The sequence below is a fragment of the Hypanus sabinus genome, unplaced genomic scaffold (assembly GCF_030144855.1).
Source record: "Hypanus sabinus isolate sHypSab1 unplaced genomic scaffold, sHypSab1.hap1 scaffold_315, whole genome shotgun sequence".
Lineage (NCBI taxonomy): Eukaryota > Metazoa > Chordata > Chondrichthyes > Myliobatiformes > Dasyatidae > Hypanus > Hypanus sabinus.
This window is the reverse complement of record NW_026781226.1, coordinates 327,598-471,776: the sequence shown is the minus strand read 5'-3', so window position 1 is coordinate 471,776 and position 144,179 is coordinate 327,598. Positions and strand designations below refer to the sequence as shown.

The following is a 144,179-nucleotide window of genomic DNA, read 5'->3' as shown; positions in this document are numbered from 1 at the left end:
GCAAAACCATCATCTCAATTCACACCCGCAAGTTCTAGCCTTATAGCATCATAATTTGCCCTTACCCAATTCCTGTCCTCCCTGATTCTACCCTTTTGCATGATAATGCTAAAGGCCAGGGAGCGGTGATCACTGTCCCCCAGATGCTCACCTGCTGAGAGATCTGTGACCTGACCCGGTTCGTTGCCTAATACTATATCTGTGACAGGAATCCGTCCTGGACAAACTTAACAAATTCTGCCCCATCTAAACTATCTAATCAGGTGCCAATCAATATTAGGGATGTTAAAGTCACCCATGATAACAACCCTGTTCGTTTTGCACCTTTCCAAAATCCGCCTCCCAATCTGCTTCTCGGTATCTCTGCTGCTACCAGTGGGCCCATAGAATACCCCAAAATAGAGTAACTGCACCCTTCCTGTTCCTGATTTCCACCCATACTGACTCAAAAGAGGATCCTGCTAGATTACCCGCCCTTTCTATAACTGTAATAGTATCACTAACCAGTAATGACACCCCTCCTCCCTTTTAACCCCTCTCTATCCATTTTAAGGCACTGAAATCCAGGAATATTGAGAATCCATTCCTGCCCTGGTGCCAGCCAAGTCTCTGTAATGACCACTACATCATACAGCCAAGTCTCTGTAATGACCACTACATCATAATTCCATGTATGTATCCAAGCTCTCAGTTCATCACCTTTGTTCCTGATGTCTCTTGCATTGAAGTATACACACTTTAGCCCTTCTACCTTACTACCTTTATACCCTTTATTCTGCTTCTCTTTCCACAAAGCCTCTCTATATGTTAGATCTGGCTTTATTCCATGCACTTCTTTCACTGCTCAATCCCCCCGGATCCCATCTTCCTTGTAAATTAGATTAAACCCTCCTGAACCATGCTAGCAAACCTACCTGCAAGGATATTGCTCCCCCACTAGTTCAGGTGCAACCCATCAAATATGTACAGGTCCCACCTTCCCCAGAAGAGATCCCAATGATCCAAAAACCTAAAACCCTGCCCCCCACACCAACACCTCAGCCACGCATTCAACTGCCATCTCCTCCAAATCTTACCATCTCTATCACGTAGCTCTGGCAGGAATCCTGAGAACACCACCATTGAGGTCCTGTTCTTCAGCCTTCTGCCTAGTTCCCGAAACTCACACTTCAGGACCTCATCCCTCTTCCTGCCTATGTCATTGGTACCAACATGTGTCACGACTTCTGGTTGCTTTCCCTCTCGTACCAGGATGTCATGCACCCGGTCAGAGACATCACTAACCCTGGCACCCGGGAGGCAACAAACCACGTGGGTGTCGTTCTCACGTCCTCAAAATCTCCTGTCTGCTCTCCTGACTATTGTCTGCAGTGACGACAGCTCTCCTCTTCTCTGTCCCATCCTTCTGAACCACAGGTTCAGAGTCAGGGCCAGAGGCCCTGCCACCATGGCTCACACGTGGTCGGTCATCACTGCCAACAGAATCCAGGACGGTAAACTTATTATTCAGGGGAATGGCTACAGGGGTGCTCTGCACTACATGTCTACCTACCTTCGCTTTTCCCCCTCTGACTCACCCAATGACCTGCTTCCGGCAGCCTAGGTATGGCTAACTCCCTGTAGCTCTCATCTATGGCTGCCTCGTTCTCCCTTATGAGTCAAAGGTCATCCAGCTACTGCTCCAGATTCCTCACACTGTCTTCCAGATCACCCAGCCGCGAGCACTTCTGGCAGAAGTGACTTTGCGGGAGAGGGGAGCTCCCCCAAGACTGCCGCATCTCACAGGAGAGCCACATCACTGTCTCAGGAGGCATTGTAAAGACTAACTGGGAACAAGCTCGCCCTCCGCCTGTTCTCATCGAAGCCTCTCGAGTCAAAGCCTGAAAGCTCCACTCCTTCACTGCTCCACTCACTCACTGGCCGCTTTCCCTGCTGCAACCTGTGCTTATTAGACTTCCTGTCACCTTCCCGGCAGCTTGTATCAGCCCGATGGGATACACCCTAAGTTACAGAGAGAGGCAAGTGAAGAGATTGCTGGGGCCTTGACCATTATACTTGTGTCCTTCCTAGCCACAACAAACTCCTGGAGAACTGGCTAGTACCTCATGTTGTTCCGTCAGTCAAGAAATGCTCCAGGGAATAACCTCGATGAGCATTGAAACTGCCGAGATACAGTCGGCTGTGCACCAAGTGCTGATAAATGGGACCCGTGTAGACAGTGAGTGGATGGTCAGAACAGGTATGGCCGGCCAAAGGCCTGTTCCCGTGCTCTGTGATCCACCACTCCGGACATGGTAAATTAACGATGGTGGCACCGCAAGGCACTGATTTCAAAACTCCACACCCCTCTCCAACCTGAAATAAACCAGACTGAACCCCTTTCTCACCACTGGAAGTATCTGTTTCTTCCAAGATTACATACAAATTGGTCACTTCTGCTAAACAAATGGGAATTGCTGAAGGTCTTGTGTCTTCTTCCCTTAATGTTGCTGCCTCACAGCAAAAGTAACCCTCTCACAGTGTCAGAATCAGTGATTAAATCCGGCCCCAAATGCTGTGTTTTAATCCCTGCACATGTGATCACATCTCCCCTGCATCTGGCATTTCAAATAGCCTTTTTCTGATTCAGTCTGAGAGCTGACAAACCATGTCTTCCCACAGACAGTTCCACCTGTTGGTGTGTCCTCTTTCATCCACTTCCGGGGAAGTTGAATTTCCATAAGACCTCTTGCCAAACAGACACCGATTTATCCATGCTAGAATCTTTGCTGCAGTACCATGGACTCGTAGCTTGTTAAGCAGCCTCAAGTATAGGCCTTTCAAAAATCCATGTACACAATATCAACCGATTCACCTTTGTCTGTCCTGCCTGATAAATCTTCAAAGAATTCCTAATGATTCGTCAGACAAGATTTTCCCTTGAGGAAACCATACTAACTATAGCTTATTTTATCATGTGTTTCCAAGAACCCTGAGACCTCATCCTCAGTAATGGATTCCAACATCATCCCAATCACGGAGGTCAGGCTGACTGGCCTAGAGCTGTCTTTCTTCCGCCTCTCCCCCTACTTGAAGAGTGGAGTGACATTTGCAATTTTCCAGTCTTCCCGAATCTTTCCTGAATCTAGTGATTCTGAAAGGTCTTTTAATGCCTCCAAAATCTCTTCAGCCTCCACTTTCAGAACTCTGATGTGTACACCATCCAGTCCGAGTATCGTATCTACCTTCAGACCTGTCAGTTTCCCAAAACCTTTCTGTCTAGTTACACAATTCATGACCTGGAACTTCCACCAGACCCAAAATACTTATTCCGTTCTTCTGCTGTTTTGTTGTCCCCCATTGCTACCTCTCCAGCATCATTTTCCAGCTGGTCAATATCGACTCTCGCCTCTCCTTTACACTTGATATATCTGAAGAAGCTTTTGGTATCCTCTTTAATATTATTGTCAAGCTAACTTCCAAATTCCATCTTGATCTTCTTAGTGGCTTTTTTCAGTTGCCTTATGTTGGTTCTAAAAAGAACCCAATCCTCTAACTTCCCACTCCTGTTCGCTCTGTTGTATGCTCTCTCTTTGGCTCTTATGTTGGCTTTGACGGCTCTTGTTAGACACGTTTGTGTTATCTTTATTTTAGAATATTTCTTCATCTTTGGTATGTATATATCCCGTGCTATTTGAATTGCTTCCAGAAATTCCAGCCATTGCTGGTCTGTCGTTATCCCTGCTGAGTTCTGTACCAATCCATTCCGGCCAACACACCTCTTCTGCCTCTAATTCCATTTACTACACCGAAACACTCATACATCAAGATTTTAGCCTCTCCATTTCATGTCTCAGGATGAATTCAATCATATTATGATCACTTTCCCCTCAGGGTTCTTTTACCTGAAGTTCTCCAATCAATTCTGGTTCATTGCACAACACCCAATCCAGAACAGCTGATCCCCCGACTGGGCTTAAACGACAAACTGCTCTAAAAAGCCATCGCATAGGCATTCCAGAAATTTCCCTTCTTGGGATCCAGCACCAACCTAATTTTCTAATCTACCTGCATATGGATATATCTCATGGCTATTGTAACATTGCTCTTTTGGCATGTAATTTCTAACTCCCTTTGTAATTTGTGGATCACTTCCTTACTACAGTTTGGGGACCTGTATTTAACTCCCATCCAGATCTTTTTACCCTTGCAGTTTCTTAAATCTATCCAGAATGTTTCAACACCTTCTAATTCTATGTCACCTCTTTCTAATGATATAAATTTTTGTACCAATAGAGCAACGCTGCCCACTCTGCCTTCCTGCCGGTTCTTGGGCATTCAGCTCCCAGCTACTGTATAATCATTCAGTCATTTAGCAGCAATGCCTACAACATCATACCAGCCAATCTGCAACTGTGTTACAAGTTCATCCACATTATTCCCTATGCTGCGCACATTCAGGTACAACACTTTCACACCTGTATTCGCTCTTTTCGATTTTTTCCACCTTTTATGTTCAATTTGTCCTGTTAACTGCAATTATGCCCAATCTACAGCCCCTCCTTACTTCACCTTGCCACTGTTTGTAAACCAGCTACACATCTTCAGCACTATTATCCGCCGTTCCTCTGATACCTCTTGCATTGTAATTTACTCTATTTACACCTTGCTTAATCTTCTGATTTTTAATTGTCTGCACAACATCTCTCTCCACAGCCCTTCCACTAACTGTTCTGGCACTTTGGTTCCCATTCCCATGCAACTCCCAGTTTAATCTCATATGATGCAGAATTAATAGACCTTCCCACTAGGATATTATTCCCCTTCCCATTCAGGTGCAAATCGTCTCTTCTGTAAAGGTCCCACCTTCCCTGGAAGAGAGCCCAATGATCCAGAAATCTTCAGCCCACCCCCATATACCGATTCCTTTTCACATATTAAACTGCATAGACATCCTGTTTCCGGCCTCACTAGCACATGCCACGGGTTGCAAGCCTGAGATCACAGCCCTGGAGTTATTGCCCTTTAACTTAGCACCTAGCTCCTCGATTGAGACAGTTGCTTAACACCGTTGCACAGTCCGTCTCTCTGTCTGACTTGGGTAGCTCTGGGTGTCCTCCAGGCGCACTCTCTTCCTGAAGCCTGTGAGATCATAAAATACAACCAAAGCAATTTATAAAACAGCTCCTGTACTGGTAAAGCACTCCAAGTTAAAGCACTCTCTTCTTATCCACTCCCCTACTCCCTTTCCTTTTGCAAACTTCAGAGTTGCTACCAGGTCCGAATCCACAGTAGGGACCTTTATATCTCACAAGAGGTTCTATAAACAGGTGTCCTTCTCTGATGCGGAGGTCACTGATACCCCAAACCTTTCACAATCTGGACTCGCAGCCCATGATGGTGACAGCTGTCCCCAGACCCTGGCGTTCTGTAACAAAAAAAAAATTTGAAAAGAAGATTAGACTATAATTAATATGAAGATAGAATTGTTGCTTCCTGAAAGGACTCATATACTGTGAGATCCAATGGATCATATCCTCTTTAGTTGACACCTTAATTTGCCCTGTGACCCATCTTCCCCACGTGATTGAACTACCATTCATCCCTCTTTCTCACAACAGCCCAACACCACCCCCTACCTTCTGCGGACCCACAGCCTTCCCACACTCACCCCACGCCCACACGTCCACCCATAACCTCTACCCACACACACAGACAGATCCGCCTCACCACCAAACCCCCTCCCAGCCTGGGCAACCGCAAGTAACCGATCCCACAGTCAGTTCTCGGGCGCAAAGCTAAATCAGGTCTGCCTCATTCTAAGAAGGATATCAAGACTTTGAAGAGCGTGCAGAAGAGGCTTACCAGGATATTTCCTGGGGTAGAGAGCATGGGGTGTAGCGAAAAGTTGGATAAAGTTGGAGTTTCTCTTGAGAGGTTCAGGCTGGTTTGAATCTTCATTGAGGTTTATAGGATCATGAGAGGAAATAGTTAGACAATGGTTGAAATGTCTAACAACAGAGGTCATGCATTTAAGGTGAGAGGGGGGTAACTTTAAAAGTGGTGTGAGGGGTAAATGTTTCTTACAGAGAGTGGTGGGTCGTTGGAACATGCTGCCGGTGTGGATAGTAGGGACCGATCATGGGGAGAACCTGAAAACTCTGACAGTCAGCGGCAGGGCTTAAAACCCGGCCGTTCGAACTGTAAAGACTTGAGTTAACCACAATGGAACCGTTGTATAAGTCGTTGGTGAGACTGTGTTTGCAGTAAAAAGTATAGTTCTCGCCGCTGTATGATTGAAAAGGCTCGTTTAACGTAGAAAGAGTGCAGAGATTTGTGAGTCTGTCATCCGAGCCAGAAGACCTCAGTGCTGGGGAGAGAATGGCCACTGTATGTCTTTACTCCCTGAAATGTAGGAGACTGTGCAGCGACCTTAAAAAAGTGTTTTAAATTATGAAGGTCAGAATAACAGCCTGTCTGTTTTTATTGTGTCATTCAGATCATCGCCCGTTAGTTGGTGCTTTCCTCCACCTGGACGGCAGACAGGCAGACGACAATCAACCAACGTCAGTCAGAGTCAGAATGGACACAGGTATGTTCACTGGGCTCTTTCTCATTAAAACGCTGTCATTGTGGTACACGGGTAGTCAAATCATCAATAGTTCAGAGGAATAAACCTGGGAGCTAAAGGGACACAGCAAAACTGCCGTCATTGATCCTACTGGTAAAGTGACCATGAGCACTGGAACAATTCACCAGGTCCTGTGCAGGGACCTAACAATCAGAATGGTCGGATCACCCCACTCACCATGCAAATCTTCACTTGAGTGAAAGGAGAGGGAGCTCCTAAGAGTACAGTGGGTGTGGATGTAACTCAGAGAGGAATACAACAACGGGCAATGTAACAGTCCAGGGAAAAGACAGAATCTCTGTCAGTATTTGGTACACCCTGATGTGGGAAATACTTCCAACAGCCAGTGAGAGAAACATGGTGTTTTCTCTTTTGAAAGGACAGCCGTGAGTTCTCCCTGGATTTTCGGCTTATTGCTCAATGGAGGTGAGGGGAGTTCCCAGTGTCTGTTTTCTGTGGCCGAGTTTAGGAGCATTATATTGTGGGAGAACGGGCTGGGTGCGGCAGACAGTGAATGATTGTACAGAAAGAATCACATAGGTGGACTGATTCATCGACTTACAGACTCGGCGGCATTGTGTAAATTTTGGACTGTTGTCAAAATGTTCAGCATCCAATTAGAAATATGAACAGATAGTCACCAAGTACAGTTAATTCGGGTAAATGTGAGGAGTTGCACCTTGGGAGGTCAGGTTCACGAGCAATGTGCGCAGAGAATGCTGGGACCGTTAGGAAGGCTGTTGTATTGACGGGTCTTGTGATGGATGTGCATTGCTCCCTGAAAGTGCAACAAAATTGGTAGCATGCTAACAACTAGCTGATGTGTGAGTATGTATTTTTCAAAGTTGTAACTGGATGAACGTTGGTTAAGATACAATCTCAGTATTGTGCACAAAGTTGTTAGCCACATCACGAGGACGAGTTTCACCACGATTACAGAATATTGGCTTCCGGGAGAAGTCTATCACCCTTGGATTGCTATCTCTGGAGTGTCAGAGAATGAAGCCTCAATCTCAGAGAATCCATAAATTTGTGAGAGGCATAGCACAGTTCGGTAGTCTGTGACTCTGCCAGATATCAAGCTCTAGGGTGAATAGGTTTAAGGTTAGAGGGTAAAGTTTAAAGGGGATTTAGGATGCAGGTTTTCCACAGAGAGTGATCAATGTCTGGAATGAGCTGCCGAGGGAGGGACTGGAAACAGATACTCAGCAGCGTCTGAGAGGCGTTTGAAATTATGAGTAGGCTGGGAACGGAGGGGTATTCACCGTGTTCCAGAAGATGGAATTGGTTTAAGTTGGCATTGTGTCCACGTATGCATGATACATCTACTATTTTATGCTCTATGATTGACTACAGATCTGAACTCTGCAATCTCCGCCTTTCTGTCAAAATGTGACGATCACCAACTGTTCCAGTTGACGAGATTCTACATGGAGCGACTGGAGCAGGCGATTGAAGAGGGCGTGGAGGGAGTCAGCTTCATGTTAATGGGCGAGGATCACTTCACTGGGCCAGAGTATCATGTAAGTGGTTGGAACATAGGCTGAGTGTAGATTCGACAGAATCAATCACAGACCGACAGAACCGGTGTAACGGCACCACTCGGCAGTGAAAACCCTGCAATGTTGTGGTCAACATCAAGAAAAGAGATTTCATTTTCAGAAACACTGAAGTTTTATTAAACATGACGTACTTTCACCCTCTTGATTTCCTCCTTTAGTAACTCTTGCATTTCTTATGCTCATCAAGTACCAAATTTGATCATTTGATCCTTCAAACCAATATTTGCGATGAGCTCAAGGGGATTGATATCTCTAAAAAACCAACGTTCCCTAAACGAAGGTACCCTTGCCTTTTATTCTTTCAGGAACATTCAAACTCTTCACTTATGGCTATTTATGCATTTGAAGTCTGTACTCTCAAAATATCAGTTTTGGAGGCCTCACACTTACCAAGCACATCTGTACCAGAAAACAGCCAGTTCCAATCTGCTTTTGTCAGATCCTTTCTGGTACCATCAAAATTTGCCGTTCTCCAGTTTATTATCTTAACCCGAGGACCAGACCTATCAGTTTCTATAATGATATTTAAACTCATGGTATTTTGATCACAAGAACTGAGCTGTTCCTCTGCACACACCACTGTCGCTTGCCCTGTCTTGTTCCCTAATAGGATGAACTCTCTCCAGTTGCGACCTGAATATATTGATCACAGAAACTTCCCTGGATACATTTGACATACAATATCCCATCCAGCCCTATAACGCGGTTTGCCAGTCAATAAATGGAAAGTTGATTGTCTACCATCAGAATCATGTGTTTCTTGTTTCTGTGATCTTTCTGCACATTTGTTCCTATAAATCCCATTGACTATTGGGTGCGCTATAACATAATCCCACTAACGTGGTCATCCCTTTCTTGTTCCATAGTTTCACCCATGTGATCTCAGTGGACCAGCTATCCAATTTGTCCTTTCTGAACAATGCAGTGACATTTTCTCTGACTAGTTATGCCACCCCTCCATCTGTAATCCCTCCCGCTCTGTCGAATCGTGTCTAACCCAAAAGAACCCTGGAATGCTGAGCTACCAGTCCTGCACTTCCTCCAGCCAAATCACATTCATGGTTACAATGATGTAATTCAATGTGCTGATCCATGCGATAGGCTGGTCTTTCCTACAGTACTCCTTGCATTGAAATAATATGCATTTTTGAAAAAAAACTTTCACGATATTCATCCTTTAGTTTCCTGACCTTGCATGTCGGCTTAACTACATCTTTTCCACCTAGCCACTCCAGAATCCACTCTGGTTCTTCATCCCCCTGCAGCTCAAGTTTAACACCTCCCCTCTCCCCATGCAGCGGTAACAACCCTTCCCACAAAGTTAACAATTCCCCTCCAGTTCGGGTGTAAAGTGATCACTTCTGTCCAGGCCCAACTTCCTTTGAAGAGAGTCCAGACATCCGAACATTAGACCTCACTAGCTCGTGGTAGGGGTAGCAATCCTGAGAACACAGCACTTCAGTTTAGCATCTAACTTTGCAGAACTTCATCACACTCCCTACTCTTGTCTTTGTGGACCACGACTGCGGGCTGCTCACCGTAACCGTAAGAAAGCTTCAGACTTGATGCGAGATATCGTTGGCCGTGACAACATACCATCCAGGAATATTGTTCTCGTCAAAAGTAATCTTCTGCCTGTTTTCCTAACCATTGAATTCCCCTGTTAGTGCAGTTCACTCTTCTGAATCACAAAACGAAACTCAGAGTCTGAGATATAATCACCGTGGCTTTCCTCTGCTAGGTCACTCTCCGCAACTAAAGCCGTATACCTGTTATAGAGGGGTTTCCTGCAGTGGCTGTCTATCCCCTTTCCCCCTCCTGTGTTCTCCGCCTTGGGTATAGCTCCCTCCTTGTATCGCTTGTGAGCCAACCTCGCAGCCTCACGAATTATCCTGGGCTCATCCAGCTGCAGGTCCAATTCCTGAGCACAGTCTATAAGAAGCTGCAGCTGGATAAAATTCCTGAAGGTGTAGTCATCGGGGACCCTGGAGGTCTCCCTGCCTTGCCACAGCCGTATGAATAGCTGTCCCTTATCCTGTCTGGTATTCTCACTGTTCTAACCATTAAAAAGGAAAGGGAAATACTATATAAAATCTACCTAAAGCCTCTGCCTCTCCTCACTGAACCCTCTCTGACTCAAAGCCTCAACTCCCCACTCTATTTCTGATTCACTCACGCTATGTGTGCTCTGCTTAAAACTTGCGAAGCGGATGATTCCCCGCAATCAGTGACATTCAGAAGATGATGTCCGACCCCACTCTCTTCTTTTAAAACCTTTCCTCCACTTTGAACACTTCAGTGGCTGTTAGTGATCTGTTGGGAGCAGTATGTGCTGTATCAGTCCACGTTCAGGGTATATTTGTACCCAACCCTCCGCTCCTCAATATATTTCCCATTGTTCATTACAGCGTGTGACTGAGCTCGCGGAGAAGGGAAATCGAGCGGGCGCTTCCAAACTCCTCCTGGATCTGGTGATGGAGAAGGGCTCCGGGGCCCGGAGGGTGTTGTGGGGATCCTTTGTGAAACTACATCACCATCTACCGAAGCTGAGCAGAATATTGAATGAAATACGGGAACGAGGTACGGTGAACAATACACTGTGTGTTACAGATGTAAATGCTGATGAATTTACAGTATTACACAGAACAGACTTCATGCAGGTTAATCTGTTTGAACAGGTCACGGCCAGTTCGCCTACATGGACATGGAGTGGAGTTTATCTGAACTGCCCGCGCATCTGCAAGGTAAGTGATTGAAAGGATATCTCAAAGTCTTTATTTCGCCCTGAGAATATATGCCCCTGTTTAGCTCTTGCCGGAATCTGGGCGTCAGGTTTGTGTTGATGTGTCTGGAGGACTGAAACACATTTGGATTTGCCATCGTCCACAAGCACCAGGCCAGGTTTGGAGTTTTTGAGCTGAACCGTCGGGGACATGTCCATTGATCGGCTGCAGGGAACGAAGCAATTTTGCTAATTCCGTGTACGGCAGCATTGACGAGGAGTCCTGAGAGTTGCCAACTCCTGAAGTAAGGCAGAGGGATCCATTTGGAACCACGAATCCCAGCTTAGGAAGTCTAATATCACTGCATCCAATGGCAGAACGTATATTTCCTGGGATTCTTCAGCAGTGCGGTGACTCAGCACCTCTCCATATGTCGGGTCCTCAGAGGACAGGAGGCTGTGGAAATTTTATAAAGACTTTAATACCCTGTCTGGCTCAGACTGGATAAGGAATACATTCTCTTTACTATTACAACGTGACCAAGTCTGAAAACATGAGTCCCCAACAACATCTTATAACTGCAACGCGCAGTCAATGCGCCGAATGCCTTCCTCACTATCCCAATTACCTGAGATGCCGCTTTCAGCGAACTATGCACTGACGCTTCCAAATTAATAACACTCCAGCGGGAACCTGGCATTTATTGTATATAAGGGGCAATAATGGGGGATGTCACAAGTAGTTTTCTTTATTTTTTAACCTGGAGAGTGGTGTCTGGAAAGCAACGTTGTGGTGATTGCAAATGCTGATACATTGATGAATGTATGGTCATGTGCTACACAGGAGTGAAGGAGCAGAGTGTTTGTGGAGCTGGTTAATAAGGTCAGAAGATAACCAGTGAAGGGAATGTGTATGACACTCGATGTACAAACACAGCAGTTAACTATTCAGGACTGTGTGCGTTGACCTCTTGGGGTTGGGGGAGGGGTTGCAAACGTAACTTGCAGGAAAGATGTCAAGCCAATGGGGTGGGGAAATTATTTTGCTCAAGGATTTATTTTCAGCACGGTATATCAGAATTTTATCTGAACTTCTTCAAAGCCTTTCCGAGAGTAAATGTGTTGGAAAGCTCAGGAACATTAGAATAGATACTTACAAACTTTTTTTTGTGTCCTAAGACATTCAGAGGAAACACAAGGAGACTCTGCGGGCACAAACTGAAACACTGAGAGTGTACACGATTCTGATGAGGGAGAAGGTGAAGGTTTTCCCTTTGGTTGATCGATACGCTGAGCTCACGGTCATTTCTACTGTTCGAGATGAGACAATGGTGGAAACTGAGCTGCTGGCAAGAGGCAGACACCATGAGGAGTGGAGAGAGAAACTTCTCCGCAGAGAGCTGGAGAAAATCCACATTAATCATCTGTTTCTGAAAAGTTACTCACAAGGTTTTCGGGCCCCATCGAAGGGTTTCTTCGCCCGACCAAGTTCAAGATGTTCGGTAGCAGTAGCCGGAGGCCCAGGGATCGGGAAAACAACAATGGTACAAAAGATTGTTTATGACTGGGCCACAGGGAAAATATATCAGCAATTCCAGTTTGTCTTCAGTTTCAAATTCCGGGATTTAAACTCCATTAACGGCAGAAAAAGCCTGATGGAACTGATTCTGTATCAGTATCCTTACTTTGGGAATTTCCTGAGAGAAGTCTGGAAGAACCCAAAGGGATTGCTGTTTATATTCGATGGTTTGGATGAATTCAATGACAAAATTGATTTTGCTGACAGTCGGAGAGATACAGAACCCAGGCACCGGTGTCCAGATCCTGAGTGGTAGTGTGAAGTGTCTGACATTGTGTACAGTTTAATCCAGGGCAAGCTGCTCCCAGGGTGTTCAGTGCTGCTGACCACCCGCCCCACTTCACTACAGTCTTTGGAAAAGGCAGAGATCAGTGTCTGGGCTGAAATTCTGGGGTTTGTTGGCGAGGTACGGAAGGAATACTTCATGAAGTATTTTGAAGATCAGACCGTTGCAGCAGCTGTTTTCAAACATGTGAAAGAGAACGAGATACTGTACACCATGAGCTACAACCCCTCCTACTGCTGGATCCTCGCTCTGGCACTGGGACCCTTCTTCACACAAAGAGTCAGGGACCCGCAGCGAGTTCCCAAGACCATCACCCAACTGTACTCCTACTATATTTACAACGTCCTGAAAAACCACGGCCGTGAGATTGAGAACCCCCGTGATGTGATACTCAGGGTTGGTCAGATGGCCTTCAGAGGAGTGTGCGAGAAGAAGACTATCTTTACAGACGGAGATTTGATCAAGTTCAATCTGCAGCCTTCCCAGTTCCTGTCCGGGTTCCTGATGGAGCTTTTGGAGAGAGAGGATTCTGCCCAGAGCGTGGTGTACAGATTCCCACACCTCACCATCCAAGAGTTTGTAGCGGCAGTCGCACAATTCCTGAATCCACATCCCAGGGACATCCTGAAATTCCTCACAGAAGCCCACAACACGACAGATGAGCGATTTGAGCTATTTCTCCGTTTTGTTGCTGGTCTCTCCAACCCAATGACAGCTCGGGGCCTGGAGGAGTTTCTGGGTCCATTTCCTCATGAAACAACCTGCCGAGTGATTGACTGGATGAAGGAGGAGTTTAAACGCCAGGTTAGATACACATGGAATGAAGCTGGTAAAAGGCGCCTCCTGGACACATTGCACTACCTATTCGAGTCTCAAAACAGCGGGCTGGCTCAGGCCACACTAGGATCTTTGGATTCACTCTCATTTCGTGGAATGACTCTGACCCCGATAGACTGTGCAGTCCTGGGTCATATCATCACCTTCTGTGACACAATAAAACACCTCGACCTGTGGGACTGCCACATTCAGTGTGAAGGAATCCAACGTCTGGGACCCGGGCTACACAAGTGTCAGGTGTTGAGGTAACTTAATTTTTCTCTCCTTTATGTTTTTTTGAATAGTAAAGGATTTGGGAAAAAAACACTGGAGTAAACAAGACTGTCAAGCTTGTGACAAGAACGAAAGGAGAGCCTCTGGCAGCAGAGAGCACCTCTGTGGCCATCTCCCTTAACAATAAGTACTCCATTCTCAGTACCGTTGTGCGGAACGACAACCAGTGGGAAGCAACCAGGGGGAAGGGAATGGCAGCATTAATAGGAGATTCTATACTTAAGGAATATATAGGCAATTCTGTGAGCTCCTAAAAGAAACACAGTTTGTCTTCAAGATGCTAGGGTTTGTGACATTCTGAACATCCAAAATATCATGAAATTGGACGTGGTATGCATTGTTTACAAAGATGTAAGCAGAAAGATGGAAGAGGTCCCTGAAAGTAGAATACAGGGAGTTCTGAAGGAAGATGAGAAGTAGGACCTCAAGGTTAATAATCTTGTGTTTGATGCCAGTGCCACGCAACAGTGATGATAGGAATAGAATGAGGTGGACGATAAATGTGTGGCTGAATGTTTGGAGCATGGGACAGGGATTCAGATTTCTGGACCTTTGGGACCTCGTTTGGGGCAGGTGTGACCTGTAAACCAGGGGAGGGTTGCGCATGAATCTGATGGGCAACTAAATCCTGACGGGGAGATTTGCTGATGCTATTGGGGAGGTTTGATAATCAATGTTCATGGCGGTGTGAACCGAAGCGAAGAGGCAGAGAATGAGGCGGTTTGCACACATTCAGAGGCAGCTTGTACAAAGTTTCTGAGGAAGGATAGGAAGAATATAAAGCAAAGCTGCCCTCATCCTGCTCGTTTGTAATGTGTTTGTCTTAATGCAAGGAGTATCATAAACAAGGCGGATGAACTTGGAACGAAGATCAATGCATGGAACTATGACGTTGTGGCCATAACAGGGACTTGGATGTCTCAGGAGCAGGAACGGCTGCTGAGTGGGCCGGGCTTTAGATGTTTCAAAAGTGACAGGGAGAGAGTCAAAAGAGGTGGGGGCATGACATTGCTAATTAGAGATAGTGTCACATGTGCAGGAAAGTAGGAGGTCATGGAGGATTATCTACTCTTTCATTGTGGGTCGAAGTCAGAAACAGAAAGGGGTCAATAACTCAACTTTTTATTGGCCCCAGTATTAATAGAGACATCGTGGAGCAGATAGGGAGGCAGATTCTTGAACGGTGTAATAATAATAGGGTTGTTGTGATGGGTGATTTTAACATTCCTAATACTGACTGGCATTCCATTAGAGCAAGAGGTTTCGATGGACTGGAGTTTGCACTGAAGGCTTCCTGGCACAAAATGTAGATAAAACAACTAGAGGAGAGCATGTACTTGATCTGGTATTGGGAAATGGACATACTCAGGTGTCAGATCTCATGGTGGCAGAGTATTTTGAAGGTAATAATCACATTTCTTATCTTCTTTACCATAGCGCTGGAGAGGGATAGCAGAGACAATTTGGGAAAATATTTAATTGGGGTAGTGGGGAATATGATGCTTTTAGGCAGGAACTTACATGGGAGCATAAATTGAGAGCAGATATTCTCAGGGAAATGCATCGCATAACTGTGGCAAATTTTCAGGGAACATTCAGGATGCTGCCTGGATTGAGGAGCATGCCTCATGAGAACAGATTGAGTGAACTTGGCCTTTTCTTCTTGGAGCGACGGAGGATGAGATGTGTCCTGATTGAGGTGTATCAGATAATGGGAAGCATTAATCGTGTGGATAGCCAGAGATTGTTCCCAGGGCTGAAATGGTTAACAATATGGGGCATCGTTTTAAGGTGATTGAATGTAGCTAAAAGGGTGAGGTCAGAGGAAATTTCTCACACAAAGAGTAGTGGGTGGTAGAGGCGGATACAATATGGTCTTTTAAGAGTCTCTTAGATAGGTACAGGACTGAAATGGCTAACACGAGGCGGTGCATAGTTTTGAGATGCTTGGGAATAGATGCAGAGAGGATGTTAGGGATAACTTTATCACACAGAAAATGTTGATTGAGTGGAATGCAGTGCGAGCGACAGTGGTGGAGCCAGACCTGTCTATTAACAAACTCTAAGATAGGTACATGGAGCTTAGAAAAATAGACGGCTATGCGGTTGGGAATTCTCGGCAACTTCTAGAGTAGGTTTCCTACTCAGCAAAATATTGTGGGCCGAAGGACCTGTAATGTGCTGTAGAATTCTATGTCCTATGTTCTAAATGACCAGCGAATCGGTCAGCAATTCCTCAAGGATGGAAGGGTTTTGTGGGTTCATATGAAGGGATTTTGGAGACTTCATCAGATCAGTGAACAATGGCCATTGGTTTAATGATAATAAATCACAGGAATGGCCGTGTTTCTCTCTGCCTGTGACACGTCCATTGACAACGTTCCTTCTCACTGTTACCGATGCCCAGACCGACACTAACTGCAGCAGGTGATTCGGAGCTTCAGTCCCTCTTCCCAATGAAGAACAAGAGAGGTCCCTTTCCGAGCTAGAGTAATACCTTTGTGAGAGCGTCCTCTCCCTTCCTTGTCCACGTGTCACTATCTCCATCACTCCATTGTTTGTCTTTGCTCACAACATGACACCCAGACCCATGTGGGCAACTCTTCTCTTTAATATGTGTTTCAATTCAGTATTGCCCCATCCGTGCAATCTACATCTGCATCACATCCTCTCTCACCCTCCCCCTTCCTCTTGTGGGACCTCTCTTCCCCATCTCTTTTCCTCCTGTATGATGTCTCTTCCTGCTTCCTGCATGCTCCTCTCCGACCACTCTTCCCCGTCGCTCTTCGTCCTGTGAGATCAGTTCCCCATTCCCCATCCTCCTGTGGATTCTCACTTTCCCCAACTCCATTCCTCAACTGGGAACTCTCTTTTCCAACCCTCTTCCTCATGGAATCTCTCTTCCGTATTGTCCTCCCATTACGCTGGTGGGCGTCTCTCACGCCGCCTCATTGATATTTTCTCATCCACAGCTCCTCCATACTGTGGGACTTCTGCCCATCCTTCAATGATGCTCCAACTGATCATCTTATGTCCTGAACATTCTTTGTTTAATCATCAGAGAATGATTGTGGGGCGTTTACAGGGTCACATCGACTGACTAAATTACCGACATTTGGTGAATACACTGGAGCTGGTCATTGAGTGACCGGTGATGGCAACTCCGTTCTGAAGGGTTTAATGTTTCCTGAAATATCTGAGAAATTCCCTCAGACCCACGGTTTGAATAACTTTGTTCATCAATTTGTCTGTCTGTGTTTAGACTTGGGGCGAATAAACTGGGAGATTCAGGAGTGAAACTGGTGTCTGCGGCTCTGAGGAACCCGGAGTGTAAAATACAGAAACTTGGGTAAGTACCAGACTGTGGGAGATTGTGTTTACAGTCACTGGGTGTCTGACACTGAACATTAATGTGATCAGTAATTGTGTTACTGATAAACACTGGGGATTTGTACCATCTCCTGTCTCTCTGTGTCCTTCACCCTCAATCTCTCTAATCTCCAGGCTGTGGCATGTCGGTCTCACAGATTCTGGTGCCGAAGATCTCGTCTCCTCCCTCCGTACAAACCCAACACTGATGGAGCTGGATTTGAGTTTTAATGAACTGGGAGATTCCGGAGTGAAACTGGTGTCTGCGGCTCTGAGGAACCCAGAGTGTAAAATACAGGCACTGTGGTAAGTACCAGACAGTGGGAGATTGTGTTTACAGTCACTGGGTGTCTAACACTGAATATAAATGTGATCAGTAATTGTGTTACTGATAAACACTGGGGATTTGTACCGTCTCGTATCTCACTGTGTCCTTCACCCTCACTCTCTCTCATCTCCAGGCTGAGGAAGGTCCATCTCACAAATTCTGGTGCCAAGGATCTTGTTTCCTCCCTCCGTGCAAACCCATCAGTGACTGAGCTGGACTTGAGTGGTAATGAACTGGGAGATCCAGGAGTGAAACTGGTCTCTGCAGCTCTGAGGAACCTGGAGTGTAAAATTCAGAAACTGAAGTAAGTAGCAGATTTTGGTAGACTGTGTTTAAAGTCACTGGGTGTCTGACTTTGAACGTTAATGTGATCAGTAATTGTGTTACTGATAAACACTGGGCATTTGTACCGTGTCCTGTCTCTTTGTGTCCTTCAACCTCGCTCTCTCTCATCTCCAGGATGTACAATGTCGGTCTCACAGATTCTGGTGCCGAGGATCTTGTCTCCGCTCTCAGTACAAACCCATCACTGACGAAACTAGACCTGGGATCAAACTCGCTGACAGACCGTTCTGTCCCCGCTCTCCGCCGCCTCATACTGACCTTCCCGAGTCTGGTGCAGATCTGGTGAGTGTTTGTGTTAATGTTCAATGTGATAAAATATCAGCGGATCCGTGGGTTTTCTGGTGATATTTGTCTGTGAATATTGTTGAAACGTTAACCCCCGTTCTGTTACTGAAACTTATGTTTATTTCATCTTTGTTCTCCCAACTGTTTTAGGCTGCGGTACAATCAGTTCAGTTGGATTGGGAAGAACGAACTGAGATCTCTGCAGGTGCCCAGAGCCAGAGTAAGAGTGGACCTTTGAACATCCTAATGTGTGAACATCCCAGACCTCGTGATGGGGATGCTTTGGCTGATTTCCTGGCGTCCCTTTTACTGGCCACCCTCCCCTTTAATGGCCACAATGCGGGGTTCATCCCACACCGTCCTGATGGACACCGGTGTCAGTGGAACACTCTGAGACATCAGAGACTGTCCCGCAATCAAGTAACAATGCACACAAAATAATGGAGCAACGATGGAATCCATGGAACACAGCATCTCTGGAATCTATGGAATACACATTAGATACTGTATCTTTGTAAAAGTGTTCAATCGATATTGTAGTCTGTGACTCTTCATCTGGACGTGATTCCGTCTCTTGTCCAGCATCGCACTTCCACAGGATGTCTGAATGCAGTTATGACTGGGATTGTTAGGGTCCGGTCCGGAGCCCGCCTTCCGGGTCTTGCTCCGGTGCTATTGGATCATCTGGGCTTAAGGAGGTACACCTGTCACCTATTAGGGGGCAGTTGATTATAAGGGGCTCAGGGACTGAGCCGGGTTGTGGGGTTGTCCTGCTCTGAAGCCGGTTTAACCTGCTCTGTACCTGGTCCGCCGGCCCTGAATCCTGATCTGTGCCCAGTCCGCCGGCTCTGAATCCTGCTCTGTACCCGGTCCGCCGGCTCTGAATCCTGCTCTGTACCCGGTCCGCCGGCTCTGAATCCTGCTCTGTACCCAGTCCGCCGGCTCTGAATCCTGCTCTGTACCCGGTCCGCCGGCTCTGAATCCTGCTCTGTACCTAGTCCGCCGGCTCTGAATCCTTATCTGTGCCCGGTCCGCCGGCTCTGAATCCTGCTCTGTACCCGGTCCGCTGGCTCTGAATCCTGCTCTGTACCCAGTCCGCCGGCTCTGAATCCTGCTCTGTACCCGGTCCGCCGGCTGTGAATCCTGCTCTGTACCCGATCCGCTGGCTCTGAATCCTGCTCTGTACCTAGTCCGCCGGCTCTGAATCCTGCTCTGTACCCGATCCGCAAGCTCTGAATCCTGCTCCGTACCCGGTCCGCCGGCTCTGAATCCTGCTCCGTACCCGGTCCGCCGGCTCTGAATCCTGCTCTGTAACCCGTCCGCCGGCTCTGAATACTGATCTGTGCCCGGTCCGCCGGCTCTGAATCCTGCTCTGTACCCGGTCCGCCGGCTCTGAATCCTGCTCTGTACCCGGTCCGCCGGCACGGAATCCTGCTCTGTACCTGGTCCGCCGGCTCTGAATCCTGCTCTGTACCCCGTCCGCCGGCTCTGAATCCTGCACTGTACACGGTCCGCCGGCTCTGAATCTTGCTCTGAACCCGGTCCGCCGGCTCTGAATCCTACTCTGTACCCGGTCCGTGGGTCTGAATCCTGCTCTGTACCCAGTCCGCTGGTCTGAATCCTGCTCTGTACCCGGTCCGCCGGCTCTGAATCCTGCTCTGTACCCGGTCCGTGGGTCTGAATCCTGCTCTGTACCCAGTCCGCCGGTCTGAATCCTGCTCTGTACCCGGTCCGCCGGTCTGAATCCTGCTCTGTACCCAGTCCGCTGGTCTGAATCCTGATCTGTAACCCGTCCGCCGGCTCTGAATCCTGCACTGTACACGGTCCGCCGGCTCTGAATCCTGCACTGTACACGGTCCGCCGGCTCTGAATCCTGCTCTGTACCCGGTCCGCTGGCTCTGAATCCTGCTCTGTACCTAGTCCGCCGGCTCTGAATCCTGCTCTGTACCCGGTCCGCAAGCTCTGAATCCTGCTCCGTACCCGGTCCGCCGGCTCTGAATCCTGCTCTGTAACCCGTCCGCCGGCTCTGAATCCTGCTCTGTACCCCGTCCGCCGGCTCTGAATCCTGCTCTGTACCTGGTCCGCCGGCTCTGAATCCTGCTCTGTACCTAGTCCGCCGGCTCTGAATCCTGCTCTGTACCCAGTCCGCCAGCTCTGAATCCTGTTCTGTACCTGGTCCGCCGGCTCTGAATCCTGCTCTGTACCCGGTCCGCCGGCTCTGAATCCTGCTCCATACCCGGTCCGCTGGCTCTGAATCCTCCTCCGTACCCGGTCCGCCCGCTCTGATTCCTGCTCCGTACCCGGTCCGCCGGCTCTGAATCCTGCTCCATACCCAGTCCCCAGCTCTGAATCCTGCTCGGTACCTGGTCCGCCGTCTCTGGATCTTGTTCTGTCCTGGTTGCCGGCCTCCTCAGTATCTGTTTTGTCCAGGTTCGTCTTGTTTTCCTGCTTTACTCGTGTGTGCTGGTCCCGCTGTTCAGCTGTATCCGCCTTGCACGCGCTTTTGCGCTTTGTGCTTGCTTCTCCCTATTCTCTGGTGTATTCTGGTTGTCCTACAGCCCACCCTGGACCCAGCTCCCTTCTGTTCCCTTGCCTCCATCAGGTAAACCAGGCTGTCGCCATTACTCCTCAGGTGATTCTGCCCCTTCCTGTCCCTTGCCTCTGTCTATTAAGCCAGGCCGTCGCCTTTACCCCTCGAGTGGTTCTGCCCCTTCTTGTCCCTTGCCCCAGTTGGGTAAGCCAGGCCGTCGCCTTTACCCCTCGGGTGCTTCTGCCCCTTGTAGTCCCTTGCCCCCGTTGGGTAAGCCAGTCCGTCACCATTACCATACGGGTGGTTCTGTCCTTTCATATCCCTCACCTCTGATGGGTTTTGCCCCACACCTGCCCAGGTCTTCGTGTTTCCGCCTCAGAGGCGGCCCTGCTCGGGATCCATGCTGCCCGCCGAGGATTCATACTCTTTCCTCCCCTCGTTTCCCATGGGTTGTTCCCCGCACCTGCGCAGGTGTCCGCGCCTTGCCCAGGCCTCCGTCTTTTCACCTGGGAGGCGGCCCTGCCTGGGACCCCTGCAGCTCGCCCTGAGAACTCTCCGGTCGGCCACGAACTCTGGAATCTTCTGTCCTTGCCTGAACTCTGGGATCCTCCTGCCTTGCCTGCATTACCACTTGCATGCCATGGCATCCCCATTCTGTCATACCCCTAGTAGTTCAGTGCCTGCATCCTGCATATGCGTCCAATCCTGTCGCCGTTCCTGACAGGGAGACCCTGGGAGCCCAGACCAGGACAACTGTTTTACGGGTGGCAGTATCTGGATAGGGAATCATTTTGCTCCCAGAGGTGCATTCCACAGTCTGGCAGATAAAGTGATGTTAAACTGACAAAAGATCCTATGAGTGACCTTGGATCTGCAGCGATCTCAGACACTGCCCAAAGTGTGATTTTAGAATCATCTTTGCCCCGGTGCAGAGAGAAATGGGACTGATTTATCAACCTGTCGCCGGTTAGTTAATTGTGTGACTGTGATTGAATCGGGTACCGCTCTAACTTGGTGTCGGGTCGAGGCTCATTTGAGGAAAAACATTTACCTGAGTTGACTGCTGCCGGCGCACAACAGCACCCAGAAACTCATCTTCCAGCCCCGCACTCTGTCCGCTAATCGCTGCTGCACTCTCCACGTGATTCTGAAATCCCACGCTCATCACACCACCTGCCCTTTGCGCTTTCCTAGCCCGTCCTCCCACGACCTGCATTCGCCGCCTCCCCAACTCTCTCCAAACCCACATATCCCGTCACTGTTCTGTTATCCACCTGCCTATCTGAGTTTCTTAAGTGATCTTAATGTAACTCCTCAATTACCACCCTCGGCAGGGCATCCTAGGCATTCAGCACTCTCTGTTAAAATGAAAAATCTCCCTGAAATCTTACTCCACACTCTGTAAAATTATGTACCTTGCTTAACTCCTCTTCAAATTCTGTAATGTTTCTGCCTCCACCACCATCTTAGACACCACACTCTGTTTAAAAAAGACTGCCCCTGTCATCTCCTTTGCATTTGCCCCATCTCAACTTAAATATATCAAATCCAGAATCAGGTCTAATATCATCAGCATATTTCGTGAAATTTGTTAACTGTACCAGGTTTCCGATGTAACCAGGAAACTGGTACTTTTTTACATTCGACATGGCCTTGCTTTAAAATTCAACCTTTTTGGACAAATTTAAGACTTTTACTGGAACAAATTACAGGAACACAATTTCCTCATAATCCAATATTACTTTTACTAGGTGATATTGAAGGGATAAAACCGAAACTCAAACTAAATAAATATCAGAAAGAGTTTATAAAAATTGCACTGGCAGTAGCCAAAAAAGCTATTGCAGTTACTTGGAAATCGGATACATATTTAAGTATAGACTCTTGGAAGAAAGAAATCTATGGCTGTATTCCATTAGAAAAAATTACTTATAAATTAAGAGATAAATATGAAACATTTCTGAAAATTTGGAGCCCTTATTTACAAAAGACAGGATTAAATATATAGATGCTCTGAAGATGAAACAATTGGTTATTTGGGGAAAGAAATAAATATACATATTAAAGTTATTACGAATTCCATGGAACATGTGGAGATCTTCCAACAACCAGGCATTCTTTCTTTCTTTTTTTTTCTTTCTTTCTCTTTTTTTTTCTATAGGGCTATTAGGGGGGAGGGGGTAAGGGTTATATACATTTTTTTTCACACTTTACTTTGTAACTACTTAAAAATGCAATAAAAAAAGTTTTCAAAAAAATAAACTGTACCGCAGCAGGACAATGAAATAGATAATAAACAAATACAGACTTATACTAAATACATGTATATCAGATATTGAGTTAAAATACATAGTGCAAAAAAATAATAAAAAAGTGATGCAATTAATGGGTTCATTGTCCATTTAGAAGTAGGATGGCAGAGGCGAAGAAGCTGTTCCTGAATTGCGATGTGTGTGCCTTCAGACTATTGTCCCTCATTCCCGACAGGAACAGTGTGATGAGGGCATGTCCTGGGTGATGGTGGTGCAAAATCGTGAACACTACCTTTCTAAGGCCCCGCTCATTGAAGATTTCTTGGATACTAAGAAGGCGAGTACTCATAATAGAGTTGAAGATTTTTGTCTGAAACTTATTTTGATCTTGTACTGTAGCTCCCCCTCCCAATATCAAATGGTGATGCAGCCAATCGGAATGCTCCTCGCGTTATATTTGTAGTCGTATTTTGAGTGTTTTTGTTGACAAACCAAATCTTCTCATCTCTGAAAAAAATATAGCAGCTGTCTTCACTTTTTGATAGCCGCATCAATGTGTGCATTCTGGTTAGATTCTCAGAGATGTTGACACACAGAAACTTGAAATTGCTCACTCACTCCACTTCTGATTCCTCCGCGAGGATAGTTCTATGTTCCCTCACGTTTCCCTTTCTGAAGTCCACAATCAGCTCTGTGGTTTGCTGACGCTTCGTGCAAGATTGTTGCTGTGATTCCACACAATGTGCTGGAATATCTCACTCCTGTACGCCCTTCTGTCACCATCTGAAATTCTGCCAACAATTGTACCATCAGCAAATTTATAGATGGCATTTGAGCTGTGCTTAGTCATACAGTCGTGGATGCAGAAAGAGTAGAGCAGTGGGCTAAGCAGACATCCCTGAGGTGCATCAATGTTGATCGTCAACAGGGAGCAGATATTATTACTCTTAGACACAGATTGTGATCTTCTGGTGGGCGAGTCGAAGATCCAGTTACAAAGCGGGATACAGAGCCTCGGTTCTGTAACGTTCTGATCAGGATTGTAGGAATGATGATGTTAAATGCATAGAAAAGCAGTATCCTCAAAGTTTGTCACAACCTAGGCAATGTTCTTTTCTCTCTGTTGCCAGGTAGAAGGTTAAAGAGCCTCAGGGCTCGCATCGTCAGGCTCAAGAAAAACTATTACCCTATAGATAGCAGGCTCTTGAACAAACCGAAAAACGACACATTTGCCCATCCACTGAGATGTTTCCTCAACCAATGCTCACTTTAAGGACTCCTTATCTTGTTACTTCATTTTCTCGTCACTTATTGAGAGTTATTCACATTTGCAGTTGCACAGTTTGTAGTATCCTGCACTTTAGTGGTTCTTTAACTTATCCTTATAGTTATTATTCTTTAGTCTTGCTGTGCATGCCTGCAGGAAAAGAATTTCAGAATGATGTGGTGACATATATGTACTGTGGTAATAAAACAAAATATAGTGACATGTATGTATTTTGATAATAAAGTTTACTTTGATCTCAGAAGAAATCCTTCTCATCTCAGTTTTAAATGGATGTCCCTCTATTCTGAGGTTCTGCCCTCTGGTCCCCAGTATAGGGAACCTCCTCTTCACACTCAGTCTGCCACAGCCTTTCAACATTCGATAGGCTTCAATGAGAAGCCGCATCCCCATCAAATGGTCTGGAATCATTTCCTGAAACTCCTTTGAACACTTTCCAATTATTAGCACATCCTTTCTGAGATTTTAGTCATGGTCTAGAATTGGCTTGTTCTGTCTTTGAGAATAATACTTCCTGCTTCTCTCCTTCTGACTTGTGCACTCCCGGCCCTGACCGATGAAGGCCGGCATGTCATATGTCTGTTTCACTACCTGAGAACTGCCTGAGTAGCCATCACTGCTGCATGTGAAACAAAAGATTCATGGCAGAGAGAATTCAATAGCCTGCTCTTTGTGTTGCCCTGGTTAGAGCACTGGACTGGTTGGAATTTAGCCCTGGCATGGCCTATACCTGAGCTCTGCTCTAATCCATGCTGGGGACCGAGAGAGGAGAGGCGAAATGGCCGTTACCGAGGGAGAAGGGATGTGAGGCAGTGTTAGGGAAGTGACGATTGCTGATAGTTTTATTAAGTAGTTACCTTCCTTGTTCTGCCACCCCATAAACCTCTCTACCCCTCTATGGATAGCATTCTTCCATTTTGTCAAAGGTTGGTGTGTTTGTCTGTATTGGTCAGAGACTGAAATCAGAGCTTGCGAGTTAATAGACAATAGACAATAGGTGCAGAAGTAGACCATTCGGCCCCTGGAGTCTGCACCGTTATTCTGAGATCATGGCTGATCATTCACTATCAATACCCACTCCCTGCCTTGTCCCCATGTTGCATAAAGTTTTGATTAGAGCACACTTGAAGTATTGTGCTCACATTTGATCAATCCCTTGTACGATGAATTAGGAATGCTTAGCGAAGACACAGTGTTGATTTACCTGGATGCTGCGTGAATCAGAAACGATACGTTATGGGTAAAGTGAGCAGTTGTGTGTTTTTCTCTTTGGATGAAAGTAGGATGAGAGACGCCTTAATAGAGGTATACAAGATGGTAAAGAGGTATACATAGAGTGGACAGGCGGAGCCTTTCTCCCAGGGCGGAAATTCTAATAGGAGGGGCCATAATTTAAAGGTGATTGTAGGAAATTATCAGGGGATTCCAGAGGTTTTTTTTAAACACAGATTGGAGGGTCTGTGGAATGCATTGCCAGGGGTGCTGAAAGAGCAAAGTCCTCTCTGCTGTCCAGGGAGCGAATTATTTTTTCTTTTTTCTCTGTTTCCGTCTATTCCGAAGCTCACTCTCTCCCTTTCTATCTCTATCCTCTCTCCCCATTCCTCTCTTTTTCCAGACCTCTCTCTTTCTTACATATTAACGTTAAAAGAAACAGGAGCAGGAGTCGGTCACGTGGACGGTTGAGCCTGCTCGGCCATGCAAGAAGATCCCTGCAGATCTGGCCGTAGAAACGGCGCCACCGACCTTGCCGTGGCCTGTTTGTTGACACGAGTCAGAGAGCGCTAGGCTACTTGGTTGCTCTAGCACTTGTATTTGCTAGTTGTTATTTGAACTGTGGTCAGTGAGTACTGCTGCCTTCTATTTCATTGTGTCAAATTACACGAGTCTGTCACGCTGTGAGCCTCTCTGCAGCAGGCGGGAAGGCTTCTCGTTTCATTGACGAAGGAAGTTGCTAACGTGTTTCTGCGTTATGCATTGCACCATTGCGTTCATGCACTGTGGACTTTCACGCGTTTATAATTTTTTTTATATATTCTGTGTTTTTCACACATTGCTTTCCCTCTTGTTTTGTGAGGAGACGGCTGGTTTGCGATCCATGTTATTGTTCGATTATCGCGGGGGAAACGGGGTTTGGGGTCGATGTTTTTGTTCGCGTGTGTGCATGGCGAGGCTCTTGGGGCTCAGTGATCGGGATGCCGTTCCGAGTTGTGAAGTTCGGCGTGTGTGGGTGGGTGGGTTAATGTTTCTTTCTGAACCTTTGTATCATCAACGAACTTACTATCCCATCCCGCCGTAAACTCTGACAGACCTCCACACTATCCACGACACCCCTGGCCTTTGTGTCATCAGCAAATTTACTAAACCATCCCTCCACTTCCTCATCCAGGTCATTAATAAAAATCACGAAGAGTAGGAGTCAGCGAACAATTCCCTGAGGCACACCACTGGTCACCGGCCTCCATGTAGAATATGACCTGTCTGCAACCACTCTTTGCCTTCTGTGGGCAAGACAGTTCTGGATCCACAAAGCAATGTCCCCTTGGATCCTATGTCCATTACTTTCTCAATAAGCCTTCCATGGGTTACCTTATCAAATACCTTGCTGAAATCCATATACACTACATCTACTGCTCTACCTTCATCAATGTGTTTAGTCACATCCTCAAAAAATTCATTCAGGCTCGTAAGGCACGACCCGCCTTTGACAGAGCCATGCTGACTACTCCTAATCATATGATAACTCTCCAAATCTCCATAAATCCTGCCTCTCAGGATCTTCTTCATCAATTTACCAACCATTGAGGTAAGACTCACTGATATACTATTTCCTGGACTGTCTCGACTCTCTTTCTGTCATAAGACGGACAGACCCAAATGCAAGACACAGACACTGAATTATTAGGGACAGGACTAGGGGCTTCGAAAGCAAGGAATGTGGGGAAGAACTGACGCTGCACAAGACGCTGGCCCTGGACGAGACTAGGATACAGGGGCCGGGCTGGGTCTGGGCTAAGACTAGACTAGAAAAGCGGGACCTGGACAAAGAACTAGGAACTTTGAACCTGGACAAGGACTCCGATTCAGAGACGGTGCCGGGACCCGGAACCTATACCTTGACTCGGGCTCGGACACCGGATCCCGGCGTGGTCAAGAAGTGGCAAGGCAACAGGACTGGACGTGGGGACAGAACGCGGGACTCCTGGGCTGGACGAGGACACAAATCTCAGACTTGGACGAGGACATGAAGGTCAGACTTGGTCTTGGTCGAGGGAGAACAGGAATGCAGAACCATGGTCGAGGGAGAACAGGAGCGCAGAACACAGAGCCGGGACCCCTCCTTGGAAACCGGATGTAGGTCCGGGACTCATACACAGGAAGTTGCACACGACGAGACAGTTCCCAACGCTAGGTTGCGGCAAACAGCCGGATCTAACTAGTGAAGGCGAGGACATAAGGAGAAAGTTCCAAACAACGAAAGTCGGTTCTTATCTGGACTCAGGTTGCAGGGCAAGGCTCCAGACACAGGTTACAGGGCCAGGCTCCAGACACAGGGTGCAGGGCCAGGCTCCAGTCACAGGTTACAGGGCCAGGCTCCAGACACAGGTTACAGGGCCAGGCTCCAGACACAGGTTACAGGGCCAGGCTCCAGACACAGGTTACAGGGCCAGGCTCCAGACACAGGTTACAGGGCAGGCTCCAGACACAGGTTACAGGGCAAGGCTCCAGTCACAGGTTACAGGGCAAGGCTCCAGACACAGGTTGCAGGCAAGGCTCCATACACAGGTTGCAGGGCCAGGCTCCAGACACAGATTGCAGGGCAGGGCTCCAGACACAGGTTGCAGGCAAGGCTGCAGACACAGGTTGCAGGGCAAGGCTTCAGCCAAGGTATACAGAAGGAAGGAGAAGGGAAAGGAACAGTTCAGCCTCAGGGTAACGGCAAATACGGCCTGACTTACACCACAGAGGCGAGGTCAGGATACTAATAAGTGGAACCCGCCCCTACACTCGAACCCAAGGCCTCTTATATTTCCAGCCCCAAGACGAGAATCAGGTGCCTGGGATTAAGCTCAACTGAAACAAGGACAGACGAAGACCCGGAGTCCAGAGTAAACGGACCGGACTGTGAACTGGAGCGCAGATTTCACGGACCGGATCGTGACACTTTATTTTTTTATTATTTTTTTAAAAACTTGTTTTATTGTTCTCAAATAATTACAGAAAGAAGAAAAAAATACCCTTCCCCCCTCCCCTTAGCACCTCCCCTAACATCCCTATAGGAAAAGAAAGAAAGAAAGAAAGAGTGAGTGAGTGAGTGAGTGAGTGAGTGAGTGAGTGAGTGACTGGATATCGGAAGATCCCCACATGCTCCACGGAGTTCGCAATAACTTTTGTATATATATTTAGTTTTTTCCCCAAATAAACAATTATTTTATCTTCAGAGCACCTATATATTTAATCCTGTCTATTGTACATAAGGGCGCCAAATTTTCAAAAATGATTCATATTTATCTCTTAAATTATAAGTAATTTTTTCAAGTGGAATACAGCTGGAAATTTCATTCTTCCAACGATCTATACATAAGTATGCATCCGATTTCCAAGTAACTGCAATAGCCTTTTTGGCTCCTGCCAGTGCAATTTTTATGAATTCTTTCTGATATTTATTCAATTTGGGTTTCGATTTTATCCGTTTAATATCGCCTAATAAAAATAATATTGTTTTATGTGGAAGTTGTGTTCCAATAATTTGTTCCAATAAAACTCTTAAATTTGTCCAAAGAGATTGAATTTTAGAACAAGACCAAGTAGAATGTAAAAAGTACCGATTTCTTGGTTACATCGGAAACACTGATCAGATAAATTTGGATTTAATTTATTTATGTTTTGTGGTGTAATATATAATTGATGTAAAAAATTATATTGCACTAATCTTAACCTGCTACTTTTGAATATGTGACAACCTTTGTTGATCTATCTAAAACTAGATCTAGACAAAAGTTAAAATCTCCACCTATTAATATTTTGTCATGTGCGTTAGCCAAATTCAAAAAGACCTCTTGTATAAATTTTACATTATTTTCTTTTGGTGCATAAATATTCATAAGAGTCCATAGTTCTGTAAAAATTTGACAATGTATTATTACATATCTCGCCGCCGACTCAATTAATACGTTTTGTATTTTAATTGGAAAAATTTTATTAACCAAAATTGCAATTCCTCTCGTCTTTGAATTAAATGAAGCTGCAATATCATTTTCAACCCAGTCTCTTTTTAATTTCTGATGTTCTATCTCAGTTAAATGTGTTTCCTGTAAAGAAGCTATATCTATTTTCATTTTTTTAAGATATGTTTAGATTCTTTTTCTTTTCATCGGTCCATTAAGCCCATTAACATTAAAACTTTAAAAATTCAGTAAATTAGTCATTATTTTCAATTCTGTTACTACAATCTATAATAGTACCTAATCTTTCAACTTTCGTGGTATCTTGGGAAATCTTTCTAAAATTCTCCATGTTGCTATGTGTGTCCCCACCGATCATCCAGGCAGAAAGACAGAAGAAAAATGGAGTATAAAGAAAAAAAACAAAATACCCCCCTACTAATGTTGTGAAAAAAAAGAACACAACATTACACCCCTCTGTTGTACGGGTCATGGCGATCGCCATGATTACACACGTGAATCCCGCAGTAATCGATCACAAGCTCCCCAGCCCCCCCCCCCCCCCACGCAACATAAAAAAGTATATATATAAGAAGAAAAAAATACTATTCTCAATTAGTATTTCTGAAATTTTGCTTTTCTCCCCTATGTCATCCTTAAATGTCCATCACCTCCATTCACTGTCTCTGTCTTCATCTTTAATCCATTACACTTGGAAATCTCTATGTGTAATTAGTGAGTTGTTGGAAGTTTTTGTGCGAACTCCTCCACTTCTCGATAATCGGTAAAAAATCATTTTTTCCCTCTTCCAAAAAAAATGATCAATGTTGCTGGGTGACGCATTATAAATTTATAACCCTTTTCCCATAAAACTTTTTTCGCTGGGTTAAATTCCTTCTTTCTCTTCAAAAGGTCATAACTTATATCAGGATAGAAAAGAACTGCCTTCCCTGCTATCATCAATGGCCCGTTTCTCTTTTTGGCACATTGGGAAGGGGCCTTCAGAATCTTTTCTTTATCTTGGCATCTTAAGCATTGTATCAAAATTGATTGCGGATTTTGGTCAGCTTGAGGTCTTGACCTTAAGGCTCCATGAGCCATTTCAATTTCAATTGGAGTTTCTCCTTCCATTTCCAATTTTTTCAGGAATCCATTTTTGAAAAAAAAATATTGGATCATCTCCTTCTATATCTTCTTTAAGTCTAACAATATTAATATTGTTTCGTCTACTAAAAATTTCAAGCTTATCAATTATTTCCAACATTTGTTTTCTTTCTGATGTCCAGGCAGTTATATCATCTTCCACTTTATTCATTCTTTCAACCATGTCTTCTGTTGCAGTTTCCAAATCTATAATTCTCTTTCCCATTTTTCCTCTCTTTTTGTCATTTTCTCAAGCATAATCTTATTTATTTTTTTATTAATTTTAATGCGTCTAATTTACGCATTATTTGCATCAAAGTCTTTTCTATATTTCCAGAAGAACTTTTACCTCCATCTTCGTCTGATTTTTCCAGAGAATTTGAATCTAACTCAGATTCACTTTCACTTCCGGTTTCAATCGTAACTGGGATTTGTAGTTCCGGTTGCTCTCGTTTGCGCATGCTCCTTCCTTCACGTTTGCGCAGTTCTTGTTGGTCTTTTTCTTTAGAAATGGTCGATGTTGCTGCAGTTTCCTGTTCTGTATCGCCGGTGGTAAAATGTACCTGAGCCCGCGGTTCTCTGGCAGAAGTGGGCCTTGATTCTGTTCCAGCTTGCGTTGTCTTCACGGTAGTAGTTTTCTTCATCTTCTGTTTGTGAGGCATAACTTAAAACAGTCCGGAGTAGTTTATAAGTCACTTTTAGAAAGTATTGACTAACTTTTCTTCACTTAAACATTAATTTACTGATTTTTTACGGGAGATCTGGGTTCCAGAGTCTCGATCCTACGTCATCACGTGACGTCCCCCTCGTGACATTTTCTTGAATAAATGAACAACGTCCTCAAGCCTCTAATTCCCGGTGCCTCTCCCGTCAAAGATCATCGCCACGGGCTCAGAGATCTCCTCCTTCACCTCCCACGGTAGCCTGGTGTACATTCCATCCGGTCCAGGCGACTTATCCGACTTGATGTTTTCCAATAGCTCCAGCACCTCCTCTTTCTTAACATCGACATGCTCAACCTTTTCAGTCTGCTGCAAGGTATCACTACATTCATCAAGACCCTTTTCCATAGTGAATATCGAAGTAAAGTATTCATTAAGTACCTCTGCTATTTCCTCTTGCTCAATAAACAGTTTCCCACTGTCACACATGATACGTCCTATTTTTTCACGTCTTATCCTCTTGCCCTTTACATACTTGTGGAATATCTTGGAATTTTTCTTAATCCTGTCCGCCAAGGCTTTCTCTCGGCCCTTTCAGACTCCTTATTTCTTATTTGTTTTTAATTTAGTGTCATTTTGTATCTTTTCCCTAGACTACTGCGGTAAAACAAAATCAACCTGTATAAGACAGTAATGCCAAAGCTGACCCATAATTTTTCATGGGACGTATGTTGCAAGTCTTTCTTTTCACTCTCATAGTGATGAGTGTCTGGAATGAATAGCGTAGCGATGGTAGAGGCAGAGGTGATGGAGGATATAGTCATGAATATGGGGAGAGCGTGGGGATGAGGAACTTACCAGTTCAATTGGTTCAGGCACACAGTGATCGGAAAGGCCTGTTCCCGTTCTGTCCCTTTCCGGTTTGGTGAGACCACAGCTGGAGAACCGAGTGAATCTCTGGTCGCCCGCCTCAGAAAGGACGTAATTAACCAGACAGGCGCGGTAAGGATTCAGGTCTTTTGTTACCGGGACGGGAGGATTCGAGTCAGGAGGAGACTGGATAGTGACTGTGCTCTGATCCCAAATATCAGCGTGATTGTCGCCTCCGCCGCTAAAAGTTCGACTGTCATGAAACATTTGTGGGGCAATGTAAACTGGGGCAAATGACACAACCTGTTCGTCAGAGGAAATGTTCGACATCATGCACAAATTCCGTCATTGAATTGTGTTCGCTTTCCAAGGTGGGGCCTGATCAAGTGTAGAGAGTTAGGGCGACTGCATTTGGTTTCTTCGTAATGGAAGCAAAGGGCGGCTGCTCTGGTTAAACGCTTAAAATAACTCGGACTCGTTTTATTCACAAAATCCTACGAGCATACATTGTGCACTCATGCCAGAATTCGGACCATGGCCACCCCGCAGTCGCAAGATGCACGATGTACCGATTGCAAAGCTATAAAAAGGCGAATCAACTCCAACCCCGCTGTGAAACACGGCAGATCACTCCAGTGGGGCAAGAAAGGACCAGCCTGGCCAATCCTCCGAGAGCACAGTCCCTCGCCTCCTGTCAACATCCTCGTTAATATTTTCGATACTCTTGTACTTTAACCATATTTCACTCTCTCTCATTCACACACACACAAAGTCCTCCAGGAAATAACACATGAGAGACCCGGCAGTGAATGTGAGGATCTGGGGCCCGGACTGGAGACACTGCTGCCGCCTCCAGACTCCGCTCAGTGCGCGGCTTGATTAATGAACTGAATCACCGAGGTGACCGGATATTTCACCGCGCTGATCACCTGCTCCCTGAATTTCGACTGAGTGACCGCGTAAATAAATGTGTTCGTGCAGCAGCTGAAATTTTTCAGCAAGGCTCCGACGTAATGAAAGATCCATTCAGAATCATTGAAATTGAATCGTAATTCCTTGATCTCATAATACATGAAATTTACAACCACGTCATCCACAGGAGGATGAAGCTTCCGGAGAGGGTGAAGAGTAAAACCACAGACCTCCTCCGGCTCTCCATCTCCGGGTCCCTGCTGTTCTCTCCCTTGCTCTGACCCTTCAGCCCCTTACGGACACGGCTGGACACAACAATGTGCCTGACCGTCAGTGCGTTGAGCAGCAGAATCACAACGAAAGGAATGAACGGATTTAACACTATGCCGACCCAACTGTATACTACCCACCCGAAGTCAGTGAAAATGTTGGCCGTGATTATACAATGCCACGGCACTTTGTTGATTATCTGTCTGGGTTGCCAGAGGAAGTAGCAGGGGGCGTTTTTCAGAAAGGACAGCACGCCTGTTGTTGTGAGAACCACAACCGCAGTTTTCCCGATGCAATATTTTGCTTTCAGCTTCTGACAGCAGATGGCGACAAACCGATCAAAAGTGAAGGTGACGGTGAACCAGACAGAACAGTACGTGGCTGTGTGCCTCAGTACTTCTATAACCCTGCACACAGGGGTAACCCTCAGAAAATTCCACGGAAAGTAATAATCTAAGATTTGACGCATAAGTACCTCTATGACAACGGTCAGCAGATCCCCCGCTGCCATGGCCACCAGGTAGCGCGTGGTGCAGGTAGAGAGGCCGCACTTTCCCTGGGACAGGATCACAATCGCCAATAAATTCACTGCATGGAAAGAGAAGAGAGCAGACATGGGGCATTATTAAACTCATTCTCTGGCAATGGACACAGGTTCAGGTTTTAACCAGATGTCAAGAGGCTAGATGCAGTGAACGGATGCTCATGCAACACCACACATGGGTCACACTGTCTCTGATCTGCAGATGAGGTAACGTGTCGGTAATCGTCGGGGTTAAAGCGAGCGGCACGAACAACAACGATCAGTGCTCATCCCGGTTCCAGTCTCCGATTTAACTGTTGACGGGACCGGAAAGGTGTGCGGGGATCAGAGGGGTGGGGGGGGGGGGGAGGAATCTCATTAATGCCTTTCCAGAGAGAAAAGATGTTTCCTATGTTGGGAGAGTCTCGGACAAATGGGCACGGTCTCAGGTTAGAGGGGCTGCATTTCAATACAGAGATGCGGAGTAATTTCTTTTGCCAGAGCGTGGTGCATTTGTGGAATTTGTTGCCACATGCAGCTATGGAGTCTGGGTAGTTGGGTGTATTTAAGACAGAGATTGATAGGTTCTTGATTGGACATGGAACCAAGATAACGGTGGGGCAAGGCCGGGAAATGGTTTGAGGAGGAGGAAAAGAAAGAAATCAGCCATGATTGAACAGCGGAGCAGACTAGATGGGTCAGAAGGCCCTATTCTGCTTCTGTGTCTGATGGTCTTATGGTATCGAAAGGGAGACAACACACACAAAGTGTTTGGGAATTCAGCAGCAGTCGCCGTATTGAGGAGACACCCAAACCATCCGGCGAGGCCTTTCTTCTGGGCAGAACCCGGCCTCAGGTTCAGGAGATCAGACCCAATTATTGACAAACAGGCAATAGAATCCGCCAGTGACAGGTTCCACCAGGAGAAGTGAAACGCAGGGCCCAGGGTTCAATCTGATCAGTGACACAGAGACTGGGAACTTGAAAATGCAAACCCCTCCCAGTCACACCTTCCCGGAGATTTCCCTGTCCCCAACTCTGGGACAACATGGACAAGGTGCCATTGAAACCTCCCAGTCACACCTTCCCGGAGATTTGCCTGTCCCCAACTCTGGGACAACATGGACAAGGTGCCATTGAAACCTCCCAGTCACAGCGTCCCGGAGATTTACCTGTCCCCAACTCTGGGACAACATGGACAAGGTGCCATTGAAACCTCCCAGTCACACTTTCCCGGAGATTTGCTTCTCCGAGCCGTGGGACAAATCTGGACTGGGTGTCAGTCAGGTGAGTTAACAGAGCCACGCTACATTGTCGATTATTCATCTGGGTTCCCAGAGGAAGTAGCGCAGAACACTTCTCAGAAAGGATGGCACGCCGGTTGTAGTGAGAACCACAGCCGCAGTTTTCCCGGTGCAATATTTTGTTTTCAGCTTCAGACAGCAGATAACGACAAACCGATCAACAGTGAATGCGACGGTGAACCAGACAGAACAGTACGTGGCTGTGTGCCTCAGTACTTCTATAACCCTGCACGCAGGGGTAATCCTCAGAAAATTCCGCGGAAAGTAATAATCTAAAAGACAAGGACCTCTATGACTACGATCAGTAGATCCCCCGCTGCCATGGCCACCAGTTAGCATGTGGCGTAGGTAGAGCGGCCGCACTTTCCCTGGGACAAGATCACAATCGCCGCTAAATTCACTGCCGGGAGAGAGAAGAGAACAGACACCGGGCATTATTAAACTCATTCTCCGGGAATGGACACAGGTTCGGGTTTCAGCCAGAGGTCAGGGAACTAGATGCGGTGAACGGCTGCTCCTCCAATACCAAACATGGATCAGACTGTCTCCGACCTACCTTCAGTGTAGAGATAAGGCGATGTGTCGGTAATCGTCGGGGTTAAACACGAGCGGCATGAACAACAACGATCGGTGCTCATCCCCTTTCCAGTCACTGATGTAACGTGACCGTCCAGGCCGCTGGAAACTCAGCATCCGACGGGGCCGAAAGGGTATCCGGGTATCGGAGGGGGGGGGGGGGAGGGTATTGTGGGTATCACTGAAACCTTTCGAATGTTGATAGACCTAGACAGAGAAAATGTAGAAAAGATGTTTCCCAGAGTGGGAGTGTCTCGGACAACTGTGCACTGCCTGAGGATAGAGGGGCGTCATTTCAAAACAGAGACACAGAGTGATTTCTTTAGCGAGAGAGTGTTAAATTTGTGGAATTTGTTTCCGGATGCAGCTGTGGAAGCAAAGGTCGTTGGGTGTTTTTAAGACAGAGATTGATATGATCTTGATTGGGCATGGCATCAGGATTGTGGGGAGAAGGATGTGAAATAGTGTTGAGGAGGAGAAAATCAAGAGGATCAGCCAAGATTGAATGGAAGTGCAGACTCTATGGGCCGGATAGACTAATACTGCTCCTATGTCTTGTGGTCTTATGGTATCCAAAGGGCGGTAACACACAGAAAATCCTAGGGGAATTCAGCACCAATCGTCACTTTGACCAGACACTTAAAGTATGCGGCCGAAGCCTTTGTTCTGGAAAAAAAAACCGACCACTATTTATGTCAGTGCCCCCCCCCCCCCCAGCACAGGGACAACATGGAGAAGATGTTATTCAAATTTCGCTGTCATACCTTCCCGGAGGATTAACAGCTCCCAAAACTGGAACAGTTTAATAACAGGGTGTCATTACAGGACCAAGTATGCACTCGGGACAATATTTCTCAAAACAGTCAACACCACAATGTATAACATTCCCAGTCTCACATTCCCGGAGAGCTGCCTGTCCCCAGCATTGGTACCACTCTGAACAAAATTCCATCAAATGCAAGAACAACGTTCGAGTCGATTCCGTAAGTTCGAGGAGAGATGGGGGTATAGTTCAATTTGTCAGTAAATATGAAAAATCAGAATATTGAATAGTGAGGATCAATATTGCCGACAGGTATTACTGCCACGGGAATCAAGCAGGAAGCGTGTAAAATGGCCCCGAACTGGCTCACACCGGTTAACAGAAAGAAGTGTCAAATGCGAACAACTGTGCTCACTCACCAGGAACTCCAATGACGACAATGAACACGTTCAGTATTTTGTCCACACGCATGTAACTATCAAACAAAGCAGGCATTTTCTCCTGTCAGCGCTTTGTCCCCGTGAGCCACAGGCGATCTCCTGGAATGAAATGTCAAGGCTGCACATACCTGGGGTTTTAATAACAATTACCGATTCCACAGGGACAAGTTTCAACAGGTTTAAAAATAAACGGTTTTTAATTTAGTTACAATCCGATTCCGTCAGCCATATGCAACTCCATGATTACCTCTGTGAATTACTTGTTAGACTGCCAACAATCAAAATTGTGATGTTACTAAGGGATGTAAATTGCGAGTGGCATTCCTCCAGCAAAGGGGATATTGTTTCAAACACCATCAGAGCCAACTCTCCACCTCACCTTGCGTCAGTGCGTCTCTTGTGCTTCGGCTGAGCAGATTGACTGAGAGGAAAGCGGCCTCTCCACTCTGATTCTCCACCTGCTGTAATCACAGCTCATCTCACTGTAACCGTATCTCCTCCCGATACGAGAAACCATCCTCAGCTTGTTTGAATGAAGTGGACCAAACTTTGTCCTGGATCGTAAACATGTCAACGTTCCACACCACTGAGAGGAATATTTGTTCTGAGAAAATAAACGTTTGCCTTCTGTTTATCCTAAATAGAACAGAGAAAGGTAAAGAACGGGAACCAACCTTTCGGCCCACAGTGACTCTGCCAACCATGACGTCGTATTAAACGGAACACACCTACCAATACTTGATCAGTACCCCTACATACCCTGACTGTCCGTGTGTGAACCCTCACAACAATAATCTTGGGCTTCTGGGATCTCAGTTCTCAGAAGCTTTTTGACCATCTGTGTGGATTAGTTGGAACCTCCAGAAGTTCCTCATCAATTGCAAAATGCTTCCACTGTGAATCTGTACTTCAAACGAACCGTTTATCAGACACAGCAAAATGATTTGTAACCGTGTAGCTTGTAGTATTGTATTGAATCGCCAGTTGCTACCATTGTCACCAGGATTATAAACTCCTGACGTAGTTTAAATTGGAAAGTCTCCACAGCACTGTATTAGCCTCTAAACTATTCCCACTTCCCTCAGCTCCTCACAGCACTGTATCAGCCCATAAAGTGACCCCACGATGCCCTGTCTGCACAGCACTGTGTCAGATACTAATCTAATCCTACTGCCACCTCTGGCTCCACAGTACTGTATCAGATCCGAAATTAATCCCACAGACCCTCTTTCTCCACAGTACTGTATTAGCCGCTAAACTAATACCCATATCCCTCTTTATCTGCAGCACTGTATCAACCCCTAAACTAATCCCACTATCCCCACTTTCTTCACAGCACTGATCAGCCCCTAAACTGATCCTACTGCCCCCTATTTTCTCCAAAGCTATATCAGACCCTCAACTAATCCCACTGCCCCCTCTTTCCCCACAGTACTATATGAGCTACTAACCTAACCCCACTGCCCCTTGTTTCCACACAACTGTGTAACAGTCTCTAAACTGATCCCACAGCCCCTCTTTCTCCACAGTACTGTATTAGCCGCTAAACTAAAACCCATATCCCTCTTTATCTACAGCACTGTATCAGCCCCTGAACTAATCCCACTGCCGGTCTTTGCCCACAGGACTACATCAACCTCGAAACTCATCCCACTGTCGTTCTTTATCCACATCACTGTATCAACACCTACACCAGTCCCACTGTCCTCTCTTTCTGCACAGCACTGTATCAACCCCTAAGCTAATCCCACTGCCACCTCTTCAACACAGCACTGCATCAGAATCCCGCCGCACCGGCTGTATCCACATCACCGTGTCGGCCCCTCAAGGTACATCCACAGCACCATCATTCTCCACTGCACCGCATCAACCCCTTAACTAATCGCACTGCCCCCTCTTTCTCCGCAGCACTGTGTCAGCCACTAAACTAACCCTACCGCCCCCTCTTTCTCCATAGCTCTCGGTATCTACAGTTAACCTGTATCCCGCTTCCTTCCCCGTCGCTCCCCTGAGCACTGTATCAGTCCCCAAACTCATCCCACTGCACTGGGCTGTCTCCTGGGCCCCATGTCTATGGACAAAATAATATCACTTCTCCTCTCGATACCGACAGCCCAGGGACAATCCCCAAATACAGTACAGTCGAAGCACTCTCACTCGGCACAGGCGCAGAGGCAAAGACAAAATTGTGGAAAGATTGGCAAAACCGCGTCTTGAGTCGGGGAGAGTGGAGGTGTAGGAGGTGAGAAGTGGGGGCGAAAGGGAGTCCGGAGTGAACGAGATAGAAGGCAAAGAGTGTTAGATAGAGAGAGGGATGGAGAAGGTGTGAAAGCGAAAGAGAGAGAGAGATAGACAGAGGGAGAGAGAAAGGACGAGAGAGAGGAAGAGAGAGAGTGAGAGAGGAGGGCAGATAGCGTGAGACAGAGCTGGGAAGAAGAGAGGGACGCAAGCAGGAGCAGGGTAACAGCAGTGGTGAGATAGCTGCGGGAAGAAGAGGGCAGCGGAGGAAGAAAATTGGAAAGGTGGACGGAGTCCGAGTGCGGAGGGAACAAGAAAGAGGGATGTATGTTGGGGAGAGTGGGGGAAGAGTAGAGGGGGAATGAAAGGGCAGATTGATGTAGGGAGAGACAGAAAACGAAAGAGAGACGGTGGAGCGCGTAAGAGGAAAGGTGATGGAAAGAAGGGGAGGGTGAGAGCAGCGGGTCGAGAGAGGGTGAACGAGATGGGCGAGAGTGAGCGAGGCACATAGCGGAGGGAGTGTGAGGGAAAGAAGAGGTGAAGGAGAATATGGGCAGTGATAGAATTGGAACGAAATGCCAGTGATAGAGCATGGCATGTGATAGAGAGAGGAGGGAGGAACGTGCGAGGGAGAGATTGGGGAACAGGGACTAAGACCAGGGGAGAGGAGGAATAACAGCCAGAGGAAATGGGGGCAGAGAAGAGCAGGAGAGAGTTAGGAGTGTGGGGGAGAGTGAAGGGGGGAGTGATGCTGAGGAAAATAAGGGTGTGTGGGGGATGCGATATAGACGTGGAGGAAGACAGAGGGCGGGACTTGAGTAAAGGGGCGTTGGGCTGCTGCTAGGGTTATAGGGGTCTGCAGCTGCGGGGAAAGACGGAAGGGGTGAGGAGGGAAGAGTATACACATGAGGCAGGGGTGCGGAAGCGAAGAGAGCGGAGAGTGAGAGGCTGAGATGTTGAGGTGGGACTGGCATTGATGGACGTGGGTGAGGCGAGAGATGTGGGAGCGAGTGCTCTGGTCTGCAAAAGCAAAGGGGAGAGAGAGAACATGGAGGGATTGCCTAAGGACACAACGATTGTTTAGAGAGGACTCTCCTTTACTGTATTGGAGTCCTTGTGCTTGGGAGCATGATTTGCCTCGCGTTGCCGTTCGGTCATGCCTTGGATGGTCTCGGTATTCCCATGTCCAACCATTTTTTACGTCTCTCCGTGGGAATCTGCCACTACCTGCTCTCCTGTGTTGACTCATTCCCTCCGCTCAACGGGGCAGAGTCTGCTATTCCTCCGCACCTGGCTCAAATCCGGCCAGTGACCACAGTGACCTTCACCCATCACCCAGAAATCTGCCTGTCTCTAAAGTACACGCAGACTCCGCCTGTACACCTGCTCGCTAATGCTAATATCGAATCAGCCAATTATGTGGCAGCACCTCAGTGCATAAATCAGTGTAGACAGGGTCAGGAGGTTCAGTTCTTCTTGAAAGCGAACTTCAGAAAAGGAAATGATGTCGGTCGGGACCGTGGAATGATTGGTGCTGCCTGACGGGGTGGTTTGAGTATTCCTGAAACGAATAATCTCCTGGGATTCTGACGCACGACAGTAACTCAAACTAACAAATGTGTAACAGTCACAAAATGCTGGTGCAACACAATAGACAGCATCTATTGGAAGAAGTACAGTCGCTGTTTCAGGCCGAGAATGAAAGAAGAGGTAATAAGAGATTTGAAAGCGGGAGGGGGAGGGGGAGATCCAAAATGTTAGGAGAAGACAGCAGGTCGAGGGATGGTGCTTTTTACATCTCTAGTTAGAAGTATAGACGATATTTCATCCCTCCATCTCCTTGATGCTACCTCTTCTGAGATGAAGTCAATGCGAGAGAGTTTTCCGTTTGTGCAATAAAATATTATTTCCCTGAATTCTGAACTTAAAGTGAGGAAGTGTCAGGTCGCGGATATTTTAGCCTGTATGGAAAAATCTCAAGATTATCGATTTAAAAGCAAGATCTCGTCAGAATAATATTCTAATTGTTGGTCTGAAAGAAGGAAGGATCTGAAAGTGGGGATAAATTGGACTAGTTTGCGAACTTGTTTCAATCTCTGTTTCTGGGTATTTTACCTCAACCTGCCGATATCGATAGAGCGGATAAAATTTTTCACTTCGAAATGTTGGGATCCCAATAAGTCATGCTCAGTTTTGATTTCCTTTCTTCGTTTCAAAGTTAAAGACGAAATCATAAAACATGCAAGGAAACACAGAGTTTTTAAATTCAAATGTTCCGAAATTCGCTTTTATGAAGATTATCCAAGGGAAGTTATGGACCTGCGTTTTAAATTCGTTCCATCCAGCAAGATAGCCTATGATAAGGGATTACTTCCATCACTTCACTATCCAGCCCGGTTAAAATTATTTCCAACGATTTGACTGAACATGTTTTTCTGGACACCAAGGAGGCATTGGCCTATATTAATTCTATTTCGGTTGCAGCTGAGGTTTGAATGGTTATAGGTCTGCTGAATAATTGTTATTTCGGAAAGAAAATAAGCTTTGAAGATTTCTGATTTGATTAAGATGTCCTTTGATCGATGGAGCATTTAACGAAGATGTAAAATTTTTGATGTGACTGATGAATGACTTTTCCGAAACCTGTTTGGGTTTCGCCAGCTTATTTTTAAGGATTAAGTATGAACTTTTTTTCCTCTACAGGACTTCCCTATTTCAGCGCTGTGTATTTTCTTTTGTAACTGGGGTCATGAACTAATGAAAGCTTTTAAAATTAACATTATAAAATGGGCAGCTCACAGAGTCTTTCTCTTCTTTTACTTCAATGGGAACGCATTTCAGCTTGTTTTGCGGAATTTCGGGCTTTTCGGGGTGTTGGGAGGACTGGGGTTAGTTTTGAGTAATATGAATATTTGTAGGATTCATTTTAGTTTCCTTTTTTAATATTTTTCCCATTACGAAATTCCGGAGCATATATGATTATGTTTCACACGGCCAGTTTTAATTAGCCCGCGATGGTTGCGTGTATTTATGGGCTAAATAAAATATTTTCTTTGTTAACTAAACAGATAAACATTATCAGTTGGAATGTACGTGGTTGGAATCATCCTATTAAGCGGAAGAAGACATCTAAAATCATTAATCGCTTCAAACCCGATGTAAATTTTACTCAAGAAACGTAAATCAGAACTGGCGATCAAAATAGATCTTTTAAATTGTGGAGTGACCTTCAATTTCACGCTACTTCTAAAAGTAAAACAAAGGGGGTATCTATTTTGATTAAACCTAATATTTTATTCACCCAGGAAGATATCGTGTCAAATATTAATGGTAAATTTTTGATTGTTAAAGGAACAATTTGTAACCGAAAAATTGTCCTGATTAATCTATATGGACCTAATGTAGATGATCCTATTTTTTAATCAAAAAGTATCTGCTGTATTGCCGGATTTGCTTGAATATATGTTGTTAATGGGGGGGGGGGTGATTTCAACTGTTGTTTAAATCGTTTGATTGACAAGATTTCGACCAATCAGCTGCTTCCGAGTTGCTCTGCATCACTTAATAACTCTTTTTTAAATTGAATTTGATCTGGTTGAAATTTGGAGACATTTACATCCTAATGATAGAGATTGTTCTTTTTTCAAGATGTTCACCAAAAATTATTCGAAAATTGATTATTTTATAGCTGACCCCGATTTTTGTCAAAAGTCCAGAAATGTGAATATGTTGCTATCGTTCTCTCGGATCATGCGCTTTGAAGCTTAGCCTTTGAGTTAAATGATGTTGCTATTGCAAATCCGCCTTTGTGTTTTCCAGAAAATTAATTCAAAGTTCGGACGTTGTCAAATTTATTGAGAATTAGATAAAAGATTTTTTTCATCCTAAGAATACGCGAGATGTGCCGGAATTGATTATATGGGATACATTTAAAGCACTTCTGCGCTGTCAGATAATCTTCTATTCAGCTCAGCTTAAGAACCAGCAAAAACTGAGTTAGATAAGATTTCAAAACAAATTAAAGACTTGGATAATATTTATGCAATTTTTCCTAACATTGATTTATTCAAACAAAGAGTTGTACTTCAATCACAATATAATTTATTATTAACTTATTCTGTTGCAAGAAATTTGCTTAAGTTGAAAAGTCAATTTTATGTGTTTGGGGATTAAAAAATAATAAGCTATAAGCAACAGAATTAAAAGCTGCTAGAGCCCAAAGACACATTTTTAAAAAAAATCGTTAGGGAGACGGTAGTACAGCATGTAATTATGAAGATATTAATAAAAATTTTCAAGACTTTTACATTGAACTTTATAAATCTCAGTTTCCAGTTGATTCTCCTAAAATTAATGCCGTCTTTTTCTCTTTTTTTTACAAAAGATCGATTTTCCTCGAATTTCTGTTGAAGGTTAACAAACTCTTTATGTGCCTGTTACAGAAAACCAAATTCAGAAAGCTATTTTTCAATGCAATCTGGCAAAGCTCCTGGTCTGGGTGGTTATTCTATCGGATTTTATTAAAAACAATGAAAAGTTGCTTTCTCCATATATGCTGGACATGCTTAAAGATACTTTTTTGATAGGAGTGTTACTTTCCACATTTTATGAAGCTTCTATTTCTTTAATTCTTAAGAACGGTTATGACACTACTGACTGTACTTCATATAGAACTAATTCATTATAAAATGTGGATGCTAAAATTCTTTCAAAAATAATGGTTAACCGGCTCGAGAATTATCGCACGAAAATTATCTCTCAAGACCAAACAGATTTTGTAACGAAATACGTACACAACATTTTTTTGACCCACAGCATCTGCAGCTGTATTTTTGTATTTTTAGGTTTTGTAAGGGCCGTTATTCTTTCTCTAATATTCGGAGACTGTTAAATGTTATACGTTCATCCTTTTCTAAGACTCCCCAATGTGTTGCCTCTCTCTATGCTGAAGAGGAATTTGACAGAGTTGAATGGAAATGCTTACTTAACGTTTTAGAGAAATTCGGCTCAGGCATTAATTATAATAAGTGGATCAGAACGATATATAAAAGCGCTATTGCTACTGTTATCACTAATATATGCAGATCTCCTTGTTTTCGGCTTTTGCGGTATACGAGACAAGAATGTTCATTAAGTCCCTTGTTATTTAATTTGATGTTCGATCCCTTGGCTTTTGCACTTCGTGAAGCTAAAGATACTCATGAAATTTTAATAAATGGGACTATTCATAAGATCTTCCTTTATGCTGACGATCTCTTAATTTATATTTCGAATCCTGAAGAGTCCATTCCTAATTCATTGAAACTATTAAACGAATTTGGAAAGTTTTCGGGATATAAACTAAAACTCCATAAAAGTGAATTATTTACCCTAAATGATTCTGCTTCTATATATGCTGACATTCTTTTTAAAGTTACGGTCTCTTTTAAATATTTAGGTTTTATTATTATTAACACTTATAAACACCTTTAAAAAGCTAATTTGGTTCCTTTAGCGGATTTTATGAAGCAATTATTTTGTAGATGCGATCCACTTACACATTCGTTCGCCGGCCGAATTCATGCAGTTATAATGATGATTTTACCAAAATGTTTTAAGGTATTTCAAAATTTCTGTATTTTTTAACTAAGAAGTTTTTTGATCAGGTTGACTCAATTATGCCATCGTTTGGTTGGAATAATAAAAGGCCAAGAATTCGTAAATATCATTAACAAAAATCAAAAAGGATGGAGGTCTTGCTTTGCCTAATTTAAGAATGTATTATTGGGCTGTTAATATACGTTGTATGTGATTTTGGTGATATTGGGCAGATAAAAAGGAAGGACCAACTTGGGCTGATTTTTGAATTGATTTCTGTGAAGCAGTTTCACTTAACCTTGTGTTAAGGGTCACCCTAGCTTGCAAGGGGGTCCAGAATAGACTCTATGAAATGTGCTGCTACTAGGATAGAGAGAGGGTGGCGTCCAGCACAATGTGAGAGCGAGAGAGAGAGAGAGAGAGAGAGAGAGAGAGAGAGAGAGAGAGAGAGAGAGAGAGAGAGAGAGAGAGAGAATACTCGAAGGAATGATGTTATGATCCCTCTGCCGATTGTGTACCCTTCTCCGAGGTCACTTGCCTGCTTGCAGAGCTCCTGCAGAAAGCGAAGGGCGGAGCAGTTTGATGGACAGCTGGTGTACAACATGGAGACATAAAAGCCACGTCTGCTGTTACACAGACAGACCCACAAGACACACCGAGACGGGCAGTGCGGATACTGACTGAGCTTTGTTGCACCCACACGAAGGGGAGGGTTCAGAGGATCGATTCGGGGAAATCGATCAGTGATTCACAATGTGAAAAGGTGCGACAGGTAGGGAATTATTTGTGTGTCCACCCTGCCTGGGTGATAATTCCGCCACTGAAGAACCGTCGTAAGTATCATGGTCGTAGTCCGTGACCACAACAGAACTTCGGAGGACAACGAGAAGATCGACGGCATCACCTCTCACCTCTTTCTCTTTCTCCAGCGTTACTCAACTGAATACCATGAACCCACAAACTTAACTGAACCCTCTTCATCACATCGTATGACTGTACCCATTTACCACTAGGGTTGAAAGAGGTTAGTTTTGTACCTATTGCCCTTATTTGATTTGGTGTGGAAATACAGCAGAAATGGAGTTTGAGGTTAGTAAGTTTGTGGCGGATCGAACCCCTGAGGCGTTGGACGAGTCTAAGAGGGATATACTGATGGGAATTGCTCGTGAGCCAAATATTAAAGTGACCACTCGCATGGGGAAGGCTCGGGTACAGCTGTTAATAGCACAACATTACGTAGCCAAGGGGAAATAAGAAGCGGAGGTTTACCTTTGTTGAAGGTAAAGTACATTCTGAGGCTGAGATTCAGCTTCAGGCGGAGAAGAATTACGAAAGAAACAGCTAGAGGCCGAAGAAGCAAAAAATGCAGAAAGAAGAAATAAGGAAACAGAGAGATGAAGCAAGGAAACAGAAAGATGAAGCAAGGAAACAAAGAGAAGAAGCAAGGAAACAGAGAGATGAAGCAAGGAAACAGAGAGATGAAGCAAGGAAACAAAGAGAAGAAGCAAGGAAACAGAGAGATGAAGCAAGGAAACAGAGAGATGAAGCAAGGAAACAAAGAGAAGAAGCAAGGAAACAGAGAGATGAAGCAAGGAAACAGAGAGATGAAGCAAGGAAACAAAGAGAAGAAGCAAGGAAACAGAGAGATGAAGCAAGGAAACAGAAAGATGAAGCAAGGAAACAAAGAGAAGAAGCAAGGAAACAGAGAGATGAAGCAAGGAAACCGAGAGATGAAGCAAGGAAACAGAGAGATGAAGCAAGGAAACAAAGAGAAGAAGCAAGGAAACAGAGAGATGAAGCAAGGAAACAGAGAGATGAAGCAAGAAAACAAAGACAAGAAGCAAGGAAACAGAGAGATGAAGCAAGGAAACAGAGAGATGAAGCATGGAAACAGAGATGAAGCAAGGAAACAGAGAGAAGAAGCAAGGAAACAGACAAATGAAGCGAGGAAACAGAGGGAAGAAGCAAGGAAACAAAGAGAAGAAGCAAGGAAACAGAGAGATGAAGCAAGGAAACAGAGATGAAGCAAGGAAACAGAGAGATGAAGCATGGAAACAGAGGGAAGAAGCAAGGAAACAGAGAGATGAAGCATGGAAACAGAGGGAAGAAGCAAGGAAACAGAGGGAAGAATCAGAATCAGAATCAGAATCAGACTTTAATCGCCAAGTACCTGTGCACATACAGGGAATTTACATCCGGCAGATGTTGTCTCTCTGCTCAGAACAATAATAATGATAAATATAAATGAAAATATAGATTATACATACAGGTAGTGCAATCCAAGTAATAGTTAGCCGACAGTTAACCGGCAGTTAACTGTTCAGCAAAGTGACCGCAGTAGGGAAAAAACTTCTCCAGTGCCTATTAGTATTAGTCTGGAGGGATCTGAAGCGCCTACCAGACGGAAGCAGTTCAAACAGTCCGTGCGAAGGATGGAAGGTGTCCTTTATGATGTTTTCCGCCCTCTTCTTCCACCTGGAAGAGTACAGGTCCACAATAGAGGGCGGGGAGGCTCCAATGATGCGCTCGGCAGTCCTCACTGTGCGCTGTAGTCTGGTTCTATCCTGCTTGGTGGCGGCTCCAAACCACACAGTGATGGAGGTGCACAGGACAGACTCAATGACTGCAGTGTTGAACTGCAGCAGCAATTCCTGAGGCAGACCATATTTCCTCAAGAGCCGCAGGAAGTACATCCGCTGCTGGGCCTTCTTCAGGATGGAGCTTATGTTCTGCTCCCACTTCAGATCCTGAGAGATGGTGGTTCCCAGGAACCTGAATAAAGACACCGGTATAAAGACGATTAACGCCTGAGCCCTGCCCTCAGTCCCCAGGACGTTGTATGGTGGTCAATTACAGATTGTTCTTTCTTCCAGTCAATAAAAGCCAATATCTCGCCTCGCGTCTCGGAGAGTTATAGATGGTGCATCATGGTACAAGTGTAATAAATGCAGGAAGTTTAAACATTTGCACCAAATGGAGGGTCGATTGAAGTTCTTTGCTTCAGTTTGGCGCGAAGTTGATGGTAGCTTGTTCTCTGTGTGAGGGAGTACAACAGTTTATCGCACAAGTAGGACCTCGGCAGTTCAGGCACATCTATGGAAAAGAATAAACTGTCGACGTTTCGGGCTGCGACTTTTCAAACGGACGGAGAAGATGCCGGAGTGAAAGGGTTGAGTGATGGGAATGCAGACAAGCATGGAAGTGACAGGCGAAGCCAGGTGAGTAGTGGGGGGGGGGGCTGGGGGGAGTGGAGGCGAATTATGTGACTGGAGATAATTGGAAACAGCAAAAGGTCTGGAGAAGAAAGAATCCGTTCGGAGAGGAGACTGGATCATGGAAGAAAAGGAAGTAGGTCGGGCACTAGCAGAAGATGATAGGCAAGTCAGGAGAAGTGTAAGAGTTCAGGATGGTGAAATGAAGAAGAGGGAATAGAAGGGGGAATAGCAAAGGGGGGGGGGAAATACCGGAATATGGAGATATCGATGTTTATGCCATTAAACTGGAGGTTACCTACACTGAATATAAGATATTACTCCTCCAGCATGTGAGTGGCCTCATGATGGCGCAAGAGGAGACCATGGACCGGAATGTCGGCTCGGGATGGGGATAGGAATTGAAATGTTTGGCCACCGGGAAATTTCGCTTGATGTTGATGGTCATGAGGTGCTCGACGAAGCGTTAATTAATTTGAAGAAGACGTCTAGGCCAGAAATGACGACTGTTTATTCTTGACCATAGATGCTGCCTGATCTGTTGAGTTCTTCCAGCGTTTTGTGTGTGCTGCAATTAATTGTATTAACGGTTTGCATGTGTTCAGTATCGGCGTCAGCAGATTCAGTTGCAAGATCCATAACCGAGAGAATTTTCTCAGTCAACAAAGCAGCACAATAACGGTTCACAATTGCTCAATGACGACAAAGTCTATGGAGCCAAGGAATGGACATCACATGATCAACAATTACAATCTTGAAAACGAGAACTGACACTAACATTCACTGATTGCTAGAATCGTCATTTCATTGTCTTTGATATTTTGCAAACTTATCACAATTGGGATTATACTTGAATTACATCATTTTTATTTTTACCTCAGCTGTTGGAAGACACGTCAGCCTTGTGTAGTACTGAATATTCCGTGTGCCGGAGCGAGTATAAATGAATGACCGTGGAGATTCGTCAGCTCAGAGATTCTTCAGCGAGATCGCGGGCAGCTGGAATACAGGCTGAATCTCACACAACATGCTTGAAGTATTTTCCCGTGTGAGAAAGATATGGTTCATGATCATCGCCGTTATCGGCGTTCCTGGTAAGAACAGAGGCGAACTAACAATCGCGGTTTTGTGTGCGCGGTCTGTGAACTCGTTCAGTTACCGACAGCGTTGCGATGCCGGCGTGTCAGTGAGTGCGGTGCAGACATTGTGATAAACCTCTGTGTTCGTTCAGAAGTCTCCTTGCTGTTTAATCCGTGCCCTCGACTGAAGATCTCCTGTGTTATTCCGTATCAATAGAACAACATGCTTGAAATTCAAATTTAAATTATTGCGCAGTGTTGTAAGAAATTGCTGCAAGTTTGAAGGGAATGCAGGAAATGGATGGTCGGTGAGATTCAGCGGGGAGAAGTAGACATCTCTTGTGAGACACTCACAATGAATAAGTGTAAAGACGACGTTACGGGCCGAGCCCCCTCAGCACGTCGATCCTGCTGAAGCGTCTCGGCCGGAACTGTCGACTTTACCCTGTTCCATTGACGCTGCCTGGCCTGCTGAGTTCCTCCAGCATTTTGTGTGCGTTGCTCGGATTTCCAGCATCTGCAGATATTCTCTTGTTTGTGATTGGATTAGATCACTTCCGAGTTAGAGTCCGAAACATCGGGAATTTCCAAAATTAAAATACGTTTCTGCGCGCGTTTGTGTGCACCAGGATTTGTTCCCCCGTGAAGTCGAGCGACATTTCAGAGCCAACCCAGCAGGGTCAGTTGCAGGTCAGAGGGGCAATATGCATACGATATCATGACCTCCTCTACTGCCATGATGAGGTCAAACTCAGGTTGGAGGAGCAACACCTCATCTAACGTCTGGGTAGCCTCCAGCCTGGTGGTAGGAACATTGAATTATCCAATTTCCGGTAATTCCCTCCCACGTCCCCTTCCCTTTCCCCTATCACAGTTCCTTTTCTGCCTCTCTCCACTTTCAACTTTCTGCTTCTTTATCTCTACAGTTCTTTCAAGCTTATCCCCTCCCTCTCCTCCCCTTTATCTTTTCTCTGATTGGTTTCCCACCTGGCGCCTCTAACCCCTCCCCTATCTCTATTACTGGGCTTCGGCACTCTCTTCCCCCCCCCCCCGACCCATTCCTGATGAAGGGTCTCGGCCCGAAACGTTGGCTACTCTTTTCTCACGGAGGCTGAGTTCTTCCAGCGTTGTGTCCGTATGCAGACGATACTCCGCTCTAGAACAATAAACATCGAATCATTCAGAATCATCCTGCAGCAATCTGGAAACAAAACTAAAAGAGACAGATGTCTTGAAATACCTATATTGCCTTTCATTTGGAAATTTGTTAGATTAAGCACTCACGTGCAAAATACTTGAAAATTCGTTGGGTCCGACAAGATCTTTAAAACAAACGGAAACTGAAACTCTCTGACCGGATACCGAGCAATGTGCGCAGTAACTGCGGGTTTACATTGATTTCTCCAAAGCGCCCTCGGCGATTAGTTGACAAACCATCACCCTCTTCCAGTAACGAGTACTGTACCCTTTCTCCCAGCATGTACTTGTGCGAAGCATCTTCTACTGCCGCTCCACACGCTTTAAATCTTCAGAAATAAGTTGTCTGCAAAGTATGATTAACCATATAACCATATAACAATCACAGCACAGAAACAGGCCATATCAGTGCTCGTAGTCCGTGCCGAACTCTTAATCTCACCTAGTCCCACCTACCAGCACACAGCCCATAACCCTCCACTCCTTTCCTGTCTATATACCTATCCAATTTTACCTTAAATGACACAACTGAACTGGCCTCTACTACTTCTACAGGAAGCTCATTCCACACAGCTATCACTCTCTGAGTAAAGAAATATCCCCTCGTCTTTCCCTTAAACTTCTGCCCCCTAACTCTCAAATCATGTCCTCTCGTTTGAATCTCCCCTACTCTCAATGGAAACAGCCTATTCACGTCAACTCTGTCTATCCCTCTCAAATTTTTAAATACCTCGATCAAATCCCCCCTCAACCTTCTACGCTCCAATGAATAGAGACCTAACTTGTTCAACCTTTCTCTGTAACTTAAGTGCTGAAACTCAGGTAACATCCTAGTAAATCGTCTCTGCACTCTCTCAAATTTATTGATATCTTTCCTATAATTCGGTAACCAGAACAGTACACAATATTCCAAATTTGGCCTTAACAAAGCCTTGTACAATTTTAACATTACATCCCAACTTCTGTACTCAATGCTTTGATTTATAAAGACCAGCGTTCCAAAAGCCTTCTTCACCACCCTATCTATATGAGAGTCCACATTCAGGGAACAATGCACTGTTATTTCTAGATCTCTCTGTTCCTCTGCATTCCACAATGCCCTACCATTTACCATGTATGTTCTATTTGGATTATTCCTGCCAAAATGTAAAACCTCGCACTTCTCAGCATTAAACTCCATCTGCCAACGTTCAGCCCATTCTTCTAACCGGCATAAATCTCCCTGCAAGCTTTGAAAACCCACTTCATTATCCACAATACCTCCTGTATCATAGGCATACTTACTAATCCAATTTACCACCCCATCATCCGGATCATTTATGTACATTACAAACAACATTGGGCCCAAAACAGATCCCTGAGGCACCTCGCTAGTCACCGGCCTCCATCCCGATAAACACTTATCCACCACTACTCTCTGGCATCTCACATCTAGCCACTGTTAAATCCATTTTATTACTCCAGCATTAATGCCTAACGACTGAATCTTTTTAACTAAGCTTCCATGTGGAACTTTGTCAATAGCTTTGCTGAATTCCATATAGACTACATACACTGCCTTACCCTCGTCAACATTCCTCGTAACGTCTTCAAAAATTTCAATAAGGTTTGTCAAACATGACCTTCCACACACAAATCCATGCTGGCTACTCCTAATCAGAACCTGTATATCCAGATAATTATTAATACTAACTCTAAGAATACTTTCCATTAATTTACCCAACACTGATGTCAAACTGACAGATCTATAACTGCTAGGCTTACTTCTAGAACTCTTTTTAAACAATGGAACCACATGAGCAATACACCAATCCTCCGGCACAATCCCCGTTTCTAATGACATCTTAAATATCTCCGTCAGAGCTCCTGCTATTTCTACACAAACTTCCCTCAAGGTCCTGGGGAATATCCTGTCAGGATCCGGAGATTTATCCACTTTTAATTTTCTTAAAAGCGCCAGTACTTTCACCTGTTTAATTGTCATAGGTTCCATAACTTCCTGACATGTTTCCCACACCTTACACAATTCAATATCCTTCTCGTTAGTGAATACCAAAGAGAAGAAATCGTTCAAAATCTCTCCCATCTCCCTCGGCTACACACGTAGATGACCACTCTGATTCTCTAAGGGGCCGATTTTATCCCTGACTATCCTCTTGCTTTTAATATAAATGTAGAAACCTTTTTGTTTTACTTTCACCTTATTTTCCAAACCAACCTCGTATCTTCTTTTAGCTTTTCTAATCTCTTTCTTAAGATGCCTTTTACATTCTTTATATTCCTCGAGCAATTCCTTTACTCCATGCTGCCTATATCTATTGTAGACATCCCTCTTTTTCCGAACCAAATTTCTAATATCCCTTGAAAACCATGGTGCTTTCAAAACTTTAACCTTTCCTTTCAACCTAACAGGAACATAAAGATTCTGTACCTTCATAATTTCACCTTTAAATGACCTCCATTTCTCTATTACATCTTTCCCATAAAACAGCTTGACCCAATCCACTCTGTCTAAATCCCATCGCATCTCCTCAAATTTAGCCTTTCTCCAATGAAAAATCTCAACTCTAGGTCCTGTCCTGTCCTTCTCCATAATTATATTGAAGCTAATGCTATTGTGATCACTGGACCCGAAGTGCTCCCCAACACATACATCTGTCAGCTGACTTATCGCATTCCCTATCAGGAGATCCAACACTGCCCCATCTCCAGTCGGTACGTCTATGTATTGTTGCAAAAAACTATCCTGCACACTTTTCACAAACTCTGAACTATCCAGCCTTTTTACAGAATGAGCTTCCCAGACTACGTGTGGAAAATTAAAATCTCCCACAATCGCCACCTTAAGTTTAGTACAAATATCTGCTATCTTCCTACACATTCGCTCTTCCAACTCACGCTCCCCATTAGGTGGCCTATAATACACTCCTATCAGTGTTACTACACCTTTCCCATTCCTCAATGCCACCCAAATAGACTCCCTAGAGAATCTCTCTAATCTATCCTTCCAAAGCACCTCCATAAGATTTTCTCGGACAAGCAATGCAACACCTCCTCCTCTGGCCCCTCCTACTCTATCACACCTGAAACAACTAAATCCAGGAATATTTAGTTGCCATCCACACCCTTCCTGCAACCATGTTTCACTAATAGCTACATCATCATAATTCCAGGTATCAATCCACGCTTTAAGCTCATCCACCTTTCTTACAATGCTCCTAGCATTAAAAGAGATACACTTAAGATACTCCCCACCTCCTCCTCTCTTTTCATCCCTAGGAATGCATTCAAATTTATTATCCTCTTCTTTCTTCTCTCCTATAATCTTCGGGCTGAGCGCATCCCTTCTCCATTACCTGCCTTTCCTCCCTCACACACTGTCTATTTACTTGCTCTACTTGGGAACTAACCTCCTCTCCCATAGTTTCCTCAAATTGATTCCCGCCCCCACCCCCCATCTTACTAGTTTAAAGTCTGCCCTGTAACCCTAGCAAACAACCCCAGGATTCAAGTGTAACCCGTCCTTCTTGAACAGGTCACGCCTGCCCCAGAAGAGGTCCCAATGATCCAGAAACTTGAATCCCTGCTTCCTGCTTCAATCCCAGATCCACGCATTCATCCTTCACCTAATTCCATTCTTACTGTCACTGTCGCGTGGCACAGGCAGTAATCCCGAGATTACTACCTTTGCGGTTTTGATGATTCACGGTCTCTATACTCATAGTACTCCCAGGCAGTGCCACAGAGGGGCTTACGGACGGTATAGTGGCGCCGGAATCGACGAGGACACGGACTCGTTTCTCTTTGATGATTGTTGTCAATTCCCAGCTTCTTTCTTTCCTGTGACATAGGGAGCGGTGAGAGAGTAATTATCATTCTTTTTGCTGTTTCCCAGTGAATTTAGTGGCTATTGTGATCCTATCCCGGGGCAGGTGCGGCCTCTCTACCTGCACTAGTCGCTACCTGGTGGCCATGGCAACGGCGGATCTATTAACCATCTTATTTCGGGTCATATTGTGGCGAATCAGTTATTATTTCTTCCCCGGGACTTTCCTGGACATCACCCCCGTATGCAGTGTGATTTATGCTCTGGGACAGGCAGCCACAGACTGTTCTGTCTGGTTCACCGTCATTTTTACATTTGATCGGTTTGTCGCCATCTGTTGCCAGAAGAGGAAAGCAAAGTATTGCACCGGGAAAACTGCGGCTGTGGTTTTGACAACAACGGGCGTTCTATTCTGGTTTAAAAGTGTGCCCTATTTCTTTATATATCATCCTGTGAAAGTGGTTGACAATATACCCTGGGACTGTATTACAAAGCCGGGCTACTATACGGATCCCGGGTGGGTGGGATATGACTGGCTTTCTACCGTTCTGGTGCCATTACTCCCGTTCGTGTTAATACTCCTGTTCAACGCTCTGACAGTCAAACACATTTTAGTGACGAGTCGCGTCCGTAAGGGGCTGAGGGGTCAGAGCAAGGCGGAGAACCGCAGTGACCCGGAGATGGAGAGCAGGAGGAGGTCTGTGATCTTACTTCTCACCATCTCCGGAAGCTTCATCATCCTGTGGTCGGTGTATGTTGCCGAATTCCTTTATTACACCATTGCCAGGCTGGATCCAAATAATTACAACGATTCGGAATACATACTTCAACACTCCGGATACATGCTGATGATATTAAGTTGCTGCACCAACACGTTTATTTACGGGATAACTCAGTCCAAGTTCAGGGAGCAGTTCATCAGCGCAGCGAAATATCCCTTCACGTCAATTTCATTTGATTTCATTTATTACTCTTACAATTATTTATTTTCCAAGTTTTAGATTTGATCAGTATGTCTTTCCTCTTTTTTTGATTGTATCCTCAGAACTGCAAAGCCCATTTTTCCCCCGTCCCCCCTCTCTTTATGAACTGATAAGAGCAGAATTTGCTTTTCTTTGTTTTTATTATATACTACATAATATGATTACACATATTGACAAATATTCACAAATATTTGTATGATTTTGATCATGTTTATTTCACTTTCCGTTTGTATTGTTTTTAACATGTATATTTGAGATAATTCTCCTCTTGTTTGTATACATGCTCTTTTCAAACCAGCAGGAGGTTGAATAAAGAAAGAAGTATTCGCTCACCTCAGTTGGACAACTAAATATCGAGCCTATTCTCACAGGCGATCACTGTGTTCTCACCCAGACACTACGGAACTGTCGTCAGCGGAGACCGCGAGAGCCGGGAGAGTTAAACTCGTTTAGAAGCCCAGAGAGACTCAGCACCATTCGGCTCCCGCATCCCACCGTCTCCACGTTCCACCCATTATCACTCTCATCCTACGTTTTATTCGCGCTCTCGTCACTGCCACGCCCCTTTCGATCATGACAGAGCGGGTCAGGGTCGGAGGGTATTCAAGGGAGGAAGGTGCCATCCCAGGGGGGTGCAGTGAATTACGACTTCAGTTTGCACAAAGCCTTGCGTCCGAGTAGATTAACGGGTGGGTTATTGGCTATGACTAATGTTTCTTCAATCCCTCTACCTTCTACACTGATCTCTACGGCTGGGAAAATGGGTCGGTCATGGGGTGTCCGGTGATCCGCACGGTCTCTATACTCATAGTACTCTCAGGCAGTGCCACAGAGGGGCTTACGGACGGTATAGTGGCGCCGGAGTCGACCAGGACAGGGACTCGTTTCTCAGCTATTTCTACATCAGGGACTGGATCCTCCTGCGGCTTCTCATGGAGCAGCGCATGTAGAGTGCCAGACATCGGGTTCAATATCTGACAGGTCAGAGTATGCCAATTATGAGTGGCTACGTGTTGTCTCCGCGGATCGGGGTGCCCCTGATCGTACCACATACCTCAGTCGGGGACCAGGGTTTTAAAATAGGGACATCGTCCGCTAATATCCGGCTGAATACAGAGGTCCCTCGCCTTGCGAGGCTATCGGGCAACACTTCTCCCCTCTCTGGTGGAAACCCGAACCTCGATTAACGGAGAGTCCGACCCGCCCCAGGCTCCGAAAGAATGGGGCACAGCGGCAGTGCTGCGGTCCTGGAGAGCATCCGGTGCTGCCACAGCCTGGGCTGTCAGCCCGTTCTGTGGTCTTTGTTTCAAACCCACTGCCAACTCAGTAACCTCCCTATCTTCATGGGGCCTCATGAGGCGGCGGAAGCGCCAGCGGAGGCTACAGGTCTCACAATGGAGCTTTCGGAGTGACGCTAGAATCTGCCATCGGACTATTACTTCCCCTATTTCTAGCGTTTCCCTTAGGGAGCTAGCGCTGCTTTCCCATCCCTTCCCATTTAGTAACACATGTAATTAAGATCCCAGCGAGTATCCTCACCCCTAGACTCAACGTAGTGTCTCACTTTCAGTTTTCCATTTTTACCAAATCGAAAGAATCTCCATAGGGTCAGTCTCCCTGATTCAGCCATGTAAATCACTGGTAAAGGTAACAGAGTACCTGTTGTTCCTTGGTTCCAACCAGACCTCATAGGCGGACGAATTAACGTGTCGCGCAATAATTCTTCTGGTATTTTGCAACTTTCCTCTCCGTGTCCTGATTCACTGAGGCATTGGCTTTCGGATCGGACGGGGGTCGTTCATGGGGGCGTCCTTTGTTCTTCTCCAGTTCGCTAAACCAGACCTACTGGCCTGGTTTCCCATTTTAATATGTATTTCTCTCTTCATTTATTCCAGTTATTAGGATTCTACGTTCTGTTTCCTATGCAAACGGTGCTTCGTAATCAGCTGATCAACATATACGAATACCAGGTTCCCCTTAAATTTAACAGAAATATTTCGTCCATTGGGTCTGATCTCCTCTCCCAGTTTCGTTCTTGTTCTTACCAGAGCTCAGGAACTGGGAACCGGCCGGTCAGGGACTGCCTTACTCACGCATCGCCCTGGTCCTGATCTTGATTCCCGTCTCTCAGGGAAGTCTCACAGGTAGGGATGAGATTCCTGTCCGAGGGGCCAATTACTATATCAGGGCTCAGCTGGATCCCGTAGACAGGGATCCCATCTCCGCCGCCAGATTGACTGGGATTTTCCTTTCCACACAAGACTGGGACCCGGATTTTCGTTAGGACACCCTTTATTGACGTGACGTGGATAGCAGTCCCTCCGGAGAGCAACGTCCTCGCTCACAATCCTTCCGGTTGATTCAAACGGGTATGGTTTGTTCAACGTTTCCATATTTCGGATTGTTCTGAGCAAGCTAGAGGGAAAAAAGCTGAAGTCACGTGGCCCCTTGGTGGACAGCTGAAGGCCAGAGGGCAGAATGACGTAGTGTTTTGTCGACGCTAGAGGGCGCCATCAGGATTTTATTTGTAATCCAGGCATTACGGAACACAGACACATGATGCTATAGACCCGCAAAAGTATTTATTCGTCCCACCAGACCAAAATTCTCCACAAAAGCGAAAAAACCTTCCTCAGGACCCCGGTGCAACTACAATACCTCTATCACTCACAACAGACAAACCAATATATTGTACTCTAAACAGATTAATGGAATACAAAGTGCGTGTAGGAAAGGACCGCACTGGGAAACAGTAGACATTTAGCAAACAAGTGACGAGACCTCAGTGGTGGCGGGATATTCATTAGTCTCGCAACTCGAGGGAAGTAGATATTACACGGCATTCCTAATGTTGATATGCATGCACCTTCACCCTGATGGCCGTGTGTCACAGAGATCATGGGATGGGTGGTAGGGATTCTCAACAATGTTTTGGCCCCTTCGTCTGCAACGCTCCCGAAAAGTGTCACAAACAGGGCCGAGTGAGACCCCGATCATCCTCTCGGGGTTTTTTATTCTCCCCTCTATTGTCCCGTGGTTCGATGCCTTGCAGCTTCTGTACCATACAAAGATGGCGCCGGACATGACACTCTCCATGGTGCTATAGTAGACCCAGCTGTGGTTTCCTGAATAGTGTGAAGGAGTTGTGGGTCCAGGTTAGATCGTTTGTTATGTGCACACCAAAGACCCTCGTCCTCTTCACCCTCTCCAGAGCAGAACCATTGATGATCAATGGAGAGTGGTCAATATCTGTCTTCTTGGTCCCCCATCATCGCTTCACTTTCTCGTCTCCACGCTGACACTGGTACTGTTGTTCTCGCACCATTTAGCAATCCTCTCAATCTCCTCTCCGTGTGCTGAATCACCATTGTTGCTGATGGTAAGGACCACTGTAATATCATCACAGAACCTGATGATGTTGATTCAGCTGAATCTGGCAGTGCAGACGTCGGACAGCAGTTTGGAGAGCAGAGGACTGAGTACACCGTTTGGATAGCGGCGGACTGAGTACACCGTTTAGATAGCGGAGTATGAGTACACCGTTTGGATAGCGGCGGACTGAGTACACCGTTTGGATAGCGGCGGACTGAGTACACCGTTTAGATAGCGGAGTATGAGTACACCGTTTGGATAGCGGCGGACTGAGTACACCGTTTGGATAGCGGCGGACTGAGTACACCGTTTAGATAGCGGAGTATGAGTACACCGTTTGGATAGCGGCGGACTGAGTACACCGTTTGGATAGCGGCGGACTGAGTACACCGTTTGGATAGCGGCGGACTGAGTACACCGTCCGGATAGCGGAGGATGAGTAGCGACGTGATAGAGGTGTACAGGATATCGAGAGGTACTGACCGTGTGGATAGTCAGAGGCTTTTTCTCCAAGGGCTAAAACAGCTAGCACGAGAGGGTATAGATTTGACGTGCTTGGAGATATCACCGGTATGTTTTTTTTGCAGAGAGAGTGGTGAGTGAGTGGAATGGGCTGCCGGTTGCGGTGGTGTAAGCGGAAACGATCAACGATCGGATCTTTTAACTCCAGAATGATTACAGGGAGTTTAGAAATAAAGAAGTCTATGGGTAAAGCCTATGTAATTCTAAGGTAGGAACGTGTTCGGCACAGCTTTGTAGGCCGATGGACCTGTACTTTGCTGCCGGTTTTGTGTGTTTCTATGTTTCTACAACCCTGGGGGGGGGGGGGGGGGTTGGGTGGAGCGGTGACCTCTGTTACCTGGGACGTATTGCCCCGTTGCACCTGCCTGGGTAAATTGCCCGGCTCTGCGGGTTTGCGTGGGTTTCCCCTGGGTAGCGTCCTCCTCACCTCAGCGGCACGACATTCAATTGGTTAAATTGTGCACAGGAAGCATTCAGCCTGTGGGGAATGGAGGCGTAGCACTTTTTGTCGTGTGAGGGCACTTGCAATCCGTTCTGGTGTGTGTCCTCGCCACATGCTCCTCGTGTCCCAGGTGTCATAAAGGTGTCTGTGCATTTTCTGTGCGGACTTCCGCATCTCTCCCCCCCCCCCCACCCAGTTACATGCTATTCGCTCCCTTGCTTTCTGCGGGTTTGTGACGTGGGATCATGAATGGATCAGGACCAGGACAGATCTGAGGAGAACAAACCTAGCAGGAACAGAGAAACAGAACATGCCGACAATTTAACTGAGTAGAGAAGACAGGAACAAACAGAGTAGTTGTTGGAAATACCGAAGGGTTGCAGGAAGTTGAAAATCACGGACGTCCCGATGATTCTAAAAAGAGACTCTGGTCGGATTGTATCATTGCTTGCCGGGGATTCCAGTCTCTTTTTCAATCGGTTTATTATTGTTATTAATATCAACAAAATAAAATTGATACATAGATAATGGGATTACAAGCACACATTTCAACTGAACATGAAAGAATATATAAGCAATGATTACAGTATTAATGGGTATTCCCAAATCATAGACGATGCAGTATACAAATAAACAAGGCAAACCTAGGTATATCATAATCTATGATTAAAAACAAAACAGAAAAAGGAAAAAAAAGAAAATATGTAAAAAAAACTAATCTAATAATCTAGTAACTTATAAGGAAAAAACATAAAAGAAAAAAAGGAAAAAAAATAGAAAGAGAAAAAAAAGGGCTGTTTATAATATCTCACAAAAATACAAAATCATCAGTGTCGTCAACTCCGATCCTCTCAACATATATAAAATCGAAACTGGAAAATCAAATATGCCTGGAACAGGGTCATATTACATCATATGAAAATATTGAATGACTGGTCTCTATATCTTTTCAAATTTAATGGAGGTATCAAATAAACCATTTTAATTTTTTCTAAATTTAGACATAACATAGTTTGAGAAAACCAATGAAATAAAGTAGGAGGATTATTTTTTTTTCCCAATTCAACAAAATAGATCTTCGAACCATTAGTGTAAGAAATGCAATCATTCGACAAGTGGAAGAGGATAAATAGAGTGAGTCCATCATTGCTAAACCAAAAATTGCGGTAATAGGATGGGGTTGTAAATCGATGTTCAATACCACATAGTTAATATCAAAAATAGCTTTGCAATATTTTTCAAAAGCGGACACTACCAGAGCATATTGGTTAAATACGCTATCTCAGACTGACATCTATCACAAATAGGATTTATACAGGAGTAAAAATGAGTTAATTTATCCTTGATCATATGAGCCCTGTGCACAACTTTATTAGTGAATGTTTAGCACATATAGATGATGTATTAACTAATTGAAGAATTTTATCCCAATTCTCAATAGGGATAGTAAGGTTAAGTTCTCTTTTCCAATCATTTTAGTCTTATCAAAGGGCTCTGAGCCTGTCTTCATAATTATATTGAACAGTTTTGATATTAGCCCTCTCTGAAAGGGCTTAGTTCAAAAAAATTCTCCAAAATACCTGAAGACACAAAATTTGGAAAAGTATTTTCCAAAGCGGTATTTAAGAAATTCCTGATCTGTAAATACCTAAACAAAATGAAATCTGGGCAAATTATATTTATTAGATAATTGCTCAAAATACATAAAACAATTATCCAAAAATAAATCGGAAAATCGTAGTAATCCTTTAGTCTTCCAAGTTGAATAAGCTTGGTCCATAATAGAAGGATAATAAAAAAACTATTGGATACAATAGGAATATTTGAAACAAACGGAGTCAACCCAAAAAATTTCCGAAATTGAAACCACATACGTAAAGTATGTTCAACTATCGATTTGTCAATTTGTTTCGGCAATTTAGAAAGAGCAAAGGGAAGAGAAGTCCCTAAAATAGAACCCAGTGCTAATAATTGTCCGAATTTAATTTCCAGGTTCACCCAATGAGGGCTAAAATATATATCCCAAATCCCTTAGCCAACATATCAAATATCGGTTATTAACTGCCCAATAATAAAATCTAAAATTAGGCAATGCCAATCCACCTTCCTTCCTTGCCTTCTGTAAATATATTTTACCTAAGCTAGGGTTTTTATTCTGCCATATATATGAGGAAATTTTTGAATCAGCATCAGAAAAAAAGATTTCATAATAAAAATTGGTAACGCTTGAAATATATATATAAAAACTTGGGTAAAATAACCACCTTAAGAGCATTAATCCGACCTAAGAGATAAAGATAGTGGTGACCACTTAGTAAACAAGCATTTAATCTGATCGATTAAGGGTAAAACATTAACCTTAAATAAGTCTTTATAGCTCTTTGTGATTTTAATCCCTAAGTAAATAAAAGAGTCATTAACAATTTTAAAATGTAAATTTCCATAAATTGGAACCTGTCTGTTTGAAGGAAGCAATTCAATCTTATTACGATTTAACTTATACCAGGAAAAAACACTAAATTGAGCCAAAAATGATAAAACTGCAGGATAGGATTTGTCCGGATTAGAAATAAATAATAATAAATCATCTGCATGTAATGATATCTGTCCCACGATTAATGCCAAGAATAGTCTGTGATTCTCTGATATCAATTGCCAAGTGTTCTAAAGCAATATCAAATAATAATGGATTAAGAGGACAGCGTTGTCCAGTGCCCCGGAATAAACGGTAAAAGAGAGATCTTTGATTGCTCGTAAGCACTGAGGCTACTGGAGTATGATATATCAGTTTAATCCAGGAAATGAATGTTGGACTAAAATTAAACTTCTCCAGCGCATTAAATAAGTATGGCCGTTCAACTCTATCAAATGCTTGCACCGCATCTAATGAAATAACACATTCTGAAGTGCTGTGTGAAGGAGTATAAACAATATTCAATAGTCTCCTAACATTGAAAAAAGAATAGCGATTTTTAATAAAACTGGTTTGATATTCCGAGATAATTTGGGGTTATACCTTCTCCAGCCTGGATGACAGTAACTTAGAAAAGATCTTGGAGTCTACATTCAATAAGGGTGTTGGTCTATAGTACGTACAGTCAGTAGGCTCTTTACCTTTCTTCAATATTAAAGAAATGGAAGCTCTATAAAAAGATTGAGGCAAATTGCCCGATCTAATTGCTTCTTCAAAAACCCTGCATAACCAAGGAGAAATTGTAGCGGAAAAAAATTTCAAAAATTCTACTGTCTATCCATCTAGACCTAGTGCTTTCACAGAATTGATGGAGGAAATAACCCCTTTAGTTTCTGCATCCGTAATAGGAGTTTCTAATATTGAAAGATCATCTGATGATAATTTTGGAAAATTCAATTTCCCAAGTAAATCACACATGGTATTACGATCTTGAAGGGATTCAGAATGATACAGGGAGGTATAAAAATCTTGAAATGATTTATTTATCTCATCACGATTAACTGTCAGATCCCCATTCTGCGGACGGATCTTAGTAATTTGACTTTCAACCAAAGCATTCCTCAATTGACTAGCTAACAGTTTACCCGACTTTTCACTATGTATATAAAAATCAGATCTAATTTTCATTAATTGATTTTCAATCGAAGATATAAGTAATAAACTAAGTTCCGTTTGAAGTTCAACCCTTTGTTTGTAAAGCTCCTTACGATGAGTGATGCAATATTTCTCGTCAATCTCTTTAATTTTATCAACCAATAAAAGAGTTTCCTTCTTAATGCGTTTTCGCAGACCAACAGAGAAAGAGATAATCTGTCCAAGTATATATGCTTTAAAAGTGTCACAAAGTGTTCCGCAAGAAATATCATCCGTGGAATTAATTGAAAAGAAGAAGTCGATCTGTTCATTCATAAATTTAATAAAGTCTGGATCTTGCAGTCAGGTAGAATCAAATCGACATTGTCTAGCATTAGAAGCTGTATCCGTAAAGTTAATATAAAGTTTTAATGGAGCATGGTCAGAGATGTCTATAATATCATAATTACAATCAATTATCGATGGAATCATACAAGAGTCAATAAAAATAGTCAATTCTCGATTAGGAATGATAAACATGTGAGAAAAAAAGTAAACTCTTTGTCATTAGAATGCCGAAATCTCCAAATATCGTAAATTCCATTATCAGTCAAAAAAGAGTTAATACAAGTGGCCGACTTATTGGGTGAAGTCTGAGTATATATAGATTTGTCCATTAAAGTGTTTAAACAACAATTTAAGTCACCACCCATTATTAACGTATTCATTTGTATTAGGTAGAGAAGTAAATAAGGACATAAAAAATCAGGACAATCCACATTTGGAGCGTAAACATTAACCATAGCAACGTTTTTGTTAAAAGGTAAACCAGTAATTAACAACAATCTACCATTCGGATCCGAAAAGATATCATGTTAGACAAATGCAATAGAGGATTCAATAAAAATTGAAACTCCCTTTACTTTGACATTCGAATTCGAGTGATACCTTTGACCCTCAAAAACCTAAATAATCGATAATTACACTCTTTCCTCACATGAGATTCTTGTACAAAAATAATATGAACATTAAGTCTTTGGAATATTTTTAAAATCTTTTTCAGTTTAATCGGATGGCTTAAACCATTAGTATTCCAGAGACAAAATTAATGGTGTGAGCCATATTTCTAAAATCAACCCTTTGGTATATAAAGGGTTAACCGAATTATAAACTCATGCACCCGGAAGAGAAACAAAAATATGGAGCGGACCCTGAAATGACGACACGCGGACGTATTTGTAGTTCAAAATCTGCCCAAATAAAAAGAAACTGAAAAAAACTGATAAAAAAACATAAGATTTAGAAAACGATCTCCCACCCCCCACCCAAGAAGAAACAAAAAGAGCAACGCAGCCCAGGATAGGCTGGGAAAAGGGAAAGATGAAAGTAAATCTACCTCCATTATCAGCAGAAGACAACTCCGTATATAAAGGATATAAAAAAAATCCACCCAAACTCCAAAGAAATTATAGTCACTATACTAAAACCAAACTTCTTAATATAATTGGTTGTAAAAAAAACAAAACGAAGATAATCACAAGTAACTTATCAATCGGGTTAAAACCTAAACAAACCATAAAAAAACTAAACTGTGATCAGAGATACATTATAGGCAGAAGCCGAGAGGAAGAAAAAAGGAAAATCATTAAAAAAACGAAAATATTTTAGAGGAAAAACCGCCATCTTAATAGAAAAATTTTCACCTTCGAAGTATTAATAATAATAACCAAAGATAAAGTACAGAGGTTGAAGTAAGTAAAATAAAAAGATTAGTTTGTCGAAAAATAATTACTAGAGTATAAAATATAGAGTAAACCTACACCAATAGCCAGAAACAATGTCTGGTTTCGGAAATAAAAACCATCTTCCACGTACAAAATCACTCATTTATTAGAAATGAGTGTCAATAGCAGTTGGATGTTCTCCTTCAGAAAGCTTCTCACTTCAGATGCAGAAAGGAAAACTCGCCGTGGTGCATTCGGAGGCGATATTCTGAGCTTCGGAGGGTATAAGAGTGCAGGTTTTAGATTTTACTCATAACATTCAGACATCAGAGGTTTAAAAACAAGCCTTGCCGTCGTTACTTCTGGACTAAAATCTTCCACTAAGCGAAAATTGTGATTTTGAAATTTGACCATCCCAACACGCCGAGCCACACGAATAAGTTGCTCTTTAATATGCACATAGTGAAATCCGACAATTACAATAGGTGGTTTAGCTGAAGCACTTGGTGATCGACGCATAATTCTGTGAGCGCGGGCGCGTAATGGAGAACTGTTTGGGAATACAGAAGGGAAAGCATCCTTTAAAAGTACTTCGAGGGGTCTCCTTGTTCAATACCTTCCGGGAGACCGAGTATGTGTAGGTTCCGTCTTCGGAACCGATTCTCAAAGTCGACACTCTTGGCTTTAAGTGTTTCCACTTATTTAATCGTCGAAAGTAAGTTCTGCTCCAATTTTTCAATTATCAAATCACGCTTCCGAACGTCCGCTTGCAGAGTGGCGATCAGAACTTGCTGCTGCTGGTTAACTACTGAATCCGTCTTATCCATATAATCTTGAAAAACCTTTATATCTTGTTTAAAAATTTGTCGTTGTTCTTCAAATCTTTCAGTTAAAACCTCCAATAACATTTCAGAATTCAGTTCAGTGCGTTTAGGATCAGCCTGATTCTTTCCGTTCCCTTTAGATCCAAGAGCCATTTCTTCAAAACTTCACAATAAACTCTTCAGGGTAAGTCCAAAAAAGTACCAAGAATCTTTTAGTGTAGGTGGAAATAAGTTAAATAAGTGTGATCACAGTTAAAAAAGGTACAGGTTACGGAGCGAATCTGAAATAGTACTGACTCCATGAGCGTCTCCTGCTGACTCGCGGATTCCAGACTCAGTGATACACTCCCACCGGCTCTTCACTCCGCCTGGGGGCACCAAATCAACCCCACACAAACAGCAACAACACCTCGGGCTGCTGTTCCCGATGGAACTCGGCGTTTCACACCATCATCCGCTCAGTACGAATCAACAAGCTTCAGACGGGCTCCGCGCCTCTCTCTGCAACCGGATCCGCAGTTCCTTCGGCGGGAGTTCACACTCAATGTGGATCAGTAAAAACTACTTGCACGCTGAGAGTTAACACAGGCACACCAGAAGGATGTGTGCTCAGTCGACTGCTGGACAATCTGTCATGTTTGTATATCTAAACTTAGCTACCGGATCTGTGATATATTCGCATCTTTTTAAGAAAGTTTTATTGTTAGAATCTCAGCTGACGGCGGAAATTGCAAAATCTTGCGAAATTTCACGGACGTACGTATATGTGTAAGTCACGTGAGCCCTTTCCCCGCTCCCATTTTACCGCAGATCTGCCTTGTTTCCGAGGCTCCGCCCCCAGCTCTGATGACATAAATTCCAGTCCTGACTTCCCTTCAGTTCTGTGTTGAAGCGGGTCGGCGGCGGCGGCGGATCGTCTGTAGGATCCGGATTAGGAGATGACCATCACCACCAGAGTCGGGAATCCGGGGGAGGGTACACTGTCCGGGCGTGATAACAAGTTCTCATCGGTGAGTACTGAGGCCGGTCCCGAGTGTGGACGTCTGATGTAAGGTAATGCACCCAGTTAACTTCCCCGATCTGGCGGCCTCTCTGCGCTTGCTGGACAGAACCTGCCGGGGTCGGTCAGTGTTGTGGGACCTCCACAACATACCGACTGAGATGAGCCGCCGCTCAGCCCCTCCTGCCCTGGTCCGGGGAGTGTGATGGGGTGGTGATACCGAGACTGCACTCATCCATTGTGGTTTATCCCGGGAACTTTACCTTCGTCACCCGGCCCCGCATCGGTCAAACCTTCACCTGGATCGATAGCCGGTCTCTACAATTGTTTTACATCATTCCAGGGCGCGGGAAGCGGCCCTTCCACCTGTTGTGTTCTTGCAGACAGAGAAGGTTAAACCGAGTAACCGCACCTTCGGGACACTGCTCCGTCTGTCTGAGTAGATCCATCTTTCACCCGTTCAGACAAGGCAGTGAGATCCAGATCTCTCACGGCCTCTCGTTCTGGGTGGCCATCGTTGTGTTTATTTTTGTTGAATCCATGCCGCTGTTCCGACTTGCCGAAGCGCAGCCAATGATTCCGGTTTTATAACACCAATAAATGCAACAAATAAGCCTTTTCCAGTGATCTGGGTTTCTCAAACTTCTACAGCACATTACAACAGCACATTGAGGTGATAACATGTTGTTACAAATCCTTATGGTTGCAGAGAGAGTACAGTGAACATCGAGTTAGACAGGGAGATCAAGAGTCCAACTTATCACCGGGGAACATTCGATGTGCTTACAACAGCAGTCTGGACGGTTTCCTGGAGCCTGGTGCTATGTGTTTTGAATGTTATTTTAAATCTTCGAACCGGCTGAGAAGAGAGAATAGCGAGGGTTATGAGGATCTTTGATGCTGCCTGCTTTACTGATGCAATGGGAAGTGCAGTCACAGACCAGGGAGGGGAGTCAGGTTTCTGTCATGTCCTCAGCGGTGCCCACAGTTTCCTGCAGTTCCTTGCAGTCAGGGGTAGAGCGGTAGACTTCTGAAGGCGTTATGTATCCGGATGGGATACTTTCTGTGGCGCTTTGATAAGGTTTGGGGAGGGGCAATGTGCCTCAGCCAAAGTTATTGTTGTTTGATCTAGGCTTGTCATTTTAGAATCTTTTTCTATCGTATAAGTCAGTCCCCGTGTATTGCTGAATGACCACCAGTGACTGTCCTTGATCCCTCAGCCACATCGTTCCATCTCCTCATTCACTCACATCTTGTGCAACCTCTCTCCAGCCCGTGTGTACCCACCTCAATGATGTACAGTATATCAGCAATGTTTCCTGTCACCTTTGTCTTCATTGGGAAGTATTATTTTACACATTTAATCTCAATGAGTTTTTCAGGATTCTTTTTTTCTGTTAGTTAAATGTATTTTGAATGCAACACCCGGTAAGGTAAGAAGTACGATCTAGGGTATGGCAGGAAAGATTCTCGCATGGATAGACCACTAGTCGTTTGGCAGGAGACGAGGAGTGGGAATAAAGCGAGCCTTTACTGTTCGGCTGCCGGTGACTAGTGGTGTTCCACAGGGGTCTGTGACGGGACCGATTATTTTTGCCTTATATGTCAATGATTTGGATGATGGAATTGATGGTTGGAGTAATGTTTGCAGAGGATATGAAGGGTGGTGGAGGGCAGGTAGTTTTCTGGAGAAGGATTTAGGACAGATTAGGAGGACGCGCAAAGTTGTGGCAAATGAAATAATGTGTCGGGAATGGTATGGTCATTTACATTGTTGGAAGAAATGAACTGGTTCACTAGTTTTTAAATGGACAGAAAATGCAAACAACTGAGACACAAAGGAGATATTGCACGGGATTCCATAGAGGTTAATTTGCACATTGTATCAGTGGTGAGGAAGCAAATGCAATGTTAACATTCATTTCAAGAGGACTAGAATATAAAAACAAGAAAGTAATGTTGACATTTCATAAAACACCGGTGAGGACTCACTTGGAATATTGTGAACAGTTCTGCACCGCTTATCTTAGACTGAATGTGCTGAAACGGGTGATGGGGCAAATGAGGTTCACGAAAATGATTCCACGCTTCAGAGGCTTGTCAGAAAAAGAGCGTCTGATGACTCTGGGTCAATTAATCGCTGGAATTCAGAAGACTGAGGGGTGCCCTAATTGATCATATCAAATAGTGAAAAGTCTTGATAGAGTGGATGTGGAAAGGATGTTTCCTCTGGTGGAAGCGTCGAAGACCAGAGGTCACAGCTTCAGTAAAGAGGGGCGCCCCTTTAGAAAGGTGATGAGCCGGAATCTCTTTAATCAGAGTGGGGAATCTGTGGATTTCCTTGCCGCAGGCAGCTGTGCGGGACGCTTGTATGTAGATTTAAGGTGGAGGTATCGGGAGGAAGGCAGAGGATTGGGGACAGGCAGAAAATTGAGGCCGAAGAAAAATGTATCAGTCGCGATAAAATGACGGATCACACTCGATGGTCCAAATGACCTAATTCTCCTCCTATATCTATGGTCTTAAAGGGTGAAAGCAGCCATTACAGTTTTTAGTTTCACGGTTACAAAATGTCTGCAGCATTAACATTTGTCACAATGAAGCTCACAGCATATGATGTTGTTTGTTATTTCTTTTTTTAGGTTATTTTCGGTTCATTAGTTTGAAAATATTTCTTGCGTTTGTAGTTTTTTAAAACATTAGCTTGGAATGATTTGTGTTTTCTGGGAAATGGACTTACGTAGAATACTTAGTTAAGATTTATTCCCCTACGGCGCAGAAACAGTCCTTTCAGCCCATCTAGTCCGTCACATTCTCTGTCTTGCCTCATCCACCTGCACGCAAACCATAGCCTCAATACTTCTCGCAACGATTTATCCACGCAGACTTCTCTTAGATACTGCAATTGAACCCGCATCTACCAGTTCCGCTGGGAGCTGCTTCCACATTCGCCCCTCCCACTGAGTGAAATAGTTCCCACTCTGATTCCCCTTAAATATTTCACGTCACCGTAAATTCATGACCTTACTAAAACCAAGGGGCAAATACCTACATGCATTCCATAGAACCAGAGAACATTACAGCACAGAAGCAGGCCTTTTGGCCCTTCTTGGCTGTGCCGAACCATTTTTCTGCTTCGTCCCACTGACGTGCACCTGGGCCATATCCCTCCAAACCCCTGTCATCCAGTTACCTGTCCAAGTTTTTCTTAAAAGTCAAAACTGAGCCTGCATTCACCACTTCATCTGGTAGTTTATTCCACATTCCCACCCCCTCTCTGAGTGAAGAAGCCCCCTTAAAGTTTCCTTTATACTTTTCCCCCTTCACCCTTAACCCATGACCTCGTTTTTTTTCCCCCTGGCCTCAATGGAAAAAGCTTGCTTGCATTCATTCTATCTATACCCATCATAATTTCATACACCTCTATCAAATCACTCCTCATTCTCCTACCCTCCAGGGAATAAAGTCCTAACCTATTCAACCTTTCTCTATTACTCAGTTACTCAAGTCCTGGCAATATCCTTGTAAACCCTCTCTGCACTCTTTCAACCTTATTAATATCCTTCCTGTAATTAGGTGACCAAAACTGCTCACAACAAATTCAGTCTTACCAATGTTTTGTACAACCTCACCATTACATTCCAACTCTTACACTCTATACTTTGATTTATAAAGGCCAATGTACCAAAAACTCTCTTTACAACCCTATCTAATTGAGACGCCACTTTTTGTGAATTATGTATCTGTACTCCCAGATCCCTGTATTCTACTGCACTCCTCAGTGTCCTACTATTTACCAGGTATGTTCTACCTTGGTTTGACCTTCCGAAGAGCAACATCTCACACCTGTCAGTATTAAACATAATTTGCCATTTTTTCTGCCCATTCCTCCTTCAACCTATATTCACCCTATATCCAGCCTGTATCCCACCACCTCAATGATATATATCAACCATCTTGTTCAGACTGTGTCCAGCCTGTATCCCATCAACTCAATGATATATATCAACCATCTTCTTCAACCTCTATCCAGTCTGTATCCCACCACCCTGAGGATATATACATCGACCATCCTGTTCAAACTCTGTCCAACCTGTATCCAATCGTTGAGTGCTAGATAACAGCAATCTTGTTCAAGCTCTGTCCAGTCGTATCCCATCAACTCACTGATATATCTGCAATATTTATTCTAACATTTGTTTTCACTGTAAATTACTTTCTGCTTCGTTTTCCCTCACCGAGTCTTCCAGGAAGTTTCTGTTTTGTTTTGTTCTGTTTTTCTCTAGAACCACCAGAAGGTTAATTGAATGTAGCTCGAAACAGGGCTAAATTAGCCATTACAACTTTTGTCTCACAGTTACAAATTGGCTGTACTGTTCATCCTTGTCACAATGAAACTCACAGCTGCTATTGGAGTTTGTTATTTCCCTTTTCGTTTATTTTCAGTTCCTCAGCTTTTTAGTTTTTTTTTTCATTTGTGGCTTCTCAAGACATTACCATGAAATGATTTCATTCTTCTGGAAAATGGATTTGCATGGAACGCTCAATTTAGATTCATTGTCCTATAGCACAGAAACAGGCCTTTCAGCCCATCTAGTCCGTGTCATTCCCTGATTGTCCACATCCACCTGCACCTAGACTATTCTCATCCATAACACTTTCATCCAGGTACTGTACATATAAACACTGCTCTTAAATGCTGCAATTCAACCTGCAGCTACCACCTCAGCTGCGAGATGGTTCAATACACCCCTTGGTTAATCAGAGGGTGCATGATATTAAAAAGTGTAGGAACCCTAGCAGTGATCTGCGCTGACTTTCCTATGTACCATTTACTCAAGTTCAAATCTGTTCATCCTACCCCTGCCATCATTTCCTTAAATACCAGCAACAGCTGTGTAATTTCCTTTGCTTTCTTACACGATTATTAAAACCTTTGTTCAAGTAGCTGATCAGCTGTCCACATAACTCTGCAAATCCGGATTTATAGTGTATTCTACAACGTTTACGTCCCGGTTCCTCTGACCATGCCCTGATTTATTAAGGTTAATATTCCTGGAGCTCTCTGTACGACGCTTTCGAACTCTAGTGCCACATTCGAGGGATTCTGGATCTGTATTCCCATGTCAATTTATTTTGTCACACAGCGCAGACCTTTCCCATTCACTGTGTAAGTCATGTCCTGGTTTCCCCTGTCAGATTGCAACAGCCCACTGTTGTCCGCATTAAATGCCCTCTTCTAGATTTGACCCAACTTCCCAGCTGGTCCGGAGCACTGAGCAACTTTGGTAGCGTTTCTCACTGTCTCCTACATCCCCATCTCGGTATAATCCACAGATTTGCTCGTCGAGATTGTCGCATTTCACCTTTCATCTGAATCATTAATATCAATACCAAGAAACCTGTCCCTTTCCCTGCAGTACCCCGCAGGTCACATATCTCTATTCAGCCCAGATGGACAATAGTCTGCAAGCATTCTCTGGCTTCTTCCCGTAACTCATCCTGAATGCTACGCACCTTACCGTTGGACCAGCCTCCCATGCAGAATGTTATCAAACACCGTGTTAACGTCAATATAAGCAAAGACCCCCCACATTCACTTCATCAAGCTTCTTGATAATTTCTTCAAAAACTTCCATAATTTGATTAGATAGGGCCTGCTCGGTTGACTATCCCTTTCTATCTTTCATATCCCATTCCTTGTTATCCCTTCCAATAACTTAGCCAGGCCTGATGTCAGTTCCACTTCTTATTTCCCGAACCTTTCCAACACAAATGAAAACATTTAGCTCTCCTCTGGTCGGCTGGCACATCATCTGTAGCTATGACCATTTTATATGTCTCTGGTAGCACTCGCGCAGTTTCAATGCTGGCATCCCAAATGCTTCCAGGGAATATGTTGTCAGGAGCTGGAGATTTATCCATCCCAATTCAGACCAAGACAGCAGGGACCTGTTTTTTAAACAGGATACAATCCATAACTTGACTAACGTTTAATCATTTCTTTCCCCTCTATATCTATCTCCCAAGTACATGCAGACCCAAAGAAATCATTGAAGATCTCCGCCATTTCTTTTGGCTCCATGCATATATGAACAAGCAGATCTTCAGAAGATCATTTGTCCAGTTTATGAGGCAGTAAGGAAACAACGGGTTTTCTCAAATAATTATACTGCCACCAAATAGTTTGTTATTTTTTTTGAAAATATGCTCAATTACAGTAGTTGTTTATAATAATGATTTATGGAATGAAACCCTTAATGTATATGGAGCATTTACTGTCCCTGGGCCTGTTCTCAAAGGGATGATGGGACACACTAGGAGGGGGAAACTCATTGAAACGTAGTAAATACTGATGACTCCGTACAGTGTGTGGATAAAGATGTTTTCTTCAGGAGATGTGTGTTTGAACAGAGAACAAAACCTCACAGACCACTGATATGTATCTACAAATCTTCTCCTCCATCATTCTATCCAGTAGCAGGGTCAGAAGCTTCCTTGTAATATCAACTGTACTTTTACGTTATTCGAAGCTACAAAAATTTGTTAGCATTTTTAATTACTTAACTAAGCAAAGAAGGAAATTTCTTTCTGTAATATATATTGTGTAAATAACAGATAACCGAGTTTTGAAGCAGTATGGACGAGCGTCCAATTTACTGATATCACGTATCGGGTTAATAAGAACCAGCAGAAATGGACACACCTGGAGTCTGAGTCTTCCGTTATAAACTCTATATTTTAGTAACTACGTGAATAAAGTAAGATAAACTACGTGAATAAAGTCATATAAAACGAGAAAAAGTAAACAGGTTAGCAGAGTTTATGCACATATATAGGTGAGTAAATAAGTTTCCCCAGATCAGGTGATTGGGTGATACAGTCTCACGGTGGGATGGTAAGTAATCAGTTCAGTTCTGGTATTTGGTTTGAGTAGAGTTGGAGAGTTAGGGTGTTGGTTTATCTTGCAATGCCGATGTCGATCATCCACGTCGTCTTCTTGCTTCCGAAACTTATTTAAAAGTCACCAACTTGTGACCACAAAAAGGGGATGTCGTCTTCTTGGTGGAGTTATCAACCCCAGACCAGGGTTAAACACACCGATAGCTCAGCACCGGTCACCCCTTTGTCCACACTGTGAGCAAAAACCCACCCTTGTCGTGGGTACACAAAGCCCACCGGTGTTCCCCTTGCCTCTGGAGTCGTCTGTCTCCTGTGGTGTGTCTTGTGTGTCTCCGGTGTGTGTCTGATTAAAAAGTCAACTGAACTTGTATTTATCTCCAAGTGCTGAACACAAGCTGTCCATCACATAACTCCGCCTTTCAGTTTCCAAGGCAACTCACAGACTTTCTGTCTCCCTGCTGCTGAATTATCAAACAAGCTGTTCGCTCTCTTTCTTGTTTAAAGGAACAGTCCACTTTAGAATAATCCTTCAGATCTCGTCACAGTCTAAACAGAGCTACAAGGTCTGTGATATAATCGCATATTCTTAAGGAAGTTTTGTTGTCAGATTCTGAGCTGACGGCGAAAATTGTAAAATTTTGCAAAATTTCATGGACGTACATGTATGTGTAAGTCACGTGAGCACTCTCCCCGCTCCCATTTTACCGTCAGATCTGCCTTGTTTCCGAGGCTCCGCCCCCAGCTCTGTTGACATAAATTACAGTCCGGACTTCCCTTCAGTTCTGTATTGAAGCTGGTCGGTGGCGGCGGCGGGTCGTCTGTAGGATCCGGATTAGGAGACGACCATCAATCCAAGAGTCGGGAATCCGGGGGAGGCTTCACTGTCCGGGCGTGAAAACAAGTTCTCATCGGTGAGTACTGAGGCTGGTCCCCAGTGTGGACGTCTGATGTAAGGTAATGCACCCAGTTAACTTCCCCGATCTGGCGGCCTCCCTGCGCTTGCTGGACAGAACCTGCCGGGGTCGGTCTGTGTTGTGGGACCTTCACAACATACCGACTGAGATGAGCCGCCGCTCAGCCCCTCTTGTCCTGGTCCTGGGAGCGTGATGGGGTGGTGATACCGAGACTGCACTCATCCATTGAGGTTTATCCCGGGAACTTTACCTTCGTCACCTGGCCCCACATCGGTCAAACCTTCACCGGGATCGATAGCCTGTGTCTACAATTGTTTTACATCATTCCAGGGCGCGGGAAGTGACCTTTCCACCTGTTGTGTTCTTGCAGACAGAGAAGGTTAAACCGAGTAATCGCACCTTCGGGACACTGCTCCGTCTGTCTGAGTAGATCCATCTTTCACCCGTTCAGACAAGGCAGTGACATCCAGATCTCTCACGGCCTCTCGTTCTGGGTGGCCATCGTTGTGTTTGTTTTTGTTGAATCCATGCCACTGTTCCGACTTGCCGAAGGGCAGCCAATGATTCCGGTTTTATAACCTAAATAAATGCAACAAATAAGCCTTTTCCAGTTAGTTGGGCTTCTCAAACTTGTTCAGTGTACATCGAGTTAGACTGGAGATCAAGAGAGAATAGCGAGGGTTATGAGGATCTTTAATGCAGCCTTCTTTACTGATGCAATGGGAAGTGCAGTCACAGTCCAGGGAGGGGAGTCTAGTTTCTGTCATGTCCTCAGCGGTGCCCACAGTTTCCTGCAGTTCCTTGCAGTCAGGGGTAGAGCGGTAGACTTCTGAAGGCGTTATGTATCCGGATGGGATACTTTCTGTGGCGCTTTGATAAGGTTTGGGGAGGGGCAATGTGCCTCAGCCAAAGTTATTGTTGTTTGATCTAGGCTTGTCATTTTAGAATCTTTTTCTATCGTATAAGTCAGTCCCCGTGTATTGCTGAATGACCACCAGTGACTGTCCTTGATCCCTCAGCCACATGGTTCCATCTCGTCATTCACTCGCATCTTGTGCAACCTCTCACCAGCCCGTGTGTACCCACCTGAATGATGTACAGTATATCAGCAATGTTTCCTGCAACCTTTGTCTTCATTGTGAAGTATTATTTTACACATTTAATCTCAATGAGTTTTTCAGGAATCCTTTTTTTTTTGTTAGTTAAGATGTATTTTGAATGCAACACCCGGTAAGGTAAGAAGTATAAGCTAGGATCCTAGGGTATGGCAGGAAAGACTCTCGCATAGATAGACCACTCGTTGTTTGGCAGGAGACGAGGAGTGGGAATAAAGCGAGCCTTTACTGTTCGGCTGCCGGTGACTAGTGGTGTTCCACAGGGGTCTGTGATGGGACCGGTTATTTTTGCCTTATATGTCAATGATTTGGATGATGGAATTGATGGTTGTAGTAATGTTTGCAGAGGATACGAAGGGTGGTGGAGGGCAGATAGTTTTATGGAGAAGGATTTAGGACAGATTAGGAGGACGCGCAGATATGTGGCAAATGAAATATCGTGTCGGGAAGGGTATGGTCATTTACATTGTTGGAAGAAATGAACTGGTTCACTAGTTTTTAAATGGACAGAAAATGCAAACAACTGAGACACAAAGGAGATATTGCACAGGATTCCATAGAGGTTAATTTGCACATTGTATCAGTGGTGAGGAAGCAAATGCAATGTTAACATTCATTTCAAGAGGACTAGAATATAAAAACAAGAAAGTAATGTTGACATTTCATAAAGCACTGGTGAGGCCTCACTTGGAATATTGTGAACAGTTCTGCACCGGTTATCTTAGACTGAATGTGCTGAAACAGGTGATGGGTCAAAGGCGGTTCACGAAAATGATTCCCCGCTTCAGAGGCTTGTCAGAAAAAGAGCGTCTGATGACTCTGAGTCAATTAATCACTGGAATTCAGAAGACTGAGAGGTGCCCTAATTGAACATATCAAATAGTGAAAAGCCTTGATAGAGTGGATGTGGAAAGGGTGTTTCCTCTGGTGGAAGACCAGAGGTCACAGCTTCAGTAAAGAGGTGCGCCCCTTTAGAATGGTGATGAGCCGGAATCTCTTTAATCAGAGTGGGGAATCTGTGGATTTCCTTGCCGCAGGCAGCTGTGGGGGACGCTTGTATGTAGATTTAAGGTGGAGGTATGGGGGGTAAGGCAGAAAATTGGGGAAAGGCAGAAAACTGAGGCCGAAGAAAAATGTATCAGTCACGATAAAATGACGGAGCACGCTCGATGGTCCTAATGGCGTAATTCTGTTCCTATATCTATGGTCTTAAAAAGTAAAGGCAGCCATTACAGTTTTTAGTTTCACCATGACAAAATGGCTGCAGCATTAACATTTGTCATAATGAAGCTCACAGCATGTGATGTAGTTTTTTATTTCTTTTTTAGGTTATTTTAGGTTCATTAGCTTGAAAATGTTTCTTGATTTTGTAGCTTTTTTAAAACATTAGCTTGGAATGATTTGTGTTTTCAGGGAAATGGACTTACGTAGAATGCTCAGTAAAGATTTATTCCCCTACAGCGCAGAAACAGTCCTTTCAGCCCATCTAGTCCGTCACATTCTCTGCCTGGACTAATCCACCTGCACGCAAACCACAGCCTCAATACTTTGCTCAACGATGTACCTACGCAAACTTCTCTTAGACCCTGCAATTGAACCCGCATCTACCAGTTCCGCTGGGACCTGCTTCCACATTCGCCCCTCCCACTGAGTGAAATAGTTCCCGCTCTGATTCCCCTTAAATATTTCACTTGTCAACGTAAATTCATGACCTTACTAAAACTAAGGGGCAAATACCTACACGCATTCCATAGAACCAGAGAACATTACAGCACAGAAACAGGCCTTTTGGCCCTTCTTGGCTGTGTCGAACTATTTTTCTGCTTAGTCCCACTGACGTGTACCTGGGACATATCTCTCCAAACCCCTCTCATCCATATACCTGTCCAAGTGTTTCTTAAATGTCAAAAGTGAGCCCGCATTCACCACTTCATCTGGCAGTTCATTTCACATTCCCACCCCTCTCTGCGTGAAGAAGCCCCCTTAAAGTTTCCTTTAAACTTTTCCCACTTCACCCTTAACCTATAACCTCGTTTTTTTTTCCCCTGACCTCAATGGGAAAAGCTTGCTTGCATTCACTCTATCTATACCCATCATAATTTTATACACCTCTATCAAATCACGCCTCATTCTCCTACCTGCCAGGGAATAAAGTCCTAACCTGTTCAACCTTTCTCTATAACTCAGTTTCTCAAGTCCTGGCAACATCCTTGTAAACCCTCTCTGCACTCTTCCAACCTTATTAATATCCTTCCTGTAATTAGGTGACCAAAACTGCACACAATACTCTAAATTCGGTCTCACCAATGTCTTATACAACCTCACCATTACATTCCAACTCTTATACTCTACACTTTGATTTATAAAGGCCTATGTACCAAAAGCTCTCTTTGCAAACCTATCTAATTGAGACACCACTTTTTGGGAACTATGTATCTGTACTCCCAGATCCCTCTATTCTACTGCACTCCTCAGTGTCCTACTATTTACCTTGTATGTTCTACCTTGCTTTGACGTACCGAAGTGTAACACCTCACACCTCACATTTCATTTGCCATTTTCTGCCCATTCCTCCTTCAACCTATATTCAGCCTGTATCCCACCACCTCAATGATATATATCAACCATCTCGTTCAGACTCTGTCCAGCCTGTATCCCATCACCTCAATGATATATATCAACCATCCTGTTCAACCTCTGTCCAGTCTGTATCCACCACCTTGAGGATATATATATCGACCATCCTGTTCAAACTCTGCCCAACCTATATCCAATCTCTGAGTGCTGGATAACAACAATCATGTTCACCCTCTGTCCAGTCGTATCCCATCAACTCACTGATCTGCAATATTTATTCTAACATTTGTTTTCACTGTCAGTTACTTTCTTCTTCATTTTCCCTCACCGAGTCTTGCAAGAATTTCTTGTTTTGTTTTGTTTTGTTTTTCTCTAGAACCACCAGAAGGTTAATTGAATGCAGCTCGAAACAGGGCTAAATTAGCCATTACAACTTTTGTCTCACAGTTACAAATTGGCTGTATAGTTGATCATTGTCACAATGAAACTCACAGCTGTGATTGGAGTTTGTTATTTCCCTTTTCGTTTATTTTCAATTCCTCAACTTTTTAGTGATTTTTTTTTTTCATTTGTAGCTTCTCAAGACATTACTCTGAAATGATTTCATTCTTCTGGGAAATGGACTTGCATGGAACGCTCAAATTAGATTCATTGTCCTATAGCACAGAAGCATGCCTTTGAACCCATCTAGTCCGTGTCATTCCCTGATTAGCCCCATTCACCTGCATCTAGACTATTCTCTTCCATAACTCTTTCATCCAGGTACTGTACATATAAACAACTGCTTTTAAATGCTGCAATTCAACCTGCAGCTGCCACCTCTACTGGGAGATGGTTCAATACACTCCTCGGCTAATCGGAGGAGTGCATGATATTAAAAAGTGTAGGAACCCCAACTGGGATCTTCGCTGACTTTCCTATGCACCAGTTACTCAATTTCAAATCTGTTCATCCTACACCTGACATCATTTCCTTAAATACCTGCAACATGTGTGTAATTTCCTTTGGATTCTTACACGATTATTGAGACCTTTCCTTCAAGTAGCTGATGAGCAGTCCACACAATTCAGCAAAACTGGATTTACAGTGTATTCTACAACTTTAGCATTAGCATCCCAATTCTTCTGACCATGCCGTGATTTATTAAGGTTAATATTCCTGGAGCTCTCTTTACGACACCATCGAACTCTAGTGCAACATTGGAGGGATTCTGAATCTGTATTCCCATGTTAATTTACTTTGTCACACAGCGCAGACCTTTCCCATTCACTGTGTAAATGATGTCCTGGTTTCTCCTGTCAGATTGCAACAGCCCACCGTCGTCCGCTATAAATGCCCTCTTCTAGATTTAACCCAACTTCCCAGCTGGTCCAGGGCACCGAGCAACTTCGGTAGCGTTTCTCACTGTCTCCCATATCCCCATCTCGGTATAATCCACAGATTTGCTCGTCGAGTTTGGCGCATTTCATCTTTCATCTAAATCATTAATATCAATGCCAAGGAACCTGTCCCTTTCCCTGCAAAACCCCGCAGGTCACATGTCTCTATTCAGCCCAGATGGACAGTAATCTGCAAGCATTCTCTGGCTTCTTCCCGTGATTCATCCTGAATGCTACGCACCTTACCTTTTTGGACCAGCCTCCCATGCAGAATGTTAACAAACACCGTGTTAACGTCAATATTGGCAAAGACCCCCCACATTCACTTCCTCAATCTTCTTGATAATTTCCTCAAAAACGTCCATAATTAGATTAGATAGGGCCTGCCAGGTTGACTATCCCTTTCTATCGAAATGCTTCATATCCCATTCCTTGTGATCTCTTCCAATAACTTACCCAGGCCTGATGTCAGTTTCCCTTCTTACTTACTGAACCTTTCCAAAATAAGAAAGCAAATTTAGCTCTCCTCTCGTCGTTTATCATATCACCTGTACCTATGGCCATTTTATCTGTCTCTGCCTGCGTCTGCACAGTTTCAACACAGGTGTCCCAAATGCTCCAAGGGAACACGTTCTCAGGCCCTGGAGATCCATCCATCCAAATTCAACTCAAGACAGCAAGCACCTGCTCTGTGAACTGTATACAATCCATGACTTGATGATCGAGTCCTCATTTCTATCATCTCCATCTCTCTCCCAAGTACATGCAGACACAGAGAAATCATTGAAAATCTCCCCATGTCTTCTGACTCCGTGCATAGATGAGCTGGCTGATCTTCGGAAGATCATTTGACCCGTTAATGAGGCAGTAAGGAAACAACAGGTTTTCTCAAATAATTACACTGCCATCAAATATGTTGTTATTCATGGAAATGTGCTCATTACAGTCGTTTTTTTATAATAATGATTTCTGGAATGAAAAGCTTAATATAAGTGGAGCATTTACTGTCCCTGGGCCTGCTCTCAAAGGGATGGTGGGGGCACGCTGGGAGCTCAGAACACATTGAAACGCAGCAAATACTGATGAATGCATAGAGTGGACGGGTAAAGATGTTTTCATCACGAGAGGTGTCTTGGAACAGAGAACAAAACCTCTCAACCACTGAGTTGTATCTACAAACCTTCTCCTCCATCGTTCTGTTCAGCAGCAGGGCTTGAATCTTGCCTGTATTGTCAAACTTGCTTTCACATTATTCGAAGCTAGAAAAATTTGATAGATATTTTAATTGGTAATATAAGTAAAGAGGGAAACTTCATGAATATCACCATAATGTATTGTGTAATGTATTTTGTAAATAACAGATTACCATCGTTTGAAGCAGACTAATCGTATTTAACAATGGGTTAATTTTAGACCAGCTTCAGCATTGCTGAAAGTGCGGTGGAGAAGGAGCTAACAGCAGATTTACTGGATACTGGTATTTTAGTTTGAACATTACAACATTACTGAGTGTTCAGTTTTCATTGTGGTCATAAGGAAACTCAAAACATGTGTGGTCGAGAATGTTAGTTCCTTTTTCCTTTACATCTGGTGGGCCTCCTCCTCAGTCACCAGTGTAACAGTCCACCAGCAATTCAAGGAGCGTTGAAGATTTTATCGCACGGTATTCACCGTGAAGACACAGTGGGCTCAGGAGCCGGTGTGGATTCTAGGATGCTTTGAGCATTTACTGTATGGAATATATGATGCCTGTGTTGGAAGGAAGAGATGGGCAATGAATGTTGGGATTGCCTTTATGCAAATCTTTTCTAAGCTGTCACAAGCATCTTGCAACCAGTCAATATGTGTGCATCAGAAGGAAAGACACATCTGCTCTACTCTGTTTCCAGGACTATATTACCTGTTTAATATTTAAACAACTGGTTCCTGTTCCACTACAGGAATTGTGGTGGCTAACTAACCTGGTCTAGTTCACACTCAACAATAAAATAATCAACAAGTACGCTCGGTTTACCTACAGTGACCAGCTGAAATGTATCCGCGTCCATGGTGTGACCCAAGTCTAGGATTCAACCTCGATCTCCGTCCAGAGAAAGCTTCCTCTGGTTCCTATTCCGTCATGGTTTGGTTCATCGGTGCTAGTGTTTGAACTGGGAATAGATCAGACACGGCATCACATTACTGGCAGTAAAGAGTCCTGGGACATGGGTTATAGTACTGGGATGGGGAGTCCAGGAATATAGCATTTACAGTGCTTGGGGTTCGCCCGAGCTTATTGTTTCCACAGATGGGTCTGGCCGTTCCTCTTTCCGCAATGAAGTAAACGTTTCGGACAGATGGACATGGGCTGCGGGAAATTCTGTGTGAGACGTGGAGAAGATGTGTGATTCTGTCGGGGTTCACGCTTTTCCATAGATACTGCCTAATGTGCTGAGATCCTCCAGAATTTTGTGTGTGTTGCTTTGGATTTCCAGCATTTACAAGTTTTCTCGTGTTTAAGTGTGGCAATTACCGTAACAATTATTTGGGCTTTGATGAGATTGTGCCTGGACTATGGTGTAAAATCCCATTCCCCATACTAACACGGGTTATACAGACCTAGGAACAAACTGCCAGAGAAACTCAGTGGGTCGGGCAGCATCTGTGGTTGGAAATGGACCGTCAGCATTTCCGGCCGAGACCCTCCCTCTGGACTGAGAGTGGACGGGAAATAGTCAGAAAAAAGAGCTGAGGGGTGGGGATAAGGGAAGAGCTGGGGAGTGAGAGGTGGATCTATTTCAGGGGGGATGTGGGAAGGTTGGAATAGTGACAGGGATTGGGAGGACTTTATTTTGTTTTCCATGTACAGAGGTTGAGTGAAAATCGCTATTTCATTCAGTTAAAGGAAGATCAGTAGCCGTATAAAGATGTGAATTATCGGGATGGGATACTTTCTGCGGTGCATTGATAAGGTGTGTAGAGTAGAAAAGGGCACATACCAAAGTTCATATTGTTTGTTCTAGCTTTGTTATATTTGAATCTGTTATCTAGTAGTGTGCACTATGATTTCAGTATCTGTTTATTGCTTGAGGACCATCAGAGAAGGCACATTATTCTTTCTCCCACCTAGTCAATCTGCTCATTCCCTACCCATCTTGTTCAACTTCTGTCCAGACCGTATGCCACCATCTCAATGATATATATCAAACATCCTGTTCAACCTCTGTAAGTCTGTACCCCACCATCTCAATGATATATATCAACGATCTTGTTCAACCTCTGTCCAGTCTGTACCCCACCATCTCAATGATATATATCAACGATCTTGTTCAACCTCTGTCCAGCCTGTTTCCCATCACGTCTATGATATATATCAACCATCCTCTTCAACTTCTGTCCAGTCTGTACCCTACCATCTCAATGATATATATGAACCATCTTGTTCAACCGCTGTCCAGTCTGTATTTCATCACCTCAAAGATATATATCAACCATCTCGTTCAACCTCTGTCCAGTCTGTATCCCATCACCTCAATGATATATATGAACCATCTTGTTCAATCTCTGTCCAGCCTGTATCCCATCACCTCAATGATATATATCAACCATCTTGTTCAAGCTCTGTCCAGTCTGTATTTCATCACCTCAATGATAAATATCAACCATCTTGTTCAACTTCTGTCCAGCCTGTTTCTCACCACCTCACTGATATATATCAACTATCTTGTTCAATCTCTGTCCAGCCTGTATCCCACCATCTCAGTGATATATATCAACCATCTCGTTCAACCTCTGTCCAGTCTGTATCCCATCACCTCAATGATATATATCAACTATCTTGTTCAGCCACTTTTCAGACTGTATCCCATTGCCACAATGACATATTTCAGCAATCTTTCTTCTACACTTTGTCTTCATTGTGAAGTTTTGTTTTGCACCTTTTCCAGGATTGTTTATTTTTAATAACTAGGAATACCAATGGTTTAATTGAATGCAGCAAGTGGCAGGGAAAAAACAGCCATTTCAATTTTAGTTTCCCCGTTACAAAATGGCTGCAGTGTTAATCTTTGTCATAATGAAATTCATAGCAACTGATGTTGAGTTTGTTATTTCCTTTATCGGTTAAATTTGATGAGCCATTTCCTGCATTTCCAGGGTAACGGCCTGCCACAGCTGCAAGAAGAGATGCACATTTTATCGCTCTGTGTTCACCGCCTCTCAGCGTAGAGTCAGAGGCCTCAGGGGCAAATGTGTCAGTAATGATAGTGGGACGAAGGGATGCTGTGAGCATTGACTGTATGGAATGAGTTACACCAGGGTCTGAATGAACTCAGAACTAACAAACTGGTTGGGGTGGGGTGCATTTACATTTTAGCGTGTTGCTGATACTTTGCAATCAGTTACCATCTGTGTATTAAAATAACGAGGTGGAATAAAACTACAGTTGCAGGAAATTTAAAATAAGCGGACGGAAATACTGGAAACTCCCAGCGGATCGACAGCATCTTGGACAGTTCCATTTCAGATATTGGGTCTTCCACCATTACTCCTTTCAGAGATGCAGTCTGATGTACTGAGCATTTTATAAAGTAGCATTTTCTACTTCAGAATTTTACATTTTCTTCCTGTTACACTGATGGGAAACATGGCAGCCAGCTGTGCTGGGCAAGGTCCCACACAGCAATGACATTGTGATCAGAGACAAGATGAAGTGTATCCGCATCGTCTCACAATCTATAGACCGGGGAACCAGCCTGAGCACCGGCCCCGGCTGAGGGTCATTAGGTTCCATTTCCGCCTTAGTCTGTGAATCAGAAAAGGCAGGAACACAACGGAAAATCACCGGCACAAAGCATCTTTGTATGGGTGATAATATTGGGCCGGTGACTCTACAGCCGGATTGGAATTTCCTCAGTCTGCAGTGAAGCTGAAGTCCAATGTGAAATGTGCAATGTGAAGTTGGACATTGCTTATAAGGATATTGCTGTCTGCACCACCCAGTGGGACGTCATGTCTGTCAAGTATTCTGGAGATTTTTGAAGAGCTAACTATGAGGATAGATGAAATAGGGCAGTGATGTTGTTCATCTGAACTTTGGTAAAGTCTGTAACAGGATCCTACATGGCAGCTGATCGGGAAGGTTCGGTCACGTGGGATTCACGGGGAGCTGGCAAGGTGGATTCTCACCGGGTTCAATGACAGGGTCATGACTGAAGATGGATTTAGTGAATGGGGGCACAAGTGGGACGTGCATATCAGCGTCCATACCCTCGTTAATACGTTATTCATGCTATTGATTTGTATATGAAATATTAATATACTCTGTCTTGTTAAATAATACCAGCTGCTTTGTTTTATTCATGTTAAAGATGTTTTGCCAACTTGTTGTTTTGTATGTATGGCAAGTCTACATTGTAATTAACAAGGTGCGATGTAACAATCTGGTAATAGCCAGTAAATGTTCAAAGAAATCTTGACATGACACAGTCAGCAAGTTTGATGCTAAATTCGGGACTCTGGTTGATATTGCAACAGGTTAGAATGAATTTCAGAGACATCTTGGATAGTTATGGAAATGGTCTGAGAAATGGCGAATGGTTTTCAACTTGAACAAGTGAGAGCTGGGTCATTTGGACAGTCAGTCCAGGGTGGGACAGCTGTAGTGAATGGAGGGCAGACCGTGTTTTGGAACAGAATGAGAAACAAATAAAAATCATAAAGACGAAACACAGACTGCAAGGCACATAAAGAAGATACCTGACTCCTACACGCAGGCTCAGCTCTGATACAGGGCCTTCCAACTGAAATATTAAAATACTCTTTGTCTTGTTGAATAATTCCAGATTTTCTGTTTTTTTATGTTAAAGGTGTTTTGCCAACTTGTTGTTTTGTATATTTGACAAGTCTACATTGTGGTTAACAAGGTACGATGTAACAATCTGGTAATAGCCAGTAAATGTTCAAAGAAATCTTGACCGTGTTCTAGGTGATAATAATGATCTTAAAATCATGCCGGAGAAAATGTCGTGGTTATGTAAAAGATGTCACGATGCTATGGGTGAGATTGCATTGTTCAGAATGTGAGAGTGTTTTACATAAACTCCAACCATGTATTGCCATAGGTGTCAATGCCAGGGGATGTTAAAGCGAAATGAGACGGCGAGAATCAGATGTGACTGAAAAATCTGTATAATTCAGTGATGAGAGGAGTAGCTGTCTCATTGGTCAGCAGAAATGGTTCTACCCACACTGCTGTAACTGTTGTCCATAGCGCCACCAGTGGTTGGAGGGTTAAAACAGTAGGCGCTGTCTGCTCAGCCTGACTTCAGCATCACTCCCGGTCCAGGACAAAAGATTGGTTCCTAAAAGGGAATTGTCTGCAATATAGCGAGTAGATATCTTGGAAAGTCCCGGCACGCTGTACAATCCATGGAGAGCAAGGAAATGGATGGGCGCACATGGACAAGAGGCCATGAATTGAAAATTAAGGGGCAAAAGTTTAAGGGTAACACCAGGGGGAATTTCTTTACTGCGAGAGTGGTAGCTGTGTGGAACGAGCTACCAGTAGAAGTGGTAGAGGCAGGTTCGGTATTGTTAGTTAAAGTAAAATTGGATAGGTATATGGACAGGAAAGGAATGGACGGTTAGGGGCTGAGTGCAGGCCAGGGGGATTCGGTGAGTGTAAGGGTCGGCACGGACTAAAAGGGCCGAGGAGGCCTGTTTCCTTGCTGAAATTTTATATGTTATATGGATCATGTCGTTTCAAGGATTCAGTGGACAGGCCCAAGATCTTTGGAAGTGTTTGCCTCAGTTTAAAAACGAAACAGTGTTCTCCTTTAAACCACAATTAATGTTTGACCCTTCTGTTAAATTTTGTTTTGTTACAGAGCGGCAAAAGCTGATCACACCTATCCGCAAAATGGCTCAAGGAGTGGGCAAGGGAGGAATTCCAGTGACGTCAGCATCGGGAAAGGACACAGGTATGTTGGTGAATTATTTTAATTTATAAATATTGCCCAGACTTTGTGTCTCTGGGTTTAATTCAGTATTAGCAATTCACAAAATAATTGTGAAAGGACTGAGCCGAAAGATGAAAAAGAGAGAGAGAGAGAATTAACATCTCGGGGGAACACAGTCACACGTACAAGGGGTATATTTACTGTCTGCTCCACTCGCAGGTTGTGATTAAAGTAGCGAGTTACTCCAGAAGACATTCTGCAGATGCTGAAAGTTTTGGGGAACACACAATAAGGCACACAAAATATTGGCAGAATTCAGCAGGTCAGGCAGCAACCATGGAGGGGGATAAGCGTTTGCTGTTTTGGATCAGGACCACAAAGAATAGAAAGTAATGTGACAATATCTAGAATTTTTGTCCCCTCATGTCCAGTCCGATGAAGTGCCTTGGCCTGAAACACTGATTGTTTATTCTCCTCCATAGATGCTGCTTGACCTGCTGAGTACCTCCAGCATTTGGTGAGAAATCCCAGAGATTTGCTGAGGAAGGAGTTGACCGGACAGGCAGACAGTAACCCAGAGCAAAGCGGTGGTGATGGGCAGCAGGAAGAGAGTGATGCTGATGGGTCACTGTATTCTCAGCAATAAGCAGAGTCCTTTCCAAACAGAGAGGTATATTCGCAGAGGCATGAAAGAGAAGCCTTCAACAGATGGACCTATACCCATTCCCAAACCAAACCCACCCCCAGCCCAAGCCCGTTCCTTCCAACCCACAAAAATATTCCGGACTGTATTTGGTGATCTTTAGGTTCCAGAGGGAAGGTTGCTGCCCAATATGGGTCAATAATTTATTTATTTTTCCCCATTGTGCTTCACAGTGATCACCGAGCTCCTGGCAAGCTGGGACGATTCCCAGCTGCTGAAGTTGACGGACTTCTACCGGGACAGGCTGGAGCAGGCGATTGAAGGAGGGGTGCACGGAGTGAGCCTGGCGTTAACAGCCAAGAATCAGATCAGTGGAGAGGAACATTGGGTGAGTGGGAGGGAGAATGGGTTTGAATTTTCACACATCACAGGACTGATGGGTGTTGGGACCCTCACTCATCGGATAATAAATTAGATAAAAGCACAACTGTGATATAAATACGGTACCTGCAATCACAAAAATATGAATCTGAATAGAAAGGGGTGAAAAGAGCCAGCGGACTGGTGGGTGGCTGCTCAATGTTCAGAGTGAGTTGAGCAGGTAACGGTTCTGTGGGCTTTTAGTATTAAATGGAAATATGACAGGAAGTTTCAGTTTGGGTAGACCGTGCAGCGTGACGGCAGGATGTCAGTGAGATCCGGGCATCATCTGTGGGTGCACAGGAGCTCCAGTGTGTTCTGTTCTGGGTGCAGATAATTGTGTTACAATCTGTTACTGCAAACAGTGTGAATTGAGGAATTTTGCTATGTTGTAATATGTAATCACCAAACAAACATGCACTGGAAAGGCATCAGGTGTCAACCAGTAATACGCCGTCATGTTGGATACTGGCGGACTGAGGAGATGAATCACATCATCTTTTCTGCAACTTCTTTGAGACTGCTCACTCTGTTATAAAAACTCTCCTGATTTCTTTCTTCATCTGTGATCGTTTTTTCTGATTTCTGTTTTACACGGTCAAATCCGGTGAGGAATTATTTATGGATTTGGAGCCACATCAATGAAGCGGTCACAGACCAGCCAGGATCTCATTGACTGGTGGACCAGGTTCACGGTGAATGTCCCTCCGTGTGCTCTGCACTCAGAATGTACAGTCCATGTCCAGACAGGATCAGCACCCGTCCGGGTGATCCCGTTACAGAGCACATCATTTACTTCTCATTCTCTGTGTGAATCTGTCAGTCCCCAGTATGCTCACTGTTACTCTTCACAGAAAATCTCTGATCTCGCTGATAAGGGAGAGCGGGCGGACAGTTCTAAACTCCTCCTGAGCCTGGTGATGGAGAAAGGCTCCCGCGCCCGGAGGGTGATGTGGGAAACCATTGTCAAAATGCGGAATGTAGTCCCAAAGTTTGACAAAATACTGAAAGAAATACAGGAACATGGTGAGATAGTATTACAGATGAATTTAATTTTGCACTCAAACATTACACAATTTATGATTTTATACATTTCAATTCCTCAAATTGTTTAAATCTGAACAGGTTGTGTTCCGGTCCATCTACCCTTATCAGAGATTCCCAGGGAACTGAAAGGTAAGTGAAGAAACCGCTGTTTCCATCAATGGCTGATCCTATGCAGGGTCATATCGTTGCTGGCACCGTGACATGGGAAACGTTTGCTGGAGGAGCGTTTTCAAGAGACGTTATGCAGAACAATGCAGAGATTTGGGGAGTTTGCTGAAAGGGATCCTTCCACAGGGGTCAGAATGACCAGGCAGCATCCTGGTGAACCTCTTCTGCTCCCTCTCTAAAGCCTCAACATCCCTCCGGTAGCGATCAGAACGGTACGCAATGGCCCAGATGTGGCCGAGGCGAAGTGACCAGGAAAATGTTGGCACGGTGACAGAGAACATACAGAGAGACAGGGAGACATGTTTACTAGAGGATGAGTTTTCACAGGACATTTTGAGGAAAGAGTCAGAGAGCTGGCGAGTTTGAGGAAAGTGGTCACACCGCTCTGGGGCCTGCAACTACAGATCCCCACCGGAGTCTGAGTGTAGAAGAGGGCAATCTGGAGATGGGGTGAAAAAAAATACATACTTCTTCACTCTTGCCAGCCACTGACTCTCCTGAACAGCCTCATCCTCAACCATTTTCTAAACTTCCCCAGTTCCTGCAGGTTATCATTCCTTAGAGTTGGGTGTTCACTGAAGTTCCAGTCACAGAATAGTAATAATAGCGTCACTTTAATTAGAAAAGCAGGTAACATCACAACTGGTCTGTTCAACCACAGAGCAGCAGATGAACCCCTCTGTGTTCACATCTGCACTCCCTAGTGCAAACACTGCTACAGTGTCAGAGAGGGTGAGACTGGGGGACGTATTCCTCAGCTCAGTCCACAGAAGCTGCAAGTGCTGTCTGCCGGTGTTGTGTGATGGACACTGTGGAAGGATGAGAGATGGGAATTAGGACAGGGAAACCGAGGGTTCTGGGATCGCGGCAAGGATGGTGCAAAGGACTGAAAATATCTATAAATAATATTGCAATTAGTTAAATTGTGACCGTCTGGATGGGAAACTCACTACATCCATAAGCCGATCATGTCCGTGAAAATGGAGCCCGGGGCAGTGCATGGGCTCAGAGATTGTAAGGCTTCATCATCGCAGACTGAGTTGGATCAATCAACTGCACATTTAACAGAGGAGAGAGCGTATATTAATATTGCATCAGACCATGTTTTATCTGATTATTTGAAGCTCTTAACAGAAATATAAGGATTCTCAGCCAGATTCCTGGTTCAGTCTCTCTCGTTTACAAGAACATATCCCAAAGATGATATTTAAATATGGGACCAGAGATAGACAAAACAGGAAGTTTACAAATTACTCACATCTCTGTCACCTCTGTTAATGCTGTTCTGGTCCACATCCAGTTAATGAAACCCCTCACTTCCCCAGCACCATGGATTTGGTAAATCACTGCAAGCTTGTTCGTAAAATTACACATTTGTTTGCCGAGGGAACAGACATGACAGTGAAATTCCACACACCCATTTCTGAGTATGAAACAGATAAATTCCTTGATTGTTGAAGAACATAATTTCTACCAGTGTCACATTCTGTAAAGTGAATATGTCCACAATTAATGTTTTCCTACACGCCCTATCACAGCCGAATACATTGAATGGAGACCCGACACATACGTGACATGGTCCAGAAACACCGTGAGACCCCACGCACCCCGAGCAAGGACCAACAACACTGTGAGACCCTACACACCCCTGAGAGGTTCTGGAAAATCTTGTGAGACCACACACACTTCTGATACGGTCGTGACACACTGTGAGACCCCACACACCCCTGATAGGGCCCTGACACACTCTGACACCGAACACACCCTTCACAGTGCCTTGACACATTATGAGATCCCGCACACACCAGACACGGTCCTAACAACCTGTGAGTCCCCACACACACCTGGCAGGGTCCTGACACACTGTGAGACCCCACACACACCTGACACGGTCCTAACAAACGCTTGGTCCCCACACACACCTGGCAGGGTCCTGACACACTGTGAGATCCCACACACCCCTGACAGGGTCCTGACAGACTGTGAGGCCGCACACACCCCTGACAGGTTGCTGACACACTGTGAGATCCCCAGACATACCTGGCAGAGGCCAGACACTTTGTGAGACGCCATACCCCCATGACAGGATTCGAACAAAGTTTGAGATCTCACACACCTCACCCACGCACCCACAGTGCAAGAGCTGATCAACAAAGCTGCTTCTTTGTATTTTAATCACTGCTGGTGGGAGGGGAAGGGGAGCTGTGATTCCCTGACCTGTTCCTTTGACAGAATGCCCTCTACCCTCTTCTCCATCTCGATACGTCACATCAACACTGGGGATTAAAAGTTTCTTCCACAGGAAAAAATGACAGCTGCGACAGTAGTGGGAGTTTATCCAGTACAGGACAGTCGGGGATCAGTAAACTACCAGGGAAATACTCACCTTCACAGCACAGTTAATGTGGAAATGTGATGATCTGGTTTTTGTCCAGCCAGGGGTCTGTTAATGCAACTTACGTTACTGTATGAAAATTCATTGATGAATCCAATTAATGCAGTAGCTTTCAGCTAACTCGTGTGTGCTTAAATACTGAGTTCTGAGCTGAGGCATCTAACTGTTTGTCCACTGTCTGTTCCCATGGAAGATGTTCAACAGAAACACAAGGAGACTCTGTTTGCACAAACTGAAACACTGAGCGTGAACACGATCCTGATGAGGGAGAAGGTGAAGGTTTTCCAGCTGGTTGATCGATACGCTGAGCTCACGGTCATTTCTACTGTTCGAGATCGGAGACTGGTGGAACATGAGCTGCTGGCAAGAGGCAGAGATCACGAGGAGTGGAGACAGAAACATCTCCGCAGAGAGCTGGAGAAAATCCGGATTGCTCATCTGTTTGAGAATAGTTACTCACATCGTTTTCGGGAAAAAATGAAAAGATTCTTCATACGATCAACTTCGGGATGTTCGGCAGCAGTGGCCGGAGTCCCGGGGATCGGGAAAACAACAATGGTACAAAAGATTGTTTATGACTGGGCAACGGGGAAAATATACCAACAGTTCCAGTTTGTTTTCAGTTTCAGATTCCGGGATCTAAACTTCATTAACTGCAGAATAAACTTGAGGGAACTGATTCTGGATCAGTATCCTTACTTTGGGAATATCCTGAGAGAGGTCTGGAAGAACCCAGAAGGGTTGCTGTTTATATTCGATGGTTTGGATGAATTCAAGCACAGAATCGATTTTGCGGACAGTCGGAGAGATACAGAACCCAAGCACCAGTGTCCAGATCCCGAGTGGTGGTGTGAAGTGTCTGACATTGTGTACAGTTTAATCCAGGGCAAGCTGCTCCCAGGGTGTTCAGTGCTGTTGACCACCCGTCCCACTGCATTACATTTATTGGAAAAGGCAAAGATCGGTGTCTGGGCTGAAATCCTGGGATTTGTTGGTGAGAAACGGAAGGAATATTTCATCAGGCATTTTGAAGATCAGGCAGTGGCAGCAGCTGTTTTCAAACACGTGAAGGAGAACGAAATCCTGTACACCATGAGCTACAACCCCTCCTACTGCTGGATCCTCGCTCTGACACTGGGCCCTTTCTTCACACAAAGAGTCAGGGACCCACAGCGAATTCCCAAGACCATCACCCAACTGTACTCCTACTATATTTACAACATCCTGAAAAACCACGGCCGTGAGATTGAGAACCCCCGTGATGTGTTACTCAGGGTTGGTCAGATGGCCTTCAGAGGAGTGTCCGAGAGGAAGATTGTGTTTACAGATGGAGATTTGATCAAGTACAATTTGCAGCCTTCCCAGTTCCTGTCCGGGTTCCTGATGGAGCTTTTGGAGAGAGAGGATTCTGCCCGGAGCGTGGTGTACACATTTCCACACCTCACTATCCAAGAGTTTGTAGCTGCAATCGCACAATTCCTGAATCCACATCCCAGGGATATCCTGATATTCCTCACTGAAACCCACGGCATGACAGATGGGCGATTTGAGGTATTTCTCCGTTTTGTTGCTGGTCTCTCCTCCCCAATGGCAGCTCGGGGCCTGGAGGAGTTTCTCGGTCCATTTCCCAATGAAACAACCTGCCGGGTGATTGACTGGGTGAAGGTGGAGGTTAAACGCCAGATTGGATACACAGAGAGTGAAGCTGGTAAAAGGAGCCTTCTGAACACATTGCACTACCTGTTTGAGTCTCAGAATCGTTGGCTGGCTCAGGCCACACTGGGATCTGTGAAAACACTTTCATTCAGTGGAATGACACTGACCCCGATTGACTGCGCGGTCCTGTCTCATGTCATCGGACTCTGTGATACAATAAAACACCTCGACCTGTGTAACTGCCACATTCAGTGTGAAGGAATCCAGCGGCTGGGACACGAGCTGTACAAGTGCCAGGAGTTGGGGTAACTTGATTTATCTCTCACTCTGAACAGTGGAACTGTTCCATTGTGTTGTTTCAATTTGTAGGAATGTAAAACTGTAGTAAATCAGATTGTGAAGAATTGTGACAAATGCCCAGGGGATCGGTCAGTAATTCCCCAAGGATGGGAGGGTTCTGTGGTTCCTTGTGAAGGGACGTTGGAGACTTCATCAGATCAGTGAACAACGACCATTGGTTTAATGGTAGTAAATCACAGGGATGGCTGTGTTTCTCGCTGCCTGTGACACGTGCATTGACAATGTTCCTTCTCACTGTGACTGACACCCAGACCGACACTGACTGCAGCAGGTGGGTCAGAGATTCACACCCCCTTCCCGGTGAGGGACAAGAGACCGTCAGCAGACTGTCCCAGTGAGAAGGAAAGAAATACCATTGTGAGATTGTCCTCCCACTGCCATTCCCCGTGTGTGACATTGCTCAGTTCCAAATACTGAAATGATTTTCTTTGTAGTTCTATCAATTGTTTGTTATGTCTGCTGTGCATGCATTCCTATGTGTGGTTGACTGTGGGGCAATTGCTCTGATCTCTTAGAGTGATCTATTTGTGCTGAGTGATTGGTACAAGATATTGAGAGATGTGGATATATATAAAAATGAAGTTTGTAAACTCTCCATTTCATATCTTCTTCTTATGGGTGGTTGGCAGGGTGGCAATACATCTCTACCAAAGGAGGTTTCAGGCGTGCCTTCCCTTTGTTAACCTGCAGGCCACCCTTGGGCAAGGTGTCGTACCTGCTCAGCCAACAAACCGAGAGTGAGAGGGCGCATCTCCTCTGGGGCGCTGTTCACAATTACAAAAATTTCTGCATCCTCTCATCTTATAGATTATCTTTTACCCTTGGAATCCTCCTGTGGGACCTCTCATCCCCATCCCCCTTCCATTCTTAGGGATCTCATCCCCACCCCCTTCCTCCTGTGGGATCTCCCTTCCCCATCCCCTTCTTCCTGTGGGATCCCCTCCCAATCCCCTTTCCTTCAGTGGTATCCCTTCCCATCCCCCTTCCTCCTGTAGGATCTCTCTACCCCATCCCCTTTCCTCCTGTGGGATCTCTCTTCCCCAGCCCCCTTCCTCCTGTGCGAGCTCTCTTCCCCACACCCCTTCATAGAATCATAAAATCATAGACCACCAGCACAAAGAAAACAAGCCATTCGGCCCTTCTGCTCTGCAGAAACTTCATTCCGATTGTCCCATTTACCTGCACACAGTCCATAACCCTCCAGACCCTCCCAACCATGCATCTATCCAATTTATTCTTAAAGCTTAAGAGTGAGTCCATATTTTCCTCATCAGATGGCAGCTCGTTCCACACTCTCACCACCCTCTGAGTGAAGAAGTTCCTCCTAATTCTCCCCCTAAACCTTTCCCCTTTCACTCTGAAGCCATGTCTTCTCATATTTATCTCTCCTAATCTATGTGGAAAGAGCCTATTCGCATGTACCCTGTCTATACCCTCATAATTTTGTAAACCTCTATCAAATCTCCCTTCATTCTTCTGCGCTCCAAGGAATAAAGACCTAACTTGTTCAATCTTTCCTTGTAACTCAGCTCCTGAAGACCCGGCAACATCCTAGTAAATCTTCTCTGAACTTTTTCAACCTTACTGATATCCTTTCTATAGCTATGTGAAGAGAACTGCACAGAATATTCAAAACTTGGCCTCACCAATATTCTATAGAATCTCACCATAACATCCCAACTCCTATACTCAATACTTTGATTTATGAATGCCAGGATGCCGAAAGTCTTCTTTACAACCCTGTCCACCTGTGACGCCACTTTCAGGGAATTATGTATCTGAACTCCCAGATCCCTCTGTTCTTCCACACTCTTCAGTGCCCTACTGTTTATCGTATATGTCGGACCTTGATTTGTCCTTCCAAAATGGAACACCTCACACTTGTCTGCATTAAAGTGGTAACTAACCTCTTATGTGGGACCCTGTCAAAGCCCTTACAAAAGTCCATGTAGACAACATCCACAGCCTTTCCTTCATATGCATTCTTGGTAATCTCCTCGAAAAACACTAAAGGATTCAATAAACACAATCTAACACACACAAAGCCATGCTGATTATCTTTAACCAGCCCTTGACTGTCCAAATCCTTGTATATCTGATCTCTCAGAACACCTTCCAATAATTTACCTACTACTGATGTCAGGCTCACTGGCCTGTAATGACCTGGTGTACTTTTGGAGTCTTTTTCAAACAACGGAAATGCATGACCTACCCTCCAATCCTCCGGCACCACACCCCTGGCTAAGGACATTTTAAATATTTCTGCCAGGGCCCCTGCAATTTCTACACTAGTCTCTATCAAGGTCCGAGGGAATATCATGTCAGGCCCGGGGGATTTATCTACCTTTATTCACGGTAAGGCAGCAAGCAGCTCCTCCTCTTTAATCTCTATGTGTTCCATGACACGACTGCTTGTTTGATTAAATTCCATATCCACTCTGCCAGTTTCCTGAGTAAGCACTGATGCAAAAAATACTGTTTAAGATCTCCCGCGTCTTGAGAGGCTCCAAACATAGACGACCACTCCGATCTTGCAAGGGAACAATATTGTCCTTTGCTATCCTTTTACTCTCAATATACTTGTAGAAACCCTTCGGGTTTACTTTCACATTATCTGGCAAAGCAACCTCATGTCTTCTTTTTGCCTTCCTGATTTCCTTCTTTCATAATCCCTTACATTTTCTATACTCTTCAAATATCTCGTTTGTACCTTGTTGCCTATACTTGCTATACACTTCTCTTCTTTTCTTAACCAGATCGCCAATATCCCTTGAAAGCCAAGGTTCCCTATGCCTGTTAACTTTGCCTTTAATCCTGGCAGGAACATGCAAACTCTGCACTCTCAAAATTTTACCTTTGAGGGCATTCCACTTACTGAACACATCCTTGCCAGAAAACAACTTATCCCAATCCATTCTTCCCAGATCCTCTCTCATTTCCACAAAATTGGCCCTTCTCCAATTCAGAACCTTAACTGGTGGACCAGTCCTATCCTTATCCATAATTATCTTGAAACTATTATGGAAACTATTATGACATTATGGTCACTGGACCCAAAATGTTCACCTACACATAGTTCTGTCACCTGATCTGACTGGTTCCCTAATAGGAGATCAGTTACTGCACCTCAATATATTCGTTGTTACCTCAATATATTGATTTAGAAAACTTTCCTGAACACATTTGACGAACTCCACGCCATCTAACACTTTCTCATAGTGGGCATCCAGTCAATACGTGGAAAGTTAAAATCCCTTACAATTACAACTTTCTGTTTCTTTCATCGGTGTGCTAACTCTCTACAGATTTGCTCCTCCAATTCTCTCTGCCGATTGGGCGGTCTATAATACAACCCTATTCGTGTGGTCACACCTTTCCCCATTCATCACCACCACTCATTTGGCCTCTGCAGACGAGCCGTCCGGGCTGTCCCGTCTACGCACAGCTGTGATATTCTCCCTGACTGGTAATGCCACTCCTCCCCCTTTCATCCCTACCCCATATCACATCTGAAACAATGGAAGCAGGGAACATGAAGCTACCAGTCCTGCCCCTCCTGCAAACCAAGTCTTACTAATAGCAGTAATGTCAAAATCATCAAGTGCCAATCCACGACCTAAACTCATCGGCCTTATCTACAATACTCCTTGCATGGAAATAGATGCAGCTGAGAACATTTCTATCACGTACAAACCATTGATATCTGTCTATACAAGCAGTCCTCGCATGACCCTTATCCTCCTCCACCTCACTATCTACTCTAATACTCTGGTTCCCCTCCACCCAGCAAACTATTTTAAAACCCCGGGAGCAGAACTTGCTAACCTACAGGCAAGGATGTTAGTCCCCTCCAGTTCAGGTGCAAACTGTCCGATTCGAACTGGTCCCACCTCCCCTGGAAGAAAGCCCAATTGTCCAGAAACATGAACCCCTCCCCCACGCAGCAACCCCTCTACCACGTACTTAGCTGCATTATGTTCCTATTTCCAGCCTCACTAGCACGTGGCACGGGTAGCAATCCTCCTGTCAGATCTCGCTTTCCCATCCCCCTTTCATCCTCTGGGCTCTCTGTTCCCACTCCCCCATCCTTCCAACTGTTAGATCTCTCCTCAGCAACCACCTTCCTCCTGTGGGTTCTCTCATCCCCATCTCCCTTCCTTCTTTGGGATCTCCCTTCCCCATTCCTGCCTGCTGCGGGGTCTCTCATCGCCATCCCCCTTCCTGCTGTGAGATCTCTATTCCCCATACATCTTCCTCCGTGGGATCACTCATCACCAGTTCCCTTCCACCTGTGGGATCTCTCTTCCACATCCCCTTTCACCCTCTGGGGCCTCTGTTCCCATCCCACTTCCCCATCTCTCTTCCCCATCCCCCTTCCTCCTGTGGAATTTAAACAACCCACCCCTTTCTTCCTGTGGGATCCCTCTTCCCTATCCCATTTCCTACTTTGGGATCTCTCTAACCCATCCACCTGACCCCAGTGGGGGCTCTGTCCCCCTCCCTCCACTTCCTATGGGAACTTGCTTCCCCATTTCCCTTCCTCCTGTACATCTCTCTTCCACATTCTCCATTCTCTTGTGGGATCTCTCTTCCTCACTCCCTTCTTCCTGTGGGATCTCTCTTCCCTATTCGCTATCGTCCTATGGGATCTCTGTTCCGCATCCCCCTTCCTCCTGTTGGATCACTCTTCCCCATTCTCCTTCCAACTGTGGGAAATCTCCTCCCCACCATCTTTCTTCCGAGGGATATATCTTCCCCAACCCCCTTTCATCATGTGGGATCTCCATTCCCTATCCCTTTCCTCCTGTGCGCTCCCTTCTCCCCATCAACTTCGTCCTGTGGGATCCTCTTCCCCATCCCCCTTCCTCCTGTGGGATCTTTCTTTCCCATCCCCCTTCCTTCTGTGAGATCACTCTTTCCCATCCACATTACTCATGATGTATCTTTCCTACTCATTCCACATCCTCCTACGGGATCTCTCTTGCCCATTGCCTTCCTGCTATTGGATATCTCTTCTCACCCACTTTCCTGCTCTGGCATCTCTGTACCCATCGCACCCTCCTGTGGGCTCTCACTTCCCCATCACCTTCTTCCTATGTAATACCTCTTCCCCGTACCCTTCCATCTGTGGGATTTATCTTTCCCACCAGCTTTCTTCCTATGGGATCTCTCTGTCCCATCCTCTTCCTTCTTTTGGAACTTTCTTCCACAATAGACTTCCTTCTGTGGGATCTCTATTCCCCATCCCGCTTCCTCCTGTGGGATCTCTCTTCCACATCCCTCTTCCTCCTGTGGGATCGCTTTTCCCCATCCCCTTACTCCTGCAGGGCCTCGGTTCGAATAACTGCCACTTCCTGTCGGATCTCTTTTAGGCATACCCCATTCTCCTGTCGAATTTCACTTCCCCATCCCTCTTCCTCCTGTGAGATCAGTCTTCCGAATCCCACATCCTCCTGTGCGATCTCTCTTCCCCATCCCTCATGCTGCTGTGGGATCTCTCTTCCACATCCCCCTTCCCCCTTCCAGTTGTCTCTTCCCCATCCGCCTTCCTCCTGTGGGATCTCTCTTCCCCTTCTCACATCATCCTGTGGGATATCCCTTCCCCATCTCCCTTCCTCCTGTGGGAGCTCTCTTCCCATTCGCCCTTCCGCCTGAGTGAACTCTCCTCCCTACACCCCTTCATAGAATCATAAAATCAGAAAATACCAGTGCACAGAAAACAAGCCATTTGGCCCTTCTGCTCTGTGCCGAAACTTTATTCCGCTGGTCACATTGACCTGTACCCAGTCCATAACCCCGCCAGTCCTCTTCCATCCATGCATCAACTCAATTTGTTCTTAAAGCTTAAGAATGATTCCACGTTTTCTACATCAGATAGCAGCTCGTTCCACACTCTCACCACTCTATCAGTGAAGAATTTCCCCCTAAACCTTTCCCCTGTCACCCTGTCCTCGTGTAATTTATCTCTCCTAATCTACGTGGAAAGGGCCTATTCGCATTTACCCTGTCTATACCCCTCAGAGTTTTGTAAACCTCTTTGAAATCTTCCCGCATTCTTCTATGCTCCAAGGAATAAAGTCCTAACCTGTTCAATCCATCCTTGTAACTCAACTCTTGAAGACCTGGCAACATCCTAGTAAATATTCTCTGCACTTTTTCAACCTTACTGATATCCTTCCTATAGTTATGTGAACAGAACTGCACACAATATTCAAAACTTGGCCTCACCAATGTCCTATACAATCTCACCATAACATTCCAACTCCTATACTCAATACTTTGATTTATGATTGCCAGGATGCCAAAAGTCTTCTTTCCACCTGTCCACCTGTGACACCACTTTCAGGGACTTATGTATCTGAACCTGCAGATCCCTTTGTTCCTCCACTCTCTTCAGTGCCCTACCGTTTATCGTGTATGCCCTACTTTGATCTGTCCTTCCAAAATGCAACACCTCACACTTGTCTGTATTAAAGTGGTGAATAGTGATGTGCCTCAGGGATCTGTACTGGGTCCAATGTTGTTTGTCATATACATTAATGATCTGGATGGTGGAATGGTAAATTGAACTAATAAGTATGCAGATATTACTAAGATAGGTGACGTTGTGGATAATGAAGGTTTTCAAAGCTTGTTGTTCAAAGATTTAGGCCAGTTAGAGGAGTGGGCTGACAGATGGCAGATGGAGTTTAATGTTGATATGTGTGAGGTGATACATTTTGGTAGGAATCATCCAAAAAGGACATATATGGTAAATGCAGAGGAACAGAGTGATCTAGTAAGGTGGAATCTCATGTGGATAGGGTGCTGAAGAAAGCTTTTGGTATACTGGCCTTTATAAATCAGAGCATTGAGTAGAGGAGTTGGGATGTAATGTTAAAATTGTACAAGGCATTGTTGAGGTCAAATTAGGAGTATTGTGTACAGTTCTGGTCACCGAATTATAGGAAAGATGTCAACAAAATAGAGAGACTACAGATTTACTAGAATGTTACATGGGTTTCAGCACCTAATGAACAAGTTAGGCCTTAATTCTTTGGAGCGTAGAAGGTTGAGGGGGGACTTGATAGAGGTATTTACAATTATGAGGGGGATAGATAGAGTTGGCGTGGATAGTCTTTTCCATTCAGAGTAGGGGAGATTTGAACAAGAAGGAATGAGTTGAGAGTGAAAGGGCAAAAGTTTAGGGGTAACACAAAGGAGAACTTCTTTACTCAGAGACTGGTAGCTGTGCGGAACGAGCTTCCAGTAGAAGTGGTGGAGGCGGGTTCGGTTTTGTCATTACAAAAAATTGGATAGGTATATGGACAGGAAAGGAATGGAATGGAGGGTTATGGGCTGAGTGCAGGTAGGTGGGACTAGCTGTGAGTAAACATTCGGCACAGACTAGGAAGACCGAGATGGCCTGTTTCCGTGCTGTAATTGACATATGGTTATATGTCATACATCATAAATTCCATCTGCCATGTTCTGGCCCATTTTTCCAATTGGTCCAGATCCCTCTGCAAGCTTTGAAAGCCCTCCTACCTGTCCACAACGCTTCCATCTTAGTGTCATCAGCAAACCTGCTGATCCAATTTATCAAATTATAATCTAGATCATTGATATCGACAACAAACAACAATGGTCCCAGCACAGGTCCCTGAGGCCCACCACTAGTCACAGGCTTCCAGTCTGAGAAGCAATCATTCACTACCACTCTCTTTCTCCGATTCAGCCAATTTCGAATCCAGTTTACAACCTCTTCATGGATATCTAGTGTCTGAACCTTTTGAACTAACTTATTACGTGGGACCTTGTCAAAGGCCTTACAAAAGTCCATGTAGACAGCATCCACAGCCTTTCCTTCATATGCATTCTTGGTAACCTCCTCGAAAAACACTACAAGATTCATTAAACATGATCTACAACATACAACGCCATGTTGACGATCTTTTATCAGCCCTTGGATGTCCAAATCCTTGTATATCCGATCTCTCAGAACACCTTCCAATAATTTACCTACTACTGATGTCAGGCTCACTGGCTTGTAATGACCTGGTGCACTTTTGGAGCCTTTTTTAAACAACGGAACAACATGAGCTACCCTCCAATCCTCCGGCACCGCACCCGTGGCTGAGGACATTTTAAATATTTCTGCCAGGGCCCCTGCAATTTTTACACCAGTCTCTCTCAAGGACTGAGGAAGTATCATGTCAGTTCCGGGGGATTTATCTTCCTTTATTCACTGTAAGGCAGCAAGCAGCTCCTCCTCTTTAATCTCTATATGTTCCATGACACTACTGTTTGTTTCCCTTAATTCCATATCCGCTATGCCAGTTTCCTGAGTAAACACTGACGCAAAAATCTATTTAAGATCTCCCCCATCTCGTGAGGCCCCACACTTAGACAACCACACTGATCTACAAGGGGACAAAATGTATCCTTTACTATCCTTTTACTCTCAGTATACTTCTTGAAACCCTTCGGGTTTTCCTTCACATTGTATGCCAAAGCAACCTCATTTCTTCGTTTTGCCTTCCTGATTTCTTTAGTATTCCCTTATATTTTCTATGCTCTTCAAGTACCTCAATTCTTCCTTGTTGCCTATACCTGCTAAACACCTAATTAACCAGATCCCCAATATCCCTTGAAAACCAAGGCGCCCTATGCCTGTTAAATTTGCCGTTAATCCTGGCAGGAACATGCAATCTCTGCACTCTCAAAATTTCAGCCTTGAAAGCGTTACACTTACTGAACACATCCATGCCAGAAAACAACTTATCCCAATCCACTCTTCCCAGATCCTCTCTCATTTCCACAAAATTGGCCCTTCTCCAATTCAGAACCTTAACTGTTGGACCAGCCCTATCCTTATCCATAATTATCTTGAAACTAATGACATTATGGTCACTGGACCCATAATGTTTGCTTACCCATACCTCTGTCACCTGACCTGTCTGGTTCCCTAATAGGAGTTCCGGTGCTGCACCCTCTCTCGTTGGTACCTCAATATATTGATTTAGAAAACTTTCCTGAACATATTTGACAAACTCCACGCCATCTAACCCTTTCTCAGAATGGGAGTCCCAGTCAATATGTGGAAAGTTAAAAACTCCTACGATTACAACTTGCTGTTTTTTACATCGGTCAGCTTCCTCTCTACAGATTTGCTCCTCCAATTCTCTCTGCCTATTGGGTGGTCTATAATAGAACCCTATTAGTGTGGCCAGACCTTTCCCGTTCCTCAGCTCCACCCATCTGGCCTCTGTAGACAATCCCTCCATCTACGCACAGGTGTCATATTCTCCCTGACTCCTCATGCCACTCCTTCCCCTTTCATCCCTACCCCCATCACCTCTGAAACACCGGAACATGAAGTTTGCGCTTTTTAAAAATATAAAATTAGATAAATATCCAGATCCTGACAGAATATTCCCAAACCATGAGGGTGTAGAAATAGCAGGGGCTCTGACAGAAATATTTCAAATGTCATTAGAAACGGGGATGGTGCCGAAGGATTGGCGTATTGTTTATGCGGTTCCATTGTTTAAAAAGGGTTCTAAGAGTAAACCTAGGAATTATAGGCCTGTCAGTTTAACGTCAGTGGTTGGTAAATTAATGGAAAGTATTCTTAGAGATGGTATATATAATTATCTGGATAGACAGGGTCTGATTAGGAACAGTCAACATGGATTTGTGCGTGGAAGGTCACGTTTAACAAATCTGATTGAATTTTTTGAAGGGATTACGAGGAAATTTGACGAGGGTAAAGCTGAGGATGTTGTCTATATGGACTTCAGTAAGGCCATTGACAAGGTTCTGCACAGAAATTTAGTTACGAAGATTCAATCGTTAGGTATTAATATAGAAGTAGTAAAACTGATTCAACAGTGGCTGGATGGGGGATGCCAGAGAGTAGTGGAGGATAAGGGTTGTCAGGTTGGAGGCCGGTGACTAGTGGTGTGCCTGACGGATCTGTACTGGGTCCAATGTTGTTTGTCATATACATTAATGATCTGGATTATGGGGTGGTAAATTGGATTAGTAAGTATGCAGATGATACTAAGGTAGGTGGTGTTGTGGATAGTGAAGAAGGTTTTATAAGTTTGCAGAGAGATTTAGGCCAGTTAGAAAAGTGGTCTTAACGATGGCAGATGGAGCTTAATGCTGATAAGTGTGAGGTGCTACATTTTAGTAGGAATAATCCAAATAGGTAAATTATGGTAAATTATAGGGCACTGAAGATTGCAGTAGAACAGAGTGATCCAGGAATAATGGTGCATAGTTCCCAAAGGTGGAATCTCATGTGGATAGGGTGGTGAAGAAAACTTTTGGTATGCAGGCCTTTATAAGTCAGAGCATTGAGTATAGGAGTTGGGATGTAATGTTAAAATTGTACAAGGCATTGGTAAGGCCAAATTTGGAGTATTGCGTACAGTTCTGGGCACTGAATTATAGGAAAGATATCAACAGAATGGAGAGAGTATAGAGAAGATTTAATAGAATGTTAACTGGGTTTCAGCACCTAAGTGACAGGGAAAGTTTGAACAAGTTAGGTCTTTATTCTTTGGAGCGTAGAAGGTTGAGAGGGGACTAGAGAGAGGTATTAAAACTTACCATGGGAATAGATTGTTGACGTGGATAGGCTATTTCTATTGAGAATAGGGGAGATTCAAACCAAAGGACATAAGTGGAGAGTTAGGGGGCAAAAGATTAAGGATAACACAAGGGGGAATTTCCTTACTCAGAGAGTGCCAGCTGCGTGGAACGGGTTTCCAGTAGAAGTGGTAGATGCAGGTTTGGTATTGTCATTTAAAGTAAAATTGGATAGGTATATGTACAGGAATAGAATGGAGGTTTTTGGGCTAAGTGCGGGTCAGTGAGAGAAAGTGTTCAACACGGACTAGAAGGGCCGAAATGGCCTGTTTCCGTGGTGTAATTGTTATATGGTCATGTAATTATTAGCCCTGCCGCTCCTGCAACCAAGTCTTACTAATAGCAATAATGTCGAAATCATAATGTGCAAATCCACGGCCTAAACTCATCTGCCTTACCGACAATACTCCTTGCATTGAAATAGATGCACCTGAAAACATTACTTTCACGTACAAACCATTGATATCTGTCTATACAAGCAGTCCTCGCATGACCCTTATCCTCCTCCACATCACTATCTGATCTACAACTCTGGTTCTCCTCCCCCTGCAACCTTGTTTAAAACACCGGAGCAGAACTTGCTAACCTACCGGCAAGGATATTAGGCCCCTCCAGTTCAGGAGCAAACTATCCAATTCGAACTGGCCCCACCTCCCCTGGAAGAAAGCCCAATTGTCCAGAAATATGAACCCCTCATTCATGCATCGTCCCCACAGCCACATATTTAGGTGCATTATCTGCCTATTTCTGGCCTCACCAGCACGTGGCACAGGTAGCAATCCACTTGTGAGATCTCGGTTTCCCATTCGCCTTCCTCCTGAGGGATATCCCTTCACTATCCCCCGGTCTCCAGTAGGATCTCTCCCCCATCACGCTTCCTATTGCGGGATCACTCTTCCACATCCTCTTGCGGGATCTATCTTCACCATCGCCATTCCTCCTCCGGGATTTCCCTCCCCCATTCCACTTCCTCCTGAGGATTCTCTGATCTAGATCCCCATCCCCCTTCTTCCTGTGGGATGTCTTACCCAACCCCCTTCCTCCTGTGTGATATCTTCCACATACCCTTTCTTCCTGTGTGATCTCTACCCCATCCCGCTTCCTCAGTGGGATCTCTCATCCCCATCGTCCTTCCTCCTATGGGATCTCTCGTCCCCATCCCCCTTCCACCTGTGGGTACTCTCTACACCGTCCCCCTTCCTCCTGTGGGATCTCTCGTCCCTATCCTCCTTCCTCCTGCGGGATCTCTCCTCCCCGTCCCCCTTCCTCCTGTGGGATCTCTCGTCCCTATCCTCCTTCCTTCTGTGCGATCTCTCTTCCCCATCCCCCTTCCTCCTGTGGGTACTCTCTACATCGTCCCCCTTCCCCCTGTGGGATCTCTCCTCCCCATCCCCCTTCCTCCTGTAGGATCTCTCGTCCCTATCCTCGTTCCTCCTGTGGGATCTGACTTCCCTGTCCCCCTTCCTCCTGAGCGATCTCTCTTCCAAGTCCCACTTCCTCCTGTGGGGTCTCTCCTCCCCATCCCCCTTCCTCCTGTGGGACCTCTCTTCCCCATCCCCCTTCAACCTGTGTGATCTCTTCCACATCCCCGTTCCTCCTGTGGGATCTATCTTCACCATCGCCACTCCTCCTCTGGGATTTCTCTCCCCCATTCCACTTCCTCCTGAGGATTTTCTGATCTAGAGCCCCATCCACCTTCTTCCTGTGGGATGTCTTACCAAGCCCCTTCCTCCTGTGTGATATATTCCCCATACCCATTCTTTCTGTGGGATCTCCACCCCATCACGCTTCCTCAGTGGGATCTCTCTTCCCCATCCAATTTCCAACCTGTGGGATCTCTCTACCCCATCCCGCTTCCTCAGTGGGATCTCTCTTCCCCATCCCCTTTCCTCCTGTGGGATCTCTCTTCCCCATCCCCCTTTCAACCTGTGGGATCTCTCTTCCCCATCCCCCTTCCCCCTATGGGATCTCTCTTCCCCATCCCCTTTCCTCCTGTAGGATCTCTCGTCCCTGTCCCCCTTCCTCCTGGGCGATCTCTCTTCCCAGCCCCCCTTCCTCCGGTGGGTACCCTCTTCACTGTCCCCCTTCCTCCTGTGCGAACTCTCTTCCCCGTCACCCTTCCTCCCGTGGGATCTTTCTTCCCCGTACCCCTTCCTTCCGTGGGATCTCTCTTCCCTATCCCGCTTCCACCTGTGGGATCATTCGTCCCTGTTCCTCCACCTTCGCTGGGATTTCTTTCCAAACATCCCCGTTCCTCCTGTGGGATCTATCTTCACCATCGCCATTCAACCTGTGGGATCTCTCTTCCCTATCACCCTTCCTCCTGTGGGAACTCTCTTCCACATACCCCATCATCCTGCAGGACCTCTCTTCCCCATCCTTCCACCGCCTCTGGGGTTTCTCTCCCCAATCCCCCATCCTCCTCTGGTTTATCTCATCCACAGTCACTTTCCTCCGGGGGCATCTCTCTCTCCCATCCGCCTTTCTCCTGTGTGAACTCTCTACCCCATCACCCTTCCACCTGTGGGATCTCGATTCCCCATCCATTTTCCTCCTGTGGGATCTCTCCCCATTTTCCTCCTGTGGGATGTCTTTTCCCTAATGCCTTTACTCCTGTGGGATCTCTCTTACACGTCAGTCTTCCTGCTGTGGGGTATCTCTAACCCATCCCGAATCCGCCATGGGGATATCTTCCCCAGCCCCCTTCCTCCTGTTGGATCTCTCTTCCACAACTCCCTTCCTCCTCTGGGATCTCTCTTGCCCATCCCCCTTCCTCCTCTGTGATCTCCCTTCCACATCCCATTTCCTCATGTGGGATCTCACTTCCCCATCCCCAGTCCTCCTTTGGGATCTTCCTTCCAAGTCCTCCTTCCTCCTAAGGGATCTCTCTTCCCTATCACCCTTCCTCCTGTGGGAACTCTCTTCCCCAATCCCCCATCCTCCTGTGGTTTATCTCATCCACATCCACTTTCCTCCGGGTGCATCACTCTCTCCCATCCGCCTTTCTCCTGTGTGAACTCTCTACCCCATCCCCCTTCCACCTGTGGGATCTCGATTCCCCCTCCCTTTTCCTCCTGTGGGATCTCTCTTTCCCATCCCCCTTCCTCCTGTGGGATCTCTCCTCCCCATCCCCCTTCCTCCTGTGGGATCTCTCTTACACGTCAGTCTTCCTGCTGTGGGATACCTCTAACCCAACCCCAGTCCTCCTGTGGGATCTTCCTTCTAAGTCCTCCTTCCTCCTAAGGGATCTCTCTTCCCTATTGCCTTTCATCCTGTAGGATCACTCTTCCCTGTCCCACTTCCTCCACTGGGATCTCTCTTCCCCGTCACCTTCCTCCTGTGGGACCTATCTTCCCTGTCCCCCTTCCTCCTGTGGGAAATCTATTCACCGTACTCCTTCCTCCTGTGGGATCTCTCTTCCCCATCCCCCTTCCTCCTGTAGGATCTCTCGTCCCTAACCTCCTTCCTCCTGTGGGATCTCTAACCCAGCCCACTTCCACCTGTAGGATCTCTCTTCCCCACACCCTTTCAACCTGTGGGATCTCTCTACCCCATTCCCATTCTTCCTGTAGGATCTCTCGTCCCTATCCCCCTTCCTCCAGTGGGTTTCTCGTCCCCATCTCTCCTCCTTCTCTGGGATTGCTCTCCCCCATCCCACTTTCCTCCTGTGGAATCTCTAACGCAGACCACATCCTCCTGTAGGATCTCTCTTCCCCATCCCACTTCCTCCTAATGGGAACTCTCTTCCCCATACCCCTTCATCCTGCAGGAACTCTCTTCCCCATATCTCCAGCTTCTCTGGGGTTTCTCTCCCAAATCCCGCATCCTCCAGTGGTTTATCTCATCCCCATCCACTTTCCTCCGGGGGCATCTCTCTCTCACATCCCCCTTTCTCCTGTGGGATCACTTCCCCAGCCAGCTTCTTCCTGTGGGATCTCTCTTACACGTCAGTCTTCCTGTTGTGGGATATCTCTTCCCCATCCCGAATCCTCCATGGGGATCTCTTCCGCAGCCCCCTTCCTCCTGTTGGATATCTCTGCCACATCTCCCTTCCTTATCTGGGATATATCTTCCTCATCCCCCATCCTCCTCTGGGATCTCTCTTCCACGTCCCGCTTCCTCCTCTGGGATCTCTCTTCCCCGTCACCTTCCTCCTGTGCGATCTCACTTCCCCGTCCCCCTTCCTCCTGTGGGAACTCTCCTCACCGTCCCCATTCCTCCTGTACATATCTCTTCCCCATTCCCCTTCCTTCCGGTGGGATCTCTCGTCTCCTTCCGACATCTTCCTGTGGGATCTCTCTCCCCTATTCGTCATCTTCCTATGGGATCACTGTTCCGCATACCCCTTCCTCCTGTCGGATCAATCGTCCCCATTCTCCTTACAACTGTGGGAATTCTCCTCCACACCATTTTTCTTCCTAGGGATATATCTTCCCCAACCCCCTAACATCGTGTGGGATCTCCATTCCCTATCTGCTTCCTCCAGTGCGCTCCCTTCTCCCCATCAACTTCCTCCTGTGGCATCTCTCTTCCACATCCTCCTGTGGGATCTATCTTCACCATCGCCCTTCCTACTCTGGGATTTCTCTCCCCATCTCTCTTCCTCCTGAGGAATCTCTGATCTAGATCCCCATTCCCCTTCTTCCTGTTGGACGTCTTACCCAGCCCGCTTCCTCCTGTGGGATCTCTACCCCATCCCGCTTCCTCAGTGGGATCTCTCTTCCCCATCCTCCTTCCTCCTATAGGATCTCTCGTCCCTATCCTCCTTCCTCCTGTGGGATCTCTACCGCATCCCACTTCCTCCTGTGGTATCTCTCTTCCCCATCCCCCTTCCTCCTGTAGGATATCTCGTCCCCATCCCTCCTCCTTCTCTGGGATTTCTCTCCCCCATCCCCCTTCCTCCTGTGGATTCACTGATCTAGATCCCCATCCACTTTCCTCCTGTGGGATCTCTAACCCAGCCAACTTCCACCTGTGGGATCTCTCTTCCCTATGCCCTTTCCTCCTGTGGGATCTCTAACCCAGCTCCCTTCTTCCTGTGTGATCTCTCTTCCCCATCCCCCTTCCTCCTGTGAGATCTCTCGTCCCCATCCCTCCTCCTTCTCTGGGATTTCTCTCCCCCATCCCACTTCCTCCTGTGGATTCACTGATCTAGATCCCCATCCACTTTCCTCCTGTGGAATTTCTAACCCAGCCCTCTTCCTCCTGTGGGATCTCTCTTCCCCATCCCCATTCCTCCTGTGGGAACTCTCTTCCCCATACCCATTCATCCTGCAGGAACTCTCTTCCCCATACCTCCACCTTATCTGGGGATTCTTTCCAAAATCCCCCATCCTCCTGCGGTTTATCTCATGCCCATCCACTTTCCTCCGGGGGCATCTCTCTCTCACATCCCCCTTTCTCCTGTGGGATCTCTCTCCCCCATTCCCGTTCCTCCTGAGAGTTCTCTGATCTAGATCCCCGTCCCACTTTCTCCTGTGGGATACTTCCCCAGCCAGCTTGCTCCTGTGGGATCTCTCTTACACGTCAGTCTTCCTGCTGTGGGATATCTCTTCCCCATCCCGAATCCGCCATGGGGATCTCTTCCCCAGCCCCCTTACTGCTGTTGGATCTCTCTTCCGCATCTCCCTTCCTTATCTGGGATATATCTTCCTCATCCCCCATCCTCCTCTGGGATCTCTTTCGCCCAACCCCCTTCCTCCTCTTTTCCGCATCCCATTTCCTCCTGTGGGATGTCTCTTCCCCATCCCCATTCCTCCTGTCGGATGTCTCTTCCCCGTCACCTTCCTCCTGTCGGATCTCTCTTCCCTTTCCCCCTTCCTCCTGTGCGATCTCTCTTCCCCGTCCCCCTTCCTCCTGTGGGAACTCTCTTCACTGTCCCCCTTCCTCCTGTACATCTCTCTTCCCCATTCCCCTTCCTTCCGGTGGGATCTCTCTTCTCCATCCCACTTCTTCCTGTGGGATCTCTCTTCCCTATTCTTCATCCTCCTATAGGATCACTGTTCCGCATCCCCCTTCCTCCTGTTGGATCAGTCTTCCCCATTCTCCTTCCAACTGTGGGAAATCTCCTACTCACCATTTTTCTTCCTAGGGATATATCTTCCCCAACCCCCTAACATCGTGTGGGATCTCCATTCCCTATCCGCTTCCTCCTGTGCGCTCCCTTCTCCCCATCAACTACCTGCTGTGGGATCTCTCTTGCTCATCCCCCATCCTCCTCTGTGTTCTCTCTTCCCCATCCCGCTTCCTCCTGTGGGATCTCTCATCCCCGTCAGTCTTCGAATAGTGGGATATCTTTTCCAAGTCTCCCTTCCTGCTGAGGGATCTCTCTTCCCTATCGCCTTTCCTCATGTGGGAGATCTCTTCCTCATCCCCTTTCAGATCTCTCTTCTGTACACCCTTCCTCCTGTGTGATCTCTTCTCCATTCCCTTTCATCCTGTGGGTCAATACCCCATCACGCTTCCTCCTGTGGGAACACTCTTCCCTATCCTCCTTAATCTTGTAGGTCCTCTCTTCCCCATCCCTCCCCCTTCTCTGGGATTTCTCTCCCCAATCTCCCATCCTCCTGTGCTTTATATCTTCCCCATCCCCTTTCCCCAGGTGGTATCTCTCTCTCCCATCTCCATTCCTCCTGGGGGAATCATTCTTCCATATCCCCCTTCCTCCTTTGGGATCTCTACCCAATCACCCTTTCTCCTGTGGGATCTCTCTTCCCCGTCCCCCTTCCTCCTGTGGGATCTCTCTTCCCCATCCCCCTTCCTCCTGTGGGATCTCTCTTCCCCGTCCCCCTTCCTCCCGTGGGATCATTCGTCCCCGTTCCTTCACCTTCTCTGGGATTTCTTTCCAACCATCCCCCTTCCTCCTGTGGATTATCTGCTCTAGATCCCCATCCCCCTTCCTATTGTGGGATCTCTTCCCCATCCCCCTTCCTACTGCGTGATCTCTTCCACATCCACCTTCCTCTTGTGGGATCTCTCTTCCACATCCTCCCATTGGATCTCTCTTCCCCTTCCCCTTTCCTCCTGCGGGATGTCTACCCCATCCCGCTTCCTCTGTGGGTTTCAACTACCCCATCCCCCTTCCTCCTGTAGGATCATTCGTCCCCGTTCCTCCTCCTTCTTTGTGATTTCTTTCCAAACAACCCCCTTACTCCTGTGGATTCTCTGATCTAGATCCCCATCCCCAATCGTTCTGGGGATCTGATCCCCGCCCCCTTCCTCCTGTGTGATCTCTCTTCCCCATCCCCCTTCCTCCTGTGAGATCTCTCGTCCCCATCCCTCCTCCTTCTCTGGGATTTCTCTCCCCCATCCCACTTCCTCCTGTGGATTCACTGATCTAGATCCCCATCCACTTTCCTCCTGTGGAATTTCTAACCCAGCCCTCTTCCTCCTGTGGGATCTCTCTTCCCCATCCCCATTCCTCCTGTGGGAACTCTCTTCCCCATACCCATTCATCCTGCAGGAACTCTCTTCCCCATACCTCCACCTTATCTGGGGATTCTTTCCAAAATCCCCCATCCTCCTGCGGTTTATCTCATGCCCATCCACTTTCCTCCGGGGGCATCTCTCTCTCACATCCCCCTTTCTCCTGTGGGATCTCTCTCCCCCATTCCCGTTCCTCCTGAGAGTTCTCTGATCTAGATCCCCGTCCCACTTTCTCCTGTGGGATACTTCCCCAGCCAGCTTGCTCCTGTGGGATCTCTCTTACACGTCAGTCTTCCTGCTGTGGGATATCTCTTCCCCATCCCGAATCCGCCATGGGGATCTCTTCCCCAGCCCCCTTACTGCTGTTGGATCTCTCTTCCGCATCTCCCTTCCTTATCTGGGATATATCTTCCTCATCCCCCATCCTCCTCTGGGATCTCTTTCGCCCAACCCCCTTCCTCCTCTTTTCCGCATCCCATTTCCTCCTGTGGGATGTCTCTTCCCCATCCCCATTCCTCCTGTCGGATGTCTCTTCCCCGTCACCTTCCTCCTGTCGGATCTCTCTTCCCTTTCCCCCTTCCTCCTGTGCGATCTCTCTTCCCCGTCCCCCTTCCTCCTGTGGGAACTCTCTTCACTGTCCCCCTTCCTCCTGTACATCTCTCTTCCCCATTCCCCTTCCTTCCGGTGGGATCTCTCTTCTCCATCCCACTTCTTCCTGTGGGATCTCTCTTCCCTATTCTTCATCCTCCTATGGGATCACTGTTCCGCATCCCCCTTCCTCCTGTTGGATCAGTCTTCCCCATTCTCCTTCCAACTGTGGGAAATCTCCTACTCACCATTTTTCTTCCTAGGGATATATCTTCCCCAACCCCCTAACATCGTGTGGGATCTCCATTCCCTATCCGCTTCCTCCTGTGCGCTCCCTTCTCCCCATCAACTACCTGCTGTGGGATCTCTCTTGCTCATCCCCCATCCTCCTCTGTGTTCTCTCTTCCCCATCCCGCTTCCTCCTGTGGGATCTCTCATCCCCGTCAGTCTTCGAATAGTGGGATATCTTTTCCAAGTCTCCCTTCCTGCTGAGGGATCTCTCTTCCCTATCGCCTTTCCTCATGTGGGAGATCTCTTCCTCATCCCCTTTCAGATCTCTCTTCTGTACACCCTTCCTCCTGTGTGATCTCTTCTCCATTCCCTTTCATCCTGTGGGTCAATACCCCATCACGCTTCCTCCTGTGGGAACACTCTTCCCTATCCTCCTTAATCTTGTAGGTCCTCTCTTCCCCATCCCTCCCCCTTCTCTGGGATTTCTCTCCCCAATCTCCCATCCTCCTGTGCTTTATATCTTCCCCATCCCCTTTCCCCAGGTGGTATCTCTCTCTCCCATCTCCATTCCTCCTGGGGGAATCATTCTTCCATATCCCCCTTCCTCCTTTGGGATCTCTACCCAATCACCCTTTCTCCTGTGGGATCTCTCTTCCCCGTCCCCCTTCCTCCTGTGGGATCTCTCTTCCCCATCCCCCTTCCTCCTGTGGGATCTCTCTTCCCCGTCCCCCTTCCTCCCGTGGGATCATTCGTCCCCGTTCCTTCACCTTCTCTGGGATTTCTTTCCAACCATCCCCCTTCCTCCTTGGATTATCTGCTCTAGATCCCCATCCCCCTTCCTATTGTGGGATCTCTTCCCCATCCCCCTTCCTACTGCGTGATCTCTTCCACATCCACCTTCCTCTTGTGGGATCTCTCTTCCACATCCTCCCATTGGATCTCTCTTCCCCTTCCCCTTTCCTCCTGCGGGATGTCTACCCCATCCCGCTTCCTCTGTGGGTTTCAACTACCCCATCCCCCTTCCTCCTGTAGGATCATTCGTCCCCGTTCCTCCTCCTTCTTTGTGATTTCTTTCCAAACAACCCCCTTACTCCTGTGGATTCTCTGATCTAGATCCCCATCCCCAATCGTTCTGGGGATCTGATCCCCGCCCCCTTCCTCCTGTGGGATCTCTCTTCCCTATCGCCCTTTCTCCTGTGGGAGCTCTCCCCCATCCCCATCCCTCCTGTGGATTATCTGATCTAGATCCCCGACCCCCTTTCTCCTGTGGGATATGTCTTCACCATCCCCCTTCCTACTGTGTGATCCCTCTTACACATCAGTATTCTTACTGTGGGATATATCTACCCCATCCCCAATCCTCCTAGGGGAACTTTCTTCCAAGTCCCCCTTCCTCCTGTGGGATCTCTTCCCCATTTCCCTTCCTTATCTGGGATCTCTCTTGCCCATCCCCCTTCCTTCTCTGGGATCTTTCTTCCTAATCCCACTTCCTCCTGTGGGATCTATCTTCCCCATCCCATTACCTCCTGTGGGACCTCTCTTCACCATCCCACTTCCTCCTGTGGCAGCTTTCCAATTCCAATTCCCCATTCCTCCTGAGGGATCTCTCTTCCCTACCACCTTTCTTCCTGTGGGATCCCACTTCCCCGTCCCCCTTCATCCTGTGGGATCACTGAACAAGATCCCCATCACCCTTTCTCCTGTGGGATCTCTTCCCCAGCCACCTTCCATAAGTGGGATATCGCTTCTCCATACACCATACTCCTGTGGGATCACTTCCCCAGGCCCCTTCTTCCTGTGGGATCACACTTCTCCATCCCCCTTCCTCCTGTGGGATCTCGCTTCTCCGTCACCCGTCCTCCTGTGGGACCTCTCTTCTCCACCCCACTTCCTCCTGTGGGGTCTCTCTTCCTTGTCCCACTACCTCCTGTGGGATCTCTCTTCCCCATCCCCCTTAAATCTGCGGGATCCCACATCCTTGTCCCACTTCCTCCTGCGGGAACACTTTTCCCCATCCCCGTTCCTCCTGTGTATTCTCTGATCTATATCCCCGACCCCCTTCCTACTGTGGCATCTCTCTTACACATCAGTCTACCTACTGTGGGATATCACTTCCCCATCCCCAATCCTCCTGGGAGATCTCTTTCCCAGCCCCCTTCCTCCTGTGGGATCTCTCTTCCCCATCTCCCTTCCTTATCTGGGATATCTCTTCCTCATCTCCCATCCTCATCTGGGATCCCCATCCCATTTCCTCCTGTGGGATCTCTCTTCCACGTCCCCCTTCCTCCTGTGGGATCTTTCTTCCAAAACTCCTTACACCTGAGGGATCTCTCTTCCCTATCGCCTTTCCTCCCGTGGGATCCCTCTTCCCCGTCCCCCTTCCTCCTGTGGGATCTCTCTTTCCCGTCCCCCTTCCTCCTGTGGGATCTCTCTTCCCCATCCCCCTTCCTCCCGTGGGATCTCTCTTCCCTATCACCTTTCCTCTTGTGGGATCCCTCTTCCCCGTCCCCCTTCCTCCTGTGGGATCTCTCTTCCCCATCCCCCTTCCTCCTGGGGGATCTCTCTTCCCCATCCCCCTTCCTCCCGTGGGATCTCTCTTCCCTATCGCCTTTCCTCCTGTGGGATCCCTCTTCCCCGTCAGCCTTCCTCCCGTGGGATCTCTCTTCCATATCCACCATCCTTCTCTGGGATCGCTCTTCCCCATCCCCCTTCCACCTGTGGGATCTCATTTCCCCATCCCCCTTCCTCCAGTGGGATCTCTCTTCCCCATCACCCTTAATCCTGTGGGGTCTCTCTTCCCCATCCCCCTTCCTCCTGTGGGATCTCTCTTCCCCATCCCTTTAGCTCGGGTGGGTCTATTTCACTGTGTCCCATTGACATTTCTGCATTTTGGTGAGGAACACTTTTCTCTCCATCGGTCTAAGGGACAGAATGTGTGGGGTTTACAGAGTCACACCGACAGACTTAATTACTGACATTCGGCGAATACCCTGGATCTGGGCAGTGAGGGACTTTGACAGTGATGAGAACTCCGATCAGTGATCTACTGAAGGGTTTAATGTTTCTTTAAATACCCGAGTAAGCATATTCCCTCAGACTCACGTTTTGAATCACTTTGTTCATGAATCTGTCTGTTTGTGTTTAGACTTGGGCAGAATGAACTGGGAGATTCAGGAGTGAAGCTGGCGTCTGTGGCTCTGAGAAACCCGGAATGTAAAATACAGAAACTGCGGTAAGTACCAGACTGTGGGAGATTGTGTTTACAGTCACTGGGTGTCTGACACTGAACATTAATGTGATCAGTCGAAACAAAAAAAGACATAGAAAACATACAGGACAATACAGGCCCTTCGGCCCACAACGCTGTGCTGAACATGTTTCTACCTTAGCATTACCTCAGTTTTACCCATAGCCTTCTATATTTCTAAGCTCCATGTAGCCATGCTGGTGTTTAAAGATCCGATCGCTTCCATCTCCAACACCACCGCCAGCAGCCCATTCCACGCACTCACCACTCTCTGTGTAAAAAAACTTACCCCTGACCTCTCCTCTGTACCTACTGCCAAGCACCGTAAAAATACGCCCTCTCATGCTAGCCATTTCAGCCCTGGGAAAAAGCCTCTGACTATCTGCATGATCAATTCCTCTCATTATCTTGTGCACCTCTATCAAATCACCTCTCATCCTCCGTCACTCCAAGAGAAAAGTCCGAGTTCACACGACCTATTCTCATAAGGCATGCTCCCCAATCCAGGCAACATCCTTGAAACTCTCCTCTGGTTTCCATGTCCTTCCTATAGTGAGGCGACCAGAATTGAACACAGTACTCCAAGTAGGGTCTGACCAGGGTCCTATATAGCTACAGCATTTAATCATATAACATTACAGCACGGAAACAGGCCATCTTGACCCCTCTAGTCTGTGCCGAACGCTTATTCTCACCTACTCCCACCGACCTGCACTCTGCCCACAACCCTCCATTCCTTTCCTATCCATTTACCTATCCAATTTTACTTTAAATGACAATACCGAATCTGCCTCTACCACTTCTACTGGAAGCTCATTCCACACAGCCACCACTCTCTGAGTAAAGAAATTCCCCCTCGTGTTACCCTTAAACTTTTGCCCCCTAACTCTCATCTCATGTCCTCTTGTTTGAATCTCTCCTACTCTCAATGGGAAAAGCCTATCCACGTCAACTCGATCTATCCCCCTCATAATCTCTCAACACTTAAAAATTACCTCTCGACTCTTCAACTCAATCCCACGACTGATGAAGGCCAATACACCGTACGCCTTCTTAACTACAGAGTCAACCTGCATAGCTGCTTTGAGTGTCCTATGTACTCGGACCCCAAGATCCCTCTGGTCCTCCATACTGCCAAGTCTTACCATTAATACTATATTCTGCCATCATATTTGACGTAATAAAGTGAACCACTTCACACTTATTTGGGTTGAACTCTATCTGCCACTTCTCAGCCCAGTTTTGCATCCTATCAATGTCCCGTTGTGAACTCTGACAGCCCCCCACACTATCCACTGCACCCCAACCTTTGTGTCATCAACAAATTTACTAACCCATCCCTCCACAAACTCATCCAGGTCATTTATGAAAATCACAAAGAGTAGGGGTCCCAGAACAGATCCCTGAGGCACTGCACTGGTCACCGACCTCCATGCAGATTATGACCCGTCTGCAGCCACTCTTAGCCTTCTGTGGGCAAGTCAGTTCTGGATCCACAAAGCAATGTCCCCTTGAATCCCATGCCTCCTTACCTTCTCAATAAGCTTTGCTTGGGGTACCTTATCAAATGTCTTGCTGAAATCCATATACACTACATCTACTGCTCTACCTTCGTCAATGTTTTTAGTCACATCCTCAAAAAAATCATTCAGGCTCGTAAGGCACGACCTGCCTTTGACAAAGCCAAGCTGAATATTGCTAATCATATTTTACCTCTCCAGATGTTCAAAAGTCCTACCTCTCAGGATCTCCTCCGTCAACTTACCAACCACTGAAGTAAGACTCCCTAGCCTATAATTTCCTGAGCTATCCTTACTCCCTTTCATGAATAAGTGAACAACATTCGCAACCCTCCAATCCTCCGGAAACTCTCACGTCCTCATTGATGATGCAAAGATCATTGTCAGAGGCTCAGCAATCCTCTCCCTCGCTTCCAACAGTAGCCTGGGGTACATCTCTTCCAGTCCAGGTGACTTATCCAACTTGATGCTTTCCAAAAGCTCCAGCACATCGTCTTTCTTAATATCTACATTCTCAAGCTTTTCAGTCCAGTGCAATTCATCCCTACAATTGCCAAGATCCTTTTCCGTTAGGAATACCGAAGCAAATGGTTTATTAAATAACTCCGCTATTTTCTCCGGTTCCATACGCACTTTTCCATTGCCGTACTTGTTTGGTCCTATTCTCTCACATCTTATCCTCTTGCTCTTCACAAACTTGCAGAATGCTTCGGGGTTTTCCTTAATCCTGTCCGCCAAGGCCTTCTCATGGCCCATTCTAGGTCTCCTGATTTCATTCTTAAGCTCCTCCCTGCCAGCCTTATAATCTTCCAGATTCATATCATTACCTCGTTTTTTGATCCTTTCGTAAGCTCTTCTTCTTGACTAGATTTACAACAGCTTTTGTACATCACTGATCTTGTCCCCTACCGTCCTTTCCATGTCTCATTGGAACTTACCTACTCAGAACCCCATACAAATATCCCCTGAACATTTTCTACATTTCTTCGGTACATTTCCCTGAGAACATCTGTTTCCAATTCATGCTTACAAGTTCCAACCTGACAGCCCCATAGTTCACCTTACTCCAATTAAAGGTTTCCCTAACTAACCTGATCCTATACCTCTTTAAGGGTATGGTAAAAGAGACATATTTGTGATCACTGTCTCCAAAATGCTCTCCCACTGAGAGATCTGACACCTGGCCAGGTTCATTTCCCAAAACCAGATCAAGTACAGCCTCCCCTCCTGTAGGCTTATCTACATATTGTGTCAATAAACCTTCCTGAACAGACCTAACAAACTGCACCCCATCTAAACGCTTCACTCCATGGAGATATCAATCAATATTTGGGTAATTAAAATCTCACACCTCAACAACCCTGTTATTATTACTCCTTTTCAGAATCTGTCTTCCTATCTGCTCCTCGATGTCACTGTTACTGTTGGGTGGTCTATACAAAACACCCAGTAGAGTTTTGACCCCTTCCTGTTCCTAACTTCCACAGAGGCTCCATAGTCAACCCCTCCATGACGTCCTCCTTTTCTGTAGCCGTGACTCTATCGCTGATCAACAGTGCCAGGTCTCCACCTCTTTTGCCTCCCTCCCTGTCCTTTCTGAAACAATTAAAGCCTGGCACTTGAAGTAGCCATTCCTGCCTCTGCACCATCCGAGTCTCTGTAATGGCCACCACATCATAGCTCCAAGAGCTGATCCACACTCGAAGCTCATCCGTTTTATTCATCATACTCCTTGAATTAAAATAGGCACATCTCAAACCATCGGACTGAGTGCCTCCATTCTCTATCACCTGCGTATCCTCCCTTTCACACTGTCTCCAAATTCTCTCTATTTCTGAGTCAACCTCCCTCTCCTCCGTCACATCAATTTTGTTCCCTCCCCCCAGCAATTCTAGTTCAAACTCTCCCCTGTAGCCTTAGCAAATCTTCCTGCCAGAATATTGGTCCCCCGGGATTCAAGTGCAACCCGTCATTTTTGCACAGGTCACACCTGCTCCAAAAGAGGTCCCAATGATCCAGAAATCTGAATCCCTGCCTCCTGCTCCATTCCCTCAGTCACACGTGTATCCTCCACCTCATCATAATCTTAGTCTCACTGTCACGTGGCACAGGCAGTAATTCCGAGATCACGACCTTTCAGGTCCTGCTTCTCAACTTCCTTCCTAACTCCCTGTAGTCTGTTTTCAACACCTCTTCTCTTTTCCTACCTATGTCACTGGTACCAATATGTACCACAACCTCTGGCTGTTCTCCCTCCCACTGCAGGATATCTTGGACGTGATCAGAAACATCCCAGACCCCGGCACCTATGAGGCAAACTACCATCCGAGTTTCTTTCCTGCGTCCACAGAATCGTGTAACTGACGCCCTAACTATAGTCCCCTATCTCTACTGACATCCTCTTCCTTTCCCTGTCCTCCTGAGCCACAGGGCCAGACTGTGCCAGAGGCACTGACACTGATGCTCCCCAACCCCATAGGCCACCCTCCTCCGGCAGTACTCGAACAGGGGAACTTACTGTCGGGGGGACAGCCACTGGGGTATTCTCTAGTACCTGCTTCTTGCCCTTCCCTCTCCTCACTGTGACCTATATCTTCAGTCTCCCGTGGCCCCGGTGTGACCACCTGCCTGTAACTCCTCTCTGTCACCTCCTCGCTCTCCCTGACCAGACGAAGGTCATCGAGCTGCATCTCCAGTTCCCTAACTCGGTCCCTAAGGAGCTGCAGCTCGACACACCGGGTGCAGATGTTGCCGTCCAGGAGGCTGGGAGTCTCCAGGATCTCCCACATCTGACACCGAGCACAGAAACCCAGCCTCACACACATACTCTCTGTCCGTATTGTAAACAGATAACCTACCTCACCTCGACCCTTTATCGCCGAAGCCCCGTTGAGCCAAAGCCTTCCTACTCTGTCTCCCGCTCCTCTGACGCTCGCTCTGTAAATCTGTCTTCCTTTTAAACTCTTCTCGCTGTTCTCACTGGCCGACCTGCCCAGTCGTGCTGAAGAAAAAAATCAGTAATTGTGTTACTGATAAACACTGGGGATTTGTACCGTCTCCTGTCTCTCTGTGTCCTTCACCCTCACTTTCTCTCATCTCCAGGCTGGACAATGTCGGTCTCACAGATACAGGTGCCGAGGATCTCGCCTCCGCTCTCAGTACAAACCCAGCACTGACGGAGCTAAACCTAAATGAGAATAAACTGGGAAATTCAGGAGTGAAACTGGTGTCTGCGGCTCTGAGGAACCCGGAGTGTAAAATACAGAAACTGTGGTAAATACCAGACTGAGGGAGATTGTGTTTACTGTCACTGGGGTTCTGAAACTGAACATTAATGTGATCAGTAATTGTGTTACTGATAAACACTGGGGATTTGTACCGTCTCCTGTCTCTCTGTGTCCTTCACCCTCACTCTCTCTCATCTCCAGGCTGAGGGGTGTCGGTCTCACAGATTCTGGTGCCGAGGATCTCGTCTCCGCTCTCAGTACAAACTCATCACTGACGGAGCTAAACCTAAATGAGAATAAACTGGGAGATTCAGGAGTGAAACTGGTATCTGCGGCTCTGAGGAACCCGGAGTGTAAAATACAGAAACTGTGGTAAGTATCAGACTGAGGGAGATTGTGTTCACAGTCACTGGGTGTCTGACACTGAACATTAATGTGATCAGTAATTGTGTTACTGATAAACACGGGGGATTTTTTACCGTCTCCTGTCTGTGTCCTTCACCCTCACTCTCTCTCATCTGCAGGCTGAACAATGTCGGTCTCACAGATTCTGGTGCCGAGGATCTCGTCTCCGCTCTCAGTACAAACCCATCACTGACGGAGCTGGACCTGAGATTAAACTCGCTGACAGACCGATCTGTCCCCGCTCTCCGCTGCCTCATACTGACCCTCCCGAGACTGGAGCGGATCCGGTGAGTGTCTGTGTTAATGTTAAATGTGATAAAATCTCAGCGGATCCGCGGGTTTTCTGGTGATATTTGTCTGTGAGTGTTGTTGAAACATTAACCCCGGTCCCCTGTTACTGACACTGTTGTGTAATCTGTTTATTTCATCTTTATTCTCACATCTGTTTCAGGCTGGGGGAGAATTGGTTCAGTGAGACCGGTGGGAAGAAACTGAGACCTCTGCGGGGAGTCAGACCCGGTCTGAGAGTGATCGTGTGAACATCCCCGCCCGCGGGATGGCGACGTTTGGCCGATTCCCCTGGATGGTATGCAGACCAAGTGATTTGCTTAGCTCCCAATTTATAAACCATCTGTTGAAACAATCCAGACATAAAATTACTGCCTTGATCACTTTGTATCTCCTTAGGTAATCCAAAATAGGTAAAGAATTTTAAAAGAGCCTTTGTCACAGTTTTAGCTTTTTTATTACTAAGTGGTTCTGCCTCTGGAAACCTAGACGAGATACACATGATAGTCCACAAATACTGATAACCAGTTTTTGTCTTTGGTAATGGACCAACACAATCTACAATAACTTTATAAAATGGTTTACCAAATGCTGGAATAGGTTGTAATGGAGCTACTGGTGTAACCTGATTTGATTTATCCACAATTTGACAAGTATGGCACATTTTACAAAACATCGCCACATCTTTTCTTAAACCAGGCCAGTAAAAATGTTTTAATATCTTGTTCACAGTTTTCCTTACCCCTTGATGTTCACCTAAAGGCACACTATGAGCTACAGTCAAAATCTCATTTCGATAAGCTTTCGGGACAACTACCTGGTAAACAACATTCCAATCCTCACTTGCAGGAATTGTAGGCGATCTCCACTTCCTCATCAACACTCCTTTTTCCAAGTATTATCCTACTGGCACCTTCTCAATTTCACTACCTAGTTAAGCTTGTTCCCTTAATTTTATTATCTCAGGGTCTCTATTCTGCTCTGTTAACATCTCCTTCCGAGACAGAGATAAAACTTCAAAGTCAGACTTACTCCAAGAATCTTGTTCAAACAACGAAGATAAGAAAGTCTCTGACACATCCTCAAAACTCGAATCCTGAGTTGAACAGTCCTGAGTAACAACCTCATTCTGCGCATCTATCTTTTTAGCCATAGCTCTAGTCACAACACAGGAAGAATCTGTGTTAGAATTCAACTCTGGTTCCTCTAACTCCATTGTCAAATGCACTTCAGGAAAAACTTGTCCACCTGCCAAGTCATTACGTAACAATAAACAAATACCCTTCACAGGTAAGCTATGCTGTAATCCTACTTCAACAAATCCTGTAACTAACCCTGATTTTAAATTTACTTTATGTAAATATACAGGCATAAAATCACTCCCAACACCTCCTATGTAATTTACCTCACCAGTATCAGACTCTTCATTAAACTTCAACACACGGTCTAACATCAATGATTGAGAAGCTCCAGTATCCCTAAGGACTTTTATTGGCACCAGAGTAGATCCTTCTTTCAAGGATCCTTCTTCAGTTATAAAATGATCATATCCCTTTTTAACTTGGTCAGACTCTAACAAAGCCTCATTTGTGTTTATCAAACCCTGTAACTTTACAGGTGATTCAGTATGTTGCACACAAACATCTGGAACTTCTTCCTTCTCTTTCTTTTTCAATCTGAAACAGTTAGCTATTACATGGCCAGGCTTCTTACAATAGTTGCAAATAAGACTAAACTGTCCTTCCTTCCTCCTTACCTGTGTCATTAACTTCTGATTTAATTTCTGATTTACCTTGAGTCTCCATGTTATTTTTCCTCTTAAAATTTCTGCTCTGAGGAAATTTATTCTTATGGATTAAAACATACTCATCAGCTAATCTAGCACAATCCTGCAATTTATCAGTATCCCTCTCATTTAAGTAGGTCCTTACTTCACCAGGAATGCTTCTTTTAAATTCCTCCATTAAAATCAGCTCTCTCAATGTATCATAGTCCCCATTTACATTTTTAGAAGAAACCCATCTCTCAAAACATACAGCTTTATCATAGGCAAATTCCACATAAGTCTTTTCCACAGACTTTTTCAAACTTCTGAATCTTTCCCTATAAGCTTCTGGGACTAATTTGTATGCGTTTAAAATATGCATTTTCACAATATAATCAAGTGCTTGCACAGCAGTTAAAGCTTTGTAAACTTGTTGTGTTTTGCCTTTAGTTACACTCTGTAACAATACTGACCATTTACCTTTCGGCCACTCTGACATCTGAGCAATAGTTTCAAAATGTTGAAAATATCTTTCCACTTCTGTTTCACTAAATTGAAACAAAATTTCAATTGAAAATAGTGACTAGGGAGGGAGTGACAGAAGGATTCAGAATCATCAAAGGGAGGGAGTGAAACTTTGACTGAAAATGTCTCCAGGGAGAGAGTGATGACCTGAGTGACATTGGGCGCCAGGGAGGGGTCGATGGACGGAATTAAACTACAACTCGTCACTGTTGTTAAAATGGTCACCGGGGAAGGAGTCACGCACGGTGTCCAGGTGGCCGACAGGGCGGGAGTGATTCACAGACACAAGAGTGAGAGTGACAGGCCGACTTAAAAGTGTCAACAGGGTGTGTATGACTTACTGATTGAAAAAATATCACAAAGCAGGGTGTTATGTGCTGTTTCAAATAGGATTCTGGATTAAAGCCAAAATATGCAATTATCACCAGGGAGAGAGTGACGCGTGCACTGAAAATGGTCACCAGGCAAGGAGGGATGCACTGAGAGTAAATGGACTCCAGGAAAGGAGTCAGAGAGATTGGCGGCCGATCTGAAATAGCCCCTGAGTACTTGGTTACAATGGCCGACAGGGAGAGAGTGATGGACAGACTTCAAATGGCCAACAGGAGGGAAAGACGCACCGGGTAAAATGGCCGAAATGGAAACAGTGGCACATTGTGAGGAGAGAGGGGGTAATGGGTCGATGTAAAACGATCTATTGGGACAGAGTGATGCTCTGACGTAAAACGGTTGCTCCTCTGTTTAAAATGTCTGACGGGACAGTTTGGGACGATTGTCTCAGTGCTATTGAAAACGGCCGGCACCATGGTTAATGTTGTTGAGGAAAAGGGAGAGATATGGTGACAGAAGGAGACCCCGCTCGGCCGGGTTGAAACGGGACCAAGGAGGGAGCGATGCTTTGGTTAAAGTGAGCGACAGAGAAGGAGTGAAGGACACGTTGACTTCAAATGGCCGACGATTCACTTGAAATGGCCGTTGGGGAGGGGGTGGCGGCTTAGGTAGAAATGAGCAGAAGAGAGGGAGGGATGTGCTGATTTAAATAAGCGAATTTTTGGTTAATGTGTTAATGTGGCCGCCAGGGATGGAGTGAGACACTGACTTACAATGGCCACTGTGACACACAGAATCTATGGTGAAGGAACATTCGGTGCCCGTGGATACAATCCCGGGATCGAGTGTGTTATTGATTGTTATAACAGTATTTTAATTTGTTTTATATCGTCTTGGGCATTGTATATATGTTTTACTTCTAATAGTGTTGTAATTGAATAAACTAATGTATATATCTGAGATATTCACACATACACATATACATGTGGGTTTTGGTGAGGAGAGTGAGGGGTTTGGGAGGAAGAGGAGTGACCGGACGAGGAGTGGACTGATGAGACGGTGAGCGTGGCGAAGTCACTGACTCAATAGGGGACGGAGGCAAAGGGGCGAAAGTCCCTGTCACAAACTGGAGGCCGACATGGAGAAGATAAACACGGGTCGAGGAGAAGTGAAACGACTGGAAGGGAGCGGGATTGATGGGACGGGGAGGGAGGGGAAGTGATGGCATGGGGAGGGAGGGGGAGGAATGGGATACAAAGGGAGGGAGTGGTCTGAGAGGATAGGTGGGGAGGAACAGGTTGGGGAGTGTCGGGGAGTGACGTTTTCAATAGTGGAGGATGGGTGGGTGGTGACATTTCCTTCGCAAATAAGACGAGCTACCGTAAAGGGGGGCGTGGTCGGGGGAAAGGGGGAGCGAGGGGTCGGGGAAGCGGCCAGGGCTGATGGGACGGAGAGTTGAGTGTGGCAACGGAGAGAGAGGGGAGCGACTCATCCAGGATGTGGTGGATGGCGGTAGAAAGGGCAAGGGGACAGAGAGGAGATAAATGTGCCAGGGCTGACAGGGTGAGTAGGGGTGACTCGTTGGGTAACAGAGAGAGAAAGACGGCAATGAGTTAAGGCGAAGATTGGCATTGCAAAATGGCTGCAGAAAATCCAGGTGGTGGGGAGAGGAAACGGAGGGGAAGGAGGAAAGGGGTTTGCGAGTGATGCGATGGGTAGGAGGATGACAAGATGGTGAGTGTGAGGGAGTGACACATTTCGTGGTGGAAGAAGTGGGAGGGAGGGTGACACATTGTCCAAAATGGCTGTCGGCAGAAGGTTAAATGGAGAATCGGGAGAGCGGCACCGAGGCAAAGAGAGGAGGAAGGAGAAGTTGAGATTGAACAAACAGGGTTGAAAGTAAGCGTAAGGTGAGCAAAAGGGTCGGCAATGCTTTAAGAGCGCCTGTCTGTGATATCCAGCACAAAATGGCCGCCAGCTAGTGTACGACTGGCGGTGATAGAGGGGAGAGTGAGGGAACTGGGATTGAGAGTTTCAGGAGTGACAGGGTGGCGAAGATGGAAGAGAGCCACTTGTAACAAGAACAAGAGACCTGGAACTTGGGGGAACTCATGGGGAGGCATATAGCTACGAGAAGATGCTGGCAGATTTACCCCACACCATGCCACATCTCCAAAATTGGAATTTGTTTTGCTCCCCTACTCAGGTCGCTCTGTCCGAATCCTTCGGGCTGCCCTGTAGGGTGGGCTGTGTGACGTCCCTGAGGCCCGTCGAAGGCACGAGAGGATGTGGGCTTGCTGCAGAAGATGGAGACGAGGTCTGGCAGGGTGGGCTGGATAGCATCGATCACCACCATTCTCGGCAAGGGGCAGAGGAAGGGATCAAATTGAGCAGGGGAGGAGAGAAAGAGAAGGTGGGGACAGGAGATGGAGGGGGGAGTTGAGGAGAGAGGGGACACTACAACGAAGGGGAGGAGGGTTCGGAGGGAGCTTGGCAGGAGAAATGGAGGCCTGGAGCCAGGGAGAGCTACGGCGAGGCGAGGAGAATAACTCCGTGGGAGAGGGGGAAGGCAGCGTGGGGATCTCGGTGGGTGGGTGAATGACGGCTGGCTCGCTAGCGTTTTTGTGGGGTGGGGGAAACGCAGTATTCGACACCCGGTGTAGCAGTACCCAGTGCAGGGGAATATTCGGACGTTTGGCGAGTACGGGATGAGGGCGGGAGTGCAGATCAGGGCGGGGGGGGAGAGAGAGAGGGGGGGAGAGAGAGAGAGGGGGGGGAGAGAGAGAGGGGAGAGAGAGAGAGAGAGAGAGGGAGAGAGAGAGAGAGAGAGAGAGAGAGAGGGGGGAGAGAGAGAGAGAGGGGGAGAGAGAGAGAGAGAGGGGGAGAGAGAGAGAGGGGGAGAGAGAGGGGGAGAGAGAGAGAGGGGGAGAGAGAGAGGGGGAGAGAGAGGGGGAGAGAGAGAGGGGGAGAGAGAGAGGGGGAGAGAGAGAGGGGGAGAGAGAGAGGGGGAGAGAGAGAGAGGGGGAGAGAGAGAGAGGGGGAGAGAGAGAGGGGGAGAGAGAGAGGGGGAGAGAGTGAGAGGGGGAGAGAGAGAGAGGGGGAGAGAGAGAGAGGGGGAGAGAGAGAGGGGGAGAGAGAGAGAGGGGGAGAGAGAGAGAGAAAGATGTTTAATAGTGACGGTGGCAGTGAGAGATGACAGTGGAGAGAGAAAGCTGAGAGAGAGGGAAAAGGAGGGTGGAAGGGTGAGCGATAAAGAGAGAGAGAGAGTGAGAGACAGAAAAGGAGAGAAATTGAAAAGGGAAAAGGGGAGACAGAGAGCGAGAGAGAGGAGAGGGACAGAGATAAGGATGGAGACAGAGAGATAAGCATGGAGAAAGAGGGGGATGGGGAGAGAGAGTGAAAGGGGAGAGCAGGATACGAGGCAGAGAAAGGGACGTGGAGGAGAGAGATATGGGGAGGGAGAGTCGCGAGAGAAAGCGAGGAATCCAAAAGAGTGAGGAACAGAGGGAAATTGGAAAGGAGAGTGGGGAAAAGGTGAAAATGGAAAGGGGGTGTGGGAATGGAGGAGGGGCAGAGAGGGGGAGAGCCATAGATGGGAGACAGAGAGAGAAAGTGGAAGCCAAGGGGGAGGATGGAGAGAGGGGGGAGGAGGGGAGAAGGGGAGGGAGAGAGGGGGAGGGAGTCAATGGAAGTGTGGAAAAGTGGAATTAACATCGTGGATCCTGTACACTCTAAAGTAGAGGAGGTTTTTCCTATCCTGAGGCAGAGTAGGGTGGATAAATCTCCACGGCATGAGAAGGTGCTCCCTCAGACCCTGTGGGTGGCAAGTGCAGAAATTGTCGGGTCCCTGGCAGAGATCATTAAGTCATCCTTAGTGACGGGGGTGGTACCAGATGATCGGAAGTTACCCAAAGCTGTTTTGCTACTTAACATATAACAGAGATATCTACAGCACATTACTGGCTCTTTGGCCCACAGTCCTGTGCCGACCATGTAACCTACTCTAGAAACTTCCTGCAACTTCCTCAGCACAGAGCCCTCTATTTTTCTATGTCCCTATCTAAGAGGCTGTTAAAAGACCCTATTGTATCTGCCTCAAACACAGCTGCTGGCAGTGCAATACGCACATCCAGCACTCTCTGTGTAATAAACTTACCCCTGATATCCCCTCGGTATCTATTTCCAAGCACCTTAAAAGACTGTATGCCCCCCATATTAGCCATTTCTGCCCTGGGAAAAAACCCTCTGGCTATCCACACAATCACTGCCCATCATCATCTTATACACGTAAAAAAAGGCTCCAAACATAAACAAGGAACTAATACATTCCTTTGAGGATTTGTTTGAAGTATAGAAGATAGTTTTTTTTCTCACACAGAGAGTGGTGAGTTCATGGAATGGGCTGCCAGCGGCCGTGGTGGAGGCGGAAATGAAAGGGTCCTTAAGAGACTGCTGGATGGATACATGGAGTTTAGAAAGTTAGAGGGCTAGGGATAAGCCTAGGTAGATCTAAGGTAAGGATACGTTTGAGCCAAAAGGTCTGTATTGTGCTGTAGGTTTTCTATGTTTCTGTGTACACAAAATATAAGGTATAGAATGGGTAAATGCAAGCAGGCTTTTTCAACTGATTTTAATTGTTACAACAACCAGAGGTGATGGGTAAGTGAGGACGTGAAAATTTATGGGGAACAAATTATTGGCCATGAGGGTGTGGAATGAGATGCCAGCACAAGTGGTGTATGGTAGCTCGATTTCACCATTTAAGAGAAGTTTGGATGGGTATCTGGAAGGGAGGTGTATGGAGTGCTATGGTCCCTGTGCAGGTCATTGCATTCCACAGCTGAAATGCTTTTCCAACATTGAGAAGATGGGCCAAATGGCAGGTTACTGTTCTGTACATGTTTCAATGACAGAGAGGCTGGCCAGACTTGATTGTAAGGGAAACTGGCAGCAGTGACAATGGAGCAGCAATGGCTGGAGTTTCTGGAGCACTTTGGGAGCTGAGTGATGGATACATCTCAAAGTAGTGCAAGCATTGGAAAGGCAGGAGAACAACTGTGGTGAAATGACCAGCCAAACCCAACATAAAAGCCAAAGAGAGGGCAAAGAGCAGAAACTATTGGCAAGGTTTTAGAAGCCAACAGATGACAACTAAAAAAGAGGTCAGATATGCTCAGGGCATGAAATGATGATACTGTAGTCATTAATGAGTCTTGGTTGCACCCAGGAACAAAATATATGGGGCCTTGATTCCTCTTGAAAACCAAGGCTCCCTGCACCATTTGCATCTCAACTTTTATTTTGACGGATACATACATACTCTACACCATTAAAATTTCACTTCTGAAGGCGTCCCACTGACTAAGTACTCCTTTGCCAAAAAACATTCTGTCCCAAACCACACTTGGCAAATCCTTTCTGACGCCATCAAAATTGACCTTTCTCCAATTTAGAATCTCACTCTGTGTTCCGGACTACTCTTTTTCCATATTTACTTGGAATCTAATAACATTATGATCACTAGATATGAAGTTTTCCCATATACCAATTGCTGTCACTAGCCCTGATCATTTCCTAACAGCTTATTGCACACTTCTACATCAGGAATTCTATGTCCTGATTAAGGGCACATTTGACAAGCTCTACCCCTTTTAGTCCTTTTACAGTATCGGAGTCCTACTCAATATATGGAAAGTTAAAATTGCTTACAATCTCAATCTTTGTTTCTTGGAATAGTCTGTGATCTCTCCACAAATTTGTTCCTCTAAATCCCTCAGATTGTTGGGTATAGCCTACTCCCAGTAATGGCTACAATATCATAATCCATGCCCTGGGCTAATCTGGCTTTCCAACGATGCTTCTTGCATTGTGATATACAGAGCTCAGCACATTCATCTCACCATGCCCAACCATTTGATTGCTGACTCTGTCTGCAGTCTGAACAACATCTGTCTGGTGTCTAGAAAACAACCTCTCTCTCATTTTCATAAAAACAAAGGCGCAGGTTGTGAACGACAGAAAGAATGGATACAGGATAAACCCTTCTGACATCAATGGATCTGCTGTTCAGAGGGCGAACAGCTTTCAGTTCCTCAGCATACACATTACCGAGGATCTCACCAGGTCTGTACAACCGGCTGTCTGGTGAAAAAGGCACAACAGCACCACTTTCACCTCAGACTATTGAAGAAGTTTGGAATGGTTCCCCAAATCCCAAGAACATTCTACAGGGGCAACTTGAGAACATACTGAGAGTCTGCATCACGGCCTGGTCTGGGAACTGTACTTCCCTCAGTCGCAGGACTCTGCAGAGAGTAGTGCAGACAGCCCAGCCCATCTGTATATGTGAACTTCCCACTATCCAGTGTATTTACATTATTGTGTAATACGGACCTGTAGGATCATTGGGGAGCTCAGTCACCCCAACCACAGACTGTTGCAGCCGCTACCATCTGGGAAACGGTACCGCAGCATAAAAGCCAGGACACCAGGATCCGGGACAGCCTCTTTCACCAGGCCATCAGACTGATTCATTCATGCTGATACAATTGTATTTCTGTTATATTGAATGCCCTGTTGTACATATTAATTATTATTACTATAAATTGCACACTTAGATGGAGACATAATGTAAAGATTTCTACCCTTTAACTATACGAAGGATGTATGTAATAAAGTCAATTCAATTCAATTCAATTCAATTTATCCACTATCTGTTCTGTTATTCTGGCTCCAATCCTCCCTGCAACTTTAGTTTAACCACCCTCCCCACAGGGGAGCACCAGCAAGCCTTGCTACTAGGATATTAGTCACGTTCTAGTTCTGTTCCACTAACAAATCCCCTATCTCCCCTTTGACTTTGCTCCATCAGGTAATCCACACACACCTTCTAAACTGGTCCACGTATTCTTGTGGGAGATGGCCACAAGATTACTCAACAATGACTATTTAACCTCATTCCCCTTCCTGACACTCAGCCAGTTTCCTGTGTACTGCAACTTGGGTGTAATTCACATCTCTTCATGTGATATCCATCACCCCATCCAACTGCCGGATGATCTGGAATTCATCCATTTCAAGTTCCAGCTCCTTAAAGTGCAGGGTTACAAGCTGCAGCTGGATGCACATCTTGTAGGTGAGGGCATCAGGGACACTGTAGTCTCCCCTCATCCCCATTAATGTCCCCTGCGATTTGAAATATGCGTGCAAAAACCTTGTGCTGTGCAATGTTTACCCAGTGACAACAATATGGTCTGCACTGAATTTTATATTTTGAGATATTCAATTCAAAAGCTAGTGAATCACTGTCAATAAGAACTTTGATCTCCTCTGGGATTGATCAAGTTCATCTGCACTCTCACACTGCCTATGTAGCAATCCTGTAGCAGGTAATGAAGGATGTTCTCACCAGGGCTTTTGCATACTATCCATATCTGATTTGCTTACTAAATAATGCTTTAAAAAGCCAGATTCCCAAATATTTCTCGATTTCTTCCCACTTGCAAATTCTCCAGCAACTTTTGCATCATCACAATACACACAGGTGACTCCACTTTCTGTATTGTACATAAATATTCCCCCTGAACCCTCCCCCAGGGGACTGACAGTGGTGAACTCAGTGATGGCAATGCCAATGAACATGAAGGGAAGGACAGTACTCTGTCTCATCGGTGTCTGGCGCATTTGTGATGCAAAAGCTACCTGTTGCCCAGGGCAAAGATGTTTGATATTATTATGTATCCGGAGAGAATGGGTCAAGGCATTTTCTCACCAGTAGAAAATTCCAAAACCAGAAGTGGTAGAACAAGGAACACACACAAAATGCTGCAGGTCAGACAGCATCTAAGGAAAATTATATCAATGTGGAGTTCCTCCAGCATTTTGTGTGTGTTTCTTGGATTTCCAACGTAAATAACGAACGCCTCAACCTCCAGCCCCCAATGCTGTGCCGAACATTACTTACATTAAAAATTACCTAATATTCCCCTCAGCTCTTTATTTTTCTACGTGCCATGTATCTATCCAGGAGCCTCTTAAAAGACCCTATTGTATCGGCCTCCATCACAGTCACCAGCAGCCCATTCCCCACACTCGCCACTCAGCGTAAAAAAAAACTCACCCCTCATTCTGATATCACGTGTCAGAAAGGGATGGAAGAGTTCCGAGCATGCGCAGAAATGAAGAATTTTCCAGAAGCATGGCAGTGAAAAACGTGGTTTTGTTGTTGTTAAATAAAAGGCCAATTCTTCCAGAATATGGTTTGTTATGAGTAACCCACGGTACGTATAACGAACACAACACCCCCTGACATCTCCTTCCAACAGGCTTCCAAGCACCTTAAAACTGTGCCCTCCCTACAGGTTTTCTCTTGTTTGTGATCGGAGGTAGAAAAAAAAGGTGATTTGCACAGCAGCTGATATAAAAGCTTTTGTTCCCTTTCTCCGAGTTCCTCATCCTTGAATTTAGATACCCGGAGCTCAGCTCTGTCAGAGATCCATCAGCTCTCAGTCCCTCATCAGCCGGAAGCTCCCCGGGGCCCGTGTACGGCTGAGAGAGAGTGAAGAGAGCAGGACTGCGCCGGGATTGCAGGCCACGGCGTCCGAAGTTCACAGAAATTTTCCTAAAACTGTGTTGAAAACTTCACGTGGCGAACACTCCTACCTAATGCTGATCCTCCCGTTTGCGCACTGCGCGCATGCGTGATGTTCGGGTATAATTAACAACGCTAACGCCTGCGCATTAGATCGGTGCTTCGGCATGGATTAATCGGTAACCACGGTGCCATTGAAAGTCTCTGCAAGCACCGGTTGCAAGTCCAGAGCTCAGTTTTTTTTTGTGTGGCGGCTCCCAGAAACAAAAAAAGTCGATACTAACAGGTATTCCGTGGTAATGCCAATGTACAATCCGCTTACACATGCAGGTATGAAACAGAAGAGATTCTGCAGTTGCTGGAAATAGAGAGACGCAGACACACAATGCTGGAGGAACTCTGCAGTTCAGGCAGCAACTAAGCAGAGGAGTACACAGTCTAGGCATGCTGAAGGTGCTCGGTCAAAACGTTGTCTATTTATTCCTCTCCACGTTTGCGGCCTGATCTGTTGATTTCCTGCAGAACTTTGCGGAAACTAAACACCTTTTTTCAATCAAACAGATTCAAAATGTTTCTGATCTTTCATTTGTAGCCACATCCTGCTGGTGTGATCCCTCTTCCTCCTACTCATCGTAAACTCCAGGCCTCAATTTCTATTTGGAGTCCTAAAGCCCTGATTCAGGCTGGCAACTCTTTGGTTTCTGACTCTGGTCCTTCGAAGATTCACTCGCTCGTCTGGTGTCAGGGTTTAGAGGCACATTGCGACAACACGGCTGCCTGAGGAACAGTCCTTTGAAGTTAGTGAAAATGAACTAAAACGTTCAAAAGTGCAGGGAAGATCCTCCTTGGCCCAGAGCTCTGAAGAACTTTAAAACCAGTGTGGCCATCGTCTTTTTCAGCCTGGAGAAAATCATGCAGGAAATTTATGCAGGTGTATAAGATGATGAGAGGCATTGCTCGTGTGGATAACCAGATTTATCTAATGTAGACTTTTTTAGGTAATTACATATTGGAAATTTTTAACGTGGTTTGCTGCCAAATTATCCTTCTGTTTATCCACCTAATATGACAGATGCCGTCTTTCATCTTAAACCACTTCATAAAGGGCTGATAGCTATAATTTATAAACCACTATTGAAATGATATCTAATGATATAATTAAACCTGCTTGGGATTTGGAATTTCAAGTGTCATTTTCAGATAATCAATGGAACAACATTTTTATTTGGTTAATAACTCATCTGTTTGTGCCGCCATTCCTTGATACAGTTTAATGTAGTGCATCAGGCCCATATGCCAAAGGATAAACTAGCACATATTTTTTCCAACATCAATCCTGTCTGTGACAGATGTAATACTGAGGTGGCCACTTTCACTGATATGTTTTGGTCTTGTATAAAACTAGACAATTTCTGGAGAGATGTTTTTAAAACATTATCAAAAGTCTTGGATCTGGAACCACAACCTAATTTACTTACGGCAATATTTAGGATTATCCCATTGGAACCAGGAAATATTCCTGATTCCACTCTACGTATGATAGTCTTTTCAACTTCATTGACTAGGACAGCCATTTTACTGATGTGGAAGGATTTTCATCTACCCACTGTCTTTTATTGGCTTTCCTCCATTATGTCCTGTCTAAGTTTAGAGAAAATAAGAAGTTGGACATTAGATACATCCTGTAAATTTGAGCAAATCTGGCGACCATTTATTCAATATTTTCATTTGATTTGATTTATTACTTTTACAATTTTTTTTGAAGTTCTTGATTTGATCAGAAATTCTTTCTTTTTTTTTCACTTTTTGGTCATATCCTCAGAATGGACTGCCCAGTTCCTTTTTATTTTATATCGTGCAGTGTTTTATTTTCTTCTTTTCATAATTTGAAGTTTTTTTCTCCATGAATAGAATGGAGGAGAATCCGTTGACGTCTCTTTTTTAATATATATCACATAGTAGCTTACCTCAATGTATGACTTTGATAATGTTTATTTCACTTTCTGTTTGTACTGTTATTGATATGTACATTTGAGATAATTCTCCTCTTGTTTGTATTTATATTCCTTTTATATCAATAAAAAGATTAATAAATAAGGAAAGAGATTTACTCAATCATCCCAGCTGCGGCAACACCAGCAACTACACATCTAGGAGGAAGTTCAAATCAGCTCTGTGTTAAATGTTTAACCATCACGGTGACTGAAGGCAGCTGCAGGTTCATGAGGGACTGTTACTGTCAGATTCTGCAGTTCTTGCGGCTGCTCATCGCTCCCTGGACTGAACCCTGGTCACTGAGCATTGGAGGGGTCTGTTCTGCTGATGTTAGCCTTAAACTAGACAAAAGTTTTACATTGTAGATCTGTGAATGATAAATTAATTCTGTATCATTTATCCCGTGTCTCAGGTACTTACTGTCTCTATCACCCTCACAACATAAACTAGAAAGGCCACTCAGTCCATTTGGTTCCTGCCCATGTTTCTGTTCTATATCAGTACATCAAAATCTATCCCAGCCGTTTCCCTCTCACACTCCCTATGATGACAGGTTGCAAGTAGTCACCTCTCCGTGGGATAAGACATTTCCCTTGAATTTCGTAGAATTATAGAAATCTACAGCATATTATAGACTCGTTGGCCCATAATGTTGTGCCGACCATGTAACCTACTCCAGAAACTGCCAAGAATTACCCTGCTGTATAGCCCTCTATTTTCCTAAGCTCCATGTACTTATCTAAGTCTCTTAAAATACCCTATTGTATCCCGCTCTACCACCGTCGCTGGCAGTGCATTCCACACAAACACCACTTTGTTTAAAAAAAAACTTAGCTCTGACATCACCTCTGTACTAACATTCAAGCAACTTAAACCTATGCCCCCTCGTGTTAGCCGTTCCAGCCCTGGGAAAAAGCCTTTGGCTATCCACACGTCAAATGACTCTCATCATCAAATATACCTCCATGAATTTCCTGCATGATTTTCTCCATGCTGAAGAACTGTGGTTTTAACGTTCTTCAGAACTCCGGACTAAGATTGTTAACTCCTTCTTCCCTGTTCTTTTGAACGTTTTGGGTCATTTTCACTAATTTCAAAGGACTGTGCCTCAGACAGCCGGGTTGTTGCAACGCGCCTCTAAACCCTGACAGCAGACTAGCGAGTGAATCTTCGATGGAGCAGAGTTAGAAACCAAAGAGTTGCCAGCCTGAGTCAGGACTTTGGGACTCCAGAAACAAATGGGACCTGCAGTTTACGATGAGTAGAAGGAAGCTGAATAACTCCAGCAGGATGTGGGTACAAATGAAAGATCAGAAACGTTTTGAATCGGTTTGATTGAAAAAGGGTGGTTAATTTCTGCAAAGTACTGGAGGAAATCAACAGATCAGGCCGCAAATGTGATGAAAAATAAATAGACAGCGTTTAGGCCGAGGGCGTTCAGCATGCCTAGACTGTGTAATCCTCTGCTTAGTTGCTGCGTGTGTGTGTGTTTGTATTTCCAGCAACTGCAGAATCTTCTGTGTTTCATATCAACATTTGTAATAGGTTTGTACTTTGGCATTAGATACACGAAGTGCCTGCTGATATGTAGTATATTGTTTATGGGAGCCGTCACAAAAAAAAAGCACTTAAGTATTGTCATGGAATCGGTGATGCAGAAACGTTCAATGGCACCGTGATTACCCATAAGTCCGTACGTTAAAAAAATCGCATTCGGCGAAGGACCGATTGAATTCGCAGGCGTCAGCATTGTTCACGTACCCGGATATCACGCATGCGCGCAGTGCACAAACGGAAGGATCAGCATAAGGTAAGAAAGTTCACCATGTGAAGTTTGCAACACCGATTTCGGGAAATTTCTCTGAGCTTCGGACACCGTGATCCGCAATCTCGGGACAGTCCTGTCCTCTTCCCCCTCTCTCAGCCCCACGATCCGTACACGGGCCCCGGGGAGATTCCGACTGATGAGGGAATGGGAACCGATGGATCTCTCAAACAGAGCTGAGCTCCAGCTATCTAAATGCAAGGATTAGGAACTCGGAGAAAGGGAACAAAATCTTTTACAGCAGTAGTTGAGAAAATCACCTTTGTTTTGTTTCCAATCATTAAAAAAAGAGAATTTGTGGAGAGGGCACAGTTGAAAGGTGGTTGGACGGAGATCTCAGGGGTGTTGTGTGCCTTATACGTACTGTGAGTTACTCATAACAAACCATATACTGGAAGAATTGACCTTTTATTTAACAGCAGCAAAACTACTTTTTACATTGCCATGCTTCTCGAACATTCTTCATTTCTGCGCATGCTCGGTACCATCGCGTTATGACACGTGATATCACCACGAGGGGTGAGTTTTTTTTGCGCAGAGTGGCGAGTGTGTGGAATGGGCTGCTGGTGACAGTGATGGAGGCGGATACAATAGGGTCTTTTAAGAGGCTCCTGGATAGATACATGGCACGTAGAAAAATGGAGGGCTATGGGGAATACTAGGTAATTTCTAAAGTAAGTAATGTTCGGCACAGCATTGTACGCCGAAGGGCCTGTATTATGCTGTAGGTTTAATGTTTTTTCTGTTTTTTTTCCTATGTTGGAGATCCAAGAAACGCAAATGCTGGAGGAACTCAGCAGTAATATTTTTTTCCATAGAGGCTGCCAGGCCTGCTGATTTCTTTCAGCATTTTGTGTCTGTTCCTTGTCCTACCACCTCTTGTTCTGGAATTTTCTACCAGTGAGAACATGCTTCAGCCCATTCTCTCTGGTTCCATAATGATATCAAACAACTTTGCCCTGGGCAACAAGTAGCTTTCACATCATAAATGTGCCAGACTCCAGTGAGACAGACGACTGCCCTTCCCTTCATGTTCATTGGGATTTCATTCACTGAGTTCACCACCGTCAGTCATTGGGGGAGGGTTCAGGGGGAATATTTATGTACAATACAGAAAGTGGAGTCACCTGTGTGTATTGTGATGATACAAAAGTTGCTGGAGAATTTGCAAGTGGGAAGAAGTCGAGCAATCTTTGGAAATGTGACTTTTTAAATCATCATTTAGCAAACAAATCAGATATGGATAGTATGAAAAAGCTCTGACGAGAACATCATTCATTACCTGCTACAGGCATGGTACATAGGCTGTGTGAGAGTGCAGATGAACTCGATCAATCCCAGAGGAGATCAAAGTTCTTACTGACAGTGATTCGCTAGCTGTTGAAATGAATACCACAAAATGTAAAACTCAGTGCACACCATATTGTTGTCACTGGGTCCCTCCAGTGTCCCTGATGCCCTCACCTACAGGATGTGCATCCAGCTGCAGCTTGTAACCCTGCACTTTAAGGAGCTGGAACTTGAAACGGATGAATTCCAGATCATCTGGCAGTCAGATGGGGTGATGGATATGACATGAAGAGATGTGAGTTCCACCCAGGGTGCAGGACACAGGAAACTGGGTGAGAGTCAGGAAGGTGAATGAGGTTAAATAGCCATCACAGAGTACTGTTGTGGCCATCCCCCACAAGAATAGGTGGACCACTTTAGAAACTGTTGTGGTGGGGGGGGGGATTACCTGATGGGGGAAAGTCAAAGGGGGTGATAGGGGATTTGTTCGTTAGGAGAACAGAACTAGAAGGGGACTAATATCCTAGTGGCTTGCTAGTGCTCCCCTGTGGTTAAACTAAAGTTGCAAGGAGGATTGGAGCCAGAATGACAGAGCAGATAGTGGAGAGGGTGAATTGAATTGACTTTATTACAGACATCTTTAAAGAGTAGAGATTTTTAAGTTATGTCTCAGTCTAAATGTGCAGTTTCTAGCAATTTATAATAATTATTATGTACAACAGGGCATCCAAGATAACAGAAATACAATTGTATCAGCATGAATGAATCAGTCTGGTGGCCTGGTGGAAGAGGCTGTCCCAGATCCTGGTGTCCTGGCTTTTATGCTGCGGTACCGTTTCCCGGATGGTAGCTGCTGCAACAGTCTGTGGTTGGGGTGACTGAGCTCCCCAATGATCCGGCAGGTCCTTTTTACACAATAATGTAAATATCCTGGATAGTGGGAAGATCACATATACAGATGGGCTGGACTGTCCACACCACTCTCTGCAGAGTCCTGCAACTTGGGAAATACAGTTCCCATACCAGGCAGTGATGCAGCCAGTCAGGATGTTCTCAAGTTGCCCCTGTAGAAAGTTCTTCGGATTTGGGGAACCATTCCAAACTTCTTCAAACATCTGAGGTGAAAGTGGTGCTGTTGTGCCGTTTTCACCACACGGCCGGTATGTACAGACCTGGTGGGATCCTCGGTAATGTGTATGCTGAGGAACTGAAAGCTGTTCACCCTCTGAACAGCAGATCCATTGATGTTAGAAGGGTTTATCCTGTATCCATTCTTCCTGTCGTTCACAACCTGCTCCTTTGTTTTTGTGACAATGAGGGAGAGGTTGTTTTCTAGACACCAGAGAGATGTTGTTCAGACAGCAGACTGAGTCAGCAATTAAATGGTTGGGCATGATGATATGAATGTGCTAAGCTGTGTATATCACAATGCAAGAAGCATCTTAGGAAAGCCAGATTAACCCAGGGCATGGAATTATGATGTTATAGCCAGTACAGGGAGTAGTGTACACCCAAGAATCTGAGGGATTTAGAGGAACAAATTTGTCGAGAAACTCTACCAAGAAACATGAAACTATGTCAAGAAACAAAGGTTGAGATTGTAAGCGATTTTAACTTTCCATATATTGACTGGGACTCCCATACTGTAAAAGGACTAGATGGGGTAGAGTTTGTCAAATGTGCCCTTAATCAGTACATAGAATTCCTGATGTAGAAGTGTGCAATAAGCTGTTAGGAAATGATCCAGGGCTAGTGAATGAAATTAGTGTATGGGAACACTTTGTATCCAGAAGTCAAAATGCTATTATATTCCAAGTAAATATTGAAAAAGAGAGGTCTGGAACACAGGTTGAGATTCTAAGGTGGAGAAAGGTCAATTTTGATGGTATCAGAAAGGAATTGACAAGTGTGGTTTGGGACAGAATGTTTTTTGGCAAAGGAGTAAATAGTAAGTGGGAAACCTTCAGAAGTGAAATTTTAAGGGTGTGGTGTTTGTATGTGTCTGTCAAAATAAAAGTTGACATGCAAATGGTGCAGGGAACCTTGGTTTTCAAGTGGAATCGAGGCCCCATATATTTTGTTCCTCTCAGTGCCTCAGGCTGTTGGGTGCAACCAAGATGCATTAATGGCTACAATATCATCAGTCCATGCCCTGAGCATCTCTGACCTCTTTTTTAGTTGTCATCTGTTGACTTCTAAAAGCTTGCCAATAGTTTTTGCTCTTTTGTTTGCCCACTCTTTGGCCTTTATGTTGGGTTTGGCTTCTCATTTCGCCACAGTTGTGTCCTCCTGCCTTTCCAATGCTTCCTCTACTTGGGGATGTATCCATCACTCAGCTCCCAAATTGCTCCAGAAACTCCAGCCATTGCTGTTCCATTGTCACTGCTGCCAGTTTCCCTTCCAATCAAGTCTGGCCAGCCTCACTGTCATTGAAACATGGAGAAGTTCAGTACAGAAACATGCCAATTGGCCCATCTTCTCAATGCTGGAAAAACATTCAAGCTGTGGAATGCAATGACCTACACCAGGACCTCAGCACCTACCATCCAGATACCCATCCAAACATCTCTTAAATGGTAAAATCGAGCGACCAAACATCCACACCCTCATGGCCAATAATTTGTTCCCCATAAATTTTCACCTCCCCACTTACCCATCACCTCTGGTTGTTGTCACACTTAAAATCAGTTGAAAAAGCCTGCTTGCATTTACCCATTCTATACCCTTATATTTTGTGTACACAGAAACATAGAAAACCTACAGCACAATACAGACCTTTTGGCTCAGACATATCCTTAGCTTAGATCTACCTCGGCTTACCCCTAGCCCTCTAACTTTCTAAATTCCATGCATCCATCCAGGAGTCTCTTAAGGACCCTTTCATTTCCACCTCCACCACGGCCGCTGGCAGCCCATTCCATGCACTCACCACTCTCTGTGTGAGAAAAAAAACTATCTTCTATACTTCAAACAAATCCTCAAAGCAATGTATTAGTTCCTTGTTTATGTTTGGAGCCTTTTTTACATGTATAAGATGATGATGGGCAGTGATTGTGTGGATAGCCAGAGGTTTTTTTCCCAGGGCAGAAATGGCTAATATGGGGGGTATACAGTCTTTTAAGGTGCTTGGAAATAGATACCGAGGGGATTTCAGGGGTAAGTTTATTTCTCAGAGAGTGCTGGATGTGTGTAATGCATTGCCAGAAGCCGTGTTTGAGGCAGATACAATAGGGTCTTTTAACAGCCTCTTAGATAGGTACTTAGACAAATAGAGGGCTGTGTGCTGGGGAAGTTCCAGGCAGTTTCTAGAGTAGGTTACATGGTCGGCACAGGATTGTGGGCCAAAGTGCCTGTAATGTGCTGTAGATATCACTGTTATATGTTAAGGAGCAAAACAACTTTGGTTAACTTCACATTATTCAGGCTCCCGTTCCCCCTGCAACTTTTGATTAACCCCTCTACCCCCACCTCCCAGCATGCAGCTCTATAACCCCTTTGGCTTTCCTCTCCCTGATCAATAAAAAGGAGGTGCATACCAGGTACAGGCAGATTGGAGCAAATGGGGTACTTATGAAATACAGGAAATTCAAGTGAACACTTATGAAAGAAATAAAAGAAGGCATGAATTTGCCCCAGCAGACAAGGTGAAGGAGAATCCTCAGGGATTCCGCAGATGTGTTAAGAGTGAAAAGATTGCAAGGGATGAAATTAATCCTTTGCAAGATCAGAATGGTAATCCATATGAGGCGACAACATAGATGGGGGAGATTTTTTTTTTGCTTCCTCTTTATGCAGGAGATGGACACAGTCTGTAGAAGTGAAGCAATGCAGCATCAGATTCATAGACCCTGTACAGGTTACAGAGGTGGAGGTGTTTTTACATTTGTGAGCTTGACAACAGTAGTGGAAAAGTTACTGGAATGTGTGTGCAGGAACCTGATATATAAGTATTTGGATAGATGTGGACTGATTAAGGATAGACAGCATGGCTTTGTTCATGGTAGGTCATGTCTAACCAATCTTAAAGAGTCTCTCGGGGAAGTTATCAGGAAAATGGATGAAGGCAAGGCAGTAGGAGTTGTCTACATGGACGTCAGCAAGGCACTTGACAAAGTCTCATTTGGGAGGTTGGTCAAGAAGGTTTGGTCACTCAGCATTCAAGATGAGACAGTAAATTGGATGAGACACTGTCTTTGGGAGAAGCCAGAGTGTGGTAGCAGATGTTGCCTCTCTAACTGGATGCCTGTGACTAGTGGTTGCCACAGGGATCAGTGCTGGATCTGTTGTTGTTTGTCATCTATATCAGTAATCTGGGTGATAGTGTGGTTAACTGGATCAGCAAATTTGTGGGTAGCACCAAGATTGGTGGTCTAGAGGACAGCGAGGAGGACTATCATGGCTTGCAGTGAGATCTGGACCAGCGGGAAAAATGGTTTGAGAAATGGAAGGTAGAAGTTAAAGCAGAAATGTGTGAGGGGTTGCAGTTTGGTAGGACCTACCAGAGTGGGTCTTACACAGTGACTGGTCGGACATGGAGGAGTGTTGTAGAGTAAAGGTATCTGGATATACAGGTCTATATTTCACTGAAAGTGGTGTCACAGTTTGATAGGGACGGAAAGAAAGATTTTGACGTATTGGCCTTCATGAACCAAAGTTCTGAGTACAGGAGATGGATGTTATGTTGACTTTGTACAAGAAATTTGTGAGGCCTAATTTGGAGTATTGTGTGCAGTTTTGGTCACCAACCTACAGGAAAGATGTAAAGACGTTGAAAGAGTTCAGAAAAAATTCACAAGGATGTTGCCAGGTCTGGAGGATTTGGGTTATAAGGAAAGACTGAACAGGTCCAGACTTTATTCCTTGGAATGTAGCAGATTGAGGGGAGATTTGATTGTGATAGAGCGGCATAGATAGTGTAAATGCAAGCTGGCTTTCTCCACTGAGTTGGGGGTGGGACTACAACCAGAGGCCATGGGTTAAGGGTGAAAGGTGAAATGTTAAGGGAAACATGACGGGAATCTTCTTCACACAGATGGTCATCCGGGTGTGGAATGAGCAGCCAGCACATGTGGTGCATGCGAGCTCGATTTCAACATTTAAGTGGCTTGTATAGGTACCTGGCTGATAGGGGTATGGGAGTGGGCAGTTCAAATAGATCACCACAAACCAGATGGCCCAAAGGGCCTGTTTCTGTGTTGTAATTTTCAATAACTGTGACAAGAACCTGAAATAATACAAGAATTTACTCTGTCCTTTTCACAGCTGTGCGGACCAACAATGCACATCAACAGGATTTTTTTATATGGTATTAAAACAGTGGCACTTTAAGTTAATAAGACATAAACAAAAATTCCAGCTGCATGCCAAGAAAGACAATTTGTGTGAGAGTACACCCATGCAGCTCAGGAGGAACAGGGAATAATACCAATGGAGAGAGTCAAAGTGAGCCAGGTCACAGATTGGAGATGGCAGAAATGCTCCATTCTGATAGAGACAGGAAGAGCATCAGGGAATTGATGGTCATTCCAGATACCAGCACTCTGCCCAGTCAGGAGATGATTTCTCTCTCCAAGTTGGGTTGTACCTCACTGTAACAGTGTGATATCAGATCAAACCTTGGTAGCTCAAGTAATCTCATCTGAAATGTTGTCCTACACCCATTGATGAATTATGTAAATGTTTTCACAGGTTACAAATGAGAAGGATTCTGTCGCCGGGAATCTCAAACGCGACACACCAGTTTTGCTGTCTCTGTCTAGATATTTAAGAAGTGTAGCAAGGGATTCAATCAACTATCCTTCCTGCTCAGACTGTGGAGAGGGATCCAACTGGCGTACCCGTCATTTTAGACAGGAGAAAGGCCGTTCACCTGCTCAGACAGTGGGAGTGGATTCACTCGGTTATCTCAATTGAAGGTACATCAACAAGTACACACTGGGCAAGGCCATTCACCTGTTCTGTGTGTGAGAAAGGATTCAGTCGGTCTTCCCACCTGTGGACACTCCAGTCAGAGGCTGGTCATCTGCTGAATTTGTGGGGAACGATTCACTCGGCCATCTGACATAATGGCTCACCTGCGAGTTCACACTGGAGAGCAGCCATTCACCTGCTTGGACTGTGGTAAGGGATTCACTTGCTCCTCTAAATTAAACGTACATCAGGGAGTTCACACTGGGGAGAAGCCATTCACCTGCTCAGACTGTGGGAAGGGATTCACTCACTCTTCCACACTATGGAGACACCAGCGAGTTCACACTGGGGAGAAGCCATTTACCTGCTCAGTCTGTGGGAAGAGATTCACTCAGTCATCCATACTACAGATTCATCAGCGAATTCACACTGGAGAGAGGCCGTTCACCTGCTCAGAGTGTGGGAAGGGATTCATTCGGTCACACCATCTGCAGAGACACCAGCAAGTTCACACTGGGGAGAAGCCATTCCTCTGCTCAGACTGTGGGAAGAGATTCACTGAGTCATCCACTCTATTGGTACATCAGCGTGTTCACACTGGGGAGAAGCTGTTCACCTGCTCAGTCTGTGGGAAGGGATACACTCAGTCATCCCACCTACATAGACATCAGCGAGTTCACACTGGGGAGAAGCCGTTCCTCTGCTCAGACTGTGGGAAGAGATTCACTCAGTCATCCAACCTACAGAGTCACTTGCGAGTTCACACTGGGGAGAAGCCGTTCACTTGCTCAGAATGTGGGAAGCGATTCATTCAATCTTCCACCCTACAGAGACATCAGCGAGTTCACACCGGGGAGAAGCCATTCACCTGCTCAATCTGTGGGAAGGGATTCACTCAGTCATCCAACCAACAATGTCATCAGCGAGTTCACACTGGGGAGAAGCCGTTCACCTGCTCAGAATGTGGGAAGCGATTCACTCGGTCATCCCAACTACTGGCACATCAGTCAGTTCACAATGGGGAGTTGCCATTGTTCTGAATCCCTAGGTTTCATTTGCCGTGGACTGACATTTTAAGAGAGAGGGATTAAGAAGTAAAATCAGTCTGACTTGCAGCTTGTTTACATCACTCACAGCTTGTTTAGTTTTAACCGAGGACACAGACACTCAGAGTCAGACGGAGATGAAGGAGGAAAAATGGAAGGATTGAAACCAGGGAACTGGTGGCCAAGGGTCACTGTTTGGAGCTTCCCTATGCCCACAAGGGTGGGTTAATTATCGATTCACTGTACATCGAATGTTTGTTTGTCACCTCGTTAGATCCATAGGAGTGAATCTGATTTGGAATATCCTGTGAAGACAACTGATGTGTTATCCCTTGCATGGCTGTGGTGAGGACAATATTCCTTCTTCTTTGAAGACAATATTCCTTGT

The 144,179-nt window shown here is 45.4% G+C and overlaps 2 protein-coding genes across 4 annotated transcripts in view; both read left to right on the top strand.

The window, feature by feature from the left end:
- The window catches only part of LOC132388388 (NACHT, LRR and PYD domains-containing protein 3-like), a 53,020-nt gene extending 28,967 nt beyond the window's left edge, over positions 1-24,053 (top strand). The window contains 11 exon segments of the mRNA XM_059960734.1: positions 6,479-6,571; positions 7,967-8,133; positions 10,581-10,752; positions 10,851-10,916; positions 12,074-13,841; positions 17,132-17,218; positions 17,374-17,544; positions 17,700-17,870; positions 18,026-18,193; positions 18,347-18,894; positions 23,133-24,053. Of these exon segments, the coding sequence (XP_059816717.1) occupies positions 6,562-6,571; positions 7,967-8,133; positions 10,581-10,752; positions 10,851-10,916; positions 12,074-13,841; positions 17,132-17,218; positions 17,374-17,544; positions 17,700-17,870; positions 18,026-18,193; positions 18,347-18,434 (2,868 nt within the window). The 5' untranslated portion in view covers positions 6,479-6,561 and the 3' untranslated portion in view covers positions 18,435-18,894; positions 23,133-24,053.
- Positions 24,054-74,130: 50,077 nt separating this feature from the next.
- Positions 74,131-125,577, top strand: LOC132388390 (NACHT, LRR and PYD domains-containing protein 3-like). Of its 3 annotated transcripts, XM_059960739.1 has the most exons (12): positions 74,131-74,245; positions 86,186-86,278; positions 87,134-87,288; positions 88,175-88,346; positions 88,446-88,496; positions 91,124-92,891; positions 114,974-115,060; positions 119,698-119,868; positions 120,024-120,194; positions 120,347-120,514; positions 120,679-120,813; positions 125,342-125,577. In XM_059960739.1, exons 2-11 carry the CDS (start codon positions 86,218-86,220, stop codon positions 120,764-120,766), a joined length of 2,892 nt encoding a protein of 963 aa, XP_059816722.1. In that variant the 5' UTR covers positions 74,131-74,245; positions 86,186-86,217; the 3' UTR covers positions 120,767-120,813; positions 125,342-125,577. The 3 variants fall into 3 exon arrangements, with proteins under 3 accessions (XP_059816722.1, XP_059816720.1, XP_059816723.1); XM_059960737.1 differs by lacking the exon at positions 125,342-125,577 and having other exon boundaries at positions 120,679-120,904; XM_059960740.1 differs by lacking the exons at positions 120,024-120,194; positions 125,342-125,577 and having other exon boundaries at positions 120,679-120,904.
- Positions 125,578-144,179: the final 18,602 nt, after the last annotated feature.

Bases quoted from the DNA above. Each gene is read 5' to 3' on its own strand.
- LOC132388390 (XM_059960739.1), top strand. From the start codon at position 86,218: ATGGCTCAAGGAGTGGGCAAGGGAGGAATTCCAGTGACGTCAGCATCG. The intron at 87,289-88,174 runs GTGAGTGGGAGG...TACTCTTCACAG, and splicing joins TCAGTGGAGAGGAACATTGG to AAAATCTCTGATCTCGCTGA. The intron at 119,869-120,023 runs GTAAATACCAGA...TCTCATCTCCAG, and splicing joins TGTAAAATACAGAAACTGTG to GCTGAGGGGTGTCGGTCTCA.